Here is a 114565-nt window from a genome sequence, read left to right as displayed (position 1 = left end):
CAACAGTAGATCGCTCTTCGTCTTTGCCAGCTTCCGATATTTGACATTGCGTACACACATTGCACAGAACAAAAACGAAACTACTGCTCATCACAACCAATGGGGATGAAAACATAGTCACTATTGGTTTTGGTTGCCGCTATATATTGGCTCTATGGGTGAACGGTGGTGCCGGACGGGAAGTCCGAACAAATGCGCATGTCCGAAAAAACATGCGCCTGAAAAATTGGTCAGCGAAGGCGAGTGTACTTGGCATGTTTTGATGCCAGAACACCATCTGCAGACAAAAACTTGCTTCGCTAAACCGATACTCTGTTGGATCCTGCACTTTCCGTTTCGCGACAGCAGGGCAATACTCCACTAAAATAAAGCATGAACACCCAAACTTAGATTTACTTCATCACACCCGATTAGGCATTATATTCGTGCTCACCGTATTGAGGTTAGACTGTATTGCATGCTAGCTGTTCATCTTGTTACTATTTGTACACTATAGTCAGACAATCAGAAAGAACAGTGCACTGCCAGCACAGGCTCCAAGAAGCGTGGCACTTTCGAAAAGGAGGCCACGCAGGCTGTTATTTGAATAAGAAGCTGTTTTCACAGGGTACACCAAGGTAAACACCTTGCAAATGCAATTGGCATTGTGCGAACTGTATGCACGACTGACAATATTTGCTCCTTGGTAATGAAAGGGAGTAATAATAACCTTTGCACCCTGTAAATGCAATCGAATGTGCAAAACTTACACCCCAAATGGTGTAATTTAACTGTGTGATTGTTCCCACATTCTAAAAAAGTTTGCACCCTTTTGAGCCCATCTTGTCCCTTAAAAAGTAATCACCATCTGTTTTGCTTGTGTTTCATATCTTGAAAACTCAGTGCTCATTACTGTCAAGAATGATATGTCACACTGATAATGCGCATGTCGTTCGTGACTAGAATTACCGGGCGTACAGCGTAAAAGAAAAGAAAGGCACACAAGATAGATTATTATTATTGTTTGCGGACAATATAAGCTCCCAAAGGCTCAAACTTTTCTTAAGAGGTTAGATGCCAATAAAGATTACTTATGTGACAAAAGGGTGTAACCACACCCTCTACATCTCGTAATGCCTCCAAACAGTAACATTTAAAGCCTTGTGAACGAGCAGACACCATGGCAAAATTACGTCCAAAAGGCGCTCTGTGTTGTTGCTTTGCAGTCGTGCCCTTATTGGTGGCGATACAGTGGTGGTCCGTTTGTTGGGTGGGGAAAACTATGACTAACCTGGTTGTGGAACCGGTGGCCGCCACCCTGCTGGTTCCTAAAGTTCTGCGTCTGCTGGAAAGGGTTCGAGCCGTTGCGGTAGTGCGACCCCGAGTGCGGATTGAAACCGTTGCTCTTGCGCTTTTGCTGAAAGAGAAAAGTGATAGCGTGAGAAACAAGAAGCTATCCATGGTGCTCTCTGCCAATATGAAAGTGAACACCGCATTTGTGTTCAAAGCATGTAATTTTCCTTGTGTGCTTGCAATGAGGAAACGTTTCATGAGCAGGATTCAACAGAACATGATAGTTCTGACTTGCACGTTTGCAAGAATTGCTGTTTGAACCGAGATGAAGTGTTTGTTCCCTTTCATAATTGTGGAGTGTGTGTACAACACTGATCACAGCAGTACTCAGGGCCAAAGCATGGCAAAATAGCCATGAAGCTTGAAAGGAGTCAAGGATTGCACAATTAGTGATGGAAAGAAAATCAACAGGCTCAGCTTTAAAATACGGTAAGGCGAGATTAAAGAGAAGTTTGGCACGTCATGCAACGCATAGAGGGAGGTAGCCGATGGTCAGCAATAGTAATAGAATGGTTACCAATGAAAAAGAGATGTAGCCTGCAGTACAATGAAGATCCCCTGAATGACGCCATTTCTTTTCTGCAAGCGATGCTGCTAAAGTAAATGTGCAAGTCCTGCTGCATACAATAACGCACCAGCTATCAATAGCCTAGCAGCATTCACAGCGAAGCGACAAAGTCATAGCTAAGCTATGATGGACATTGCCAGATCGCTGTCATAGTAGTTCCATACTTTGAGGTGACCAACTACAACTTCCTTTTTCTGAATGGAATGGGGCGACTCAGAGCACTAAATCAGACCACAGCACTTATTTAACGAGAAAAATTTGAGCAAAGTTTTGAAAACTCAGACTCGCAAGCGCTTGCTAAAACAGCAGCACCTATGAAAGCAGCTCACTGCCGTAGCTCAGGAGCTACTGTGTTCTAAGGCTGACAGTGAGGTTCCAGGTTCAATTCTTTGAGCAAAGTTTTGAAAACTCAGACTCGCAAGCGCTAGCTAAAACGGCAGCACCTATGAAAGCAGCTCACTGCCGTAGCTCAGGAGCTACTGTGTTCTAAGGCTGACAGTGAGGTTCCAGGTTCAATTCTTTGAGCAAAGTTTTGAAAACTCAGACTCGCAAGCGCTTGCTAAAACGGCAGCACCTATGAAAGCAGCTCACTGCTGTAGCTCAGGAGCTACTGTGTTCTAAGGCTGACAGTGAGGTTCCAGGTTCAATTCTTAGCCACAGTGACCAAGCTACGATGGGGCGGGAGGGTACAATGCAAGAACGCCTGGGTACGAAGATATGGGTGCTTGTTAAAGAAGCATTGGTGGTCTAAATCAATCTGAAACCTCTCATTGCCCCATCTCACATCTCTGCTTTGTTTTGGTATATTAACACCAATCAGTTAATTAACCGATCCTACCGAAGCAACCTAAGGCTTGCACAACCAGCTACATGCTGCATACCCACCTTGTAGCATAATCAAAGTGTAAACCAGAATATACATGGTATTACACGGTGCCTAAATGCATCTGAAAGTTGGCTCATTCAACTTCTGGAACACACTAGTAAAGACACCTGTCGAAAGCCTGACAGATGCAACTGTAGGCAAAACACATCCTACATCGGACCTACCACGTGTCTCATACTTTTTTAAAAGGAACACGACACCAAGACTACCTTGCTTGATAAAAACACCACGCACCTTGCCCTTGTCGTACTCATCGTCGTAACTATCGTAGTCATCGTAGTATTTCCGCTTGTCCCGGTAGAAGTTGCCGCCACCGCGGTCGCTGCCGTAGCTGTTGTGGTAGCCGCCTCCCGAGCCGCGGCCCCAGCCGTTCACGGCGAAGCCGTACTGCCGGGAGCCGTTGTTCTGGAGGTAGCCAACGATGTCCGTCTGCTTCTTGGCACCATTGCTGCCGTTCCAGTAGGACGACGACGAACCATCCTTGGAGCCATTCATATTTGGCCGCGCATCCCACTGGTGAACTGTGGCTGCGCAAGATGAAACAGACTGTTAACGATGAATTCCATCACGGCGCGCAAGAACTCTCAAAGGCGCGGCCAAACCAGCACAGAGCTTGGCCACACCTCCACAGGGCATCACTCCTCAGCGATGAGGAGGAAGCAGCAGATTTCCGAGCATTCCAGGATTTCCCAGCTCGTTGAAACTTCAAGAGCAAACAAAACGTCAGGCAGTAACAAAGTAGGTGGACAACATAAATACTTCCAAAAACCATGAATGCATGTACATTAGGGGTGTGCGATTAGTAACTTATGAGAGTGAATCGAACACGAATCAGATAGTCCCAGAAGCAAATCCAATCCAATATTGGACACTTTCTGAACAGTTTTCGAAGAAAAGTTGTATGTTCCACTAACGATGTTCATGATTTCGTATATTTACAATGTTAGAAAGTTTCATTACACTGCACATTATGAAGCATTGTTAAAAGCAGATATGGAGGATTAGATACAAATTAGCAGTTTGCTCGAATACCCAGGGCTCTCTCTCGAGTGTTTGAAGAAAACTTCCGGCTCTTTGAGCAAAATAGCGTGCTTCGAAAGCCAAATCGAACAGGACATTATTAGATTTATTATTCAAAAGAATTAAATATTCGCACACCCCTGATGCATTTGCACACATAAATAAGCGGTTCAGTGTTATCCAAAGTACAGCAACCTGTAAAGTATTGTGCACATGCTCCTTAGGCACTGACTTTATGTACAGCCAGCATCAAAAGTCAATGAACTGCGCGATTCAAGAAAAAAAAAAGGGGGGGGGGAAAGCTGTTGCGTGGAATTCCAGCTTCATACTATATTCATGAACACGATGGTATTTCCTACCAGTTAATGATTTTGCAGATCCTGCAATCCCTAAACTTTTGAGGATGACTGTAGCTGTTCAGCAACTGTTGCTTTATGCTCAACCTCTTCAACTCATGCAGGACTCTATGCAGTGCCACGAAGAAATTTCTCGAAAATTCGCAAGGCGGATGAAAAGCTTTTGGAAAGATAAAAAATTGCTGTACACTCAATAGGAGCACAGAGTTTTAAAAAGAAAACAAAGGGTTGCCTTCACAGGTCCGTACTACACATACGAGTGAACAACAATTCCTCCTTTTCAGTCATGATGACTGAAGCCCCTGGTGATGAGTGCTCCAGTGATAGGTAGGAGAGGTCTTAGTGCCCCCCCCCCCCCCCCCCAATGTTCACGATCAGATAGCCCATCTCCATGACTTGTACTCTGGATGGATTCCTTTCCTCCAATTCCCTTCATTCTTTAACAGTCACTACACCAAGCGTTGATTCCGCCAGTAAAAAACTACATTAGCACACGATGCAGACGGGAAAGGAGGCAACGCAAAGGTCCTGCTTTCACAAATATGTGTAGTATTCAAATTGCAGAAGAATTGGATCATAAACACTATAAAACTATAAGCTCTCCGTATACTCACATATGCTTTAAAAAATAAACAACAACAACAAAAAACTTCACATACTGTTCATCCCAACTAATGAGTGTGTAATGTGTGTAGCTTGAATACAATAGATCCCTCACTTTATGCCACTAAGTGCATCTTGCAATTCACAATAGATGAACTCCATAAATAACCAAAAAACTCAGAGGTGACAAGACGGGTGCTCTACACCATGGAGCGAGTTTCCCATAAAAATCACTAGAGGCAACACTGGCACCAATGTTTACGAGAGACAAGCATAGTTGGGTTCGGCTGGCGTGGGAACATTGGCTGGTAGCACAAGGATTTGCCTAAGCTCCGTCCTTCTGGCTTTCAAACGGCCTTGTGACTTCGCAGGTTTGTCATCTTCAACGAGATACAGTGTCGCAACTGCGACAATTCACGATTACACATGCGCACAGAAACTTACCCGTTATCTTCGTGAGCTCAGAAAACTACAACTGCTAAGAAATTTTGAAAGATATTCGTAACAAATTATGCCGCAAGGACTTCTCAAGCCACAAGCACGAGGGTTAGGCAAATCCATCTAGTACTACACTCATCATTCCCAGGTTAGCTGAATGATCGCAGCACCAGCGTTCCCTATAGTAGTTCTTTTGCAGGGAACTTCACACCTCACCACACACTCGAGAGAGCTCCCCAGAGAGAAGGAAACCATGCCAATAGCAGTTTCAAACGAGTAAGCAGCTTGCGCAACAAAAAGTGTTCCTAGCTTGGGCACGCAACTCCTCACAATCCAGCCGCTGCCAATGGGGCATTTCGTCAGCCACTGGCTAAAACAGCAAGCAGGTTCTGCAATAACCCACGTTGCCAGGGTTCACTACGCAAGCGAAGCTGACCACAGCTTCAGCTGACCTCTCACCAAGACCGCAAAGCACGAGGAAAACCCTAGCCCGTGTTAGCGACTCCTCTTACACTAGGGGCATTTTCCTCCTTGGCCACTGTTTTGGCAGCTACCACTAGCGATTCACTAAGTGGCACGACGAGGCAATCGCCGCGGCAATGGCCAATCGCAGATGGCACCACAATAGCAAGACCAAAGCGGTGGCCAATGACCAATCGCAGGCGGTCGTTATGCAAAAGGGTTTTGCGAGCCGGGCTCTGGCGATTTCGGTGGTGTCGTGCTACGAAACTGCTCCACTTTTCACAAACTATGCACTATACAACCGCTCCACACTCACCCTACACGAGTCTCAGAGAAACATGCAGGATCTAAAGAAAAAAAAAAATGGGCATCAAAGAAAAGTTTGTTATTCCGCACATGCTTTTCAGGAAACCCGAATGAATGGGGGGCATCACCTATGCTGTGTGTGCACACTGTAAACATTGTGAATTACTGCAAATCGTTCCCAGCAGCAAAATACCTTAAGCCACCTGTTTCTTTACCTTTGCTGCTTGCAGAGTGGCGCCGTTCGGCAGCTAACGTTTCCTTTGTCCGTTCAACCCACTCATGCGAATCACTGCTGTCGTCTGTGTCGGCCGACACTGCCCTCACACATCCGTTGGCGACGGGAGCCGGCGGCGTCGAGTTCGGCGGAGGCACAACAGGCCGCACTGGGGGCTCGTCGACTGTCGCCGCCGCACCGTCGTCACCCGCGGCAAGTTCACTCGCTGGAGGCAGCGCGTCACCGCCTCGCGCACCGTCACCAGAAGGTTGAGTCTCGGGGGTATCGACGACGCCAACGCGTCCGTCGCCAAGAAAGGGCCGCAGCTGCTGTTCTTTGTCCTCCGCGGCGTCGACCCCCGCGACTGCGGCCGGCTTCTCCGCCTCTCCCTTTTCGACACGCTTTGGAGCCACGTCCCTAGAACTCCCCGGCAGCGATGACGTCTCCCCTGCCTCGGGTGCGGCGGCTGCCGACGACGACGGCTCCACGGTCCAGCCCGGAAACTCCTCGGCGACCGGCTTGCGCGCCTCATAGGGCCGCTCCTTGTCCGTCACGTTCCAGTCCGTCGTGGAGTTGACGCTCGTCGTGCTAGACTCCACCGAGACGGCTGGAGAGAGGAGGTTAACGTCCGACACTTGCCACGTTGATGAACCCTTGGCCCTGGGAGTCTCCGGAGCATGCGTCTGAGGGACCAGGCTTTTCCGCCGATCGATGGTCCCGTCAGTCCTGTCACTGTCCGAGGCATCCGACGAGTCTCCCGCGTAGGGAACCAGGCTCATGTCACCCAGTGCGAGCGGCGCGAGCGGCTTATCCACGGGCCTCTCAACCGGCTTTTCCGCAGGCTTCGGAAGTATCACTGGAGCAGGAGGTTTCGGCGGACCGGCACTTCGCTGCGACGTTGACGGGGAAGATAACACTGCAGTGGACGAAGACGATGTGCCAATTCCAAAGGCAATCTTCGGACGATTAGCAGGAAGCGGCGTTGAGGTTGAGGACGACGGAGCTGCCGTCCGGTGGGGTGATGGGTGGGCCGTGTTAGGCAATGATGACGACGACGACGACGACGTGGCTGCAGCAGTGGTTCCGGCCACGGATACGGCCGCAGGCGATGAGGGAGACCTGGGCGGGGGCTGCTTCGGCCTCTGCGGGGTGCTCCTCTCCGTGGCCACGGCTGCAATGAGCCAACGACCTCGGCATCAAGACCACTCGCCCGCACGGCACACGCAACCCCCGCCACCTCCTCACACAGCTGCCTCACCGAATGCAGCACAACACTTCACAACTCAAAATTTTTCACACCTTCTATCCCGCACACTTGCACGCAACCCCAAAACACTGCACATCTACAAAGTTTGCATCAATAAAGAACACTTCTGCATGGTGCAAAAGCTTGGCAAAACAGAGCTCCGCTGACACAGGCTACCAAACACAATATTTATTTTCTCAGAAAATGACAATTAACAAATCTTTATGAAAATGCTATCTGGGTGTCATCAGATGTCCCTGAGTGTTCGCAATAAGTGAACCATTAAGTCAAAACTCATCAACAACGTTTCACTTCCCCAAGTGGTGCTATTATAACGAAGTAAAACTTCAAAACACAGGACAAGCTTTTGCACTTGCATTTTTTTTTTTTTTGCTAATTACCAAATAGACCAGTGTATTAGTCACATCATCTTGCAAAATCTTGCACAAAAAATTTAGTTGTGGCCATTAAAAATGCAGTCTCTCTTTAGCTAGCAACTTCTTCACGCTAGTTTCGCATATTCCATCTCCACATAACAAAACTATCCTAGACCGCTAGCTCTAAGGGCCAGCTTATTCAGATGACACGGGTGAACACAAGATGCACCAACAGCAAACGGCTGTGGATTTAGCGTCAAATGGTGGCAAGCTGGATTCATTGCTCGGCCTACTAACGAAGCTTGCGTTGGTGCACACATGCACAATAAATACAATGGCCAAATCATTCTCCGTTAATTTCTACTCAATGGCGTGGCTATTACACAAGTCTATACCAGGGGTCTCAAACTCGCATCTCGCAATGGGCAGCACGAATACTGAATGTTGCATAGATCCCAGCTGCAGTTGTACGCAACCCTTCCGGTAGAACCACCGATTCATTTGTGCTCAGATTTTGCGCAGAGGTGAAAGTCTGCAGTGCGCAATCCAACATCACGTTTAGGTGCATTACTTGTTTGTTATGTCCAGAACCCATCGTCCACACCAACTCCAGACAAAAAAAAAATGTTTATTTTGCTGTAACGGAAAGTAAACATTTATCACTCACGGTAGAGGCAAAACACAGCAAACGTAGCACATGCTGCGTTTTACCATTACGATGGCAGAAAGCACTACTGTTCCATTACAACAAAATCAACACCATCTTTGCTTCCTTATTATTGTGGACGTAAGAGACAACTAATGCACCCAAACACTGCATTACATTGGATGTGCAGTGAAACGCCACGTTTGTTTTAAATTTGGCCACGATCGAGCTATCTATTTAGCCATTAGAGTCACACATGCCTGCCACTTTGATTTACACAGTTGTCAGTATTATGCACACCTTTACACAGGCCACACTAAAAAATGTTCAAGGTAAAAACAGCGAGACCTCAGCAAAACGAGGAATTTTCTATTGTAATCGAGCCAGGTCAGAATCAAATTTCTCGATGAGAATGGCTTCGTTTCGCAGGTTGCTCAAAGGAACCAAACTGGATTGCATAATTCAACCCTGATCGGGCTAAATTGTGATAAAATGTGACTGCCTGAGATCGGTTTGATTGGTTCAGGCTGTTGACAGGGCCTGGTAGACGGCAAAACCCGCGCTTCACAGGCAGCATGCAGGACATGGGTTTGAGACGCCTGGTCAATACACAATGCAACACAAAAGTATACTAAAAGATTTGTCCGGGAAAAGTCTGAGAATACTATAGCTTGGGCCGGAATTGCACGAGCCACTTTAATGTTTTATTACAGTCCGTCACTACAGGAGGCATAAAACGCAGCATCACATCTGCGAAACAATGCAGGTCGTAGAAAACGTCACCTCGGCTGCAAAACACTGTCCCCACCGAGTGTGTGTTTGCAAACACACACTCGACTAGTTCCATCATGCAAGCAGCAGAAAGTCCAACCATTTCGAACACTCACGGACTGATGCTACAGATACGGCTGGCAATCAAACCTAATAATGATAGCATGTGAGCTCTATGCTATGACTGTTTCACTGCTTCAATGCAACGTCCCCTACATGAGCGGTTCGTAGAGCCAGGAGTAATGTACAGAAAGACAGGAACATGTGAAAAGCAGCACGTCGACTTCGGGTCGATAAAGGACCGATGGCAGACTTACAGAGTTGCCCATTTCGGAGCGGCTCGGGAGTAGCATTCCGGCTGCACAAGGCGGCCGCGGAGTTTGACTTCTGTTGGAGCAGGGGAAAGAAAACAAAGACCAATCGGGATTAGTCTTGTATGCCTCCGTGCATCTTGTAGCAAATGCAACAGAATTTATTTTCAGCATAGAGGAAATGTTTTGTTGAAAATCACAAAAGCGCATCCAAGGCTTTTTTTTTTTTAATCCAGTCAACCGCATTTACCCAATTCTTGAAAGCACCCGAATGCGACATGCAAAAAAAATGTCATGTGAACCCAAATCTAATGTGAACCAATTTTTAATTGCAGAGTTTACCTTCTCAGAATGTATATTTATTCACACTTCAATATACATTGTTGTGCCCTCTATCGCTGCCTATGGACCACGCATCATCCTTCATGTGGTCCACTACGTTTGATATTTCGTACTTCTTGAATGACTTCCACAACAATCACAAGAGGAATGGTTGCCTACACCTTGACTTACCCATTTTGAGAGTTCATTATGCAATGCGTGCAAGCCCCGGAACGCCAAAAACCGACACGACTCTGCCACCACTAACATAGCCCATAAAGTATCTTATGTTTTGAACGAGCTTTCATAATGAAAGTGGCGCATCTTTGGCAACGCCAACCTACGCGAAAACAAGTTCTGTTACTACCATACATTTGATAACAATGGTGATGCCAGTACGCTGTTTCCAAATCTCTCGAATGCAACTTTGGTTTCGTATTCGACTTTAATGCAGATAGAACTTTCGAAACCCGTATCCTCAGCAAAAAAGGCGTGCAGTGGAATTGGGTAAATATGAAAATCCAAACCAAAATGGCCTGGGCTGCGATACAAAAGCTCATCACATACATGCATAACTGCATGCATAACGTACAATGTGCCTCAAAGTCTAGAAATTCTGGAAATTGCCACTACCAGGTGGCGCCGCTTACCTTGACAATGTGGTTCTCCTGCGACTCCGGCGGTGTCCGGACGTAGAAGAGGACGTATGCCTGCTGGTTCAGTACCTGCCCCAAGCTCACTTGGTGCACCTACAGACAAACCAAATATAAAAAGGCAGAAAATAAATTTTATACGGAGAGAGCTTGCACAGGCATTCCTTAAAACTTCTAGTAGGGTGAACGAAATGCCCATTGCAAAACAACAAATCCGTCATCAAAAGCCAGTTTATGTTGTCCACTGCAGGCCAAAGTCCTCTCCCAGCAATATCCGATTACCCCTCTCATCCACCAGTTGATACCAGGCTATGCCCGCAAATGTCTAGAGGGCCCCTTCAATGTCGACTAAAATATCGGCTACCCCAACTTACTCTCTAATCCACACCGTTTTCGTCACAAGAATTTTACGTTACAGCTATAAATTTGCATCCGACTGCTTGTTGCATTTAAAAAAAAAAAAAAAAAAAAAAAAAAAAAAAAAACTTCCGAAGCCCACCAGACACTTCAAAAAGACACAAACACCACCGCAAGCGAAATGACAACACAGTAGGCCCTTCCCGTAACTTTTTCTGTGTTGCATGAAGTAAGTTGACAGTCAAGTTAGCATACGCTTAAGAGGATGAAGTCGAAAGCCTGCGTGCTCACGAGACATTCATTAAACATTTATTCATTTCCAATCACTTGTTTTCTCCCTCCAAAGGTTGTAGGTACATGTCTTAATTTTATCTTAATTACCTGTGCCTTAATTAACACCAAAGCACGTGGATTTGACTCCCACCAAAGGTTGCGGGTTCAACCATCAATGGCGGCACCATCAACTTTGGTGCCATAACGCCGGATGGTAAAATTTTCGACCCATGAGCCATCTAAGGCTTTTGCCTCAATAAAGGTGGCCTCAAGACAAATACACCGATCACACGAGTCGACCCATTTTCATAGCCGACCTCCGTATTTGAGTAGGTGCAGTCTCTTTTTTTTTTTTAGTGCAATCGGAAAGCGCGGCACACTTACCCGGGAATCGTCCATGCAGTACCAGTTTCCGTTGGAGTTTCGCACGAAGCAGAAGTAGTGTCCCGAGTTGCAGCTGGCACCCAGGTGCACCAGCACGGCATTGAGCCGGTACGTAACCGGATCACCCTGCGGAGCATTAAAACGTGGTCACATAACCAGGACCAACATCTGGCTACCCTAGGAAGACGTCAGCCAAGGGACTCTGAAACTGCACTTGGCCATCAACATTATGTTTGAAACAATGATTTATACAATGCTCACGTGGGGCCAGATTGAGAGATTGAGTGTCCGCGTCGATGAGGAAATCATTAGTCACAACCCATTTATCGACCCTGGCGGGACTGACCAAATCGGCTGAATTATCCGGTGAGTCGAATTAAACAAGAGGCAGAAAAAACACCAATACACACCGATGATTCATCAGGCAGTACTATTTGCCCCGATTTTAACAGGCCCCCGAATTGAATGCACGCACACTTTTTATTAGTTTAAAGCAGAAAACTGAAGTAGAAAAATGCAGTTCCAATCAACGTGAAAGCTGGGGAAGTGCGGAGCAGTGATTCGCCGGTGTTTCCCTTGTGTTTATCTTGTTTTATCCTGTGTTTATCTTGTGTATAGCAATCCATCCGTTTTGACACTTGTGCTAAGACACAACTGGTGGGAAACCGCCACGCACATGGAGCCAAAGCCTTTGCTGATGATGGTTAGAAGCGATTTTAACTAATTTCTCTTAATTCAATTAATTCATGAGTACTCCTATATTTTACATTATTCTGAATCTAGTTAGTTTAATTTTACCCGGTTTTGAGCTGGTATTGGCATGTTTTGGCACTGTTTTGCACTTGTGTTTTCTGAGCGTGACGACGTGACACATTAGACGCCGACAGCCCAGGCCCCTAATGTGCCCCGCACTTAAAAGTGACGCTAGAGCTCCTAAACAAAGTAGAAATCGATCACGCACCCAATTTTTAGCAAGAAAACAACTAAAACCTGAATAGGAACAGTAACACTTATTCTTAATGTTACCCTCAAGGCCCAAAGCAGGCTTTACAAAGGGGGGGGGTGTGGTACAAACATGGCAGATTACAACACTTTCAGGAAACACGTCAGTTTTTTGACGAAATACAAAGAGAAAAAAAAGAAAAACACATCCTCGGCATGAAAGTTGACATGAAAGCATGTGACATCGCCGAAGTGAGCAGTCAGGCTCGATCTAAACCTGTTGTCGAGAATGGGGACACTCACATGCTTATCCGACATGTACGGCCGCAGCTCAAGGTGCTCGGGGTAGCTCACGTGCTTCGTGATTTTGCCTCCAAACATCCGGTTGGCGTCAAACCTGCAAGGCAAGGGCATGTTTACCTTTCAACACTGCATTCGCTGAGCACGCGCTTTTTACTGCGCAATACAGGCAGACAGCCACGTACTAGCAACATTAACGAATTGCAGGACGAACGGTTTAACAGATGGCTGACCACTTCTGCAGCCTAAAATTCAAGGGCCATACAGTCCAACCCCCTTACGACACTACCCGTTTTAACAATATATCGTACATAGCAATGAGCAGCCACTGCACTATTAACTTTTGCGTGTGTTCTACAGTAAAATGAACCATAAATAAACAGCAGGCTGACAGGGAATGGATACAAAAGAAGCCCACCCACCTTTTGAACTGGAAGGTGGCTACGTTGGGCGCCCTGTGGACCGTGAACCGCTTCTGCGCCATCACTTTGATGTTGCAGCGAGGACACTTGTAGGCGTTGTCGTTCTGCAGGAGCTCCGGCTCCACAAACTTCTCCAGGGCCGTTTCCAAGCTGGAGGCATTCTGGAGTTTGGGGAGTAACAAAATGTTTCGATCCAAAGGCTGAAATCAAGCGCTCAAGTTCTGGAACAGTTTACAGTTACTGCTACGACAGGCAGACAAATGGGCAGTCTCTCCCCTTCCCAAAGAATAGTGTAACAGTGCCGTGACCACGATTATGACGACGCTCCTCAATGCGATGAAGAAGGCGACGGCGGAATTTCTGGGCTAGACTATCGCACCACACGGACAACTCTGCGATATCTTGTAAATATTCTGTAAATACATGTTCATTTATTGTGCTACGTGTGATACTGGTATTGAATCCCATTCTCTCTCACCTATTTTTTTTTTTTTATTGGACATTTATAAAACAATTTCAGCTATGTAATTTGTTTTGGCCGAGGTCTATAAGTTGAGCGCACAACCTTTCGCATACCCATCTCGGAGGCCATAAATACTAAACATTAATGCAATCATGGGCTGAGAGCGTGACAGGCATCATTTTATGCAAGTACGGTAGCACAGCTTTTGAGCCCAGCAGTGAGCCCAGCAGTGAGCGGAGCTTTGAGCACAGCAGGCAGAAAAAAAAAAAAAAAGAGGATGCAAGGATGGGCATGTTTGCCAATCACACCACTTATACGAGAAGCATTTAAAACCTTAAGGTTGCAAAAAGGCTCACAAAGTGATGCTCTTTCAATAATGGACACATCCTACAATTTTCGAAAAAAAAAAACGGCATCAAGGGCATCAGCTCACCTTGATGTCTAGGATGAGATCCATGAAGTGGTCGTACGTGTTGCTCTTCTCCTTGCATTTCATGCAAATCACTGGCAAGATAAGACAGATAAAGAAAGCAATACATCAGTCATGCGACTGTCTTAGAAGCCACCTCAGCAAACTTCTAAAATGGTTCCCATAACAACGCGGCAGGGGCTATTCAGGCATCAAGGAACCCCCTGCATATCCATCTACTTCGATACAGACAGACCCCCCCCCCCCCCCGCCCCCCACTTTCTGAAAGGATCCTCCACTCCACTGAGCAGAGTACAGCATGGGCCCTCAACTTAAGAAGACGCTACGATTCTCAGGGATTGTTGCGTACTAGTGTGCGTAGCGCAGTCAAGCAAATTTTGATTACCGCAAAATGCAATCCATGCATACCAATCTGTTAACTCCGTAATTCACAAGAAACCCCGCGGACACGAACAACGTTGGTGGGGTAAGTAGGCACTCATTTTGCTTTACAGCTTGTCCCGAGTGCACGCCTTTTGTGGGACACACACACACTTTAGACACAACACAAGCGGCAGCAAACTTGGAACAGCACAAGGTCACAAGCAACACCCACTGTTTTTTAGACCATGGTGACTCTTTCAGAGACACTTTTCCATTGACAATTTCACTTGCTTCAGGAAATTGTCAGAATAAACTCGCTCAAAGTGGGTTCCCCTCTGGTCATCCTTTTACCATCATCACAAGACTTCCAAAGGTATGGTCCAAGACCGACGGGCAAAACTTTTTCCGAACCAAATTTTATTTAGGCAAACCAAATCTCGCGCCACCTTTTCAACACCTTAGAAAACCCTGGCTGGTGCACAAAGCAGTGAAATGAGGCGATTCATTCCAAGGGATATAGACATCTCACGTAGGGCAGGCAACGACAATTTATAAGGCTAGATCCGGATGTGAGAATCCAACAACCTACCGGCCACCACAGTCACCTAACGACACGCATGCAACACACACACAAAGTCCCCTTACCTTGACTCCTATGATACCCGCCAAAGATCTCATTCACAACTGTTGTTTCTTTGCTCGCAGGGTCCAGCCTGTAAAAGAATTAAGGACGACACATTTTTGCCCTCTGCGACAACAGACAAACAAACAAACATCTCGCATGAACGACCGGTGATTCGTACATCCTATGACAGCTACAGGCTAAAGACCAACTGCAAGGGAACTTCACTCTCGCTAAATTGGTTATAAACAAGTACTAATATGTACTATTGAAATAACCGTGGCAAAGTTGCAGGGCTGATAATTGTTTATTTTCTTATAAGCATCCTTAAAGAAACATCTAAATAGACGGCGTGTGCTTATGATGGTTGATAGTTATGGCGCGAATCCCAGACCATGGTCAGGTCTGGGATTTGCACAAACATTTTCAGAATATCGCCAATGCAACTACGAATCAAACCTGCGGCCTGATGTTCATAAGCAAAACGCCAATGCCACTGAGCTTGCATGACTACGTTGAAGCCTGGACTCACAGATCTTTAAGAATTCATCTGTGGCGCGCAAACTACACGAAGCCAACAGACAATGAAGCCAAGGAAAGCACAGGAGAAATACTTCAGAGTTGTGCTGGCTAGAACTCGCAGGTTTTGATCTAGCACACATAAATACCCAAGATAGCGGCCGGACTGATAGCTGTAGCCGCAGCACAATTGGTAGTGCAAACAACACATAATCCAGAGTATAGAAACCTAAAGCACTGGTAAATAATATAGACAAGGAACAGGCAAAAGACACAAATACCTGTTCCTCGTCTATATTTTTTTGCTGTGCTCCAAGTTTCGATACAGCAAAGCAATACCAACTAGCTCACCTATCCATCCTATCGTAAAGCGGAGGTTATGGGATCACATTCCGCCGACGGCAATATCTTTTCCTCCACTTTCATTTTCCCTTTCCCTCATTATTTTTCTACCTTTCAATTTAAACCACAGCTAATTTCCTTTATACTTTCCTTGGCTTTTACATGGCCGTGATTAACAAAAATCGAGCCCCTTGGTTTCCCATCTTGTCATTCATTTCATTGTATTTGTTGTTTTATGTTGTGCGACATCATGAAAGCCCATGCAGAAAATGTAGACAAGTGGAACTGCACGTGGCCAAGTGAAAAAAAAAAGAGAAATAAAGCACTGAGAGACTCACTTGAGGCCGCCCTCGTAATTGGCTAGTGCTGCCTTCCAGAGGTTGTCAACGACGTAGCGGAGGAACTCATGGGCGTCCTCCTGTTGTCCGAACTGAAAGTGCTTCGCTATGGCTGGTTGACAAGAACGAGAAGAAAACAAAATGTCGATCACGTTCCCCGACCAACAATCAATTGCACACATTGCTTCTGCACAAAGCACTTTCAAAACAGGTGACAAGCTTCCCTTGGCATCAGCACACAGCAACCCGAAAAGACACTACAGTGGAACCTCGTTGATACGATTCTGCGTAACACATTTTTCAGGATGATACGCATCTTTTTTTTCCGATAATACGATCTCGTTGAATAATAAGTTGAATGATAAGATTTTCGGATGATACTGACGCGTACTCTATGTAGACATTTAAACGACGATGACAATATGTGCTTTAACTGGCTCCAAGTGGTAGGACAGGGTAATTCGAAGACAAAGAAGACGTCTTTGTTCTGGCGATTCTAAAGCTGTTCCGCCATCTTGTTCAACGTGTTGTCTCTTGTTCGCGTTGACTCGTGACAATATGCTTTATTTTCCGGTTCCCGTTGTGGGGTCTCACACGTGCTCTTGGGACAAAGCAACAACAACACAATAGTGCAAACAATCAAAAAGGCATTTATTGCACCTTTCATACACTAATGCATGCTACCCGAATTACTACCCATAGAACATTCACATGGGCGCGCAACAAATCAAAGAAGTCCAACTCACCGCGACCGGTTAGCGAGCGAATATGTTCCCCCATGCTACGACACTATCGCCTAGGGCCGTATTCTGAAACGTTCCACTTCGGCGAGATTTCGCCTAGGCGAAAGTCGACATTATTAACAGGCCGTGCGTGCTGCTCGCCGACCCTCAAGCCAAGAGGAACAACCTTCTCCCTTTTGCGCCCGCGTAACCCCGCCGTCAGGTGGCGTTAGCAGCGCAACCCTCGCGCCCTCTCTCGTAACATCCACGCCGACTGCCTCCGGCGCTTAGCAATGCAGAGAAGCCGGATTACAGGAGACACAAGCTATGCGGGGAAAACCACATCAGGGGACGCGTGAGAGTCGTACATCCCCACACTGTGAAGATCGTGTCAACGAGATTCCACTGTATAAAGAAAATGCTAAATCAGTTTAATCTGATAAATTCTTTCTGAGAACTCATTTTTCGTAATTTCGCAGTAATAGATTGATTACCACAGAAGAGTAACTGAAGGCTGAAGTTCCGTTTTCTGAACTTTACACCAACACACCAACATCCGTTCGTCTGTGTGACATCTTGGATATCAAATATTTTCTCATATTTGGGTCTTGTATCCTGAAGTAAATGTTCTTGAAATTTGCCGAGTTCAGTCTAACCGAATCTGAGCCGATGCCATCGAAATCTACAATGCCATGACGAGCTCATGCATAAAGTTGAAAACGGCATTGTTAAACATGTTTCGTGTGTTAACCACAGTGAACTAATGCATTTACAACGAAACGTTTTGTAAAACATTATCAAGTTGCAGTCACGCAAGTCATCTGAAGGCAGGCAGAACTAATTTTAGGCAAATGCATGTGTGGTCCATAATTTTTGTGCCATACATGAAGCGTACCCTAGTGTCAGAGTTCCTTCCCTCTAGCAATTTTTTTTTTTTTTTTTTGCACCTAACTCTGTCCTGTCATCCAAGAGCAGCAAGATGTCCAGCAACATACCTTTGAGCCGCTGGTATATGTACAGAGGCTTGATGGTGTCTCCAGACTTTTCCAGGGCCCGCTTCATGTGCCTCTGAAGTTCACACATCATGCAGAAGTTCATTGTCTTGCCTGCAAAACCGAGACCACTGGTCATCAACACTAGAAAAGACTGTCACTGTTCAACACTTGAAAAGGTGAAAAAAGAAGAAAAGAGCCTGCTTTCACAGGCAGCAATATGTTCCTCCTGCACGAAGGACCTTGACTACTAGGCAGTAAAACCTCATTATTCCAGACTTCACAAGGCCAAAAATAAAAAACAATAGAATTACCCAAATGTTGAATTATCAAATGTATCGAGAAAACACCAAACACATGCTTACTACATCAGTCTGCCTTTGTTTATAAAAGAAGTCTGTAGCCTTCCTTTACATATTGCACAAAATCGGCGCGTAAGCTAGAATTCTCGTCTGGAGACTGATATTTCTCGTAAAACAGCATTCAACGTTCTTGAAATCGCAAAACGAGCCAAAACTCGTAAACTCAGCGAGAAATTTGGGTGAGTCGACAGGTATGTAATACGGCGACACCATAGCGTGGACGTTGGGTGATGGAACGTGCCACCGCCCTACACTGCGCAAAAGCTGCTGGCAGTCCAGCACGCCACCAACAGCCAACGGGTGTGTACGCTTACACTTGGTGCAGTGGTCGTCCTGGTGCAGGAGGTAGTTGGCCAAGGGTGGGCAGTAGGTCAGGCACTGGATGACCGTGTTCATGAAGCAAGTGTTGCCCATGTTGACGAGGCCCGCGCCTATGCGCCGCTGCTCCCGCCAGTCCAGCCAGATCGCGTCGGACGAGTGCAGCCGCACCCGCGGCTCCGGGATGCCGTCCTCGCCCCCGTCGTCCCGGCGCGCCACCTTGTTTACGCCGCCGTTCATGGCGTCTCCGCCGCCACCCACGCCGTTCGTCATGGAGGCGCCGTTCACCATCGACTTGCCTCCTGGTAGAATCGCCAGAGAAGCACATCAAAAAACACATTCAGAACTGGACCAGTACAAACAACGCAACAATACTTTTTGCTCATGTACATTCTTTCATTTTCGCCTACTGCTCATAACCATGGCAACGTCATCATCAGCCTGGGTTGGTGCTGATGGGAATAGGATGACGGTGAGAAACACTTCAGAGGAACACCAAATTAGTTTAGACTGATAAGGTATTCTTTCGAAACGCCTTTCTATAATTTTGTCAGAATGTTGATTAATGGAAATGTTGATGAAGGTCAAACTAATTTCCCTTTTTTTTTTCAAGCGGGAATTATACCACCTGTACATCACAGCGACGTCAAAAATTTCGAAGTATTTTCTCATATTTGGGCGGGTGTAGCTCGGCAAACGTTTTTCAATTTTGCCAAATTCAGCCTTTGGCTCCAACGGAAAAAAAAAAGTTACTGGGCCTGAGTAGACGCGGTCGAAATCCATGTCGTCACAGAGATCTGGTGAGGCAACTTCAAAGCAGCAGTTGCCACCCATCTTTTTGTTTTTAAGCCCTTTCTGGTTTCATCAGAAAAGAGCATCATCTTGCAGAGTGGCCTTCCGGTGTTGTAAAAGTGTAATTTGGTAGCACGGCTCAAAATATTCTTGCCCTCCAAGCATGCGGTGCTTCCTTGCTTCATGCTCCGATGATTGCCTTCCACCTTTGCACACAAGTCTCTTTTTCAAGGATTGCAGGTGACAAACGTCCCCCCCCCCCCCTCCTCTAGACACAAAATATCCCAGCCCGCTGAAAGAATGGTAACACAACAATTAGAGAGCTCCGACATGCTTACCGAGCTTGTGCAGGGAGTTGTTCTTGCTCAGCTGGCCATTGTGTACCGGCGACGGGGAGAGCGGCGCGTACTTTGCCCGCAGTGCCTCGGTCGAGAGCTTGCCTCCGCCGTCGCACGGCTCAAAGTCGATGCGAGACAGAAGCACCGACGACCGCGAACCGCCAGCGACCTGCATCAAAAAAAAATTGTGTTTGAGTGCGGCTGCTGTCAGGGTGCAGCCTCAACATAAAACAGTGTCATTTGTGGCTGCCACGTTTATCACCTGAACAAAGTCAGAAGACTTCATTACACATGGACATTACTAACACGTCTGCACAAAAGTGCAAGTTCTTGCGCTGTCGGAATAAATGTCCAGATCATTAGCAAACTACAGACGATGTGCCGGCCCAAGGCTAAAACAAATTCAAGCTTTAACAAATAAATAGAAAGTTTCTTGGAATGAATGTGCTTCTAAGTCACACTCAAATATTATGCTGGAAATTCCAAATCAGGCTAAACTGAAACAAGCCCAAGAGCTATTATTACACACTAAGGAGCAGGAACGTCTCATTACTTCTATCAGATACATTTCCCACTTCTTCAATTTACATGTTTTTTTTTTGTTCTTTTTTTTCACATTCTGCCTAAAACTGCCCTTTGGTGCTGTTATTACCACCCATGTAGGTTCACTTCAAGCACACACTTCTCACTTTTTAGCACTTGCTAAAATAATTTTTTAATGAAAGTTGTGTTTGATCCACATGCAGTAAACTTCACACACAGTTGCCTTGACACTGCCCCTCATGTATGCTAAATGTGAACTTGGTGGTATTTGCAGATATGTCGGGACAGTGGGCAAAACATTTTTCTCCTTAAGTGCCAGCTTTATTGCACTACTTCATTGCTGGATAACATGTTCTAATTTGCAGCGTCTGTGTTATCCTTGGCACAAATACCTCCACGGTGACACATCAAATTCACAATTTGTTGATTTGCACACACCTGTTGGTTGAGACCCAGTGGGCTACGGCCAAGCCCCAGGCTTATGGAGTTGCTGATCATCTTCAAACTTTCTTGCGGCATCTTTCCCGCAGAGCTTGTGGCGACAGGGGGCACGGGAAATTCTTAGAACCTACAAAAGGTGCTGACTAGACTTCTTCCCAATGTCTGGGCCGCTGAAACATGGAGAAGAACATGAAAAGAGAAAAAAATTGTCATCCACTTGAGAATAACATGAAACCACAAAGGAGTCCCCAAGACAGGTTTCTCAGAACGAAGGCTTCGCAGTTGAAAAATTCATCCCAGTCCGCGGATCGAACTAGGGACCAACGCCTTCCAATCTACCACCTGAGCTAACCAGGAGGCTAGCAGATTTCTAAGCAAGGCTGATTCGAATAACAACTCGAAGCACTGGTACACTCAAATATGGCAAATAAGAGTCCCTGTATCCTTCAGGATAACCATCATTAAAATCCCAGACAGGTTTCTGTCATGCACCCCAAAACAGTTGAAATGCCTTTAAATAAAAATGCATAAGCCTCTACAATAAGCCTGTATAATATGGCGCCATCAGGCAACAAAAACAAACAGAGCACTTTTAAGTTTACAGTTCATGCAGAAAATATCTGAACCAACTAAGGTCCTCTTGCGGGCTTCTGTTCTGTGGCGTCTCTTTATTTTCCACACTTTCCTCCAAAAATTACTAGTGTAAGCTCTAGCGCTGTGATAATTCAACTACCACGAGAACGATGGTATGTGGGTTTGTCTCATCGTCATTTCATGTGGCTTCATGTGTTCGGGTTTTATTCGCTATAGTTTATCTGCCTTTATTTGCCTAAATTTCAAAGCAATAATATTTTCCTAAATGCAGAAGGCAATAAGGATCTGCACGAATGTACAAGCATAGTGAATTGCAGCGCAAATATTGCTTTGAGAGTCGTCAAGGGGTGGTGTCCAAGTCTACACCCCAGCGATGGTTGCCTCCGAGTAACAGAAAAAGATCTCAAAGGCTATGCTTTGGCTAACTGCACGAGCAGAAAGTAATTGCAGCACTGGAAACACATCACAGAAGCTATGTTTTGGAACAACACCTATTTGCCAAGCCCCAAAGCCGTCTGAAGCCAGAAGGACAACGTTTAGGTGGATTCGTCATCAATCCCATGACGGCCAAGGAGGTTGTAAAGATTTCTGGAGTGGAGATGATGCCTTAAATGTGGTGCCGGGATGCCACCATCTTTTTAGAGGAATTGAATAACGTTAGCACATAGAGCAGAACTGGAAGAGTTTTTTTCTCACATCCAGCCGCATTAAGACGGCCAATTTAGTCGTACAGACACTGCTCAACGTGTCTCTGCGTAACTGGTTTTGGGATGAAACCTGACCGTCCTGGCAAATTGTGTGGGAGATCATGATATTTCTCAGCCACAGGCTGAGAAATATCACGGCTGAGAAATATCACGGCTGAAAGGCTGAAACAACGAGCACTTATTTTACAATTAGCCAATCAATTACACTAACAGTGCAAAAGCCGTGGAACTGTGACTGGTCTCCAGCAATCGCGGCACTCTTTTCAGGGGTGAAGTAGGCCAAGTGCTGGCTTCGCCTCTGCTGGCAAAAAACTACGGGGGCAGGCCACTACAGAAAACTTTATTTTAAGCCTCCTTGACCCTGGCTGAACCGCCACGATTTGCAGCTCCCATAACAACTTGCGTCAGACTTCCCTCCGGTTGTAAGAAACACTACTACGCCGTCAGAAGTGCAAGACACACAAACACACACACTCGTTTACCAAGCACTTCTACGCCAACACGAGATGGCGCTACTGAAAAGATATGCACCTTCAAATCGCGCAAGAGGGAGGTGCGGCCAAATTCGGAAAATGCTCTTTCATCTTTCACGGTACACACAAGTTGCGGCAAAGGCGATTCGCGTCTGCGGTCCGCCGCGATCCGTTGGAGTGGCGCCAAGGCAGAAAGCCTTCGGCCACAGCTGCGTGCTCCTCCGAGAACCCAAAAACAGCAACGTATCCGCTCACAATCGGTAGCGCCACGTTTCGTTTTCGCTTTTACTCCAACCCCTCGTTATCTGTAATAGTTTTAAAACGCAACAGAGGCTTATAATTGGGCACACACCAGTCGGCGATGTCTTGTTTTCCCGATGCGTCTGCTAAAAATCGTCTGCTACCGTCTCGCGTTTTCTTGGGCAAGGCGAAGAACAACACCAGCGAAGCAGCCACCAACGAATCGGGCGGATTTTTTCTCAACGCTCTCCGTTAATGCGAGCGCCACGCAAGAAGAAATTTTTTAACGAAAGTTGAAGTATGATGCATTCAACAAAGGTATTCTCAATACTGCATCGAATACTGACGTTAGGTGCGAGAACGAACCAGTTTCGACGAAAGCTAGCGCCGATGCTACGAAAAAAAAAAAAAGAACAGAAAAACAAACACGCATTCGAGTCACGTGGATTTAAAATAGGCGGGCTTGCAACGCGTCACCACCGATCGATTTTTTTTTTTTTTTTTTTTTTTTTTGCGCCGCGTGTGGATAGCATTTTTAATTTTTATTTTTGCCGGCCGGCCGATCAAGCCGCACGACTTTTTCGTCTCCTGACTATTACTGTTTCGCTTAATAACGAACCGCATGAAAAAAAAATATATATATATAAAAGATTCAACTGGATGCAGAAGTACTACCGGTACTACTTTGTATGACGTCGCCGCGATGTAAACTTATCCGCAGCTATCGGAATGCGCCGAGCGATAAGATTCAAAACGCGGGTTTGCGGTCACAAAGAAAGCGTCTCTAGGCTTACACAATCAAGGGAAACGAGCGTTATAAAATATAACTCAAATGTCCAACGAAGAGAACAATCGGAGCTATTTCGCAAAACGAACAACACGAGGTCGGCAATGGCGACAGAACTAATCAATTCGGTGAGACTACTCCGCGCTCTGTATCAAACTCGGGTCTTTGTAACTACTCAATTTACATACATGTAGCCTTTATATGTGTCTAAACAGATCCGCGATAGGATTCTCGCACACAAGCGACAGCGCACAACCGGGCGATATGCGAGGCGGGCTGCGACCAAACGGCGCGTTGGTGCGGTGATAACCACGTTTGTTTTTTATCGCCGCCTCCACACTTGTGTTAGTTAAATGTCGCAAGCCTGCGGCGGAAACGAAGCGCACGGCCTCGCGCACGTCAAAAACCGTCGGCGGGCAACGCAACTGGCTACCTCGCGTAGTTTTTTTTCGGTTCCCGCATCTACAACGCCGGCTCTGACGCAGATTACACGGCATGGTAGGTACAGCACTACCGTCAACAACAGCCGAAACTGCTCGAATACTGGACGGATCTCGTTTCGCGAGGTGGGCTTCGTGCAACGCGTAAAATATCGCTCAGCATGTGCTTGCACTTTGAAATAAGACCACACCGCTGCGTGTAAACGCGGGGCACACGTCAAAATAGGCCTAGCGTGCCGGCCAGCGGCAGGGGCACATGGGGCGACGTCGCCCGGCGGCGCACTTTGAAGCAGTTGCGCGCGAAGCGAACCTCGGTCACCTACAGCAGCGCTCCGCGCCCGCCAGACACACAGTCGCCAACGCGTTACCCCCACGACGCACGTGCAGGCTCGTTTACGAAGGGGGTTTTGACCCGAGGCGAACTTCGGTCGCTTCCAGCGTCACCGGCGCCAAGGGTCGCGAAAGAAAACCCCGGCGCACGGCACGAATCGCTGTGGCCGTGCCGCTCCGAGAGGCAGCGGGTTTTTAGGCCTAAGTTTCGCCTCTCGCGTCAGCTGCACTAGCATCACCGGCGGGCGGCAAACTGCGATCGGGTCCTTTCGGCAGACGATAGAAGAACGAGACTTACCTGTGACAGCCACGTCGTGTGTCATGGTCAACAAGTATCCGTCGCCGGCGTCACTACACGGTCGGTCACCACTACGATATTATTATTTTTTTTATTTAAACGGGGACAGTGCGTTCAGGAACGGGCCGAAACGCACACAAAGGACCGCCGCGCCACCTAGGACAAAGAGTGAGTCGTTCGCCGCTCCAGAGATGGCGCGGCGGTCGGCAAACCGAAAATTGGCGCGAAGATTTGATTTAGGTAAAAACACGTTACCAGCGAGCAGCCAAGCGAAAACACGAATGGGGCCATCTACGCAGCACTAGTTTGGGCACACCACAAACAAACCGTACTATACAAATCAGTCGTAGCAAAGAAGTTCGAAATAAAGGCGTTCTTACCAGCAACCACCGAGCGACGAACATCGACGATGGCAGAAACGTCATCAGAATGAGGTCATGTCGAAGTAAACATTTTGTGCTGTGAATATGCGACACTTACGCGCGATTCTTTCGGGCTACCGTTCCAATGCAAGCAACTCTCTCGAGCGCTAGAGAAAAAATAAGCACAATGTCAGCAAATCGAACTTTATTCCATGCGGTTCATTATATCCACATATCACTTGTTTTATTGCAGTTACAATGAACTTCCTTCTTGTTCTGTTTGCTCGGAAGGCCACCGCGACTTGTATATTGCCTTGTTAGTCGTTTAATTCGCGTAGTAAAGCGACATACGCTAGAGCTTTTGCATACGATCATCGTGTTTTATTGTGATTCTTCAAGAATGCCACAGATCCGAACAAGAGCATGCTTGGCACGCGAGCTCGCGGCTAGACTGTACCGACGATGTATATTAGAACTAGAAAACGTTAGTACCAAAGAAAAAAATAACTGAGACATATCGACAAATCCGCAACAGACACCGGGTCGCAAACAAAGAACTCTACATGCTTCCCACATACTTTCTAACGGTTAATGTGAAACCAAACAGTACCCGATCTCTTACAAGGCGCAAATAGTGCCGGCTAGGGCAAGTTCGCGGACGTTCTGCATTTGTTCCAGTTCAGCTTCAACCGTAGCCTTGTGAAATTCGTCGCTGTTCATCAGCGCGGCCAGTTGCTGGAACCTGACCAGCTTGTAACGAAACAGATCGTTGGCCTCAGAGACTTCCGCCGCCTTCTGCTGGAGTCGAATTTTCGTCTGCTCGGTTTCTACCAAAGCAGACCGCACTTTAGAAGTGAGCCAGCTAATGCGCTCCTTCCTCGACGATGATGAGTCGTCCGGCCAGGCCGACTCGTCTTTGGCGACAACGACTCTCCCGTCCAAGATTTTCTTTATCAACTCGTTGTTCGATCCGTAGCGAACGTACGCCTTCCGCTTTCCCTCTTCGATATCTTCTCGTCCAGGAATGGCTTTCACGGGCTCTATCTTGTTGTCGCTGCTGGTGTTTGGCTGAAGAGCGGTACTCGCTGCCTCGCCGCTGTAGATCTCGCCGCCGAAGTCTAGCCTCAGAGCGCCATTCCAGGATACGGGGCGTTCTTGAAAGCGAAACGATGGTTTGACAACGGTTGTAGCGCTGGCAGTAGCTGGAGCCATCTTGTCGTTCGTACTAGTAGCAGACGACGCGAGCGTCGTCTGCTTCTTCGGCACTGCTGGAGCTATGGCGGCTACCGGATCGCCATGACGTGGTTGCTGGCCCGCAGTCGCCGTGGACGATGCCGGCGGCTTCGCGGTTGTTTTTACCAACGGGAGGAATGTCGCGGAAGGCGGCAGGAACTGCAGAACCTTTTGGCCCGCCTGGTCGCGGAGCTCGAACTTGAGCGCCGTCGTCGGTATAAGCAAGATGGCCTCCTGTCCCTGGGCGGGCTGGAAAGCGTAGGCTATGCAGGTCGTAGGCTGGCCCTGTGGCATCGCGGCCGCCGGCTTCCTCGAGTCCGACGACGTCGTGGCTGCGCCTATAGCCATGGGAAGGGCGAGTTTCGACCTGGGGTTGCCTATAACGTACGGCAGGGAGCGACCGCGAACTGCTCCTATGCTTCTGGGGACCGCGGAAGGCATCTTGCTCTGAGCAACGCTGCTCTGAGGCATGGTGACGGTCGGTATGTCTGGGGATGCGTCTGTAGACAGCGCCTATACGCGATGGGAAATAGAACGATGATGCGGCTACGCGGTCTACCGGCGTATCGCTTGTCCTCAGTTACATACGAATGACTATTCGCCAGCCGATTCTTCGAGATAAGTAAACAAAAGAAAGAAAGAAACGTTCTAATCGATCGAATGTAGTAGATTTTCGGTTGCTAAGCTCAAAGACAGCGTGAAAGTTCAACTACACTGCAAGCCTGCCAGCGCTACATGGGCTTCCGCAAGCAAAGCGTTATACTTGTGAAAGACGGAACGGGTCGGCGTATGCATAGTTGTTCTCAGCCACTCAAGTGCTCGTTTAAATCGTCGAATAGCGCGACAGCATCCTCATCCGGCCTTTTCCCGCTCGGCTATGCTCTTACATTTGTTGCAGCATGACCTGCTGCGTCACGGAATCGAGGCACTACGCCTAACTGATAAACGCGAAGCTGCTTATCGGTGTAGCCCAGCTGGGAGCTGATTCTCGCACTTATCGCCAGTACGCCCTCTCAACACACCCATGACCCTCGCCATCTATACTATATCCCTCACGCTGAGCACCACCACCTTAAAACCCCTATATATATATATAAAAAGTAGCGCCAACCACTTCCCTCCTCCTCCGTTCCGCTGTCGCACTCGGCACGGCCAGTGTGATCGAGGCGCGATATCAACAGTGGCGCCGCCTACGTCGGGCCTGCCGTGGCAGACGACAGCTAACGCGCTACCAGAGGAAATCCGCAGGAAACTTCGATCGCGCCCTGCGGAGCAGTTTTTGAGGCGCCATTTTGCTTCGTCAGTCAGTAACCGGCCTTAATAATGCCGTTTTGGATGTAGCAACGCGACGATGCGAGACGGCGCAAATACGTTGGCAAATACCAAGTGTGCAGCAAGCGTTTGCGCTCGCCGGATGGTAAAAAAAAAAAAAAAAAAAAAAAAAAAAGCCTTTTGCCCTCGCCTTGTCGGCTGCGGCAACTTAAGGCGCAGCAGCATGCCATCACAACGAAGTTCTTGTCCCTAACACGTTTGATCCGTTTGTGCCTACAGCACTTTCGTCGCACAGGCCCGAGAATGGCGGTCGGAGCGCGCTGGAAAGAAAAAAATATATATACAAAAGCATCACGCGTGCTTCCACGTGACACGGATTGGCCAATGAGGGAGCGGAGGAGGCTGGGGCGACTGGAGGCGGCGAGGAGGAACCGCCGGGGTGAGCGCGGTGGCGGCAAGATCTAATGGCGAATTCCATTGGGAGAACAGGAGCAGGGCGCCGCGCAGTGCGGAGTCGGGCGACAGCGCAGTGAGAACAGGCGCACTCGACCCGCCACTGGAATACGGCGTGCATTCGGAGAGCAGGTGGGAGGGGGACATGTGAGGAGAAATGTACCATGTGACTAAAGCAAACGACGTCCCACCATTCTCTGCAGGAGAGCGGCAAAACACGCGTGATCGTCCTGTAATCTGTCGGGCGTAAGGCTGTCACCGTTTGCGGCCACGTACTACATGCGTTTGTGCAGCGCCGACGCATCCCACAAAGTGTCCGCCTGCGAAGATCATCTGAAACTGCAACTTGAATCTGAAGTTGAGCTCCAGCAGCTTTCGCTGCTGTCACCGTCGAGCGTCTCAAGCACTTCAGCAAGGCGACGACGCTTTGCTGCCGCTGTCCCCCGCGTATCCAACGAGAAGCAAGGCGGACTAGAAATGCCAGGATGTGTCGCTAAATCGCTGCGAAGCTCGCTCGTATCGCCGACGTCAAAAAACAGCGGTACCAAAACACCAACTACGCTTGGCTGCCGCCATTGCCGCCGCGCGCGCCGGCTGAAGCAAAATAAAAAGAAATGAGGAGGATATGACGGTTTAAGTCACGTGACTTCCTCCGTACTCCGCTTTTCAGGCGAGAGCAGTCCGGACTGCTCCCGGCTGCTCTCGGCGCAGCGAAACTGCTCTTGTTCTACCACTGGATGACGGCTCTCCCACTCCTGTTCGACCACTGAAACACGGCGCCTCTGGAACGAGCACTTTCAGCGTGCTTTTGAGTGCTCCTGTTCTCCCAATGGAATTCGCCATAAGAATGGCGCTACTTTTTTATATATAGGGGCTTTACACCACCTATACCTGCTGTGTATGGCAGACCACGTAAGGCGACGAAGCAAAACAATTAAGATATGCCCTCTTCGGACCCGAAGGCAGCAGATAGTTTTAAAACGAAGCTTTAGCTGGCTTTAGCTCTGGACACGGTGCGGAGGTCTCCTATATATAAATATATGCGAACGGAGAAATCACTGTCTTTCTCGGAATCCACTGCGCCGAATTTGATTAGGCTTGTTCATTTAAAAGGAAAGTATTTAAAATCTAGTGACTGTAGGAAGCAGATTCTTTAATTGAGGCCTTCTTTGATTTATAAATAAAAATTATTGAAAAAAAATACCAAATTCGAAACTATCAAGTTTATAACCCTGTAACTCAACAATGAAAAAAAAAATGATGTCACATTTCCGTAAACTGTACCTCATAATAAATCTTAACGCATAGAAAGCTGACGTATTACGCATCTTACGCAAGCTGACGTATTACCTGTCGGGATACCAAAGAAGGGGATAGTTGGCTAAAAATGGTATAACGTTAATACTATAATTTCAGATGCGGAAAGCCACATTTCCATGAACGCGAAGAAAGTATACAGTCTCCTATAGTGTCTTCTTGTCGAATATAGTAGTAATTGGTTGCTCAGTTTTTTTTTTACAAATAAAAAAAGAACGAACCGAAAGTAAGGAAATTCGTGATTACGGCTACCAGCACTGCAACTGTCTGTAGCTACATCTGCTGACGCCAGAAGGCGGCGATCAGCAGTTTTAGAGAGGGAAGGAAACGGAGATATGAGAGGGTGTACTAGGACGAAGGAAACTATATTTACGTACTGTACAATGTAGTAAAATAGATAGATAAATCATATCAAAGAGCCATCTTTCGCCTGTGCTGTCACTTCAGCGAAGTGTTCCTAAACCCTTCGACAACCGCTTTTCTTTACCGATAAATACAGATGCAGAGGTGTATAAAAATTAAATTATGGGGTTTTTACGTGCCAAAACCACCATCTGATTATGAGGCACGCCATCGCGGACTAATTTCGTCCACCTGGGGTTCTTTAACGTGCACCTAAATCGAAGTACACGGGTGTTTTCTGCATTCCGGACCCCTCGAAATGCGGCCGCCGTCGTGGCCGGTATTCGATCCCGCGACCTCGTGCTCAGCAGCCCAACACCACAACCACTGAACAACCACGGCGGGTTACGGAGGTGCATAACATCGTGTGCTATATTATACATATAAGTTGGCATGTTGATGCTTATACATCTTGGTTTTACCGTCTGGTCTCGCTCAGTGTTCGAAGCTCGCTTCACGGATGATCTTCATTCGGCACCGCATGGAGGAAGGAAAAAAAAAAACTGAGGAGGGGCCCTGACGTCACTCTTTGTGAAGCCAAGTGACGCCGGAAGTTGGCGTTTTACTCCGCCATCTTGTCGTGGCAGATTCTCCTCTCTTGTTTACATTTCTCGCGAAACCACGCCACGCTGCGCGCAACCGGGCTGCTCGGGCGCACGTGCTCCACAGCGATCCCAAACCGAAAGATGTTCTCGCGATGCGTCATCGCATTACAGTTGTCGACGTCATGCTGAAAGAAGTCAAACGAGCTCAAACGAGAGATGTCAAAAGTTGAAACGAAAGATGTCAAACGAGCTCGTGCTGTCGCGAGTACTGCGAGAAACAAGTGTACCAGTTGAGCAACATGTGTTTTTATATGTACAAAAGCAAGTTGTTACTGAAAGCAAAGTTCCAAAGCCAGGATTGTGCATTCTTGCATAACGTTCTACGTTATCATCGTTACTTATTATCACCCGCTGTCAAAAGCAGGAATATACTGCACGACTGTCACTGACCTGCAAGGCGTTCATTGTACACATTCTGAAACACAGTGGTTTAGGTCTACAATGGCAAGTTAGTATGATTCCGCCTAAGAGGGCCAAATTTGCCGCAGATGTGCCTTAGTCCGTGGCCATTGCCGTGACGCGGTACATTGCGTACAGCGTTGCATGCGCATTCATCTCACGCGTTTGAGTTCCTTCAGATCACACCTGGCCACAGCAACATCCGGGAGAGCACGGTCCAGATAAAACAGCGGAACAAAACACAGAGACCAACGCAAACCTGCCCACACGACGCCTTTGCTATACCGTACGAAACCTACGGCGCAACACGTGTGACCGCACACACCGTAACAAAGCCGCCATTGTTCCACGACAACATGGCCGCTACAGCGCAAAAATAGTGAAAAAAAAAAATAAAGAAAAATACCATGACTAACCCACTTCCTCCACACCTTTCTCCTAGCACGCGGATAGGGTAGGGCCTCTCCTCAGTTTTTTTTTTTTTTTTTTCTTCCTCCATGGGGTAGGGCCTCTCCTCAGTTTTTTTTTTTTTTCCTTCCTCCATGGCGCGTGGTGTCCGTGATTAGTCCGTGATTGCAGCAGGCGCCTCTGGCGGCGGTTCGGCAGGTTTCGACCTGCCACGCCCCGGCAAGTGAGGAGCAGCAGCTTCGCCATGACGTCACTGGGGAGACAAAGCTCGAATGCCGCCACGACGGTGGCAGAACTCTCGGTGACTCTGTGGCGAGTGCATGTACCCTTGACATGGGACGACCAAAGAAGATCCGGACACCCGAAGAAGCCGCTCATTTTGAAGCGCGTCGCGCGGCCAAGCGAGAATATGCGCCTCGGGGGCGAGCCAATTCGGAATAACGTACCTAGCAGCACTTAGCATTTCCTAGCAAAATTTAGCCAAGCCTAGTAAAACCTGTAAGAAAAGCTATAGGTCGATCACCAGCTCCGCTGTTTACTGCAGCCTTGCACCACTAGTGCAGGCTGCCCAAGTTTTTTTTTTTCTTTTTTTTTTGCAAAGACAATTATTATGTGGACAATCCCGCCATATTTGCGTCTTTTTAAAAAGATGTGCAGTGTTGTAGTACCGTCGACTTCCATTAATTTGACCCTGACGGGACCGACAAAGTTGATCGAATTATCCAGCGGGTCAAATTAAACAAGGTGCAGAAAAAGCGCCAGAACACACCGCCGATTCATTTGGCAGCATATGTCCGAGGCTAACACGCCTTAGAATCAAACGCGTGCAAACTTTCTATGTGTCCAAAGTAGAAAACTGACGTAGAAATCACAATAGAGCTCCTAACCAAAGTAGAAATATAACGGCGGCTGGTTTCCAAAAGTCAGCTTAGCCGCAATTCAACCATGTGATGCGGTAAAGCCATTGTGAAGTCGATTATGGTTTCGTGTCCGATCGCATTGCGCAGGCAATTTTCGACCCAATTTTCCTCAAAAAAAAAAAAGAAGAAGAAGAAAAGAAACGGTTCACGCTAGTATCAGGTAAATGCCATAATCAGACCTTGAGAGCTACAGTTATCGCTTGAAAACTTTCCTAGGGCAGGCAGAAAACAGGTGTTTTCGGTGAGATTGATGTTAGTTCAGAGCATTCACTGTTCCCTAAGCTCCACCTAGACATTGATTGATTGACTGATTGATTGATTAATAACTTTTATTTTTTTCAGTCCTGCAGAACACGTATTAGCACGTTCGCGGGCCGCTCCCACGTCGGGACCGACAGGCCTAGCCTGCCTAGACAGACTGCTGTCACTAAAGGGTTCGCTATTGTGGCCACCATAGGGGTCAGGCGTGTGCGTGCCGAGTGGTCAAGTTCGAATTACGGCCTCTCTCATTGGCTCAAAATGCCGCCATTACAGAAACACAATGCGGCCTGAATTTCACGATGTCCCTGCAGAATGGCACCCCAGATGCATTATCGGCATTGCGTTGTTGACTTTCCCACGCTTAACCTACGACAGTTACAGGAATTATCAAAATTGAGCGTATGTGAAATATATCAAAATGATACACAGAGATAATGTGTGGTTAAATAGCAAGCCCGCAACACTCTGAACGAAAGCGAAAAGAAGGACACGGTACAGCCGGTACTTTCGACAGTTAACGTGATAATACGCGCAGCTTTATTCATCAAACAAGAAAGCAGGCAAAAATATTGATAGAAAAAAGCTTCACTGTCTAGAAGCCACGAGCTAAGGGACGTATTTGAGGCGAAATGCCGTCTTGCAGTTGCCAGGCATGGTCGATTGGACCACCGGATTACCCTGGACCTTCAAAGTACGAGCCACCTGAAAAAAAAAAAAAAAAAAAAAAAAAACCGCAGCGATGAAAGATAGTCAAGAGCCTGTTCATCGTTGACGAACTCGTAGGGTAAACACTCTTAATTTTCACGCATAATCGAGGTCGCGAATCGTGCCGACGTGTACACGTTCAAAGGGAAACGACCGACGCAGCTTTGACACGGACTGAAAAATAAAAAAATAAAAGACCAACTGCAACGCAATTTCAACTATACTAAGTTGGCTGTGACTGGTAACGTTGCATGAATCTTGCACGAGCATGCAGGGTTGGTATAATTGTCTATATTTATTATTGACGGCCTTCGAAGAGCAGCCCAGCACACGATGTGGGTGGGAACTTGGTGGTTAGCACGGTTGGGCAAAGCCAAACACATGGACTCCGCGATTTTCGGCGCTCTGATGGCGCGCCCGGATCTCGGGGGTCTGCCCTACGAGCATCGTCGGTTGTGAACGTTCTGGGTCGTGCGTCACATCCGGCGGTCGGTATATGGAAGCGATTTTTTTCTTTTTTTGCAATTTCGTTATCAGAAATGTTTGTACTTTTGCGAGATTTTCATGACGATTCATTTTGCCCATCCAGGGCTCTGCGATATGCGCAGAAAGCGCGGCACCCGACCAGTTTTTTTTTTTTTTTTTTTTTTTTGGGGGGGGGGGTACACGTTTTGGGGGGGGGGGGGGTACACGTTCAACCCGGCATTTTGATTTTATCAAAATTACAAAATGCCGGGTTTTTGATATAGTACGCCTCCACGATCTCCACGATACAAAAAAAAAGGGAAAAAAAATGAAGAAAAGAACTTGAACAGCTCCCCCGTGTCAGTCTCTCTTAATACTCATCCTCTTATATTTCTTTACGCGTCGATCATTGTAATAAGGAAGGCGTGCTGAAAACATCACACGTCGCACACAGGCGCACAAATTTCGATGTACACTGCTAGTGCGGACCAAGTTGATAATCCGAAACTTGTGCACCAGTGCGCGACGTGCAAGGGTGGTTTTTCGCGCACCTTCCGCACGCGGACGTATATACAAGTTAGCCCTAAAAGCCACCCTGCTGCGCCACATTGACAAGGGCTCGCTGTCTCGCGAATCCCATATACGGTAATTGTCCCAGAAACCTCCGGAGCAGGCTGCATACCTCGAGTAGGTGTTCCTTCTGCCTGCACTTGAGCAGCTTCTCGCGGAACACGTCCGCCTCCCTCAGCCACTGCTGCCTCTGCGCTTCCTGCTGCACCTCGAGCTCGCGCGTCTCTTGCGTCAAGGCGTGCAGCTTCTTCTCGAGCAACAGCCGCTGCGCTCGTCTCTTCAAGTACGCCTCCTGCCAGTCCTGCGTTCGGGGCGGAGCACAGCCTGTCGTCATGGTATACGAGTTAATTAACTACGGGGTTTTACGTGCCAAAACCACGACCTGATTACGAGGCACGCCGTAGTGGGGGACTCCGGATTAATTTTGACCAACGGGGGTTATTTAACGTGCACCTAAATCTAAGTACACGGGTGCATTTGCATTTCGCCCCAATCAAAATGCGGCAGCCGTGGCCCGGATTTCATCCCGCGACCCCATGCTTAGCAGCGCCACGCGCCAAAGCCGCTAAGCTACCACGACTAGTACGGTGCACGATTTAAAGTGCGCTCCATATAACGAACCTCGAAGCTATAACAAAACCTTGTTCGTTTTATCCGATATTCGTTACAGTATACGTACGCGCCCACATCGACACGGTACGTACGATCGAGAGTGAGCGATCCGAGGTGGCGCTCGATGTATACCAAACATTGTTCATTATACCCGATATTCTTTATATAAGTACGTGCAAAACAATCGACGAGAACACACGCGATACGCGGCGTGCACGACATTACGAAAACATCGATATAACGAAGTCGTACGCGTGGTAGAACTTGGTTCGTTATAACCGGTATTTGCTTATGAAGGTATACAACAAAATAACCTCCACGAACACACTCGCCGCCGGATACGTGAGAAAGAAACGCGTACGTGAACGAGGAGTGTTCCGATATTACGAGCTTCGATGCAACGTAGTCGTATGGGGAGCAAGACTTCGTTATACCGGATATTCATTACGAAAGTATGAACAGAAACCGCCACGAATGCATCCGAAATCAGGCACGCGCGACATAAACACTAACGCGAACAAGACGTATATATAAATAAACGTGGAATAACGAAGTCGTGCGTGAGGCAGAAATTGGTTCTTTAGATCCGGTAATTGTTATGATTGAAGCACACAAAATAACTTCTACGAAGACACCTGCAGTCGAGCACGAACAAAAACGAAGCGTACTCCACATTACGAACCTCAATACAATGAATTAAGCCATACGAGAAGTAAATCATTGTTCGTTATATGCGACATTCGTTATGAAAGTATAGGCAAAAATCTGCGCAAACACATCCTCGGTCATGCACATACGAAAGAAGCGAACTCGATATAAAGCACATCGATATAACGAAGATACATTTAGTGCAGAACCACTTTCGTCATACTCGACGTTCCTTCGGGTTTGTTACATGAGATAGCTTAATGTGGGTGCGTTAATTATAGTCTTTGACAAAAAAAAAACGATAACACACACGTTCTAAAGCAACAGGTTCTCTGGAAATTGAGTATTTATCCTGCAAGTCCACACACGTCTACTATGTGCGTGCGTGTTTGTTGCTTGTGCTTGTGTATTGTTGTATGTATATATGTGTGTTTGTCTTGTTCGTATTTGTGTGTGATCTGTGTATGTATGTACGTACGTATGTACGTACGTACATACATGCAGATAAGATTCTGCTATGTATTTATGTATGTATGTACAGTCGAACGCCTTTATAACGAAGTGCTTCGGACCACCGAAATCATTCGTTATACAGGTCACTTTATTGCAAAAGTCGCGCACAGCATAGCTCACGATATAACCTGGACAGAAGCATTCCTTCGTTATACAGGTAATTTTGTTATAGAGGCTTTTGTTGTAGAGACACCTGACTGTATGTATGTATGTATGTACGCGTATGTACGCGTATGTATGTATGTATGTATGTATGTATGTATGTATTGTATGATGTATGTATGTATGTATGTATGTATGTCTGTATGTATGTATGTATGTATGTATGTATGTATGTATGTATGTATGTATGTATGTATGTATGTATGTATGTATGTATGTATGTATGTATGTATGTATGTATGTATGTATGTATGTATTGTGTGAATGTTCGTGTGTTTGCCAACTGAGGAAGAGCACCTGCGTCCCGTCCGATTCGACGACCCGCCCGTCGAGCATCAAGGCCATGAGCCGGGAGTTCTTCCGAAACCGGCTCGTGGCCACCGCACTTTCCGAGCCCATCCGCGGCTCGTCGGTCTGCGCGTCCACGTGCTCCGGGACCTCGATCACGCACGCCGGTCCAGGCCCCGTGCTGTGGTAGTCCATCTCGATGGCCCGGTCGGCCAGCTGCCGCGCCCTGGTTATGGTCGCCGTGAGAAGCTGGCCACCGCTGCTGCTGGAGTAGGTTGCATTCGCAGCGCTGTATACACGCGCACAAACACGCGCACAAACACGCACGCATTTTGTGCATTCACATTTTAGACCAAGAGAGAGCGCCAACTTGGGCAGGGAAAAAAAAAAATGATTTGCGTGACGTTCCACAAGGGCCCGCGCTCCGCTCTTGAGTATGTTCGGCCCAGCCAGCCGTTGTCTAGCAACTGAGGCGCTCCTCTTCAGGGGACGTATTCTGCGACGATCCACTTCGGCGACATAGTATCGCCTTGGCCGCGCCTTGGCCATCAGGCGCGCGCTGATTGGCTGGGTGAGCAAAATGAGATGAATTGATTGGCTGGTTGGGTCCTACCTCATCCGATTTCGCTCAACCAGCCAATCAGCGCACGCCTGGCCAGGGCGATAGTATCGCCAAAGTGGCTCGTCGCAAAGTACGCCCCATGTATATCCCTATTGTGCGTAAAGCATAAACCCCATGCAAGCGATCTTGGGCCCGACGGCGACAAGCGACGCGATGGAGCAACACCACCTAGGTGGTGTTGGATGGAGATGGCTGTCGCGTTCGTTCGTGGCCTATACAACCCAAGAGAGCGCGACGACTTTGAGCCACGTCACAGATCACCTATGCGATGTCTCCCCAGTGTTGCCGGTACGAGGGCAGCAAATACGCGCCGAAGCTGGCTTGACGCGTGCTTTAGTAATTTAAGTTGATGTGTTTTACTGCGAAGAGCAGCGTGACATATTTCTGAAGGTATTGCAGCATAAGTTCTTATCCTTGCACGTATCAAAATATACTCGTTGTCGCTCGTTCCGTGCGACAGTGGGTAGTATACTCGACTGATGTACATCCAGTTCCGGCTTCGCGCTATTGGCTATAGTCGCTCGTAGCACTTCCGGACGACGAGCGACGAATTCCATAGATTTCCAGAACCGAGCGATATAGAGCGACAAGAACGAGCGATCTTCTGCTCGCGTGACGGCCCGTTTCGTCGCTCAAAGCGGTCACTCGTCGCCTTATATAGCGCACAAAATCGCTTTCATGGGGTTTGGGGCTTAAAGCGCGAACAGCGAGACAGGAACACGAGGACGAGAGAGGGTAAAAGCGATCGATCGTCTTAGCCTTCTTGTCTCGCTGTTATCGCTCGCGCTTTACAGGCAAGATGTGTCGGCAACAACTAGCCCAATCAGTTGCGCTATACTGTTATATATGCAACATCCGTATACCGTTCTACCACTTTCGCTTCTGCAGCACACTTTTGTTTTTATCTACTTCACCACAAGGCCTCGCACGAAAGGTTGCACGCTGTGTTGCCATGAGCAACACAGCGCGCAGGGCGGTTAGGTAGCGGTCAGATGTAGTACCTATAGGGAAAGGTAGATCTCGAGAAGCGAAAGTCCCCGGATGTGTCTCCCTCGCATCTCACGCATGCGCACGACGACGCCCGCAGGTACGTATAGGAGAAAGGTGGTCTCGTCCGAACAGCACCCCTGTACAAGTGCGCATCAATTAAAAACTATACTCACCAGAGGTACCGAACATTCACGACCGATTCACCGAGTCTTAACACGTGTGACGCGGCTTCGATTCTGCAAATCACCGCAGAAATTGAAATGCATTTTTTAAGTATGCGGCACATACCCATCATGGGGGCACTGGCGTGCCCATGCAGTTGTCTATTCGGGCACAGTAAACAGTGGCGCAAACCCAGTATAGCACAAGTGGCGTGAAAGAGGTTAAGATTAAAAAAAAAAAAACTGCAAAGGCGCGGGTAAAGCTCTCAAAGAATGTCAGTCGTCATTAAAATCACTTATATAATGGATACGATTCATTCAAGAGTGTTATACCCTCACCGTAACGCCGCCGTCGAAGCCCCCGCCTGAGTTGCGGCAGCTGCCGCTAGTGGCGCTGGCGGTATGAATACGGGCCAATAGTAAGGCCGGCCCCGGTCGTCGCACAGGAGGTCGCTATTGATGCAGGCGCCAATGCCGGTGGAGAAGGCCGGCGCATTGAGACTGCGGTCGTCCCGCCTGGCAGTGGTGCTGACAGCTCCTTGTCCCTCCAAGAGGAACCTGATGGACCGGCGCCACAATCATCATCACCAATGTGGAGTGTAAAACAGCATAAATTACTGCAGTACCCTAGAAGGGCACTGTGGTAGGGCACTGTGATAGGGCACTGTACCCTAACCACAGTCACTGTGCCCTGTGGTTAGAGCACAGTACCCTACTGTGGTTATAACTGCCCTAACCACAGGGCACTATAACTGCCCTAACCACAGGGCACTGTGGTTAGGGCAGTGTAACCAAACTGTTACAGACCGATGGAAGAAGACCGTTACCTCCGTACTTACCAGCTTTTTCTCACAAACCAAAGGTTTTACCTAAGTTTACGACTTCAGCGACAGATCGACCCTTAACGCGTTTGAAGAAACAACCTTGTACTTATCGTATACAACCTTTCTACTCTCGTTTCTTATACTTAGCAGACGACACTGCGAAATCTACGCAATTATAGCGCGGTCATAGAAGTATCACTCGACGCGTTTCGCATGTGCAGTTGTTTTGGATATGCGACGCTTTCAGCAACTTCACATGCTACAAATATAGCTTGTGCACTTCCTAAGTACCATATAATGTTTACGTATATAGACACACGTCATTTGCACGTCTGGATTCTTTGGTCTAGCGCGGTCCCGCCAACTTCCGAGCGGTTTGGTTCGCAGACATTCTCCAGCCATCTCATGCTGTCATCTAGCTGAGTTTGCGGGGTCTCACACGTGCTCTTGAGACAAAGGAACGACAACACAGTAGGCGCATCCCCACAAGTTCGACTAGAATACGCTCTCAAACGACCGTGTTCTTCTATTTAGCTTCTGGTGCAAATGCGTTAGCAGCTACAACCAGTGGTATATTATGGGCATTTTTCTAGTGCAAAGTATTTATAAGCGTACTTCCCGGAGGTCTGTACGTCATCGTCCGTCCAAGTAGCCTATGCGTCCTTCAGCGCCCCGCATTTGTGGGTGTTTTCTAATTCTCTTTGCCACGGCCTCCGCAAATGGACGGAGAACTGTGTTGTGCGTTGTAGTCCAGGCGGCGTGAGCCGTTATGTAGATCAACGATTAGATAAGAAAGATGCAGCTGATGTATTTGGTGCGAAAACAAGCAGGAAGATGTTGGGGCCAGAGTCGTTGTAGGCACAGTTATAACTTTACAAGATAGAGATATAGGCAAAATGCTATAGACTGCCACAATGGTAAGAATTTGGAGGACGCTTAAGCTTCACCTTTAAGAGTGGAACGCGATAACATTCAAAGATCCCGGCTGCTTATCAGGGTTTTTTTCTCGTATATTCAACTCACAATCCGACGCTATCACGTCTGTAGGTTGCGGTCAAGTCGTTCTTTACGATTTTTCTGACGCATTTTACTTTGAGAAATTCAATTTTGTTCCCTAACGCCTTGCGCCACGCGAAGGGCCTGCCCGGTCGGGATGGTTCGGGATGATATGGTTCGGGATCAGTGTTGCCAACCCTAGAGAAATTTCTCTATATCTAGGGAATTTAAGTCGTCTTTAGGGAAAGGGGAAATTTGTCAAAATCTAGGGAATTTTTCGCTTACTCATAGACGACAGAAACCACTGTTGCGATGGGACCACAGAGGTGACGGCGTGTTTTGATTTTAGTCCCCGCAAATTAGTTCGCATTGGCATGCTAAGTATAACTTAATCATGATCGTACAGCAGCTCAGTGAACGCATATCGTCAAGGAAGCGACGAGGTGTGGATGGCCTGTGGCAGTTACCAGATCAACTCTTACTGAACTATTGCCGTTCGTGCTTAGCTGTGCTGTCAATTTCTGCATACCTTTGATGAAATATTTATCTGAAGTTGGCCAAAGGAACTGTCGGTATGATGAGCGCAGAACCGAAGTCATCCTTTAAGAAATGTTATTACAAAGTACAAGTTAGCCGATGCGAATCAGCGGAGCTCTTGAGGCCGGTAAATGACAGCAGCCTATATTGCTTTCTTGTACAGAACACACGTGCTTCTTGTGTTTCTTTGTCCGCAGCAGAGTAGCCCCATGGTCACGTGGTCGCGGAGCACGTGCAGCTCCTCTACTTTTGGCTAATGTTACTCCTGCATAGCAGTAGAACATGGCACTTTTTCTGCTTTCCTTCGTTTCTGAAAGCATGCTAGAAGACTAATACATTATTATTATTATTATTATTATTATTATTATTATTATTATTATTATTATTATTATTATTATTATTATTATTATTACCGCGTCTGATTGCAACCAAAATGCCTCTATAGGAACAATTTTGCTCCTACGTTTTACATTGTTGAGGCTGTGTGCGAATAAATTTTGCTGTTGCAAGCATTGCAACTTGCTCTGTGACGTCATTTTAGCTTAAGCACAGTGACTCCAATAAATCCTTTCAAACGAATACATAAACAAGTCCCAAAACTAAAATATGCAGTGTGTTTGCGCATAGCGCATGCCCAGTTTATCTTACAGAGAGCATACTAAATAACCGCATTCTGCCTAAATCCAGAGAAATCTAGGGAATTTTTCTATCCGAGTTAGGGGAAAATTAGCTTCGGAGGTTGGGAACTTATAGGGATGATAATTTCCCCCAGCGACGCCGGCGAGCCCACGCCGACGCCGGATTTTCTGCGACACGGGGCCCTTAACGCTGTCGCGTCAAAACCTGATTGAGTCACGAAGGACATATAGTTGACTATTTGACGCCATTCCGTTGATTCCGAATGTGGTCGCACCGCCGAACGGATCGAGCGTGAACGGCCGGGAGTTAAACATGAGGATGCGAGCGCGCTCTCGCTGATGCTATATAAAGCACCGCGGAACGACGTATGTCAGTTACACAAGCGAGGCAAGAACGTGACGCAGCAGCCACGAAACGTCGCTCCAAACGTGTCGCATCCCGGGTGTTAATTAATCACCCAAATTACGCCGTCGCGTGTCGAACTGCATCAGCGTTTGCCGTTATTCACCCATTTCAAGCATCGCCTAAAACGTGTACGTGTCTGCCGCTGTGTCGCGGTGTTTTCAACAGTCCCGAGGCGCCGGAAAAAAAAAAAAAAAGTCAGGAGGAACGACCGAAATGGGCGCAAGTGAAGAATACAGTCGTCCACACTTCTGTGTAGAACGCTCGCGGGCTGGGCTGCAGAGCAAAGATCAAAGAGTAAAAAGAGCGCATATATCCACCAAGTGAATGGTGATGAGTGGGCGAAGCACCGGGGGATCATTCGGGTAACCGTGAATCCCCCGTACATTGCCCACTCGAACATGCAAATGAGTGAAAACACATGTGTACAGTATATAGAATGTTGTTTTATTGGTCGTATATGGTATTGAGGTGCGGACTTCGTTTTCCCTTCATTAAGACTGCCTTGTGACCAGTGCAGCAGCACGGCGACGCCGGCAAGCGGACCCAGAGGCGGCAACAGCGCAGGATGCGGCGGCAAAACGCCGAAAGCGTTCTCCGGAAGCCGGAGCTTCGCGTATATATATATATATATATATATATATATATATATATATATATATATATATATATATGCATACATTCTATATGTATATATTCATATATGTACCCTTATATATATACAGTATACTGTACATGTGTGCGGTATATACAGCGCTTATATAGCCCTTGTGCACTGCAAGCGCAGGAAGTAAACACTTCCGTCACAATTGTCTCTGCAACTGGCCAGCAACGACGAGTGTCTCATTTCAGGAATCGCCAGCCATTTGTGCGCAGGCGCGAGTACGAGCGGGTACGAGAGAGAAAGCCTGGGGACATTTGCTCCTTGAATGTCTGACTTTGCCTAAGTATACTACGGAGGATAAGTTTCTTCGCTCGTTTTGTAAGCGTTTGTCATGGCGAAGTGAGCACATGTGTTTGTGTGTTTGTTGATGATCTCTGTGTCTAAACGTACGTTGGGCGTATTCGAATCGCAGAAGCCAAATGTACGTCGGACAGACTTTCTCACGCCTGCGGCGCTCGTGCTGAGTCAGTCATGCCGGATTATACCTTTCTCGCACCTTACGGCGCCCTACCCTAAAAATAACATCACTGATTCTCCCGGGGAGCAGTATGGGGGCCGTAATAAGACCGGGCCTGCTCTCCTGGAGCAGTATATATCTTCGCTCGTGCTAGGCTTTTCGTATGCTGCTCGCCGTGACGTTTTCAAAAAGCATTTTTAACAGCGGAGCTGTTTAAGCCGGCCGTAATGTGCCCGCCACTGCGTTGCTATAGCAACCACCTCGCGGAGCGGCGTGTGCCTCGCCTCCTCTCCGTGCCGTGCACATGTTGCCTTGACATGGGGCGTTAAGGAGAGGGAAGGAGAGTATGCGCGCGTCGCGCGCTATGCTCAGGTGAGAGTGAGGTGCGAAGAGAAAATGAGAGTGGGAGAGAGAGAGAAACAAATTGTAGCAGCACCAACGAGGCAACGCGCAGAAACAGAGGTGCTGCCGACGCCATCCGCGCTTCCCCATTTCCCCGCATTGCGCCGAACGCTCGCGGTGTCCGTGACTGCAGCAGGCGCCTCTGGCGGCGGCTCGGCCGAGCTCCGACCAGCTGCGCCCTACTGCTCATGCGGCGTGACGTCATCCCGGCGTTTCGTCTGCTGCGCGCCGCCCGTACACTATGCATAGCTTTCGCCCCACTTCCCCTACGTGTGCTCGGACTGCAAGTACTTCGCGAGGCGTTCCCCGATGCCACAGACCACGAGGAAAATGCTTATACACTTCGTATAACTTAGCATCACTTCGTACAGCCAGGACCAGCTAGGAACCGATCAGCTCCGCTGTGCCTTTAGCCTTGCGCCACTATAATGCAAGCTACCCCGAATTTTTAATGGTGCCCTTTGAGTTAAATGAGCGTCCTTCAGCATACGAAAAGCCTGGCACGAGCGAATTCGATATACTGCTCCAGGAGAGCAGGCCCGGTCTCTACTACGGCGCCTACTGCTCCCCATGGAAGATCAGTGATGTTATTTTGAAGGTATACGGTGCCGTAAGGCGCGAGAAAGGCATAATCCGGCATGACTGACTCAGCACGAGCGCCGCAGGCGTGAGACAGTCTGTCCGACGTAGCTGCTGGGATTCGCGTACATCCGACGTACCTTTAGACACAAGAGTTCACCAAATGGGGCGTCAGTGCCCACTGCTTCACCTGGTTCACCGCGGCGGCAGCCAGCGTCGGAGCGTGAACAAACTCACGAATGGGCATGGCCAGCGCGCGAAATCTCGCCAAAGTCCACGCCATTTCACTGCGCCAGCAGACCTCACTCAGCAATGCCGGAACGCCTAGGGACAAACGCATACAAAACGAGCAAAGAAACTTCTCCTCCGTAGTACCTAAGCAAAGTGAGACATTCAAGAAGCAAATGCCCCCAGATTTTCGCTCTCACGCACGGTCGTATACTCACGCCCGCGTACAAATTCTTTAGGTGGCGTTGGTACAAACGGCTGGCGGTCCCTGATACGACACACTTGTGCCAGCAACGCATGGAACCGATTTCACTGAACAAAACGTCACAAACTGCGATACGAGCAGTGGCGGCGTATGTATCCGCTGATACAGGATTGCCTAAACAGAAATAGAACCGACTCGAACGCTCTATTCTCCAAGAAAAACTAAATAATTTCTAGTACAAAGCGCGGCCTAATAAGGCAAGTGTGCGAACATACAGGCATGAAAATCAGCGCATAAGAAGTGTCTCACTCATACGTATACACTGTCTGTGTGTACTATATATAACATGCATTTCCGCAGTACGTAAAGTGTGCGTCCGCACACACACAGACACACACGCGCGCGCACACACGCATAAACGCACACACAAACGTATGCAAACCCGCACACGGACGCACAAACATCCCAATCACGCACGCTCACCGACGTACTACCTCCTCCCCTTCCACCTAACACACAATAGGCGAAACACGCGAGAGCATTCTCATCGCGTCAACATGTGATGTGCATCAACATCGAATGACCACTCTACAACGAGCCCCGAAAACTACCGAAACCGTCTCGACGTTGTAAAGCGCGCAGCGCGCTTCGGACGCCCCGTTTAGATATATAGGTACTCGGCGGCGCTCGTTGGGGACGATTCGTCGCTGTCGCTAAATGAGCGCGTCCGTTCGAAACGCCCGGCGCGTTTGTCGCGACGCGAAGACGCTGCAAATGCCATCGTGCCACCGAACGGCAGAAAGCCGGGATGCAAACTACGCGATGTCGGACACAGAGCCTCTCCTAATTAATCGAGCGAAAAGACCCGTTTGATTTAATCGAGGAAGTCGTCTGAGAAGGCTGTCCACAATGCAGCGTCGCCTTAAGGCAGCGCTGTATACGCCAGTAACCAAGAGCACCAGTGAAGTCGATGGCAGTTTACGTAATACCCGATGCCACAGGAACACGTTTCATCGGGACTGGAAGCATATTTCTCCATGCTGGAAGCGCTCGCGTGGCATCTAAGCTGTTGCGGACGAGCTCACCTGTAGTGCGAACCCATGAAGCAGAAGTAATATTCCACGTGCCGAGGAAGATGTTGCGACGAACCCAAACCTCGGAACGAAAAAGGTGTTTTTTTTTTTAACGGACTCCCGACTGGACGAAGCTGATCACCGGCGCATCAAAGACGCTGCAGAAGTTACACAAAGCGTTGTTCGAAGGAACAACCGTGGAACGGACGCTACAGAACAACGTCGAAAATAGGGAGCCTACATGCAACGCCGTTGTTGACAAACGCTCTGTACGCCGCCTGGCGGCCCGAGTAAAACTCGAACGCTCGAGCCATTGCCAGGAGAAAGATTGGTGTCTGGGGTCCGAGGGATTGAAGCGGAAATTGGGGGGGGGGGGGGGGGGGGGGGATGAAAGAGAAATGCAGGCTTTGAGAGAGCGAAAGAGAAGCTGTTGAAGTCACTCATAATTTGAAGCATTCAAACGGGACCAACAGCGATGTTATATTACGGAGGCGAACTGAGCTGTTCGCTTCTAAGAACAGCTCGCGGTTGGTTGTCGTGTCGTAAGGTTCCTATAGATAAAGCTCAGCGTCGTGGTTAATTACGATAGCTAACAGTGCAGCCAATGAAGACCCGCTTTTACGTCCGGCCTGCTTTGTGATCAGCTGACGCTGCAGCTTATAAGCTGCACTGAACGGTACTAATTGTGGGACTGCGGCCGCGGACTGGAATGGCCATGATGGCTGCGACGCAGAGTCCAAGGGCTGGAGAACAATGTCGCTCCTTGCTTGCTTGCTTGCTTGCTTGTTACCTATATTATGGCACGTACTCCCTGCATGTGAGTACGTGTCAATTAAGACCACCATGCATTAACCGCCAGTCAAGAAACCGGCGGTTAATAGGTCGTGGGAGGGAAAACATGAGAGAAAAAGTATATGTCAGGGTAAAGTTGAAGTTGTGCACTGAATTAAACTAGACAATCTAATGTTAGAGACATATTTGTTTTCTTAGAGGAAAACATGTGCTTTATGAAAGGATAGCAAATTTGAAGGTAATAAATTTTGATCAACTTCAAATCGGAATTTTGTGAATAATCAATTAAGAAATCAGGTAAGTTAACGAGGTATTCTCATATTGTCACAAAGGAACTCGCAGACGGATGAATACGTTCCCGTGGCTAAATCCCAATGTAGATGTTTTCAGGAGAGAATGTTTTCAGTGTTTACAGGAATGCTTAATTTCCGGAATGGAATTTCGAGGTACTTCTTGCTCTGGATTGTAAATCGACTGGCAGGTTAATAAAAAGAATATATCAACGTCAGGACAATCGGTGACAGCCTTTTCTATATCCTTTACCATTTATCCGGCGCTGGGCGGGATCGAACCCCCGTCATTTATATAAAGACAATTTTGTCTGAATATAGTATATTCAGACCCGCACCATGCGCGGACAGCGCTTGCATGTAGGCTTCCTAGTGGCAATACAGTGTGTCGCTGCGTTGCTTCAATGCTTATCGCATTAACGTCGACATCCATGGTGAGGTGTGTTCTGCTAATTATTCTTTTCAATTTTCAATAAATTTCGTGGTGTGAAAGCACTTAAACCACTTTTATGCAGTTACGAATGCATCTGACATTATGTCCAGGAGGAATATGTTGCGTAGTCGCATCCGAATTAAGTTTGAAGATGATAAAAGGTAAACAATGTTAAAAGGGTCTGAGGAATATACGAGTGAGTGAGTGAGTGAGTGAGTGAGTGAGTGAGTGAGTGAGTGAGTGAGTGAGTGAGTGAGTGAGTGAGTGAGTGAGTGAGTGAGTGAGTGAGTGAGTGAGTGAGTGAGTGAGTGAGTGAGCGAGTGAGCGAGCGAGTGAGCGAGTGAGCGAGTGAGCGAGCGAGCGAGCAAGCGAACGAGTCAGTCAGCTAGTGAATCAGTCTTTATCTTTACTATGACTATGATCTACAAGTAAGAATGATGCAAATGTTTTACAAAAGGGGCTCCTAATTGTGAAAACACGGAGTGGTAAGTGAGTGATTGAGCGAGTCAGTGAAAGAGTGAGTGAAACAATTTTATATTACCACAGTTCATGTCAGAAATACGAAACGTGAAACCTAATCGTACGGTTTATTAGCGCATGCAGTGAGAGTGAAGCTAAAAAAATGTTTGTTTTGATTGAGCCACTAGTCTGGAACTGTTGTTTTGCATGTTGCCGTTGCCTACCAACAGGTCTCGCGCTCCTATCCCGTTGCAGACATGCTGAACACGCTAACGGGCCTAGTCACTCACCGAGGTGTGGTGTATTTCCGGGTGGATTGTGCCGAGTGCAGTGGCATAGTATGGAGGTAATGGCGGTGGGCTACAGGCACGGTTAACCTCTCAAGACTCGGCCGGCAAGTTACTCCGCCCGAGTCCGCTTAACAAAGACGTGTCACTACGAGTCGACCACTCCAGTCCCGTAAAAACGTAAGCAGAACGGCGCAAAGCCCGCTTTCGAACTATACCCACGGTCCTTAGCTCAAGAAAGCGAAACACTTCTGTACACACTCGTAGATAAACCCTCTTATTCTCGTGCTGTCCAGAAGCCTATTAATGCGAATAGTTAATACTAATAGCGTTCTGGATATTGTCACGCTAGTTTTCTTTTCGGCTATCCACCTGTCCCACAAAAAGTGTGGGCCGACCTCGAATGAGTCGTGCAGTCTAAAAATGTGGACCGATCCCGAATGTATAGTGCAGCCCTAAAAGTGGGTTCACGTGGGTATGTGCCACTGCGTATATGCGCGGACTTTACGGCGCCGCCGCCAGAAGACGCGACGTGTTTACAGGGAATTGCGCGGATGAGGAACCCGGCTGCAGTAAGCACGTCTCGTACGTGACGCGCTTCGGCTATTCGCATACTTCGATAGCCATCACGGGTGAGTTCTGCCCGATGTTAATGCGAGCATTCTTTGTGAACTTACACCAGTTTGCGGTATGTCTCTATCTATCTATGCCCACGCCTACTCTCTTTCCCGCCAAATTGGGTCACTATAGGTAGTCCGTGGTCAAATGGGAGAGCACCGGACGGCTGTGCTGGGAGAACCGGGTTCATAACCAACAATCGGGCCAACTTGGGTCGCTGGGTGTGCAACTCCGGGTACGTGTTGCTCTTCAACGAATCTCTTCGATGACAACTTTGGTAACTGGTATGAGCCAGCTGGACATGTGCCGTCTTTCACAACACTCATTATGTAAAACATATATCACCAGCAGTCATCCACGGACCGTAAGGTAGATTGCTAATTGCATTTAAGTCGCCAATCGTCTCTAAAGGATGGATGCACCGCCAATTTATCCTTTCAGAACAGAAGCGCTTGCAGGACCAGGTGATCGTGCTTTGTCTAGCACTGGTACGGAACTCTTCGAGCTATGGGCCGTAAGTTAGTGTAAGAAGTTGATGAAGACGACTTACGATAAGGACGAATAATTGACGACGACACAGAGGAAGATGAAGAAGAGGGAAAAGGAGAGGACGACGACAATAAAGAGGGTGAGGAGGACGACACAGAAGGAGGAGAAATAAGAGGAAGACGATGATAAAGAAGGAAGGAAAATGACGGAGAAGGGAAGGAAAAGCAAGAAGGAAAAGGCAGATAGAAAGAAGACTACGATGAAGGGGACGAGGAAGGAGAGGGGACGAAGATGACGAATAAGACGATGAAGTGGAGGGACAGGAGAAAGGAAAACGACAGTCATGATGAAAACGGCTGACACCGGCGCTGAAGGGCGATGGCATAGAAGAAGTAGTGGAGAAGGGAGGAGGAAGTCGAAAAAGGATGAAAAGGAAGAGGGCGATGACTATGAAGTGGAGGAGGAGAAGAAAGCGGAGGAAGATGCAGATGATGATCATGATGAAGACGACGAAAAAGACTATGAAGGACGACGATACAGAAGAAGAAGACAATGAAGAGGAGGAGTAATTAATGACTGAAACAATCAATCGTTCAGTCAATCAGTTATTCGCCCAAGTAATTAATGAGCCAATCAAGCAATCAATAAGTTAGAGCAGTTAATAAATTATTCGGTTGGTCAGTCACTACGTTACTTGAGCAATAAATCAAGCAAGCAAGAAATCAGTCAATCAGCCGGGCACTCAGTCGCTCAGTTAATAAATAAACGAATCAGTCAGTCAGCGTCTGCAATTGTCTGAAGGCCACCGCCTGCGCCCTGTCCAGGCGGTGGCCTTCAGACAACTGCAGGCTCTACCTCGGTACATACCTACATACCCCACAAATATATGCAAGGTCTGCCACACTGGAATAGCTAGTTTAACTCACATGCTCTGGGACTGTAACGAAAACCCGCACGGTGCTAACTCCGGAACCCTTCCTCCGCGGTGGGCCGCTGCCTTGCGCACCCCCAGCCTCGGCGGTCAACTCTGGGCCGTCCAGCAGGCTCGCGAGGCGGCGGCGAGGCAACACCTCGACGTCCCCACGTGGGCGACCTAAGGCCCCGTCGGCAAAAAGCTCTGCAGGACCTCAATAAAGTTGCTACCAACCAACCAAGTCAGTCAGTCCAGTGAGTATATACTCGTAGGTCAATAAACGAATGAGTCAGTCAGTAAGCCATTCAGTCAATAAAGGACTGAATCAAGCAGTCAGTCTGTAAAGGGCAGCTGAATACGAACCCCCTGAATACGAAAATGATAGTTTAAGAGGCCAGAAGCACCTTTTCTTTTTTTTTTCTTTTTTTAATCCAGCGGCAGTGCCAGAAGTCACCGCAAGTTGCTTTAATTTAGCAAATACAAGCCGCAGCGTCTGCGAAAGACGCCGTGGGTCGTTTAACGGGCTCTGATGGCGAAGGCGATCGTGACGTCACCTTAGGTATGCGCGAGGAGCGTGATTCGAATAGAGCGCTCACGTGACCCCTGTACTGACGTCATCCTCGCGCCCGGTCTTTCACCGCTACGCTCGGCGCGCGAAGGGGCCGGAGCTTCAACGAAAATTTAAACCGTGATTGCGACGCTGCTACGCGCATGATCGAGAAAATAACTGCAGGAGTTGAATTGTACTGTGTCAGCCTTCCAAACCCCCGTAAACCTTCGATTTCTAAAACCTCTTCAGCTTCCCTGACGGCTGTCAGTAAATACATAAATGATTGAGCCAATCAGCCAGTCACTCTATCAATGAATGAACGATGAATTAATGAATGAGCGAATTATTTAAATAATTAATCAGTCAATTAATTAACTTATAAGTCAGCCTGAGTCAGCATTCCTCGGGAGGAGCTCGTGCCAGTGTCAATGGCATCATCGAGGCTGGCGCGAGCCATCGCGAGAGCACGCGACTTTCAGGCGCTCCTCTTCTTCCGTTGGAAAGCACCGAAAGCTTTTTTCCCTCATCAAGAAGCGAAAGTAGAAGACAAGGAAGAAGCTGCAAACACAGCGCAGTCCAATTATTATTCATTTTATCCAGTCTCTGCCACGTAAGTCTATCTCCCGATTATCAAAAACTTCTATTCCTCACCCTGAATCGCTTTTCCTTTTCAGTTTTCTCTCTCCGCCTTCCCTTTAACCTTCAACCGCAGCATCTTGGCCAATCTCCTGTAGTGGATAAACGCCACGAGATAAGGAACAAGCAAGTAAACAAGTAAGTTCAACAAAGGTTCTGGCTTCCGTTCAGCTCGGTTCGTCCTCCGCCGAATACTCTTCGCATCTCAGGCGCTCCTTCTGAGCCCTAAGCACGTCTTCTAACCGTCCTGTTGCGTCATCCGGGTCATTACGGTCGCGTACGGCCATTTCGGCGCCGAGAAAGAAGACGACTGAAGGTGGGCAATGCCGCTTGCTAAATTAGGCGCAAACTTAACATTAGAAATAGCACTAACTTTCGGTGCCTCAGTATATATCTACTGGGCTTTAGCCACAGGAACGTATTTGATGCCGTTTGTAGTTTAATTCAGTCAACAAAACGAATAGCACTTTAAATCCCTACTTTTACAATTCTTCTAGTGATATTTGAATGTTCAATCATAGCAATTACTTTTGTAAATTGTACTGTTTAGGAAAATTATTAATCTGTCTGTTTTGATTACTAAATAGCACAGTAATTGTAGTTTCTAGGAACAGTATGTAAAAGTTCAGGTGCCCAATTCTTGGCCAATCCCCCAGGGTGAGTACGGGCCACGCTTTAATGACATCATCATCATCATCAGTCTGCGTGCCTTCGCGTGTGTGCCATTGGCTTTCACCACCGCCAAGTCGCCATGGCGGCTCGCCGCCCCGTAGGCCTGACGCCGGACGCTCCATGGGCGGCGAGTAGATGATCGAGAAAATCAAACTCTGACGTTCGCGCGGCCAAGCCGATTACCCGGAGCATCAGCGAGTATCTATCTATCTGCAAAGAAACAAAATTGTGAGTCTCGCACTCAGCTTCGTCATATATACGTAAATAATCCGGTTACACTCCGTGTTTTCTTATTCTGACAATTTAAGTGGAGGACGCTTAAGCTTCGCCTTTAAGAGTGGAACGCGACAGCATTCAAAGATCCCTAGCTGCTTATCAGGCTATTTTTTTTCTCGTATATTCAAATTGCAATCCGACGCTATCACGTGGTTAAGTCGTACTTTACGATTTTCCTGACGGATTTTACTTTGAGAAATTCAATTTTCGTTCACTAACGCCTTGCGCCACGCGAACGGCCTGCCCGGTCGGGGTGGTTCGGGATGATGTAGTTCGGCATGATTATTTCCGCCAACGACGCCGGCGCTTACGCCGACGCCGGGCTTTCTGCGACACGGTGCCCTTTACGCTTTCGCGTTAAAAGGACATTGCACTTACCGGTCACTGCTTTGTTTTCACTCGAATTTCGCAACGACATTGCATTTCTTTTCTTGGTCCGCATTGTTATGAGTTTTATATGAGGCACAATTATCTCTGGGCCTACCATGTCTCTTGTGCATAAATGTCTCTCCAACGCGTCACATTAGCCACTCTTTCCTAACGCGATAGCGTTAAGGGCCCAGTGTCGCAGAAAATGTGGTGTCGGCGTCGATGTCCGTTAGAGGAAATTATATTTGGGTGTATGTATATGCCACGCCTTGCTATTTGACGTGCGGTACAAGCGGGTTTTATTGCCACACCATCCTACCACCAAAGTTGCTCACACCTTGTCTCATATTCTTGACAAAGTTATTCCTCAGAATTTTGAGATTGACAGCCCACAAACAAATGCCATGAAGCAAAACAGCGACAGCGCATGCCTTTTATGTTAAATCTTCTCAGACTGAAATAATAAAAGTGCGAAACAATAACAGAAACCTGAAAATTATGCAATTTTATTTGGCGCGGCTGTGCACTACCTCCGGGATCGGCCCACGCAAGAGGCCACGCTTCTACCAGAAAGCTCGCCTTCGTGCATATAGCGTTTGCCGCAAGCGTTTCCCGGCAGACATTGCGGTTACATAAGCTGCAGTTGCCGGGAAGCGTGAGAAGCAGTCGGGGATCTTTGAATGCAGTCGCGTTCCGCTCTTGAAGGTGAAGCCCTTAAGCGTCCCAAGTTCTTTATTTATTTCTGACTTCGAATTAATGTTCCAGCTGTATTCACTTTAAGAGTAATGATCGGCGTTTCTTTTGGAGCAGACCATACCGTACAACTGGCACATTAGCGTCAGAGTAAGCATGCGGCCCAAAACAAGCGTTACCGTCACAGCATGCATGGTGTCTAAGAAGGGACGGCCCTGACATCATCGGTCCTGTGCTTAAGAGGAAGCTTTAGCTCGGGCCCAACACCGATGCGGCCTATTCAAACACATGTAAAACGCACAAACGCGTTTCTGAGATAACCCTTGGACCGATTTTAATGAGATTTGTTGTATTTGAGAGAGAAAGTTAAATTGTAGTGACTGTTGGAAGCAGAATTTCTATTTAGGGCCTGAATTTTCTTCATAGGAATATTTAAAAATTCGAAAGTTCGAAAAAAATAGAAGCACTAAGTTTAAAAAATAACAGCTCTGCATCAAGAACAGCTATCGCGGTTCTGTAAACGGCATCCATTAGATCATTCAAAGCTGACAAATTCAATATATCAATTTATATCTGACGTGAATTTGTTACGTTGTGCACAAGGGTTATGCAAAAGCTGTATTTCCATATTACAAAATTTCTAGAGATTCATATGAATATGCCAATTTTGTACGATTTAGATGTACTATTAGATGCAATGCACGGAATTGTGATATCATTTTTCATTGCTGAGTTACGGAGTTGTAAACTTGATAGTTTCGTTCTCTTAATATTTGCGATTTTTTGCCAATTTTTAATAAAAAATTGACGACGTAAATCAAAAATTCGAAACCAAAAGTCACTAGATTTTACGTTTTTCTTTTAAATGCAACAAACCTCGTCAAATTTGGTGCAGTGGTTGCCGAGAAAACCGAATTCTCCTTTTACATGTATTTATAGATAGGAGCACTCGAGCTAAAGCTTCGACCGCCCACAATACGGCGAGAAACATGGCCTTAGAGATTGATTCCCGTACTCTGAGGGAGCTCCGGCTTCTGTCGTCTGCTCGCGACACTAGAGTCGAGAGCACGATGGTCGGGGCATATCCAGACGGCGCACATCGAGCGCCTCTCTCCCTGCTGCTTGCACTCTATACGCTTTCTCCTCCCTTTGCATTGAAGACGTCACTCTGTGCCTTCTCTCTCTTTTACTGATTGCGTCACACTCTCCTTTTTTTTATATATATTTCTACAATTCTCCTACTCCTCTCTTCTTTCTCTTCCTATCTCTCTCTCTCTTTCGCGGTTCGCGCTCGTCGGGCAAGATGGCGTCCGGCGCTGGCGGCCTCCTCCTACAAGTCGGCTTTGCGGCAGCGCTGCGGCGCCGGCGGCGGAAGTGAGCCTTCGCGCAATCAGCGCCAAGCGGCGACCCACAGCCAGCGCCGAGCGGCATCGCAAGCACGGACCGGGGGTGTGCGGGAGCACCGCGTCTCGGTCTTCGCGCTTCGGGCCGCAGTTTTCGTCGAGACGCGGGCGACACCACCGGCAGTGGATGTGAGCCGTACTCGTCGCTAGGCCTCCCGGCGCCCGGGACAACCTCCCGTCTCCGGGCAACGCACTAGTGCCGACAGCGTGCTCGCGCTGGCGGTTCACGGTTGTAACCGTGACAAGCCGTCGGCGGGCCTTGGCTTTGACGACGACATGAAGAGAGCGGCGCTGCCGAATGACTTGACTTCGTTGCGGAGCGACAGGTGAGAAAAGAGTGCGGTTACGACATCGCAGATGCGAAGCGGCCTTCGTTACGTAACGAACTCTAACCAATAACGCTAACAGAACGCGCACGGAGAAGGTACGGAGATGTGATCGATGAACTGCCTTCGCGCGCGGCCGTTAGCGCATTGTTATTTTTTAAAAATCGAATGGAGAGGGAATTGCAACCTGCGAAGCTTTTTATTGACAGACATCAGAATTTCAGCTGATGTTTTCGCAGCGTTTGCTATGACTAATGCAATTTGGATCGAGCAAAAGCTATATTTTCTTTTTTTCGGTGAATGCTTACCAGGTAATTAGTTAAATGAGTGAAATTGTCTCTTATCGAGATGACACCGTGAGCACACTTGCACGTTAGTATCAAGCTGTTTATTTCTTTACCTGTTTAAATGACATCTTTTTTGAAATAATGTTTCGCATCATGCAGTGCCTGTTCATATTTGTTTTTTTCATAATTCGGAATTTACATTTTCCTGTTTTTATACCTCGGTGTACAGTCGACTTTCGAATGACATATTTTCCAAAATGCTCTCTTGCGTCACCTAATGTGACATTCGTATTTTTTTATAGTTCGGCATTCGCTCTTCTTTTCGTCTGGGTGTGCAGTTGACGTCTGCACATATCGTTCGCCGCGCGAAGCACAAGACAAACTTGCAGCCACTATGTTTCCCGAAATAATAAAAGCACGCTTTACGGGGGATATAATCTGTGCGAAGGCACAAAACTGCGTTGCATACCACGTGACCTTAACCTGATTTTATATGACATCCTCGGCAAATCGCACCGGTGCGCATCGCGAGGTTCCCTGAAGCAACGACGATTGGATGATGGATGGGTGTTGTGAGCATCCCCTTTGAAACGGGTCGGTGGGTTATTGGGCCACCATGCTATTTTCCTTATTTTTTCCGAATGTCTTGCTTATAAAGTCGAACTCGGACGTATGGAACCCACATATAACAAATTATCGTGTATAACGAACAGCAGTAAAATCCCCTTGAACATTTTTGTATAAATTTTTTATTTTATATATCGAAATACCTATATATCGAATGTTTTGTGATCCCCTTCAGATTCGATATATCCGGGTGCGACTGTATATTACTTTTTCTTTTTTTTTTCTTTTTTTTACAGACGAAAAATTCCCAGCATCAAACTTTCTGACCCTTTATTGGGAACTGCGTTTTTGTAAGCCTCCGTTAATTGTTTGTGGCCTCCCTGCTTTTCTGCCACCAAACTTCCAACAGCGTCCCGATATGCCATTTGTCGAGGATGCCGTTAACCTAACACAACGCGTGACATCACGTATTTTGACCCCATTTTTCTTTTGTCGTTGCGTTCGTACTGCGCTACAAGCCCCGAAAATCTTGTACCGAGACTGCCGAAATTTCCGCCATTTCTAACGTTAACAGATTGCGAAATCAACCTTATTTAATATGGGTGCCTGTGGTAACTAAGTACTTATTCAAGGGATCGGACGTTAATTGCTATCACTGCTTATAACACCGCGAATAGAAATTTTAAAGATTACCGAAAAGTTTAAGTTCCTGCAATCAGCATACCCGCAACCTTGTCACATGCATGACTTGTGTGCGAACTCCTTTGTAATGCTTCAGCAGGTACTATTGGTAGAATGATGTCAACGAATGAATGAGCAGCAGCACCACCAGCAGCAGCAGCAACAACAACGACGACGACAACAAGCAGCAACAACAAGCAGCAGCAGCAACTACAACAACCACAACAACGACAACAACAACAACAAGCAGCAGCAGCAACAACAACAACGACAACAATAACAAGCAGCAGCAGCACCACCACCAACAACAACAAGCAGACCAACAAGCAGCAACCACACCAACACAACAACAACAACAAGCAGCAGCAGCAACAACAACGACAACAATAACAAGAAGCAGCAGCACCACCACCAACAACAACAAGCAGCAGCAGCAGCAACAACGACGACAACAACAAGCAGCAACAACAACGACAACAACAACAAGCAGCATCATTAACAACAACAAGCAGCAGCAACAGCAGCAGCAATAACAACAAGCAGCAAGCAGCAAGCAGCAAGCAGCAGCAGCAAGCAGCCTATTTTTATGTCCGCTACAAGACGAAGGCCTCTCCCAGCGATCTATAATTACCCCTGTCTTGCGCGAGCTGATTCTAACTTGCTTTGCAAATTTCTTACTTTCATCACTCCACCTAATTCTCTGCCGTCCTCGACCGCGCTTACCTTACCTTGGCACCCATTCTGTCACTGCAATGGTCCACGGGTTGTCTGCCCTACGCATTATATGGCCTACCGAGCTTAGTTAGAGCTAAAATTGTTGGCGAACATTTTACACTTTGAGAGCATCTATCTATCTATCTATCTATCTATCTATCTATCTATCTATCTATCTATCTATCTATCTATCTATCTATCTATCTATCTATCTATCTATCTATCTATCTATCTATCTATCTATCTATCTATCTATCTATCTATCTATCTATCTATCTATCTATCTATCTATCTATCTATCTATCTATCTATCTATCTATCTATCTAGCCGCCTACGTCTTGGTGCTCTAATGGTCACTTCGTTAACTTGATAGGTACCAAAATTGGCATTGTATGACAAGAGTGTATGACGAACATAAATGGTAGTTCATGACATGAATATCATGACATGTGTGTCATGTAGGTCATGAAACAGCCGCCTACGCCTTGGTGCTCTCTTGGTCGTTCCAAAATTGGCATTGTATGACAAGAGTGTATGACGAACATAAATGGTAGTTCATGACATGAATATCATGACATGTGTGTCATGTAGGTCATGAAACAGCCGCCTACGCCTTGGTGCTCTCTTGGTCGTTTCGTTGACTTGGTATGTACTACCAAAATTGGCATAGTATGACAAGAGTAAATGATAGGTCATGACATGAATATTATGAGGTGCGTGTCATGTAGGTCATGAAATACATGAAATACGCATGGCTGAACTTCAAGGGATGCGGCATAGCCTCATCATCATCCCGCACACTGCTTCGCATAACATCGATTCCTACAGGGCGTGGGATCTGCCGGCTTTTTTTCTCTTAATGTCAACTAGAATATCGGCTATTACCGGTTGCTCTGCGATGCACACCGCTCTCTTCCTGTCTCTTAACGTTTATTTATTTAACATTTTATTGCGATAGCAATTATATGGACACTTCAACGGGATTTCTGCCGTCGGCGTCGCCGTTGCCGTCGCCGTGAGGTTCCGTATAGATTCCAAGGGCGATAAAATCGTCGCCGCGCGCCGTATGCGCGAGTAAAAGCACGCGGGGACGCGCGCTATCACGGAGAGCCAACGCACGGTGGAAAGCAAACGCGATTGTCGCGCGAAAGGCCGGGGGTATGGGGGGGAGGGAGGCGGGGCGACGCTGTGCTACGGCACCAAATGCTTATCTTGCAACCCAGCGCAAGGAGAACTGGCAACGCAATCTCCCACGCGAAAGCAAAAAAAAAAAAAAAAAAGCGGGGAGGCAGCGCGGGAGGGAGGGGGGGGAGCAGCTTCTACTCTGCCAACAAATACGCTTGCACTGGCTGTGGTGGCCGTCGCCCGCACCGTCTCTTATCTCCACACGGCTCTGACCTTTGTATGCGCTGTGCATTCGCCGCTCAGTTTCCGTTGAAGCGATAGACCGCACGCTTCTTCGCCCGCTGGCTGCAGCGGCTGCGCTTGCTGCCAGCGTTTTGACAGTCGTTGTCTGCGGTCATTCAGTGTGATCTATTCATGTTTGCTTGTGCGCGATGACACCACGCTTGTCAATTCAGTTAGAAAGCGAATGTGTCCAAGTTTATGCGGCCGATAAAACTACTCTACTATCCCTACTCCGAATAGCTCTCTACCAATTTGCTATCGCAATTGATGCTTCGCCTTTCGGGCGAAACTGAGACATTTTCGTTCCATCGCTCTTTGTGTGGTCCTTAACTTGTTCTCGAGCTTCTTTGTTAACCTCCAAGTTTCTGCCCCATATGTTAGCACCGGTAGAATGCAATGATTGCATACTCTTCTTTTCAACGGCCGTATTACGCTCTCAGTCAGGATTTGGTAATGCTTGCCGTATGCACTCAACCTATTTTTATTCTTCTGAAGATTTCTTTTTCGTTAATTCCTGAATGGTTAATGTGTAGCTATTTGTATAGTTATGGTGCCTCCACCTGCTTAAGTTTCTGTATTATCATTTCCTTGTTTTATTAAATAAGTAAGTTTGCGTAAGCTAACCTTAATTGCTTTATTTAGTCAGACAATCAATCAATCAATCAATCAATCAATCAATCTAGAATGTAGAAGGCTGTACACAGTTCCCTGTTCACTTAATCGTGATCCTTCTCATCCGATCTTCGCACTATGGCTTACGTAATTTACATCCAGCTTACATAAGTTAGGGATTCATGTAGTGCGTGTGTTTCTGGTAAACTAGTGAGTCCTGAGCCGGAAACGCTTTGCTCATAGACTCGATTTGTCCAGCGCAAAAAAGTTTTCCCCAAGCAGACTGCAGCTTGACAACACAAAACAACATACGCGTATATAATCATCATTATCAGTTTGATATTTAAGAAGAAGAAAAAAATCACGAAAAACGAAACAAATAAAAAAAGAAAACAGTCAATTTCTCTTGTGTTTTTCTGTGGTTGTTACTCAGGATCAAGCCCCTCGGTTACCCTCCGATGCCTATATATACCTATATATATATATATATATATATATATATATATATATATATATATATATATATATATATATATATATATATATACCTCTCTCTGCAACATAGCGTGACGTAACGCGCTCGTTCAATCCAATTTGCAACACAGTCACGGTTGTACGTTTACCGGATAGCGAGAGTCTTGCGTTATCGATTTCCAGCCCGTATATATAGCTATATAATCCGCCGCACCGTGCGGGACCCGTTCTGCAGGCGCCGGTTGCGTGAGCCGGAAACGAGGAAGCCGTCGATGATGTTGCCCGAAGCCCTACACGCTATGTGACGTCACACGACCCCCCCCCCCCCCCCTCAAAAAAAAAAAAAAAAAAAGAAAAGCACCCCGGCAATCGAACGGCCTGTCTAAGGTCACCTTATACGAGCGTCCTGCAGTATATATGCCGGGTGTTTCAGCGAACACTTTGAAAATTTTTAAAGGTTGCCTGTGACCGATGGCACCAATTCTAGTTCATGAGCTGGTCTACTCGAAGTGACTGACATTACTTGCACAGAAAATTGAAATGCATAATCGACTAATTACCAAAAATTCACTAATTAAGTTTTTAAACTAACTTACCTCACGGCCCATATTGCAATTTACAAATTGTAGCCCTGGAGTTCGCAAGGCGAATCCACTTGGAACGAATTCTCAGGATGGCACCAGTTTCGAGATAATAATTCCCGAACTTTGCGGAGAAATGCATTGGCGCTCCAGTTACTTTCTTAACAAAACGTCGTTTTACGCAGTGAAGCACAAAAGTATACTTGGGTCTTGACCCGATGCGATATGGCATCGCATCGGGTCACTCAGCATTTCTTGGTTTCGTTGCGTGGTCGTTGACTTTGGACTTTCACTTTGATTCAGTTTGCATGGGCGAAAGCTTCGCGTTCAACCATCTTTCTTTAAGAAAGGGGCTTTGATTTTAATTACAAACAGGGCGCAAATAATAAACACAGTCGGCGCTGCGCGAGAAAGTATACGCGTGTTGCCGAGTCCGGATGCGCAGTGTTCGTCCGGGGTGCGTATCAAATGTCGCGAAGGTGTTTGCGTAAACTCTGCTGACACGTTTGCGTCAGAGGAAGGTCGAGGAGCGGCTTTCACTCGGAGGAGCCGGACGCTGATTTCATTTCCGGGACGCTGCATCGAAGGCTTTACTTCCTTGTTAGCGAAGGTTTTTCGAGAGCGAAACACAAGCTCGGCTCGGAATTGTAGCTTTCTCTATAGAAGCGGTGCTGTAGATCGCTTTATTCATTTCTTTAATCGTAGCGATTCATGGGACATCAAAGCGGGGACAGAACCTGCGAATCACGAAAAGAGACGGGGCTACTGGCACGTCGGAGGAGACGAACTTGTGTGTTATATACTGTGCGCTGATATACTTTCCCGACAAGCTATATATGGCGTCCTACTTTAGGCAGCGGCGTCGTACGAGCTGACAATGCAGTTTCAGTCGGACAAAAAAACCAAAGAAGAGAATGTGAGACAGCCTTTGACACCGTTGACACACTCATTATTATAAATGGCCCTGAGTCAGCGTCCTGGAAAACTTAGACATGGTCGTCGGAATTTGAAACCCTTAACGTAGTGCGACCGCGACACACTTTCCACCTGCTTAAGCCGGAAAGAATATGTAGCATATGTAGTATCTCTTCCCACGGGCTACGTTCTGTGGTTAGACGACGTGCTTTGTGAACTGTTGCAAGCATGGCGCAGAAAGCATGGATGTCTCAGCGTTTTCTAGTGTGTTTCACACATCGCTCGCACGCCAGATCACTGGAGTACAAAGCGGATTATATGGTGGCGCTTAGGGAGCTCTCGTGTGAAAGGTATGCAGCTTTCAATTCCTAGTAGCACGAGTTAGGCAGTGCGATACTTGGGGTATTGAAAAAAAAAGTAAAATAAGGCTTGCGCAGACAACAAAAAGGATGGCAGCAGACAGACGTTTCGACTACCTTCTACGTCATCATCATCATTCATGTCCACTGCAGGACGAAGGAATCTCCCATCGACCTCCTGTCTCCTCTTTCGCGTCAGCTGACTCCCCCATCCCATGCCTAGAAATTTTCTAGTCTTAGCTCACTACTTAACCTCTGTTTATACAGGCAGGGCAGGGCGGGCAGGTCAAGGCAGGCAGGCAGGCCAGCGCAGGGTAGGGCAGGCCAGGGTAGGGCAGGGCAGGGGCAGGGCAGGGCAGGGCAGGGCAGGGTAGGGTAGGGCAGGGCAGGCGCCCAAGCAGGCACTCGGGCATTGCCGCCTGCCATGAACATCAGTGTTGCAGCTTGAAATTTTCATTGCCTACGTGACTCTGCTATGACTCATGTATTCGCAGATGACGTGCACCAGAGATGGCGACCGCAGGAGTGAACGGCACCGTGGCACGGTACCGCTTCGGCATGAGGTACTTCTCAAGGTGAGCCCGGCAGGTGGCGATCCCGGCTCCATTTGGTTTGATTTATCCAATGAGGTTAAAAGAAAATTTTCTGGAGTGGAGGCTTCCTACACGTGCCAATGCTAAGGGGTGAAGCCTGGTTTGAGCAGGCGGCGGCCATCTTGCCATGGGCAGGAAACATCATAACGCCAAGGCGTAACGTACGTGAGGAGGCCTTCCTGTTCTCTGCGTATTTTTATCCTGTAATGATTAAACAGAGCATACAACTATCAGGAAGAAAACATATTTATTTGAGATACTGTCTTTCCTGAGATCAGAGTACATTGAGTAAACGGCATACATTTGCTTCTGCAGCTGTGCCACTAATACGACCATAGCCTTTGCTGATTCTTTACTGATAGGCCTTGAAAGCACAGCCCTTACTTTGTCAACCGTCACTTTTATTTTTCTTTTTTCTTTATTCGTCTAGTGGCTTCTTCGGCTGAGCCTTCGCTTGTTTCGTTGCAACACTTTCACTTTCTTCTGTATAGCTAAGTGACCTTTTCTTACGATGCATGGAGCAATTTCTTGCATTGCTCTTTAGTAGTTGAAGCCATGACAACCTATTCGGCTTGTTCGGCAACATTTGCAACTTCACAATACATGCATAGATCGGCGAATCCCGAGGTGTCGGTGGAGGTTGTTTCATTTTCGCCTTAAAAAATGTATACAATCGCATTAAGATACTCCTACACGAAAAATGCACTGATGCAGAGGGGAAAAATGTAGCTATTAAATTGTTTTAAAAAACAAGAGCGAAAGATAGGACACGAAAAAGGAGGACCACATCACAAGCCCAACGTCTAGCTACCTAATATCGGAACATTATGTGCGGCGGCTCTAACCTTGCTTGCGTTCTGGGAGCAAGTGGCTGCGGAAGCAGTGTCAATGCACTACACGGGTGTGTTAGTTATATCTGCTGCAAATCTACGTGATTGTACTCTTGCGAGAGAGGAGAATCAGGACACGCTTTGCAGTCAAGTGCTCCCTTTAACAGTGGACCGCTCTGTAGACATACAAATTGAGTTACAGATGAATGACGATTCCTGTTTTAATATTACACGACAGGTTGCCCGCTTTTGTTATCTTTTCTTTTGTCACTTGTTAGCTTGCTAAGCACAAGAGAGGTTCGCGTTGCGTCTGTATTCCGATGGAGGCAGAGAGTGAAAACCCTCGCGCATGAAGATTTGGATGCACATTAAAAGGGCTTCTGTAGTGCTTCTGTAGACCTCCATGGGAGGGAGCATGGCGTCAGGCACCTAGCCTAATCGGTGAGCCGACCTCTCCTGACGCCGCCACTTCCTCCCTTCGGGGCCCATCTATGCATTGGCTCTTAGGAAGTAAGGCCCTCCATTGTTGCCGGATCTCTCAAAGCATTGTTTGGTTCGTCGTAGTTTTAATGCGAAGCGGAAAATCCGGCGGCGTCCCCGGAGATGGTACAAAATGTCACGTGGTTACAGCCGATCAACGGGAGGCGCGCGCGCCGCGAGGGCACTGGGTTCCTTGAAGCACCACCAGATGGCACTCACCTCCGTACATTCGCGGAAGCGGCGGCGCCGGCCGTGCGGGGGCCCGAAAAAAAGAACCAGAAAGCTCGCCTTCGCGCATGGCGTTCGCCGCAAGCGTTTCATTTCACAGTCAGTAGCTGCGCCCGACTCCTTTGGACGTCCACGCAAGTACGCGAACGAGGCCCATGCGCCATCGGAAAGACGTCGCAATGCTTTCGCATTCATCCGCGTAGGGATACATAAGTACACTTGAACTTTTGCACTTGAAGTCGTGATTGGCTCTCGCCATCCGCTCTGCTCTTCCCCATATATACTGTCCAGGCGCTCAGCGGCTACATATTACCGCCTGTCTATGACGTGTTGAGGACCTATTTCCCATGAGTCGATCCTTATACTTTTTATGTGAATATGCTTCAAAATTGTCACGTGACGCTCGCTCCTGGTCTTTGTCCTTCCTTCCATGCTGCAGAAGCTCCAACTGAACATCGTCGCTCACGCCACCTGGTAGAGAGTAGTCATCCGCCCTTCTTTCATCCTGCATTCAGTCCTGCCGTCACGCGGGCGACTTCCGATGCGGTGGCGTATGGTTCGATGTGCGGATGTAGGAATGGCCAGAGAAATGAGAAAGAAAGAAAAGTAAAAGCACGCGTCCTTCTTCCTTTTCTGTTTCTCTTCGGCGGGAGGCAGTCATTGTACGCAAGCAACCACGACGTCTGAGAGGCGACACCGCTCCGCGCCACTGGCCTACAAATGTCGGTACGACGCGCTCGCGTACCGTTACGTAAGCGTATGACACCCGAAGCGATCGACGCTGATCGACAACCCGACACCAAATCCGCTAGGTGCCGCTGCCGGCGCGCGCCCCTGCGCGTGCCTGGGAAGGGAAGCGCGGACACTTACGGAATAGTCACGGATATACAGCGGCCGTGGTGCCACGATATATCACCTGATGCTGCATTTGCTTGCTTTGTTTAGCATCACTATTCCTATCGGACGTTTCTGCGGCGTGGATCGTATGACTACTGCAAAGGATATGGCTTGGCTCGGCCTTCGTGCCGGTACGCCTGCCGCCCGCACTTCTCTCACCGCCTTTCAGTTTAGCCGCTCCTTCTGTCCCGTGCGGAGCATTGCACGGCGGCGAGTGTGCACACTCCGCGACGCATGAGAACCGATGTGCGCGACGGGGCGAAAACCGCGAACAGATGCAAACCACAAGAGCGCTCGAGGATTCAGGTATAGCTTTTCTTCCGAAACAATCGACAAGTGTGATTTACCTTTGAATTGACCTTTTGGCCGCAGCGGTTTCACTTGTTTGTTGCCTCCGGTACCACTTGACATATACCTTGGCCATCTTCTTAACAGATACCGCGGCGATCTGCCCAGCGTGCTATTTCCTGCGGTTCACAGCGTTTCTACAAAAGAAAACTGCTAGAGACAACTTTGGCGCTGCGGCCATTGAACTACCACGTGAATGACGGTTAATAATACATGTTTCGTGCTGATATTTTGTGCTTATCGCTTCGAGCATTCCTGTGACGTTTCTTATTGGGCAAGAAACCTATTGGGCAAGAAACTTATTGGGCAAGAAACTTATTGGGCAAAAAGTTTCTTATCGTTCAAGATTCCAAGCAGCGATTGTTTTCCAGACACGTCGAGGCACTAATTATAAGTCTCTGCGCACACGCATGCATTGCAGATTGTGGCACCTTTGACGCAACGGTTCGTGGTAAGTGCATGATCACAGTTTGCAAAGTCACAAATCCGATTGAAATCATGACGATGAAGTCAAGGCAAGTCCACGTATGTTAACCATCATTCCCATGCCGGCGGACTATACAGCAGCTCCCGTAGACACCAGCGCCAGATTTCCCCCTGGTGATTTTGTAAGAAACTCTATATGCTGTATATGGCCTCCGAGATTTGCGCGGACCAGGCTGCGCGTGCGAATCTCGGAGACCATGTTCTGTCGTTGCAGCAGCGAGCAGCCCTTTTGCAGCGTTGCAGCCGAGTGCCTTAAATGCCGCTTCGCAGGCGGATAACGGGCCGGCCGTCACCGAAGCCGCGTTTTTCGTTTGCAGGTTGATGAACCCTCGGCCGGTTGGGAACGAGCCGTACGTGCCGACGGAGCTGGAGCACGTGGCCAACATCATCACGCATGCGGTCAGTGTGGCGATCGATGGCTTTGAGGCGATGAGGGGTGGCGCGTCTCTCACTTAGAAAGTTGTACAATGATACAAGTATTTAATGCACGCGTGTTTATAATGTATGCTACTTATGTGTAATTCATGCTATAGATATGTATGTATGCCATATGCTAATACTATGCCATATAATACTATGCCATATGCCATATACTATGCTAATTCACCGTTGAGCAACGTACGGCTGAGAAGGCGTTAGTCAGGCAGACACTGTTCTGCCTTTAGCCTTGCCATCCAAGACCTTCACTGTGTTTGAACCAATGCTAAATAAATACATTTAAAAAATGGACCGCGATCGGGGATCAATACAATCTTGAGAACAAAGGAACATGTAGACAATAACTTCTTCGAAGCGGGAGTAACTGCTTGTTGCATATTTGATCAGTATAATCAAGGGTTCTTGTTCTTCTTGCGCACGTTGTGTGTGTGTGGTGGGGGAGAGAGAGAGAAAGATAAGATAGAGTAAATATAAAGGAAAGTATTTACGCCGTATGTAGGCTATACTCCTCCGAAGCGATGGGTCTAAAGGTGAGGCCTGTCCGTTTATTATTATCGTTTACGGGATACCGCAACGCCAACACCAACACTGTTAGCAGTAGCTTATAATGCTTTTTTTTTTTCAGTAACAACGCGTAGACCTAGACGTGAGCAGCCGCGTTGGTGGCGCCACCTTGTGACGCAGCGATTAAGCAGAGACCTAATGGGCAGCCATAATGCTCAGCTGTTCGTGTAATCAGACGGCAGCGACGTGATCGTTAACGTGCAGTTCGTTTTTTTTTTCTACGATGGGAACACCAATGTAACAAGAAACGTATCTATAACGCGTTGCGATTTGACAAAGACCCACAAGGTATCGCCAGCAGCGTTGTTACTGCCCTCCAGGTCACCGGAAATCCGATATTCCGTGAAGGGTAGTACGTTTGCAAATAAAATAAATCTTCTCTATAGTTGTCCAATGTTGAGGCCGACGGGCCACCGAGGCCGCTACAGCAGCGCCTCTGGTGGCGTAGTCAGTTTCGGGAGAAACAACCTGTGCACCGTTAGTACAGTGTACTACCGTTGGCCACCATTCGCACCGGTGGCAACTGACAGAGGACCTCCATTGGCGATCGAAGCTGCTCACGGCGAGCCCGAGCTGCGCATCGCCACACCGAATAAGTCTCGCGACTGCTGCCGTTCACGTCTGCTCGCGCCAACCATGGCGACGCAAAATAACCACCGCCGTATTCCGACGTCCTGCTCCTGCGACGCTGATTGGTTCAGCAGCTTTGCGACTCCGCGGTACCGCGGTCGCGGAGATGAATAAGAATCGGTCAGCGAGCGACTTCACTAAATTGGTCGTTTTTTGTTTTTTTCTACCAAAGCGATCGCTTATTTGCGACCGTCGCTTTGCGTGCGACTTTTGGTCCCTCGACCTCTGTCAGTCGCCGGTGTGAATGCCGCCTCACGTACAATGCTACATATCTCACCGTCCCCGTGTGTACTTGGTCGGGTCCGCAGCTGAGCATCCTGCCCAGCTTCTTTGCTCTCAAGTTCCTGCTCCAGCGCGCCCACACCCCGGCACACCTGACGGCTGCCGTGGTGTACGGAATCGCCCTGGTCTTGCTGTTCGTCACCTCGTCGCTCTTTCACTCCATACACTTCCTCGGAAAGCTCAGGTGAGTCTGCGTACAGGTTTGCCGCCGAGCATCACTGCGCGGTAGATACCAGATAGACAGACATATATGTATGTATATACAGAAATAGATAGATATATAGATAGATGTATAGATAGATAGATAAAAGCAACATTACATTTAAAAGACGCTGTAGCGGGGGGCTCCGAATTAATAATTCAACTTGGGGTTCCTTAACGGGCGCCCACATGACCGATTTATTACACGAAGTAATTATTGCTAAGATGAACCCGTCTACTTATCTTGCCTGCAGCGAAAATCACGGCCAGTAACATTCGTGAAAATAATTTTTTTTTGTCCGCACTGAGTGTGACGGCAGCGCCACCACATCTTCGTTGTGTTTAGCTCTCCAACTTGTCTGTGGTAATTGAATACAATACAACACATCAGCAATCACGGCAGTCAGCTTTTTCTCTGAGCCCTCGCTTTCTGGCTCAGCCGAGCACGGCACACCGTTTCTGCCCTAATTTGGTACATGCACTTGCACCTTTCCCGCAGGACCCTCAAAATGATCTTACACCGGTGCGACCGTGCTGCCATCTACATCTTCATCGCGTCGGCCTACACGCCCTGGTGAGCACTGGCGCACCATCACTTTGGCTCCGAGATTACTGCGTTCACTTGGCACACCATCACTTTGCCTTCGAGATCCGCGCGTTCGTTTCACGCACCATCGAGACAGCGGAGTGAAAAGGCAAAGCATGACGCAAACTGAGGGCACTGACAGTTTGACTACCGACATTCGAACAAAATTTATTCGGAATGTCTATAAGCAGTTTACAGACTCTATGAATCCATTTATATGATATATCCCGTAGACAGCCGATTGATTATCTGTAGGAAGATAAATTTGTGAGATGTCTATAAGCAGTTTACAGATTATATGAACCCATTTGTATAATGATGTATCCCGTAAACAGCCGATTGATTATCTGTTGGCGGATACGTCTTGTGAGATGCCTATATAAGCAGTTTACAGACTGCATGAATTTAATTTTAGAATGGTATATACAGTAGACAGCCGACTGTTTATATGTAGGCGGATACGTCAGTGAGATGCTTAATCAGCATTTTTGCAGACTGCACGAATCCACTGCTTCTTAACGGGGCTATATCGCACTGTGTCGCAGGTTACTGCTACGCGAGTACAGCTCGTGGGGCCAGAAGCAGCTGTATGTGGTTTGGTTCCTCTGTGTTCTAGGCATCACCTACCAGAACATCTTTCACGAGAGGTAAGCTTCGTGCAAGTCCCGTTTTTTTTTTTTTTTTTGCTTTTTTGCTGTCGTTCTACTCGCACGAAACTTGTTGTAGTCTATGGGTACTCTATATCCTAAGGATCAATTAATCTGTAGCTTTGATCCAAAACTGGCCAGTAAGTTTTTTTTTTTTGTTCACGCTACTTCTGGTTCTCTCTCTCTCTCTGGTACAAATTTATTCGGGATGTATAGAGCTTTCCTTCAAGCTTTCTGCTAGACGTCTACTAGACGTCTATTAGATGTCCTATTGCAAGCTTTCTTTTGTAGACTTTGAAAAGATGCCACTATTAAATAATATGTCAGCCAGCGAACTAGGGAAGCCTCAACCAGGAGCTAACGTAAGTTTCGATAAAACGACTTGTCTTCGTCGAGACTTGAGACATTCCTTGTTCGCTGACTGTTGATAACTTCAAGATAAGCTCCATCTTCCCGTCGCCATTTTGTATTCCTTAAATAATGCAGTCGTTGACAGCGAGTTGCAGTTTAACGCAGTAATAAAGCGTTAGTCGACATTAGTACTACACGATTTCGTCCATTTTTCTGTCTTCTCCTGCTCGGGCAATGAAAAACAGGCTATTGTCTACACATTCCTAAGCTGTCCCTTTAGAGCGTCGGCTTTTCGTTAGAATAGGGGTCACGTTATCGACATGCTGAATCCAACTGCGTCTTTTTTTTTTTCTTTGCCTACAGCCAACTGTAAGTACTCTGCACGTAAAATGCGGCGAATTTTTTTTTTTGCTGGGTAACATTAGGGTAATATTATTTGCAAGCTGGCTCAGCTATCTGTTCATATTATTTTTCTTTATTTTTCTTCTATATCTTGATACAGTCGAACCCGGGTATATCAAATTTGAAGGGATCACAAAAAGTTTGATATATAGGTAATTCAACACATAAAGTAACAATTTTATGCACAAATTTTCAAGGGTATTTCACAGCTGTTCCTTATACACACTAATTCATTACATATGCGGTTTCGATATAACCGAGTTGAACGGCATAATTTTTTTCTGCTATTTTTGCCGCTCTGGGTTTTTCTCTACAGTCGAATTGTCGGTCCATGCGTCGTGCCAAAAAAGTGCGTCGTCATGGAAGTGTTAGAGTAGGAGAAAAATTTAAATGCACTAAAGAAAGTAAAATGAAGAACCGCATAGAATAAGGAAAACAGTAAAATGAAACAGTTTATATATATATATATATATATATATATATATATATATATATATATATATAGGAAACGGTTTAGTATATACTCGGGTTGTTGGCAGGTTTCAAACTCTATAAGGAAACGCCACGTCTTCTTATAGTTAAAAGCCCTTCCGTTTTCCGCTACTTCGAATCACACCTGAATTACTGAAAGCTGTCTTCACTGCAAGCACACAAATGATGCGGCGAAACTTGATTGGTGCACCATCGCAGATACGGTGAAAGAGGAAAAAAAATAATTAATTGCTTAAAATACTTATCGTAACTGGGCGTATTTTGCCTTCTAGCATATAAGTGCACAAATAAGGAGTTAGATATGCGCACAAGACGGAACGTCAATTATGGTCCCGAATGACTCTATTTCAGACTGTGTTTGAGAAGCTTTGTTTGTTGATAATAAATATGCGTGATATACATTGAGCACTTATATTATAAATGCACTACATATATACACTGGATATAACATGCGCGAGGTTTCGTTACAATGTGAGAGACTTCAGCAGACAAAATATGGCCGACAATGAGAGAAATCGAACTTGGGTCGAGGCAGAAATGATTGACCTTCGGAACGACCCTCTTTCTCTCTCTCTCTTCCCTATACAGGTACAAAACTCTCGAGGTGCTCATCTACATAGGCTCGGCCGTGTTTCCCGCTTCCGCCACATTTTCGATGGTAAGGGCTCGCTCGATATGAGGGCATGGTTCTCTTTCGACTCCAATGAGTGCATTTACCACACGTAGATATCTGTAAACGGGTGAGCGATTGACTGATTTTGATTGACAGACGGGTGGGGATAAATTGATGAATGGGCGTATTAATGAATGGGTAGGTGTATGGATGAATGAACGGACGGACGGACGGATATGGATGGATATGGACGGACGGACATGGATGGATATGGATGGATGGATATGGATGGGTGGGTGGATGGATGGCATTAGATGGATGGGTCGGTAGGGGGTGGATGGATGGATGGATGGATAGATCAAATGTTTGATCAATCTGTCGGTCGGGCTTTAAAGTCACGCAGATACTATGACGGACGCTGTGATGAGGGCTTGGCACTAATTTTGACCACGTGGTGTGGTCAAACTACAGTGGGATGCACTGACGCTTCTACGAACACTTATAGGAACTACATTTTCCCCAGTGCTGATAATTGTGAACTGGTACATGATAGCATAGGGCTGTACCAAGAGAAGGGAAGCGCAGTCGAGGACGGCAGAAAACTAGGTTGGGTGATGAAGTTAGGAAATTTGCAGGCGCAAGCTGGAATCAGCTAGCGCAAGACAGAGGTAATTAGAGATCACAGCGAGATCAGCCTGCATTTATGTCCACTGCCTTCGTCTTGCAGTGGACATAAATATAGGCTGATGATGATAATGATGACATGATAGCATTTCGCCACATAATTTGAGGAAAGTAGCGCCTATGCAGTATCTCTGCTAAATAATACTTAATTGCCGCTCGGCTTCAGTTAGCAGTTTAGACCTTTGCCCCGAAGTGAATAATTTCATAGGTTATTAATTAGTGAAACATTGTTACTTCGGTACCATTACACTGATATTTCTTGTGCAAGAAGGAAATTGTCAGATAATTGTTCAATTTGTCCCCGCGCCACACCACGACGCTCCCTCAGCCTGACCTGCTAGTGTTGCTCCAAAACGATCGACGACCGGATTTCGACGCGACAAGCCAACTGGACCCGGTATTATCACGTTCATGTAATTGAAGCTAACGGTTTTTCCCTTCAACTCCCGCGGATTTCTCAACGTTGCCTTAAAGGAGTACTGAAATGACAATTTCGACTTGTCATTTCTTTTAAACGAAGGTACATGCCCCCTAAACCCTAGAAACAATACTGGCATAAACTGAATCAAAATAAATCATTTACCGTAATACTGGCTTCTACGAACCAGTTTTGGTCTTTTCCCATCAGGTGTAGGCGTCATGATCGTCACGGTACACCGACTCAGTCAGTTCCAGAGATGGCTGCTGCATCTAACGCGAACGCAGCCAAAATCATACTTAACTTTTTTTTGCTACGCAGCGTCGGCGAATTTCGTACTTTACCATGACGTCGGGACAGTTTCGATGACGCAGGTCCGGAATTTTAAAGACCAATTTGAGTATGAAATTAAAATATGACTGCTTCTCAGCCTTCATAAGACTTCCATATTAAGCGCGATTATTTTATGCGCGAGAAGCTTGTGGTAGAGTTTTTACAACATGGAAAATGTGTGTCAGTGCTCATTTTTAACTCCGAGTACGTTGTCGCCCCCCCCCCCCCCCCACCCCTTCCTTCCTACACCACTACAACCCGTGTTTCGCTCGCAGCGACCTCTGACGGGCCTCAAGGAGCTGCTGTTCGGCGGCTTGCTTTACTTCGTGGGAGTGGTGTTCTTCAAGTCCGACGGCCGCGTGCCGTTCGCGCACGCCATCTGGCACCTGTTCGTGAACGCGGCCACGCTGGTGCACTACCACGCCGTGTACCGGTACCTCTTCCGGGCCGCCCAGGTCGCCCAGGCCGCGCAGGCCGCCCAGGCCACCGCGGCGCACGAGCACCACGACTAGGGGCGCCGACTGGTGGTGGCCATCGGAAATGCGGCGACGGTGAACACGGTGAACCGTCGTGGACAGGCCCGAGGCGCGACGTTCTTCAGGACCTTATTCCTTCGGAACTGGTCTCGTAACCCATGGCATGCTGCGGTTCCCTCAACAGGGCTGGTCTTGTTCAGGACCGATTCTGTCCACGCCTGGTCATGTCCCGGACCCACGCTTGCACAAGCAGCTGTCGTCTGCTCTATGTTTGGTGGACTGGCTTTGCCCAGGACTATAGCTTCTTGTGCAAGGGCTACATGCTGTCCAGGTCTGGACTAGGCCTGGATGGAGGCGGTCGTCTCCAGGACTCTTGCTGGCCCAGGACAAGCTTTCTCGTCTCGAAACCGGTCCTCCACAGGGCTGGTCTTGTCCAGGACAGAGCCTTTGTCCTTTCCAGGACTGATCACGACTCCAGCAACGAGTTGACTAGCCTGGGCAGGATTATCTATAGTCCCCTCCCGTCCGGGACCGGCGCTCTACGGGACTGACGTGGCTCACCAATCGCGGGTATTCTCTCCAAGACTGAAGGAGTTCTGCTGGACCAATCCACGCCGCAAGATTAACCGGTGATATCGCGACTGACTGTCTATTAGACGTAGCTGCCGGGTGTCTATATTAAGAGACCGCGTAGTGATTAACAGCGGCGCTTGCTGTTTTACAAGGGATACGCCGCACGGCGACAATGATCTCAGCTCGAGACTGCTTCTTTTTTGTGTTTTTTTAAACGGGACGAGCGTAATGACTGATTACAAAATCGGGGGGTTCAGCGGCGACGGCGACGATGACGTTTTGAATAGAAATTGTGCGCTCTTGGTTTGTTTTAAGTGCGTGTGGTGTGCAGATGTGCGGGTGCTGCGTAGAAGCCGAAGTTAGGAGATATTTGAATATTTGCCGCCCTCTGCAGTCACCACATAAATTGTCCCAGAAGGGTCATAATATGAACGCCTTGTGTGCGTCATTAACGTGTACCACTGGCGGCACTGCTTTGAACTAACGACGTTGGTCTCTAAAGCCACTGTCTCGAATTATGAGAGAGAGAGAGAGAGAGAGAGAGAGAAAGAGAAAGTACGCAGCTCAGGCGTGAAGGTGCTACAAGTTTTCTTTTTTAAAGGAATTCATCCGGGCCAGTGCAAAGTCGTGTTCTCGTATTAACAATGACGTGATGTACAACAGTGGACGCTGTGATTTGACGTATAGCGGAGGGAAGTACTTGAGGATTGACGGCACTGGTGTTTCTGCTGCTCGTCGCATCGATGCACTCGAGAATGATGCGATGCAGAAGAAGAGAGAAAATTGGCTTTGACAAAGTCTACAAAGTGATGTGAACACGCAGACAAAAAAAAAAAAGAAAAAAATATCCAGACGGTAAACAGACGGCTTTCGTCGGCGATTCTTCCTCTGACGTCTGTCTTAATGCAACAAAAAGAGAGACAGACGGCATATAAAGAAGCGTATCCGTCTGGTCTTCTTTGTCTTTGCGCTGTCCTTGAGATAGATTACAAATTAGCCTGTTCACAAGCTTAAAGCCCATTGGCTCGGCATTTATGCACATCACGTCCGTTTTCAATGGTTTTGTAGCTATAGTCGTCATACACCAAGAGCAACATCCTCGAAAGTTGCCGTTTGACCTTCATTGTTTTTAGCATAAAACGTCCTTACCGCGAAATTAACGAAAACATCGTTTCCAGAGGATATTTTGTCAGTATAAACTGGTGTTGCTATTTAGTGTCTATTTAGTGTTCCTTTAAAGTGCATTCATAACTGGGCGCGTTATTACAAGTTGCGGCAACCATGATATGGAGGCGAGATGCTCAGTGCATGTCTGGGCTCAAGGACTAAACAGGCGCCTTGTACATACTAGAAAGCTAGAACGACAGCGCCAAAGCGTGCTAAAAGAAAGAACGGCTAGCTAGAGCCGACTTGCCCAAAGCGAATACGATCTCAGGCGCACAGCTTCCGAGTTAAGCTGTGCAACGCATGCGTATAGTGAAAGTCATGAAAGAGAGTGAAGAAATCGTCAAGCACGCTATTTTTTCCGGTGCTCAGTCCAAAGGGGGCGCTCGTGCGTGGTGCGGTGCATGTGTTATTCATGGTGCCAAGAAGATGTTTAAAGTACAGCCTTTATGACAACGTTTTGATAATGAATGAGACTGCCTGGACAGAGCTAGGCGTTCTGGCCTCACTGAAAGATGTGAGTAATGATATTGAAATATGAATTCGTGCTAAGCCTCACGCACGTACAAGGACGTTGACTTGATGAGCGATACCTTAACGACGCGCATGCGCACTTGCGGCCTCGGCGATTTTCATGTGCGCCAAGGATGGAGGCTTTGTGAAGTATGACAGGGTTGATGCGGGCTTACAAAGCGCCAACCACATGGAGCGTATTTCGGGCGTATCTCACGCGCACTGTCGCCGCGCGCGTATCACGGCGCGCCATGAACACGGCGAAATAGCAGTTCAAATGCATTTCATGCAGTTGATAATTAAGCGGCAGCCACATCGCACGTATTTCGTGCCTGATGTGGGCGATAGCGCTGGCCACGAGACAGACGCGGCGAAAGAGCGCGTGAGAAGCGCGCGATGTATACGCCTGATGCAGTTGCCGCTTCGAGCTATGAATCGTTCTAAGAATACGGGTGAGAGATCATGTAGTGGACGGTTACTTAGAGTTATGCGGGCCGTACGAGAGAAGTTCTGTTATAGGAACAAAGAGTGATAGCTGCATACTGTTATGACGGTGCTATAAGACGACTTAAAAGCGATCTCGACGTTATCACTTCCTCGAACGATAGCCTCAGAGATTGGCAGGCGCGGAGCTCGTGCTCGGATGATGCATATACATGTATGTATACTATCCGAAAGATATGTGAGAGTTTTAGACGCAGTAACGATGAATTGTGCGTGTGGCTGTTGCGACTGCCCTGGCAGAGATAATGATGATAGGAAAAGAGTAACACCACCTCCAGCTGGCCTCAAGATGAGTGACAGCTATCATTATAGGGCAACATTGCAGACAGAGACAACGAGATATGCAGCATACAGGACCAGGTGTCGATTAAAATTTAAACTCTAAGAGCTTTTGACCAATTAGGTGATCGATTGGTCGCTCTAAAGAAACGCGCATATTATTCAACGGTTGCACTTTACGCGCATATATTGAACGGTTGCACTTTACGATCCCAGCTACTGTCTACACTGTAAAGAAAGTGCATACCCTCCCGTGCTCATTCGCGATCACTTGAGGATTGCGGTTTCGTATCGTTACTTCATGTAACGTTTCAGTACCGCGTTACCGTTGTACCGTTACAGTTGACGATACCGCCTGCCGCTGACTGCGCATGCGCAAATGGGAGAAAGCGGTATCTGTAAATCGGTAAATGTAAATCGATTCTGTGAAATCCAGTTAAGACGGAGGTTCACTCTATGATGTAGACGAATTTAACAACGGTCGAAGAAGGGATGACGCTGGGGCCAAAGTTTCAACAAGGGGACATTGTCTTCCACAGTCCTGACTAGCCCTGACGAAGCAAGTCCCCTTGACGAAACGTTGGCTTCAGCGAACATCTCTTGTTCTACCACTGTTAATCACTGTTCTCTATGAGTGCAGTAAACGAACAACGCAGTATGTGCGCAGTTTTCCTGCACGAGAATACGAAAGTTCGGCTACTTGGTTCCCGATCAACACGGCGAGCAGAGCAGACGAACAGAGCAGACGAGCAGAGCAGACGACGGATTACGAGATCGTAGATTTGCCGTTTGTAGACGCGAAGGAATGGTTTTTCACTCGCGCATGGCGGTAACACGATTCCAGTCGTAACTGCACAGTCGATGAGTAAGCGTTTTCCACGTCAAGAAAGGACGCTTTTCGGCTAACGATGTGCAGTGTGTGTACGGTGTTCAGTTGGTGCGTGAATGAGAACGTTATGTATAGACCTTGCGACGTCTAAGAAGGCTACCCCCCATGGAGGAAGGAAAAAGACTAGGAGGAAACTTCACGTGACAATTCTGAAGCCTAGAAATCAACTAGAAAAGAAACGTTTGTGGGAAATAGGCCTTCGCATCGTGATAGACGAGCGGTAATCTCTAGCCGTCGAGCGCGAGGAGAGTATATGGGTGAGAGTGGAGCGAAGACCGGGTGGTGAAGGCCGATTGTGACGAGAACGTCACTAAATAACATTGTCTCCGAGATCGACGGCTCGGAGGCCGTGTTAAATTACCACGAACCAATGTTTTGAAAGGTCCGGCAATCTTGGACGACCTATTTTCCAAGGAAGGAAGGGGCGACGTCAGAGGGGGTTGGCTCGCCGAAGCTAGCTAAATGATGTCATGCCCCCTACTAGTTTCTTTTCTTCCTCCATCGCTATCCGCGATGGTACACTCGCACTCTGGATCTCGAAACAGCCCTAGATGTATAGGATACCCTACTTAACTGCCTTACCGTGCCAAACGCACTCGTGTAAACGCTTTCTCGTAGCAACACTTCAGCCAAAGAACTTGTGCGCGCGAAGACAACTCTCTGAAAGCATGTTCGCCCCCTTTGCTCATTTCCTCGCGACGCCCCAGAAATCGACGCAAGCTGTCGCCTATACACGCCTATATAGCAGCTCCAGTGTTTCAATATTTTTTTTTTCTCCCATGCACACTCGTTTCTTTTACAAACGCTGCCAAGTACAAAATACAGCTGCACAACTGTCGGTCGATACTACTCGCGTTATGTATTTTTATGATTTTCTTTTCTCCTCGACGATGCCAAACAAACCGTTGAGCGAAGTTCATGACCGTAGGTGTATAGAAAGTCCCAAGTTGTTGTTTCCGAAAGTTACATTCCTCTTAGCATGCCGCTCAGGTGCTGTCGAACGTTTTAAGTGTGTGCTGTGGATTGTGAGCAGAAGGCACACGTATGTAGACGACAAGCGGCCTATATGTGTATATATATAAAGGCCTAATTCCGGTGCGGTGGCGTCGCAACGAGTGTTTGCCAGGAAGAGAGTAGAGATTTAGCTAAACGTATACGCGTATGAACGTGTAACTTCGGGCGAGTTCTTGAATTATAATAAACCAGCGCTTGGTACATATAAATAGGACAGAAGACACCGGGAGACGCAGACGACAGCTGAAAGTTTTCGTCTGCATCTATACAGATGTCGTCTGTCCAAGCAGCTACGCACTATTTTAGTGCAGCTTCCCGTCTATGGACTTATTGCGGTAATTCTGAGTCGCAAGGTAGCAGGGTTTTAACAACTGCTTCAAATGAAATCGCCGCAAAAATTAAACGCCCAGCGGGCAAATTCACGATTTTGACTAATTCCTGCACCCTCTGGTGACGCCACAAGGTGTCGTCGCCAGAGCAACCGTTCGTGTAACGTTTAGCTAAAACTCTATAACGTGCTGCGCTACAACTTTTTAACACTGTGGTGTTCCGATTCATCTTTCACGACGTCTGCATGCGTCGATCCCCGTTTCGTCGCTAACAGTTACGTGTTAAAAGCAAGATACGTGAACATAGCAACGCGAACGTCTTCGCTTAAAAGCGACGGCGTTCTAGCTCGTCTCTATAATCCTTGGTAGTATACATAGTGCACTAGAATACTATTCTGGCACGCCGTATTGGTAGCTATTATATGCAAGGTGCTTCGACTGATATATACTAGGTGAGCGGTGCAGAAAGCCGTCGAAATAGCGCGTCAATTTATTTTCCTGTATCAGAATTTCGGAGGCGCATTCCAATGAGGCTGCGTATAAGCTATAGCTGTCACATGAACGCGCATGTGCCATGCATGATTGAAACACATTAGCGGGACAATTTTCAAATGCAAGCGCACGTACACGTGAGAGACGTGCTAGTTTGGTTCACGAATGTCCAATAAAGGTGCCCGTGGTTCTTTACTCCCGTACGAAAGATAGGCGCATTTACTGGCCAATAGGAGCTCAAGTCAGCAGCACAAATGTCCGTGCTCAAACAGAATGTCCTACAGTTCACTTTTGAATTATACCTCGCTCGAGTTTCGTACGTCCGTGCGTGCACATATGCTGTAGCTACCATGAACGCACTATATAAGTGGCCTTCCATCTGGCCTTTACGCCCTGCCTTAAAGACACACTTTAGACAAAAATTGTTAGAGCTGTATGAGTAACGTACCCAACTGCAATATCAAAAAAGAAGCCACTCTTACCGTAAGAAGAGGCTTGGTAATGCAGAAAATAGGTGCAGAAGCGAGCGACAGGTGGCGACACCGCCTCGAAGTTCCCGCACCAGTTCGCCGCAGTGACGTCATAGATTTGACGGCTGTCTTGCTCGGGTCTATGGTTACGTTTTTGTTGGTATAGACATTGCGTTCTGAAACAGCCAAAGACTGAACTACGTTGGTTTCAAGACCTTTCCCTGAACCACAGTGACCCAACTGCGAAAAAAAAGAGCTTTTTAACTTCGTGACGTCATGCTGACGGGCCGGTACTAGAGCTATGACGCGAAATTAAAAAATAAAGAACTCTAACCTTCATTTACACTTCTTTCAGTAGGGGTGTGCGAATATTCGAGAAGTTCGAATATTATCGAGTATTATATATATATATATATATATATATATATATATATATATATATATTTTTAAATTTTCGTATTCTATTCGATTCGAAAAACGCATATTCGGAATTGTTCGAAAATTCGGTTGGGTACAAATATTCGAATCAAATCGAATATTTTGCTGACTGTGCGGGATCAAACACAGTTCTTAGCATTTGTTTATATTTAATCTAAGAATATCGGGGCGATTTTGGGCTCAAGTTTGTGACGATTTCGTGCTGCTCGCGACATTTCGCCTGTAAAGCACACTTATCCGCTGAACGTTTGAATCTTGCGGGAAAGCCATGCTATTGCACGGGGCACGGGTTTGCGAACAGCGAGGGTGCACTTTTTCTTTCTTTCTTTCTTTTCTTTTCAGCGTTACTCCCAAATCTGAGCTTATTGCTTGACAGCAAGTGCGATGAGTGACGACTGGCACCTGGTCAAATGTCTCCGAGCTTACGGGTATTTGATGCGCTATAGTATAAGGCACAGGCTGGCGAGGACAGCTAGTGGGAATCACTAAATTTTCCAAGTTAACGTGAGCCAAATACACAATGTTTTAGTATAACGACTTACTAGTCTAGTTTTCTTAACATTGGCAACGTAACTTGAAATGTTCCAACATAACAAGTTAACCCAACTTGCTAATAATTGCATGTGCATATCATTACTCGATATTCGAGTCGATATTCGAAGCGAAGTATTCGTATTCGATTATTATTCGACAATTTCGATATTCGCGTACCCCTACATTTTTTGTAATCACCACATAACGAAATTAACGGAGATAGAGTTTTGAAAGGATACTTTATCAGTCTATTGCGTTTCGCTTTATATTGTCCTTTTAATCGTCGGCACTTCACTGTGCTAACGCGGTGCCGTCAAGCTGGCAACTACTTGAAGGTGACGTCTGCTATATATCGGGCGTTCGATCGTACGATTTCTACTTAAACAGTAAGCACATGTAATATAACATACGGCACCACCTGGGCATACGTAGACGCGTTCACGAAGCGAAAGGCCAATTATAGGATATAGTGAACCATTTGGTAGCGAACACGCTCTAGAAAAGCACACACACAAACACGTACGAACTCGTGCGCCGTTTAGAAGGCTTAGCGAGCAAGCGCGCGTGCACCGACATCAGGTAAACCGAACAAATTAACGGGTTTATAACACAAGCACAGCGCCCGTTTGCGTTTAGTCTTCTGACGACACCATGCATTGGCTGTTCCTTTATATAGGACTGTATAAGCGAGAAAGCGTGTTGGACGACTGCGAATATACAGTGTTCACAGCACCGTCACTTCTGCAAGCAGTCTTTTAGGCCTAGCTCTTAGGCGGCATGCCTCAAAGTATAAGGGGCGAAGCATTTATCGCGTACTTCTTTCGTCGCACAGATTTTTAAGAGTGCGGAAGCACGATTTTGATGTTTTACCGTTATCCCTTGAGAAGTTGGGCTTAATGTTACACTGACGGATATTGTTGTAACTACTCCATAATTATCAGTGCATCATGCATTGTGGGACACAAACGACGCGAAACAGCGTCCACGCAGTTATAGATATATAGATAAGGGCCATCGGTGCTAGACTGTACGATATGCACCTTTACCGTTGCGGGCTAACTGCGATCACACTGTAAAATAACTTGCACCCTTAAAAGCGAAAAAAGGGTGTAAATGTGTCTCTAACTCGTACCCTAACACCCAGCGTTATGGTGCATGTTATATACACATTTACACCCTTTTTCACTTTTAAGGGTGTAAATTAATTTACAGTGTATAGGAGGTTGCTACGAACCGTTTCCGTGCTCGAAGAAACCGCGCATGCGCAAAAATTTCGCTGGCGGTGCTGCAGATGTACTCCGACTTCTATAACTATACCCCACAATGGGAATTTTATGCGGACGTTGCGGTAACTTCGCTTCGACATTCAGGGCATCATAAGCCTATATAGTATAGATATATAAGCACACATCTCGAAATGAGTGGCAATATGTGGTGCATACGCAATAGCGTCGCTTATCTGAGAACCCGGTTACATCACTTTCACCGACCGGTTGACACAGTAACCGCAGAAACATTTATAGTGACCACATGACGCGCATTTCCGGCGTGCATTCAGCGTACCGTCGCCCCGCACTAGCTCGCCCATTTTTTCGGTGAAGAATGACAGCGCTGTAATTCCCGAACGCAAAGCTGTTCCATATATCTATAGTGATCAAAGGTTGCAGACGGCTCGTGGTGCGCATTTCAGTGACGATAAACGGCGCGGATATCATATACTACGCGATGCGAACTCGCTGACGCCTAAAATACGCCGGAAATGCGCGCTCCATGTAGCTATACCGCTAACGCTGCAGGGATGAAAAGGCCGCCTTGCGATACAAAAATGCGCCCATTTCACGTCTGTCCGCCCTAAATAGGCACCTTGTCCAGCCTCACTCCTTAGGCCTTGAATCGAACTTCGTGTGCAAGTAGCAAGATGATGTCACCATTGAACAAAAACCGAAGCAGTGGCGTAGTCAGCAACTTTTTTTTCGGGGGAGGGGCATGAATTTGACCGGATACGGATAGGGTACGGGAAGAGGAGGGAGGCTGGGGTGACCTCATATATAAACTAAGAAATTCGGGGAGTGGGGGGGGGGGGGGGGGGGGGACGAGGCACGTGCCTAGTTTGCCCCCAACCCATAGCTACGCCACTGAATCGCAGTGAACTGAAGTTGACTCGGTCGCCTAGAATGCTAATTGTTCCACGCCCATGACGCGTCGATCGCACATGACGTCGTGTCGACTGCAGTGTTTTACGAAATAAACGTGCTCTCTCAATTTGGCAGCGACGACGTCATGACTCCGCAGTTCCGAAAATTTCGCATTAAACACCTTATCACGATTTGTGTCGGTTATAGTTGCTCCGAACGGAACATACGCAGCTGTACTCTAATAAAAGTTTATTGCAAAAATGAAGTGTAACGCCTGAATCTTTCTTCTTTCCACCACGCATCAACACGCCATCGACGGAATTGCGCACTGAATAGCGTACGTGGGTTTCCGATTTGCGTGGATTCGCAGAACAGACGAGCGAGCGCACGGACGAAATCTGTGACGTCCCAAAATAATGAATCTACCATTCGGCCAATCTGCATAACGGTCTGCCATTCACAGGATGAATGGTAAAGAGTAGACGAAGTCTACATGGCAGGTCCACAACAAATGCCCCAACGCTACATTTGAAAAATAGCGTTGGTGACCCAAACGCCCCAAGCCTGATTTGCGTCGTCTCAACGTCACCGTGAACATTTTAAACACGCGTCAACGCCTCCTCATTCAAATAATAAACTCTCGGGTATACTTTTCATCCTGTGAAATATTACGGATGGCATTATTTTTTTTTCTCTGTCATCATGTATTCATTTTCCTTCCACTTGCAGGAAGGGCGCTGCAGTCGCGTGACGTTAACGCAAGCCGGGCTCTGCGTCATTATGTGACGTCGCGTCGTCTACTTCCGGTTGTCTTGGAGACACCGCGCGAAGTCTCTTCAACCTCTCTTCTAGAGTGTACTAGAACTATATTCTAGTACACTCTATCTTTGCTATCTGCCTGGCCGTCGATCCAAACGTTGGTCGATCCCCCGCGAGAGCTATCCAAGCAGCGTGCATTGCGAGTGTTCTGTCGCAGCGCCGAGCATGTCCAGTCACGGCCGCTCGATGAAACGCACGAGGTCATCGAGCGGCCGTGGTCCAGTACTCCGGTAACCGCAGGCGAGCTGGGCGTTTTGACGGATGGGCGGAGGCATAATCTAAAGCCCCTAAATACTACTTACTACCTCTGTGATGAAGGGGCGGTAGCGTAACCACGCCATACACATTTTTGCCGACCAGCGGCGGTGGCGCGGGGATGGGGGCTTTAGCGTAAACGTGAGCGGCCTGCACGGTGCAGCGTCCTGGTGGCGCCGAGCTTAACCAGCCAAACACAGAGCTACTATTCCTGTAATCAAGTGTAATATATTTAAAATGACGTGGTCACGATTACATTCCTGCCGAAAATTTACACCATCAGCAAAGTGGAATGCACTTGCGTTAGCTGCCAATTAGCTCTTTGTTTGTGTGGATGGGCTTTGTGCCACCAGGTGGCGGCACCGTGCAGGCCGTCCTAAAGGCCGTTCGAAGGCCAGGCCGTTCGCGTTTGCGCCTCACCCATGCTGTAAAACACCCAGTCCGCTTGCGTTTGCGTTCACCTGAATACCGGACACGCTAAACTCTCTTGTGGTATATAGTAATCCTCCTGTGTGAAGTGACGGTCGCAAACGCGTAGATGCTGGCGCCGATCGGATACCGACAGCCCGATGTGCTGCACCCACTCCGCTCGCATGCTGAGGCTTGACATGTCGCCGATCGCTAGATTTGCAGCCCACGTAACAAGGGCGATCCATGGTGCTCCTGAAAAGAAAGCTAGAGACCAACACTGACCGCGCAGCTCGCATCAACAAGGAGAATGTTGTAGCAGAAACAGACGACACTTGCTGCGTGCCGGAAGCATTTCAGTGTAGTGATAAGTTGTCGTTGTGTATTCTCTTCCCGTTACATTCTTTATGAAAACAACTTAACCAACATTCCAACTATTGCGAACATTTCTTCACCATAAAGTTGGAAAAATTAACGATAACGCAAACTGACTTAAATTTGGCTAACTACCGTATATACTCGTGTAAGGGCCGCACGTTTTTTTTTTTTTTTTTTTTTTTTTTTAATTTCGACGAGGTGCAGCCCTTACACGGGATCGAACCTTTTGGTCAAAATGGTCAACTTGTGCAAATCCCGGATCTCGTGCACACTAGAGTTACTGTATAGGCTCCCCAAAGGAAACTCTAGTGCCCAACCAGGCTCTCGCCATCTAGTAGCGGCATGCGAAATACGCAGCGCGCGAAAATTCGCGTTTCTTCGTTTGAATTTTCTTTTTTTTTCCAAATTTCGGGCTGCCATTTATTGGGGGTGCGGCTCTTACAGTGGGCGACTGAAAATTCGGATAGCGGCGCCGCTGCGATCGGTAGCGATGTCCATTTTTAAAACATAATAAATTACACGATCAACGCGGAGCGCTTAAATGCGCGTCACTTAATGATCAGAAGGACCTATCGATACTTTAACGACTCAGTACGTTTGTACAAATTCGTCAAAATCGTTTCGTGGTACCTTTAAAGCACCTTCCCGGCGGGGCAGACCGCAAACGCAAAGCGGTCGCTTCTTGGGGTACCATAAGACCCCTATCGTAAACCTCCCTAACGTAGGAACAAAGCTAACGCGAAGGACACCCAAATATATCGAAAAAAAGGGTTTCGGCCAGAGGCTCATCACTCCCATCGAGGTTCACGTGTGTGTGGAAGTGAGAGAACAATAAGTCCGGTAGAAGCGTGCTTCAGAGATCAATGATTAATGCAAGCGGGAGATGGAACGCGCAAGTGTCGAGCCTCCGGGAGTTGCCGCTTATCAGTGACCAGCCCTTTCGTTCTTGGACAGAGGCCAACCGACGTACGAGATTCTGATAACCCAGAATGAGGTCGCGAGCACTCGCTTTACGCAGGCTGCCCTCCCTCTGGGTCCGAGGCCACGACTTGCAAACGCTGAACGGCTCGGTTACTGTGAACAAATCTCTCTCCTGGAAGCCTTCGCTCACAAAGAAAGGAGAAACATGGCGCCACAGATGCGCTTACAGGATTACTGGCATATTTTCGACTCATTTCTTGCGTTAAATGAAGGTCCTGGACCTCAAAACCATGCAAAAAAAGACTAGCAGTCCTCATAGTGCAATAAATATTTAATACCATAGCTTCTTTACGGCCAGTTCCGGTTTCATTTCTCAGGTTACTCTGTCGTGGCGCCATGACGAAGGTGTTGACATGGGAGCAGGATATCGCGACGTTTTGGCACTTGCTTGGTCACCTCCTCAGCTGCTATTCGATGCCAGGCCTGGTGTGGCAGCATAGACGGCCGAGCCGGCCGGAGCGAGTGTCGAAACATCGCAATGAAGTTCACTGCTCCCACGTGACTACATTCTGCGTTGTGACGTCACGACCTCCTTAAAAAGTAAACCGAAACTGAAAAATTAAAAAAAAAATGGGTCGCAAATATTATGTCGGCAATCCTCTACTAAGCAATGCTAAGGAAAAAAAAAACATTTTTTTTAACGCATTGCTGAGCTAAACTGCTCAGAAAGCTGGGACTGCGTCACCCTAGGCTGCTAGCCTCGGATAAATGCCTCATGAATACTCCTTTGCCCCGCATAGCATACCAATTGTCTACAAAACTCGCATATTCCCAGAATATAAATTGCAATGAAACCGCGTGTATGTCGCAAACATGCGCGAGGGAGATAATATGCAACAGCTAAACAGGATACCTCAGCGGCAGACTTGGCATGCTTCTGCAAACGCCAAATGCACTAGCACACGGAACTCAAAAACGTAGGCAAGTGCAAGAACCTTGAAATGAACAAAGAGGTAAGTGGAGCTATTTCAGAGAAGCTATGTTACTGCAAACATTGTCAAATCCTGCCATGTCGTCAAATTCGCCATCTTGTCTGCTCCGATAGGTCCAGAGGGTTACTACAGCCTCCCATTGGCTCAAAATGATGCCATTACAGAATTTGGGAATGTCAAGAATATAATTGCAGCCAACTTTCTGCGGCAATGAAGGCAAAGTTATAAGGGCGGGGCCTCTGTAGATGTACTGCTGTGTCAAGAAGTCCGGCAGCATTTGACAGCGCTCCTGGCTTTTCAATATAGATGCTGTATCAGGTAGCTTCCACATGAGATGGTTCTGAATTTGCTTAAAGTCAGAGAGAGAAGCAGACAAATAAGCCAAATTTAACACTCACTGGTGTATTTCATATTATTTTACGTTATATAAAAGCTGTGTTCTCTCATCCCCAGCTTAAACTGATGCAGATGAGAATGTGGACCTTTCTTCATGAGCTGCGACTCTGCACCCTCTGCACCGTGTTACGTAGGATAGAAAGCTGACACTATGCAACACGACAATGCCTTCGCAGACTGCGTGACAGTGCCCGCAGAAACAGTTTTGTGTTTGTGTGCGATTTTCTTTTCTTTCCTTCCTTTTTTTTATTTTTACTTATTCTTTCTCTCTCTCGCCTTTCGCATCCCTTTACCCCTCCCTCAGTACAGGGTAGCCAACCGGAGATAACCTCTGGTTAACCGCCCTGTCTTTCCTTTACCTTTTCTCTCTCTTTATTAGCGCTCTTGCTTGTGCACATTTCGTCTCCTTAGCTTTCTCTTCGTAGCCACACAAAGTTGTCTGCGAGCACTTTGTTCACTACTTCAAGTGAACAAAAGAGAGTTGAGTCGGGTTGCGTCAGCACCCTACGTAACTACTGGTGTTGTGGGTTAACGATGAAGCAATGGTCCCAGAGCAACAAAGTAGTGGGCTTGTAATGTACAAAAGGTTTATTCATGTCAGGGCAGGGGCTATACCATGATTAAATTTGCAGCAGCCTTCAGAGAGCACTATGAATTGCAATGTCTGTGTTGAAACATGTCAAAGTTTGATGATGAAATGTAGTAAGATTTGAAAAACACTGGGCATTGATCTGTACTACTCCATTTCTTTCTTAGCAGGCAATGCTGAGGATAATGTGTGGCTAATCCAATCATAAAAATGCACCTCTTTGCAAGCTTCCTTGTGAAGTCGTCAAGGTCCGCAATGTCATCTACGTGATAACTTAGCCTATTACAGTTATGTACAGAGTCAACATTTCATTAAATCACATTATGTAATAATGCGTGTAGAGTGGTCATAAAAGGATGCTTGTTCTGCATGTCTAATTAAGAAGTGTCTTGGATCAATGTGACAACTTTTCAGCTATTACAACTGCAACATATGGGGTCAATGTTACGTGGAACAACACATTCTTTTCCACATCTCTTGCTTCTAATATCGGATGTGTTATCTTTTGGCCACCAGGTGAAGACAGTGTGAAAAGTTGCTCTGACTTGCACAGCACTGCCTGCTAATAAGTACTAAACAAAGTACACACTTTACATTTCAAAAAACTGCACAAGGTCGACCTTGGCAAGTGGAGGCCAGCAAGTGAGCAAGTATAAAGACAAAAAAACATGTACTGCTTTTGAAACCTCGAAAAGCAGCTTATGACTGATGGATGTGCATTCCTGTTGCAATGTTTTAGTCATTCAGGTATGACATGACGATGACAACACAGCCCCAAGGGCTGTACTCAAAGATCGCCTAAGCCATCCCAAACGTCTGCACTGAAGTGGTTTAAGTGAATGACATAGCTACCATTGTTAGCAAAACGTTCACACCTAAGCTGTACCACGTGGGCTAAAGGCAAAATGCATAAATACTATTTATAACTATGGCTAATCAAACCATTAAAGCAGCAACAAAACAGAAAGCCAGTGCCTGAATGCAAAACAGGAAAATAGCATTAAAATATGTTTATGTTTGATTACACAAAAAAGATAGTGTTGAATGTTTAAAAAAAGATGAAAAATTCAGGTAAGTTACACAATCCAACAAACAATCCAACAAGCAATTCGTTTTAACAATTCGGGACTTCTCAGTTGAGGTGGTTCATAACACCAGCCCAATGCTTGCACATGCTAGCACACATTGACCATAACGTGCTCCAGCCAGTGTTAACATCATGTGCAATTAAAACACTGCAATTGAAACAACAAACAAGGGCCAGTATAGTGTAAGGATTCCTTTCGTTCGGTTCTATTCATTACCTATCATTCACTTTTCAGGGCCATCTGTTACCTGTGATAACACAGGTAGAACGCCACTCGGACCACTGACAAAGTGCAAAAGAAATAGCCATTAGAATAAAATCTTTACATTATCCCGGCCAAGGTCGTGCTTACAAGAGGCTGTGTGGCAGCCTGTTTGCAAACCCTACAACAAATGCAAATGGTGAAACACCTGCTGCAACGTGGTGACTAGAACTTTGCAAAGGCAATTTCAGCGTGCCCCTGCGTTAAGAGCTCCAAAAGTCGTTTTTGAGAGTTGCAACCAGATTGCGAGCTTATCCACGTTTTTAGGTTCTCGTGAAAGTGTCCAGATGATACTTTGAGTAAGTTACACTAAACTAGCGTACATGTTTGGGCAAGTTGATTGCACTTGACTGGAAGTGCATACAACACCAACAAGAGATGAGAGTTTTCTAGAAAGGATGACACCGCAGCATTGGCGTCAATCACAGCGTTCGATAAACTGATCTCAAGGAGAATCTGATCCATGTCGTAAAGGATGTAGGTAGCGGCAGTTCCTGGTAGACTTGCTGATAATAAATGAAAATGTGTTTTACTTCCTTCCATTTTTTTTTCAAAGCAAATAGCTTTCTTTCGGTACAAAGGCGCCGACGCAAAGGGGGCATGCTTCTACACGACCGAGTTGCGGCACGCATTTGTCGCTGAACGCAAACTATTAAAGCTCTTTCAGATGCACATGCCATTCTTTCAGATGCACATGGCATCCATCTATACTACCACCACAGATGTGCTGGTTACTGGCTTTGCTCTCTATGCAATTGCGCAATGAAACAAGAACCGCAACATAATTATCTTCACTACAACAAATATGTGCCATCAAGCACATCAGTTTTGCTACCCATACATGAGCATTTTCCCTCAGGAATGCGACAAGTGGAACATAGAAGCTGTGCTTGAGATACATAAAAATGCTGTGCATAAAAATGTTGATCAGTACATTTCATAGTGAAGCTGGTTTCTTTGCATCGAGCAGCTCGAACCTCAGACTAAAGGGTCATGGGAAGATAAGGTGATTAGAAGACAATAAGAAAGTTGTAGTATATAGAGGCAGGGAGGGAGTAGAAGCAGGCATAGCGAGATCAGTCTCCACACTAAAGCTGGAAAGACGGCACTGCAGCTTTGGTCTTTCTGGTTGTCCATCTTGCCCTGCCCAGCCTTTCAACCACGAGTCCTGCTCAAGTAACACTGTTGCTGAAATTAAAAAGTGGTAATTGGGCAAGTGCTGGAGTGAATATGAGCACAACACATGCACCGATTTCTATGCAGTCAGAAAAGACAAAAAAAAAAAAGTGCTCTCAAATTGAACTTTACATAAGGTGTGCCTACTTTAAGTTTCATACAAAAGTGAGTGTGGGGGAAGACAGGGACATTCGTGGCTGAAAATTAAGAAAAAAATAAGTCTTGAAGACTACGTTCTTAGACTCTTTAGAAAGTATATAATGCATCTGTTATTATTTTCGTGAAATACAGCTCGCATTCGCATCAGATCTGCCAATATTTAAAACGAGTGCCAACCTTGCCTACTCAACAGGGCAAATCACTTTCCACCATGCACTTGAATTTAGCGTAAGATTTCAAAAACACAGTACAAAATTCTTTCAAATCGGTCACAGAAAAGCAAGTTGTAGGACTGGCATTCCCCCCTTAAAGAAGAAAAGCAGGGGGGAGGGGGGGGGGGCAAGAAAGGTCACAAAATGTCATTATTGCTGGAATTCTTACAAACAAGCACCTACAAAGAATACTACTACACTTTTCACCATCCAAATTTAAGAAAAAAGACAAACTTCAATACAAATCACACATTATGTGGTTCCATAGTGTTCAGCAGTTCTCAATATGTGTGCATCTGCCTGCAGAAGTCCTTTAAATACAAAAGCCAAGAGAAAAAGATAGACAAAGAAAGAAAGAAAAAAAAATGCAGCAGATCCAACGATTTGGAATCTACATACAGCGAAGTTTTGTGTGAGTGCATAAAGAGTCGGAAACGCGAGTTTGTCTCTACTGAATGTCCGCACAAAGTAACACGCAAGGCTTTATTCAGGCATTGTAGAGAGGCTAATGCAATGACGCGGATGCACGAAGGCGGGCTTTCTGGTTATTTTTCTTGCTTGCCCCTGCACGGCTGGTGCTGCTAAAGCCCCTCTATATAAAAAGTAGCGCCAACCACTTCCCTCCTCCTCCGTTCCACTGTCGCACTCGGCGCGGCCGGAGCAATCGATGCGCGATCTCGACAGTGGCGCCGCTCATGTCGACCCTGCCGTAGCAGACGATGGCTAACGCGCTACCAGATTAAATCCGCGGAAAACTTCGATCGCGCCCTGCTGAGCAGTTTTTGTGGCGCAATTTTGCTTCGTCAGTCAGTAATTGGCCTTAATAAAGCCGTTTTGGAAGTAGCAACGCGACGATGCGAGATGGCGCAAATACCAAGTGTGCAGCAAGCGTTTGTGCTCGCTGGATGATAAACAAAAAAAAAAGGCTTTTGCCCTCGCATTGTCAGTTGCGGCAACTGAAGGCGCAGCAGCATGCCATCACAACAAAGTTCTTGTCCCTAACATGTTTGATCCGTTTGTGCGTACAGCACTTTCATCGCACAGGCCCGAGAATGGCGGTCGGAGCGTGCTGGAAAGAAAAATATATACAAAAGTGCGATGCCTGCTTCCACGTGACACGGATTGACCAATGGGGGAGCGGAGGAGGCTGGGAGGAAATGCCGGGGTGAGCAGTTTTATATAGAGGGGCTTTACGGTGCTACAGCTGCGAGCGTCATCTGGTAGTGGTGCAAAAAACCCGGCGGCGCGCTTACCTCACTGCGATTGATTGGCCTATTCGGCAAGAGAACACAGCCAGGCCGCAGCAAACACGGTCAAGAAACCCGGCACGGTTCGCAAAGAAAAGCTTCGCTTTTGATAAAAACTCTCAGTGCCAGAATGGTGCAGCTCGACATTTACAGGTGCACTCTGCATATGAAAGTGGACTAATCCTGAATTCATGGGGCCACATTTTGGCACAACTATATTCCCATGTATCTATCTCTTTCTTAAAATGTCTGCTATTATCAACTACCTTTATCATTTTTATCTATTGTCATTATCACGTGGTTGGCTGACACCACAGGCATGTTTTATGGAAGGAAGCACAACATGAATGAATGAAGAAGCTAACCACTGCAATATCTGGGTGTTGAATACATGTTTGTGTCTGCTATTCAGGGCCCGGATTACATACTGCTAGAATATCCTCACAGCTGCGAGGATACTTGAGGAACAGTAATCCGACATAATAGGCAAGCTTTTCCACGGCCTCTGTACACCGACAACTTCGTGGGCACCTGCACATCTTGATATGTTGTGTAGAAATAACAAGAAAGGATGAGAACAAGGAACGACGCATTTTGTGCCCCATTTCCTGCAAGTAGACAGCCTGAAAACAGAATATGCTACAAGTACCTTTTGATCAACGTCTTCTGTACAAACCTAAGCACATGTCAAATTCAAAACAATATTTCACAGATCTCTCTCCACTCGGGTCTGATACAGGCAGCAAAGCACATCATGCTTGTCTTACATGACGTTACCTGTGTTTCCTGTACTGGACAGTTAAAGGCACACAGTACTCAACGGGCAAGTTAACATCGGCACATGAATGACAATCCATCTCAAATCATCTGTACTGTAGGCGTCGGAAGTTTACGGGGTGTAGAATCTGAGAAAAAGTTTAATACTTTCTAGATCCTGGACATGCAGCCTGGAATTTGACTTGCACTAGCGTACACAACGAACAGAGTGTTGTACTAAATTTACAGGCAGCAACCAAAAACTGGGCTGCTGAAGTGCGGCTTTCTTGTGAAAGCCACATTGTAGAAACTTTTGACGCCAACTGTACATAAACAAATGCAGTTCCAGCATCAGTTTGTTTGCCTTGAACAAGCTACTATATGCGCATTACACTGAGAAGCAAGGCCAATTAGAGAAATGAACACCACTTGGCCTAATAAAGCAGCAAGAATATTTGTATTACTTTCTACGCAAAAGACCCCATCTATTCAAGAGTTTGTCACAAGTGGGTAAATATGAAGTACTGAACCTTAGTTGGCAAAGAAAACCTTGAAACTACTTAGCTGTTTTATGCGTAAAACTGTTACTGTGATTGTAAGGCTTTTAGTGACAGAATGTCCCATAACAGATCTGAAGACTTTCCGACAAGCGGGTAAACTACAGGTTATAAAGTACCAAACCTCGGTCCCTAAAGGTAACCCTGACGCTACTCAGTTGTTTTATGCATAAAACCGGTAGCGTAAAACCGGTACCTGTGACAGGGCGTCGCATAACAGATCTCAAGAACACTACTGACAAGCTGCGCCCTTGTTAGTACTAGCATAGCTGCCATTAGAACAAAGCCAGAAATTTCCAAAGCATTTCACTGATTTCAATCCTCTTCTTGCGTCAAACTGGAGAAGCTGCAGCCAAGTTCAAATAAAAGGTCAAGGCTCTGTGCTTAATGCTATGCAACGGGAAAAGCACGCAGGAAGCTAGGAAACAATGACTAGAAAAAGTTTCACCGACCCGAATGGACAAAGGCAAAAAAAAAATATTTGTACCCTTCCCACTCAAAAAGCGAAGGTAGGTTTCCCTTTCACTTTAAACATACATCGGTGGCCGTTTCCTCGCACTTTGAACTTCACGAAGCAAGACCCATCCCTTGAAGCAAAGCTACCATGGCGTGACAAACAATGGTAATAAACTGCCACAGCAGCATGTTTTCTCTCTAAACGATTATTAATTAAACATGTAGCCAGAGAACTTCGTGAATTGCTTCCTTGAAGCAGCCATAAGCATCACACGCTTTCGGCATCATTTAAATTATATGTCAGCAAGCTAAACTGCCTCGGTGTGTTGGAAGCAAGGATTCCACAAACGCTTCTCTGGACACAGCTACGTGAAGCTGATAAAGGCAGGGCTCTGCACAAATGCTATTAAAGAACATGCTTTGGTATATGGAGCATTTGCTACTGACAAACGAGCAAGTAAATGTCCTTTTTCATGTAGTGAGTCACAGGCTAGTGATCACATAAAATCCATCTACATAATCAATAATCCGAGTCCCACATGTCAAATACCACTTACAATTCATTCAGATTTTTTTTGGTATAATTGGTACTATGGTCGAAAGCAATTGTGCGGCGGTAAGTAAATTTTCTGCTGCAATATCAAGCAAAAAGAAAGCAAGAAGCAAGGTTGATGGAGCACGAAATCCATTTAAAATATTTAACAGCATACGAATTTTACCTTTATCGGCTTCACGAAGCAACAGCACTACACAAACTAACACTTGAACAACAATAAGCCGTCTGTCACGTCAGACGAACTCAACCCCCTCAAACTTGTAGTCGCCAATCTTGGTCTCGGGGTAGAGCACCTTGCCGTCCTCAACGCGAATCACAGTGATGTACGATGCAGTCTTTCCTTTGTACTCCTCTGACTTGAGAGCGAGGAGGAGGCTGTCCTGGTCCGAGCGCGTCAGGCTCGGCACAAACTTGACCGACGAGAAGCCGTGGGTCGGCAAAAGCGGTCCGACCTTCGTCACCTGGACACGAGCGAACTGGGGGTCCGTGCGCAGCATGAGGTTGGTGCCCTTCTCCTCGTCCTCCACTTCATTGTAGGCCGTGGTGCTCGCACGACGCGGAAGGAAGAACCACTCGCCGAAGCGATGGCTCCATGCGACGGCTTCGTGAATCATGTAGCCTGGAAAGTCATGGCCGAACGTTAGTCCTGGCTGAATGACAGTCCAGCGATTGCATTTTGTCTGTGGTACAATGGGACCAGCTAGGCAACAGCATCGATGACTTCCACTTAATGAGACAGTGCACCATTTGACCAGCCTCTTATAACTCACCCAAGGTCGCCAGTTCAGGAAAGCATTCATGCTCTGTAACTAGCTTATTGAAACCAAGATTAAGTTGAACCAATTCCCACACCCCATTAGGGTAGAATTAATGGAAATCAACTGTGTTGTCAGCAAGGCCTTGCCTTGAGAGGTGTCATCAGGCCACACTATAATCTTTTCCTAGTTCTTTCAAAACTCCATGTGACTTGCAAGATAAGAAGAGCCATGGGAATAGAGAGAAATGGGGGAGGGGGGGGGTTACGATCCTGAAAATAATAGGCATCACCATTGTCCCCATGTCATGCAAGATCGCAATCACGCGTGCATTACTGTCTGCCACAGGTGCGTTGGAGTAACCGAGGTGAGTCAAATCATGCAACATAGATCCAGCACGCTTCAACAGTCTCGGCTGTGCTGGAGCAACGCACTTCAGGAATGCAGCTTTAGCCAGCTTTAGCTGGATCTTGCTTTCAGGCACACATTGCTTCAAGATGAGCACACTTGGATTTTAGACACGTGGCGTGCGGTTTCATTCGAGACTATTGCCAAGAAGTCCAAGGTGATGAGAGTATTAAACAGTAATGGATAGCACGGAACCCAACCAGCTTTGGGAGAACACCGATGAGGTGAGCTCGTCAAAAGACCAGAGCAGCGGAAGCAACGAGGACGACTGATTCGCAGTCGGCTGCTAGCGGTTGCATTCTTCTGCATAGCAGTCCGAGCCGAGTTTGTGGCTTCAATAAGTAGCCATAAGCATGCCTCATGTAAGGCCTGCACCCCGAAAAAAAAAAGAAAATGTGCGGGCTTTACATGAGCAAATATGGAATAAGGCCTTGTTTTATGCAAGGTCTTTCATGTTCTTGTTAAAAATAGAGTGCCATTTACACTGCTACATTGCTTTTATGTTGGAGAAAATCCATATGCATGTGTTTGCTTTGGTAAATACACTCAATTTAGCAACGCTTTTCGCTCTCCTCTCAGACCATGACCGAATGTGAAAGCCTTTCCCAGCTGCTGACTTCGAATTGAAACGTGTCACTGACACCTACGTTGCACATATGGGGCTGAAGTGAAGCACGAGAATGGCAGTACTCTGCAATTTAATACGAGGACTGATAATGTCATGAGCAGATGTTGGGACAAAGGTAACCATGGAGCCAGTAAATAGCGGGCCAGCAAAGCCAGCAAGGCAACAGGCAGCAATGTTCAGGTAACAAACTATATTTCCAACCAGCAATAACCTGTAATGCCGTGGTGCATCTGATGTTTCAAAGAGTGGCTACTGCATTGAAAGTTACTCTTTATAGCAGATGGCACAAGGAAAAAAAAATTTTTGTTTGAAAAATATTTCATGTCTGTATGCATCAGGAAACCAGGAAACTCTATTAGCCGAACAGCCCGCATGCATGTCCAAGCTATTAGATGGCAAAAGCAGTACATCTAGAAAGGAGGGGGATACATCATTCCCTATCGAGGATACAATCACTTTTGCAAGTTTTTGTGTCGCTCAGCCCCGGACACTTTTGACACGTATGGGCGGCTTACTCAGCACTGTGCTAAGCCAGCATGCTTGGCACTAGCTGAGTTGGGAGGATGCTGTTGCCCGTTGATGCCACTGCGTCAGTTGCTACACTCCATTTCATACATGGCAAGCAATGCTACAATGGCTACAGAGACATATCTCCCAGCTCGCATTCGTGGCGAGAAAATAGTTGTCATATATGAAAGAAAGGTATTGGTATCCAAACTTACGTCTCTCGCTTTTGTGTCACAAAAGATGACACAAATATTACATGGAAGGCACCGCAGATCTGAACATATTTACCACTAAATGAACGACATGATCTGTTTCTGCAACTAGCGGCCGTAGCGTACTGCTTGCGCTCACAACCAATACACAGTATGTCGCACACGAAGGCGCACAAATAATTAGTGACTCGATGTGAACTCACATCTACAAGTTGTAGCTGTAATATGAGGTTGTCCACAAAAAGTTTCGCAGATCAAAAACAACTGCATCACCAAACATGCGGAGTACGGCCTCTACGAAGGCACCACTTGCACAACTTTCACAGCATCGCCTGCTAAGTATGAAACGTAGCAAAGTTACGCAAAATCACCGAGAAGTAATCCTACCTCCAAAGCGAACAGCCAAGCATATTACCCCGGAAGAGAAGACAAGGTGGCTGCCTACCTGGGGCTCCGTACTTTGCCCACTCGCAGAGCCGCCGGTAGTTGTCCCGCCAGTCGCGGTGCTCCACGCGGCCCCCCGGGGTCACCACCTTGATCCACTGGGGGTCGTGGTTGATCACCTGACCCTTGCTGTTCGTCCACTCCTTGCCCAGGCCACCTATGTACAGGACGCCTTCTCGCACCGTCGCCCACTCGCTCTTGAAGCCTGCGTGGCCACATGAGAGTGATTCAGTATACCGATTTTGTGGTCCGCCGCCTTGGCTGGATGCAGCATTGCCTAACACTCCCGGGGCTGATCTTGGACACTTTCACAAATACCCAAGGAAGTGTCCGGTGGGAATGTAGTTGTGGTAGCTTCATTGGTAACGCACTGCATGCCTAATACAGAAGATGTGGGCTCGGTCCCCACCTGCGGCAAGTTATCCTTTCGCCCACTTTCATTTCCTTTGGCCTTATTATTTCTACATTTCAATTAAACATAACTAACTTCCCCAATGCTTGTTCTAGCTTCATTGTAGCTTACTTTGTATGATAGCAATCTTATGGCAAGTTTCAATTCACCACCGCTGCCACAAAAGATGCTGGGTAAATAAAATTATTAAATGTCCAACTTATCGGTTAATTAGCCTCCCTTGGCACAGTGAAGAACAAATTTTATAATGCAGATCGAATGATTATTCTCACCACAACATGAACTCTCTGATGTTTTTCAATATGGCAGAAATTCTGCATTGGCCCCGCTGAAAGGATTCAGAAATGCTGTGTGGTGTTCTTTAACAGATACGGATTGTTAAAAAATAGTGTTTAATCAATTAGTGGATGCTTTATTATTTATCCCTTTCACGCAATGGGCATTGGCTGGTTGGGTTACTGCTGTAGTCAATTAGCTAATTAACTGAAATTGATAACTTTTTAAGTGCTGGTTTTTACGCCCATGTAGCGATGACAGTAATGTAGGAGGCGGCTGCGAGAAGTAAAAACAGTTTCTACTATTTAAAAAGTGCTATCCAATGTTAAAATATTCACCAACAAAAATTTGCCTTTTCTAACCTCGATTCTGAATTGGGTGTACAAAGTGTGCCGGAAGCACTGACCACATGATGCTTACCATCTAGGTTTTTTTTTTTTTTGCGTGTCAATAGGTTTAACACCTGTGCTTGCCTCTTATCTCGTAGAGTTAATCTGCTGGCGACTGACAGTTGCCTGCGGTTTAAACGTGCGACGATGGATTGAATGCCTTAGCAGGTTATCACAGAGAGTCACTCTGCGTCACGACAGCATCAAGAATAACGTAGGCAGCGCTTCCGGAACCATTTGTGTGTCCTGTTTCTGAATCGTAAAAAAAAAAAAAATAGAGAGAAAAAAAAGTGACTTTTTGTGAACGAATACGTCATCAAATGAGGGCAATCTCAAAATCACATTAACTGTTCTGGCCTTCTGTGGCACCTGGCTGCATTAGTGTCATTGCAACATGGGCCTTAAAGCCTTTAACTAGAAAGTTACTTATTAAATTTCAGTAAACAAACTGATGGCTACTTGGCCCATCTAGTGTTTGCTGTGCTGAAGATACGAGCAGTGAAGACAGTAACCTTTGTAGCAGCTAAACCTCACTTTTAAAAAATCAGTTTCCGTTCAAACAGGTCACCTGGTATATTAGCAATATGTACCAGATCTTTGAAGACTAAGTAATTCTAAAGAAGACCAAGTAATTGTAAATATAAAAAAGTGCCACAGTGGAGAAAAAAAAGATATGTTATTGGCGACACATAAATCTTGCCAATGGACATCAGAAATTGTGTGACAAATCACCAGTTATTTGACTTAATACTTAATATTAGCTCATCAGCTTTGTTAAGAACTTGGGCAGATGTTGCAAGTGTACAAGACAAGACTGAAAGGAAAAAAAAAAATACTGAATGTTTTACCGGAAAAGAAAGCTTATTAAAAAATTCGTTCATCCATCTTTCAAAGGAAAACGGTCATAGCATGAAAGTGAAATGTGTATTCTAACAACCAGTGGCAGCTTCGTTGCACATTCACAAAGTTCCTAAATGTGCAATCCTTTATTAATTACAGTTTTGCTCATAGGACAAAGCAATGACAGTGACAGCAATAACAGGAGGCCTGTGGTGCTGCCAAGCATAAACAGCCCTGCGGAGGCTACCAGGCATCATAGGTACATCTGATATAGTCAGTCTGTGTGCTGTGAGAGTGCGTCATTAGAGCTCTGGCGGCATCATGCACTCACCCATACACATGTTCAAAGTAGAACCGCCGTGCCATACAGGTGATGGTTGTCACCTATCAAAAACTGGTCGTTAGACACTAAGTTTGACTGCAATACTTCAAAGCACTACCATCTTTACTACCCTCCTAGGTGTCTAGGCTGCTGGGCATATCGTCTACGAACTTACTCAGCGATAAAATAAACGATAGCTAAATATCCACCTTGAAACAAATACACATCAAGAAGAGCACAATGCCTTTAATAAACCAAACCTTTCTAACCTTTTTATGCCTTCTATTCAACCCATTAGCCAGGCAAACTATCGCCATCTCGTAGATTTGCATGATGACGACAACATGACCTACGTACATTGCGCAGATTTTTGGCGAAGCCTGGCATAATACACTTTCATGTTTAGTGGGGTAGTCTGGGTGACTGAACATTCAGAGTTCGTTAACTTGCACCTAAATCTAAGTACATTAGCCTTTCAATTTTGCTCCCATCAAAATTGCAGCCGGGATCAAACCCATGACCTTGACCTCAGCAGTGCAATGGCATAGCGACTAAGCTACCGTGGCAGATAACACGTGAAATAGGCTGCAGATAAAACGAAGACACATTAAGCGCAGAACTAGATTCAACACACCTCATCAAGCACAGACAAAGCGCGCAGACGATATTTGTTGCAGCGCAAGAACATGCAGACGCAGACAAGAAGCACAGGATGAGCGCTCGTCCTGTGTTTCTCGCCTTCATTCATCTGCATCTTTTCGCGCCCTGCAACAAATACGTTTCCATACCAACACGCCCAACTACTGATATGGCTGAAAAGGCAGTATTTAGACTAATTTAATATGTGTAAGTAAAGCAGTGTATTACTTTCCTTCACATTTGAAGCTGCAATGCACTTACATACTGTATTAAGGTGACACGCAGTGGTCATCACAACGAATGAATAATGACATTTTTACATCTAAAAGCGACATGGATTAATATTTAACATCTGGGGTTACTTAACATGTGTGCAACATACAGTAGTCCCATACTTTTGAGTTCTGCCTCCATCGAAATGTGGCTGCGACAGTTGGGAGTCAAACCGACAACCTCGAACTGAGAAGCATCAACATGACAACCGCAAACATAAAGCTCAATTAAATTGCATTTGCAACAAGTTTTCTTGGACTTTGTTATATGTAGCATTTGAAGCTACATTAGCATACAGTAAAGGTACAGCTGGTAAGTTGCATAAGTTAATAATGCCTCAAGTCTGGAATAAGCACAAACTAGTAGTATAGTATGGTAGCATAGTATGGTAGCTTAGCTTTGCTAAGCTACCATATAGCTTCAATTATTTCAGTCCCAGAGCACCACCTCTAAGTTGCCTAATTAGCTTAACATATAATGTGACTATGCAGTAAAGTTAGGAGGAGACCCTGAGTTTGAGCTTCAGGCTCTGACAAATTTTTCCTCATTGTAAACATTTGAAAAGGTGTATAGCTATGTTTTAAAGTCATAGCAGCACTGTTTCAATTAAGTGGGTGTTAAGTATAACTATCTTTCCATACTTAGTGGTTTGACTAAGATGCTGGTCATTTCATAAAAAATGTTAACCAAGAAGGCAACAGAACAGTGCTAAGAAAACAGGAATCAAGGACGGGAGAGGGAAACAATGTGGCAAACAGAAAAACCGAGGTGAGTCATGTTTCAAAGCTGCGACGTGTTAAAATATGACACAACAATGGAACACACGTAGATAACCTGCACTTGTGCACATCTTTGCACCATTGTCCGCACTTTATTCTTCAGAGGCACTAAAGGAATTTTCCCTTTACACAAACAGATTTTCCAGACCCTTTCAAGTACACCTATACTTCCACCAACTGACCTGTTGCCATGTAAATGCTGCTTTCGCGACACACCGAGTGTGACGCGAGTTTAAAATTGGGCTAGCTTGTACACATCAAGTGGAACAAAAGAACACAGAGCTTCTAGACTTCATGCCAAGCCGAATGTCGAGCACTGAGCACCAAGCCATTAGAGAGCTTTAGATTAGGGACTCAAACGGCTTGCGTTATGCTTGCGTACACAAGACGTTTGGGTCTCGGCAAGACCAAAGGAGAGCTTAGGCTCTCGCGTATGGAAGTGACTTGCATACTCTAATCTGAAACTCTTTATTAATAGTCACCCCCCAGAGCTGTGCAAACACTGCCAGTGCAACAAAATACTAAACTAGGCAAGTTGGCATTTATTGATGTTTGAAGGGTAGCTTGAAAACCTGCACAGGACGAAGGAAAGACACCAACACCGGACAAAGAACTTTGTCTAGTTACTCAGTGCCTTTCGTCCCATGTAGGTTTTCATGCTACCCTTGAAATATTGCTTGAGAGACAAACAAAATAATAGCTAGAGACTGGTAACTTCTGTTCTCAGTACATTTTTATTCTGTCTGCATTCTCATTCATTCTTCAACATCATCAGTTTACGTCTACCACAGGACATAGGCAACTCCTAGCGACCTTCAATTATCCCCGTCTTGTGCCAGTTGACCCCATATATTGCCTGCAACTTTCCTAACTTCATCGCACCACCTACCTAGTTGTCTGCCTGTCCCCGACCACGCTGCCTTTCCTTTGGCACCTACTTTAAGTCTGATAGACCACCCACGCATTACGTGGCCAGCCCAACTCAATTTTTTCCTCTTAATGCACAACCCCCCCCCCCCCTTTTTTTTTTTTTCTCTCTTTTGCGGCACATGTAGTACAGGGTCTTATCTATAAGCTGCGCAAGATATCACCACGAGCCGACTCACCTTTCGGTGCCTCTCCATTGCCGTCGGTGAGCATCACCCACGGTATCACCTTGTTGTCCCTAATCTCGTACACCACTCCTGTCCTGTCGTCCATGGTGTAGAGCTTGCCGTTAAACACCACGAGCTCGGAGAGCTCCATGCCGCGGCCGCCCATGGCAAACTGTCCCTTGAGCATGGTCATGCCTTCTTCCCACTCGATGCTCACCTCGCTCATGGTCTTGTCGACCACGAGGTAGCCGACCTTCAGGTAGCTCACCCACGTGTTCTCGGTCCCCTTCAGCTTGGACTCGGTGTCCAGGTCGGTGATGCAGGCGATCTTGTATCGCACCTTGCGACCGTACACGATGGGCTTGGTCAGCGGGTAGGTGGAGTTGTACGGCAGGTACTCCTTCAGGATGTGCTGGTGGCCGTGCTCGTGGCCCGGACCGTCGATGTGGTCCTCGACGATGTGGTACTTGCCCCACGGAAGCAGCGCGTACATGAGCAGCAGGCATGTTATGCCCATGAGCGCCACGGCCACGACGAAGTTGACCTGGCAGCGGAGCGTCGAGTTGCCGATGCGGTAGGCCGTCGGCAAACGGCCGGAGCTCATCACCCAATCTTGCATCTTCATTATCGAGGACGGGTTGGCCCCGGATTCGCGATTATCGAGGAGAGGCACTCGAAGCTCCATTGTCCGCGCCCATTTGGCGGACGGCGCGCACGTCAAGAGCTCCGGGGCCCCTGTATCGACGACGAAAGTAGTTCACGAGAGCCCATAGTCGTCGGGCTGCCTCCGGAGATTGAATGAGGCAGCCGCCGGCGATTGAATGGGGGGGCCTAGTCAACGTCACTGACCAGCTGCTACCCCGGAACTCGATTCGCGACTTACGTGGCCACGGCGGGCGACGTCCAAACCTACGGTGAACTTCGTCTTGGAGGTTCAACGCACGGTCACAGACGTAGTGGCCGCCTGTGAAGTGTCTTCTCCGACGGGAATCCGTCGTTCTCTCCCAGCTACCGACATAAAACGACGGCCCATCGACACACCTGGGCTTGCTGTTCACCTAGGGAACGGCCGTTCGCAGCCAAGCCGCGATCACATGACGTGTTTTGTGAGTTTGCATTACCGGGATGCCAGCGGAAGTCTGACGGCCTGAAAACCAATATTATGAAGATTGCAGTGGCTCCGAGGCTGTGAGGAAGAGAAATAAATATGAGCCAGAGTCTGAGCACGCGAAAATTGTTTGAGCGCATGACCAAAGGATGGCGCAGCGGCGGCGTGAGCTTCTTTTAAACGTTCCTAGATGGCAGCGCGTTACTTTTCCGGTGTGGGAAATACTGGGCACTCTAGAGGTGGAAGATGGAGTAAGAAATCTTTTAAAAGATATCTATAAAAGTAACAAGGTGCTTATAAAATGGGAAAACAAGGTATCTGGGCCTATAGAGATACAGCAGGGGCTTAGGCAGGGGTGCCCTCTGTCACCTCTGTTGTTCATGCTGTATTTACAAGGATTAGAGAAAAAATTAGAGAGGAGCGGACTTGGCTTCAACCTTTCCTATTCCAAGCAGGGAGAATGGATTAAACAGTCATTACCAGGACTGATGTATGCAGATGACATTGTACTTATGGCTGACAGCAAGGAAGACTTGCAGAGATTAATGGACATCTGTGGTAAAGAGGGAGATAGCTTAGGTTTGAAGTTTAGTAAAGAAAAATCGGCAGTCATGACTTTTAATGATAATCAGGGCAGCGAGCATAGGATACAGGAGGTTACGCTGGAGGTGGTGGATAAGTACAAATATCTTGGAGTGTGGATAAACAATGGGGCTGAGTACCTAACGGAACATGAAAAATATGTGACGGCTAAAGGTAGCAGAAATGCAGCTGTGATGAAAAATAGGGCACTGTGGAATTACAATAGGTACGAAGTGGTGAGAGGGATTTGGAAAGGGGTGATGGTCCCTAGTTTGACTTTCGGCAATGCGGTCCTGTGCATGAGATCAGAGGTTCGAGCAAGGTTGGAAGCTAAGCAGCGAGGGGTAGGTAGACTGGCTCTGGGAGCACACGGAAATACACCAAATCAGGGGGTACAGGGTGACATGGGATGGACGTCATTCGAGGGCAGGGAAGCCAGCAGCAAGATAGAATTTGAGGAGCGATTGAGAGAGATGGCAGAAAAGCGGTGGGCAAGGAGAGTTTTCAGTTATTTGTACATGAGGAATGTTGATACAAAATGGAGGAAGCTGACCAGAAAACTGTCAATCAAATATTTGGACTGCAGGAGGGGTGCAAACCAGGAAACAGCGGTTAAGAAAAAGGTTAAGGAAACAGAGAGGGGTCTGTGGAAAACAGGGATGCAGACGAAATCAGCACTGGGCACATACCGAACTTTCAAGCAAGAAATTGCCAAAGAAAATATCTACGATAATTCTAGGGGAAGCTCTTTGTTGTTTGAAGCCAGGACGGGAGTATTGCGGACTAAGATGTACCGAGTCAAGTACCAAGGTATAGACACGTTGTGCTGTGCGTGTGGAGAAGAAGAGGAAACGGCTGAACACCTCGTACTTTTCTGTAAGGGGCTTAACCCTACAGTGCAAGGCAACGGGGCTGATTTTTCAAAGCATTGGGGTTTAGGGACAGTGAAGGCAAAATAGACTTTAAGCGGGTAGAAATAACCAAACAGAGGTTATCTGATTGGTGGATAAAATTAAGGCAGGGGTGAAATTTCACCCACCACAAAGTACAAATTATGTTAATAGCCATGGCTAGGTGGCGTATGCCACCGCCCGATTTAAAGGGTTCAGCCTCATCCATCCATCCATCCAGGTGTTTGAGAACCTCAAGCGAAACCGCTGACGTGCTAGGCGCGGTTTTCAATGTTCATTCGGACGAATGTGTTATCCAAAAAATTGAAACGTTCGCGGCAAATTCGTAGCAATTCTTCCGTTGTATCGATGACTTCCTGCAGTGATTCCCTCTTGCTGTCCTGCCGATTCCCTTGTTGTTGGTCATGGATCCTGTGGTTTTGGAAATGTGGCGGCTGTCTCAAGGTGAAATGTGCCATTAAATCTGATGGAGGACAAACTCTGATACACATGCATCAGGCAGATCTTCCAGATTCAGAAATGGCTAAAAGACCGGAGGAAAACTTGCAAAACTACAAAATGGCAACTTTATTTGATAAATCAAAGGTTGCTTCCAGTAGAGAAGCACCTCCACCGACAGAAGCTGTAAGCTGCAGTAAACGTTTGACTTAAGAAAGTGAGTGCACTGACGTACGTTACACAAATAATAACCACGATTTCACTACACAGATGAAGACAGTCCTGCCTCATCTCAAAACCTTTTACTCTCCTGTTCGTGACATAAGCGCTGCGTATTAAGACAGTCTCAATGTTTAGTGCAATGCCTCTGTCACTGGCCAAGCAGAAGTTAAGCCCTAACAACGAGGTGTAATATCAGGAGTGTTCCCTTCAGCTCCTACTTTACGACTGATGAGCCGGCTGTGTTTCCATAAGGCCGGATCTAGCTCCAAAGGGTCACCACAGAATTGCAGTTTCAGCAAGGATACCTGCATACATAGAGTTTTCTATTTTTTACACACTGCAAGTGCCCAGAGATTTAAAAACTCACGGATAGAGGCTTACGTTATCCTTTTCATTCAATAAAGAGGTGTAAAGATCGTCGAAAAAATCTTGAACGTGTATGTGTTCTCTATCTGCAGTCACTGAGAAAATGGCTCGAGCGCTGCGCAATACCGGTTCCCTACTGTCAGCTTTGCCGCAATGCATCAATGTTACGCGGTGAAGCATACGTAATGTATTGCGGTAAAGCATATTAAGAGTATAAAGGGGCCACTGTCCCGGGATATAGTGCATGTGATACTCGCGGCGCCCGCCGTCACGTCTCCTGTCACACAGGTATGCCCAATAAATGTGCTGGCAGGCCTTCAGAGATATTTCGGACGTGGCTGTGGTGATTTGAGCGCTTGTTTCACCCACCTAGCACGCGTAGAGAGTTTTAGCGGTATGCGGTACGGTATTACCGTTCCTGTACCACGTAGTCGATCAGTGTTGCTGTGCAGCTTTCACAGGGGTCTATATACGACTATGAAATATTGCATGACGACGTTCATTTTTCAACATACCGCCGCAGGGGACGAAATGTGTTGCAATTCATCGAAGCATTTTCGTAAACATCAGCGCGGCGCCACGATTTATTTATTTATTTATTTATTTATTTATTTATTTATTTATTTATTTATTTATTTATTTATTTATTTATTTATTTATTTATTTATTTATTTATTTAATTACTTATTTCACATACTTTCAAGGCCCGAAGGCTGTTACGTACAGAAAGGAGTGGAGTCAAAAAGAAAGTTGTCGCAGTTTCACCTGAAAGGTGAAGCATCAATTGCGATAGCAAATTTGTAGAGAGATATACGGAGTAATGATATTAGCTTTATCAGCTGTATAAACTTGGACATGCAGCAGCACCGGCAACGCGCCGAACTGTTGTCGACGCCGTCGGCATTTTGCCCGCGTTCGCTCAAAATGCGTGCGGCGTTGGTGACTGTTGCCGGAGCCTCTGATATAAATAGGCACTTGGTGCCGCAGCTAAACGTCGCCTCCCTTCCCTCCCCCTTCCCCCCCTCCCCCACGGCCTCTCGCGCATCGGAAGAAGGCGCGTTTGCTCTACATATATGGTGATTGTAAAGGAGGAAAGAGACGCCTACTTCTGCAGCCCTTAAGGAAGCACGGCGCAGAACGCGCGTTTGTTCTCCGCCGTGCGTTCACTCCCCGTGAAAGAGCGCGTCCCTCGCGCCCTTTCACTCGCACATACAGCGTTCGGCGGCGCGCGGCCACGATTTCATCTCCATTGACGTCATACGGAACCTCACGGCGACGGCGACGCCGACGGCAGAAATCTGCTTTTGAGTGTCCATATAATTGCTATCGCAATAAAACAAAAAATAACGCAGTAAAAAGATATATTAACAAAAAGCATTCTGAACAGCGGTCTTGAAGTTGGTTGAGTCGGTGATGAGTGCGGCTGATGCGGAAAGGCGATTCCAGTCCGTGCTTGTCCTAGGTATATATAATGAGTGACCCAAACGGTTTGTGCGGCACAATGACGCTCCGACTTTAAGGCCAGTGCGGGACGAAATATAAGGCAGAGGGGCAAAAAGGGTTTCTTTTAAAAGGGGGTTCAAATGAAAAAAAGAATTGTGAAAAAGGCAGAGACGGGAACTTTTGCGGCTTGACGAAAGATCAGGTAAGTTAAGAGTTCGTTTCAGTGATGATATACTTGCATAATCGAGAATAATTAAATTAACAAGATAAAGCGTGCACCGTGATTTTGAATACTTTCAAGAGTAGAAACTAATAAAGACTGAGTCGGATCCCAAATGGCTGAAGCAAAATCCAATTTGAAGTTTTGTAAAGAGTTAGCTTCAGGGAGTAAGGGGCAGAGCTAAAGTTACAGCGTAAGTACCCAAGTATGCGGTTAGCGCTATTATAGTAACATAAGCAATATGTGAATGCCAAGAAAGGTTATTTGATACACTTGTAAGAGGTGATTGACGTCACAGGCGCACCATTAGTAAAGTACGTGTGTATGGCAGTGTTACGAGATTTTCGCATGGCCTTACATTTATTGGATTTAGTTGCATGCACCAATTACTACTCAGAACACTACTCAGTTACGTGGTTAAGGTCGTCCTGCAGTTCTTGGAAATCGGAAGGATTAGTAATTCTACGGTAGAGAACACAGTCATCCGCGAGTAGCTTTATGGAAGAAGAAAGAACGCAGTTCGGAAGATCGTTAGTGTACTTCACCGACTCAGCCAACTTCAAGACCGCTGTTCAGAATGCTTTTTGTTAATATATCTTTTTACTGCGTTATTTTTTGTTTTTGAGTCCACTCCTTTCTGTACGTAACAGCCTTCGGGATTTGAAAGTGGATCCAGGACTGAGCCTTGAGAAACACCTGCTGGTCTTTGGAAAACCGAGAATTACAGTTATATTGGCGTTCACAAACTGCGTCCGGTTCTAAAGAAAAATTTTGTCCACTCGAGCACCTTTACGTCCAGGTTAAGTTCAGCCAACGTAAGAAGAAGTAAATCATGGGTCACAGAGTCAAAGGCTTTGGTAAGGTCAAGAAATACGCAGTCGATGTCGGTACCTAGATCAGAAATTGCAAAAAAAATAGTTAGTAAATGAGAAGAGCTGTGTTTCACACGCAAAAAGCTTACGGAAACCATGTTGACAGGGGTTAAAAAAGAAGTTGGATTCTAAAAACTCAGCCAAATACGAATATATTATATATGCTCGATAATTTTTGCATGGAATGCTTGTTAGTGAGATAGGCCTGTAATTGCTGGATAAGCGTGTGTTACTTGATTTGTGAACTGGAATCACCTTTCCCACGCACCAGTCATATGGAAGAACAGACTGCTACAATGACTGTGTGAAAATGCGCGACAAAATAACAGGAGAAAATACATTAGTATATTTCAAAATTTTTCAATTAAGGCCGCCTGGGCCGGCAGAGGAAGATGTTTTCTGATTGTTAATTACGCGGCTAACACCAACCCAGTCAATAGAAATGCAATAGAAATGACAGTGTTAATTGCTGTACAGCTGTCCCATTGATCTACGGCTATTAAAGTGCATAGCGGCGTTCATTTTTCTTCCTTTAACATACAGGATACGAAATGTGTTTCAATTTATCGAAGCGTTTTCGTAAACATCGGCGCGGCGTATAATGCGCTTTGCAGTGTTTCTGTACAGCTGTCACAATGATCTACGGCCATGTGACAATGATCTACGAATTCCACAGACCACGGAAGAATGCGATACGATTACGAATTAAAAATTTTCGTCTGTGTACCACTATATCTGTCAGACCCTGTGTCAAAGAGCACGAGGGAAAATATGAAAACGCGAGAAATAATTGTTTCACATTGTGGGAAAAGGTATCTGCGAATAAATTGCACATCTCATTGTTCATGTTGACGCTATGGCAATTGAGCCCTCATGTATACCTTTCGAGCGCGTCGCGCAAAGGTGACATGTCCATCCAAAGGGCATTTCGGGGAAGCAATTCTCCGAAGTACGTCAATTTAATGCGGTATACTCACTTTTTTTTTTTATCGGTGAAACGCCGGCACTGACGAAGCTGGATCCGCAGTCCGAGACAAGAAAGCTACGCCGCGTCATCCAAGGGTCAACAGGGGTTGTTGTTAACGCGCATAAACCAAATCATGAAGAGCACGCTCTGTGAATGTTCTTAGTTTAAAAAAAAAGGGGAAAAGGCGCCAACCTTGTTAACTGGCCTGATCGTGCAAACCCAGTGATGTTCTGCAACTAGCAGACGAATTCCCATTCCTATTCACGAAAATTCCCTATTTGCGACAATTTTTCCTGCATCGTTCTATTACCATCTCCGCAAATTTCCCTGCCCATGCACACACATAGGGGCAAGGTTCTGGCTAGCATTGTAGAAGTCGCGGGACGCTACAGCCCGGAGCTTAGCGTCACAAGTTGGCGGCTGGGCCTGATTATATTCCTTTTTTTTTTTAAGGCGAAAGCCTTATATGTCTCATCGTTCAGTCGACCTTGAGCGTCCTTGAGCGAAAACCTTGTCGTCGAAGCGAAATCGTACACGATGACGACTCGGTGTAGTCATTCACTTACTACACCGACCTGGCATCCGTGGTGAGGGCTTTTGCCCCTTGAACATCTGGCTTTGCCTAGGTACTATACGGCGGAGAACTTCCTTCGCTCGTTTGTACGCGTTTGTCCCTACGCTAGCCGGCATGTGCGTTCGCGCTGATGGCGCCGTGCACAAATTTTGCTCTTTTGTGCTCCTACTATGTTTCTGGTGAGTTTGTCGCGTTTTTTTGTTCCAGCGGTAACATAGGAAATCGTGCGATAGTCGCGAGGGGATCATTGAACCCGTGAGATTGACGACGAATCGGATAACTTTAATTCCAAAGCACTCAGTGCATATTGCACCGTTCAGGAGAGCTCGGCCCTCGACGGCCAGCTCAAGCTGATCCAGAGAGCAGAGAAGATGGCAATAGCTGGACTAAGGGCCCCGACCATTAGCGATGCCCCTTCGGGGCAAGACAAAGCTCTATCTTTGTAATAAAGTTATTTACTACTGCTATTCGCGTGAACGAAAGAACTTCTACGTGTTGAAACATATTTAGCACCCTGTAGGTGGTTCTGTCTGCGCAAGCGGATACTGCGCTCCTTTGTGCCCCGGTGCCGCGGCGGAAGCCGCGGTGCCGGGCGCCGACGCGAAGCGGCGGTCGTTGGGGTGTTGCTGAGCACAGCGTAGCAACACCCCAAATAAAAAAATACTGCTCCAGTCAGGTAGAGTGCTCCCTCCCTGATAGTAAGATTATATTTGGATCATCAAAACAGTGATGCGTTTATTTAGGAATAGCATAGATCCCTGAACAGCAGCCACAGTTGTACAAAAGGACCAGACGAAGTTCTCCGCCGCAGTACCTATAGGCAAAGTCAGATATTCCAGGAGAAAAAGCCCCCAGATTTTCTCTCTCGCACCTGCTTGTACTCGCGCCTGCGCACAAACTACTGGCGGTCCCTCCAAAGACCGTCTCGTGCGACAGAAACGGCGGGGGTTGCGTTCTGCTCTTGCGGCTGCTGCTCACGGAGCTTCCGCGCAGGCGCCTATTGGGGGCGAGGAGTCACGGAGTCGCCATCTGTCGGAAGCGCCTCGCTTGCGTAGTATGAGGGATAACGCGACGCGCTCCTCGTAGGTTTGGCTGTCGGCGCTCAATAAAAACACCACCTGGTCAGCCCTTCTGGAGCCCTTCTGGTCATTTCTGCAAGTACTCTCCAAGCGAGGGAAGTTTCTCACTGTCAAAATAATAACCTTGGGCAAACAGAAAGCGCAAAATAGTTTACAGGCGCTATCTCTTTACCGAATACGTACAGTGAAGGCCCATTGCGCGCGGCCGACGTGATGGAGTCCCCCGAACCAGCTTTTTGCGTTAATGCTAGGCAATCGCTGTGAGCAGACTATGTGAAATGTGTTCTTATAGTGGGCTGTCTATATACTCAAATGGAGCATAACAGAATGAAGCCTCAATGCAGCGATCGCACGGGTTCGCAGCGACCGACTGCGCGTCTGCATGCATGTCTGCGCCCAATGTTTCGCTTTCGCACCGAGCCGTGATCGTTAGGCCGCAGCATATGAACATTTGACAGTACACAAGCAAGCATTGTTGCGTGGACGCTATCAAAGCTGTTTAAAAATAATTTCGTTATAACTATAGGGACTTCAACGCTATACGGCGACTCGTGATGTGCCATCGCGACGATTCAATCATTTTTTTTCTTCTAAATTCTTGGACGCGTTATTTCTCAAGTTGCGTCGTACTGTATGTTTATCGGTCTTCTCAGCAAATACTTTCCCGGTGCTTCTTTTTGTTAATCGAGTACATTCATTGTTTGGTGCTAACACAAATATGAGCATATGCCATGCCTTTTTTGAATGTGCTTCTCACGGTTCCCTTTTCATTCTGGTGAACTTGCCAGTATCTAGCATCAACAAGTTCATAGACCAACTCTTCATGACGTAAACGGTCAGCGCGCGCGGGCGAGCTTCTCAGTGCGCACTTTCTGCTACTCACCGAACATCGCAGCCCAAACGCCGTAGCAACCCGCCGGGGTGGCTCAGTCAGCTAAGGCGCGTTACGCTGCTGAGCACGAGATCGCGGGATCGAATCCTGGCCGCGGCGGCCGCATTTCGATGGAGGCGATATGCAAAAACGCCCGTGTGCTTGCATTGTAGTGCATGTTAAAAAAAAACAACAACAACCAGGTGGTCAAAGTTTATCCGGAGCCCTCCACTACGGCGTGCCTCATAATAATAACTGGTTTGGGCACGTAAAATCCTAGAAAGAAGAAGAAGAAAACGCCGTAGCAGAAATCTCCCTCGCGGAAGCGCTTGCTACACTCCTGAGTTGTAGCCGATGGCTGCTTGCCGGTTCTAAGTTTCGCAGTCTAAGGTACACGCAGCTTCTTGGCCTGCGGGTACGCGTGAAGGCTGACACCGGGCTCCGTTGCGTACGTCCGGCGCTGCGCCACCGAGCAGTAGCCTACCATTTTGGACGCCTTCAAAGGCAGCCACTACCTATTATATAAGTGCTTTCAAGTGTTGTCAAGGAGACACCTGAGTCGAGAAAAAATCCACACTTAATCAGAACGCGAGTGCAGGTGGAACTTTAAAACTTTCGTTTTCAGCTATAGCTTCGGCGCTTCCGAAGCGGACGAGGCGGCCGCTGTGTCCACGTGATCCCTCATACCACGTCAAGCCGACGGTGGCGCCAGCTTTTCCAGTGGTGGAGCTCGCCGCCAGCGATCTGCGATGGGTACAAAGTGCGTGTGCCGAGTGCCGGTAGCTTCGTATGCGCTGTGCTTTCGCGTTCACGCGAGAGCCAGCGCGAAGGTCAATTTGCTCGCTGCCGCTGGCGCACGTTCTCACCCCAGCGTTTTGACGAGCTTCCGCTGTCATCGAGCGAGATGTGTTCATGTTTACCTGCGCGCGTGACACCGTGTTTGTTTATTAAATGCGAAGCATTTATTGGCGAACATTTGCTACTTTGACAGTATCTATCTATCTATCTATCTATCTATCTATCTATCTATCTATCTATCTATCTATCTATCTATCTATCTATCTATCTATCTATCTATCTATCTATCTATCTATCTATCTATCTATCTATCTATCTATCTATCTATAGATAGATAGATAGATACTTTTTTGCGGAGTCTCTGGGTAGAAGTCATAGTCATGACTTCTACCCCAGAGACTCCGCAAAAAAAGATGAACACAAAAACCAATGGAATGGGTTCGGATGTGGTACTAAGTGGAGGAGAAGGTTAAAGGTTGATGGTCGAAGTCATAGTAATGAGCATGTAGTAATGAGTAATGAGCAGAGACAAGGTCTCTTAGGTGTAGCTAAAGGGACTCCTGAGGAGTCATGACATGCGTGTCATGTAGGTCCTATAAGAGCCGCCTACGTCTTGGTGCTCTCATGGTCGTTTCGTTAACTTGGTAGGCTCCCCCCTACACACTGCTTCGCATAACATCGATTCCCACAGGGCGTGCGATCAACGCCTCAAATATTTTAATTAGATGAAAAGTGTGAATGAGAAAATTGCAGAGCAACATGAAAAACTCACGAAACAGGGTTTTGTTGCTCAACAGGTGCTACATAAAAATGTTTTTTTCCGAGGGCGAAAGAAGCCCGGGAATACACGCAAAATTGCCGCGCGCGACTGGCCGCGAGAGGCACTTTGCATCGCACGAAATGCACTAGTGTTCCAGTTACTTCTATGCTTCAATGCGTAAAACAGCGTTTTCTAAAAGAAGTAACTGGAACGGCCAATGCATTTCGTCGAACCCTTCGACAATTGAAGTCTCGGAACTAGTGAGAATTTGTTCCAAGCCTTGCGAACTAACGCGCTATAAGTCGTAGATTGAAATATGTGCCATAAAGTGATTAATTAAACCATGTATTAGCGTAATTAGGGTAATTATTTAATAAAGCATTTTAATTTTTCGTTGAACTAATGGTCGCTCATCGCGTAATTTAGATGAAAGTTTGGAATCGTGCTATCTGCCACAGGAAATTTTAAAGAATTGCGGCCCTTCTAAATGAAGAGCACGGTGTATATATATAACTCGTTAGATCGAGTTAAAACTCGGTCTAACGAATCCCAATTTTACGAAGTTCCCGATTTCACGAAGACATTTCCATTCCCCGACTGTCACAGAGCGGCATATTTTCGAGAGTTTTAGAGTGGTTTTGACGCTGATTAGCGACACGCGGAATTACGGGCGTCAAAAACGTGGGGTTCCTCACTGTGCAGCGTATAATTTCGAGACCGACAGGCCGAATTACGGGCGTCAAAAGCGTCGTGGCCTCACGAGGTGGCATCTCGATTCGAGACGCGACACGCCGATTACGGCGTGTCGTAAGAAGGGTGCGTGTACGTCCGCGTGGTAGTGCCCGGCTCGACCTTGGCCCTTGACCTTGGCAGAGGGGGGAATCTACCGGCCCTCGTCCATGGTGAAAGGGGCGCGGCCAAGACCTTTGGGAGGAGTCGTGAATTAATTAGGTAAACTCTGCATACCGACAGTTCCCTTACATAGGGAACTAGGGAAAGGAGAGGCTATTTAAGCGCAGGTTTTGGGCCCTGCTTCTGAACCTATGCGCTGCTGAGAAGCCGTTGGGGTGCTAGTGCCGTCCAGTATCGCCTGGGCCGTCTGGCCACGTCGGAACTCCGAGGAACTAGTTGACGTACGAGACGACAAACCAACGTCTGCAACGAAGCTCACGGTAGTTCGCCTCAAGTTAGCTCAACCTGCTTGAGGGAAGTCGTCAGATCTAGACTCCCGGGAAACCCAGCCCAGCAATCGCATCCACCTCGACAAGACCGACCCGCCAGCATTCTTCGGGAAAGCTCTGCGCGTCGACTTCACGGTTTATGGACTTGCTGCTGCTGCCCGGACATGCGTATGACACCATTTGTTTTCTTTTGAACTTTGTTTTAGTGAAATAATGTTAAGTGTATTCTTGTGTATTTGATCCTCGCACTGTTTCATTTTTATATCTAATGTTAATTGCTCGTATTTATTTGTCTTCGTCATTGTGTTACGCTAAGTTCAGGTGTGTTAGTCTGTCTTGTGTTTTTTATTATTTTAGTTTATTAATTTGTGTATATTTATCAGCCCATAAATATCTAGTTTTTTTTGTTTACTCCCGACTCTGACTCGCTCACTGTGTTCGCTCGAGTACAGAACGACCAACCGGCTTGTCTACCCCGTCGATCGACTTCGCGCGCCGACGACAAATCGGTGACAGCTGTGACACCGACAGGTACACATATGGTTAAATGATGTCGTCAACCCGAATTAACGAAACTGATGGCCACTAAACCCGATTTGACGAAGTTTTTCCTGAAATAAATGAGTAAAAAAAAGCGGTGATTACTTTCCAATTATGGACGCAGAGGGATTTTTCTTCGAGCGTGCGCTTTATAACGATATCGCGTTAAAACATTTATCCCTGGCGGCAACGTTCGGTGGCAGCAGCGCCAAGGCTACGGAGCCGAAGCACGTAGCCTAGGCCGTGCTGCCGCAGAAAGTTGTCGCCGGGTATAAGCGTCCTAGTGCACGGTCTCTGCGTCCACGTCTGTGCATATCGGCAGCCTGTCATAGCTTCACGCGTCCGCCTACCTGGCCTGCATCGCACATCGCATGAGCAATTCGGGCCACCCTCGCGGACTTTTCACACGCGCAAGCGTGGGTTAACGGCAACTATTAATGCCGCGGTGGCTTTTGGGGGTGTCGTTATACGTTACAATGTTAGATTTCGAAGGACCGAAAAAATCCCGTTCTCGATTTTACGAACTTCCCGATTTAACGAAATAATTCGAGCGTGGGAATGAGTTCATTAAACCGATTTTCAACTGTATATTAAGTCAACTTGTCGAAACAATGGCTCCTGCTCTTACCCTGTTCTCATGCTGCTCATCGTCTGGCATTAATCAGGCTGTACATGCCTTTCACTCTAGTATTTTTGGATACGTCTCCTTCAGCTTTTTAACAGCGAAGCTGTTTGCGCCAGCCGTAATTTGTGGTGCGTGCCGAGAAACTGCCGCGCCGTAGCCATAGCAACCCGGAGGAGGAGGATGCGTGGTCTCCTACTCACCAGCTCCCTGCCTTGCCGACCCCTGCCTCTCTTCTCTCTTGAGCCAGGAGAGAAAAAAGGCGAAAGCTTGCACTAGGCCTCGCAAAGCTCAAGACACAGCGAAGCTGGCCGATTGATATCGTGCGGCTAGCCTCCAACCCATTCGACGTCGGCAAGCAGCAGCGTTTTGCCACTGTGCCAACCTTGGTTAGCCTGCCTGCGTTTGTGGCATGCCAGGAACGCTGTCGCTCGTAGGCGCCGACGCGTGCAGCGCTAGTCACGCGAAATGTCGCCAACGCGTTCGGCGTCGGCAAAGCGACAGCGTTCTTGGCATGCCACAAACGCAGGCAGGCTAACCAAGGTTGGCACAGTGCCAAGAACGCTGCTGCTTGCCGATGCCGAACGCGTTGGAGGCTAGCCGCTCGATATCAATCGGCCAGCTTCTCTGTGTTTTGAGCTTTGCGCGACCTAGTGCAAGTTTTGGACTTTTTG

At 47.0% G+C, this 114565-nt stretch overlaps 4 protein-coding genes across 29 annotated transcripts in view; 1 reads left to right on the top strand and 3 right to left on the bottom strand.

The window, feature by feature from the left end:
* Positions 1–24801, bottom strand: part of LOC119453297 (ubiquitin carboxyl-terminal hydrolase 36) — a 67156-nt gene extending 42355 nt beyond the window's left edge. For 2 of the 24 annotated variants that reach the window (XM_037715327.2, XM_049667738.1), the window contains exons 1-16: positions 24643–24801; positions 20771–20943; positions 19790–19958; positions 18656–18961; positions 17983–18093; positions 16266–16377; positions 15090–15157; positions 14085–14155; positions 13189–13349; positions 12770–12863; positions 11525–11650; positions 10508–10606; positions 9543–9612; positions 6187–7356; positions 3021–3313; positions 1271–1396 (exon numbers count right to left, since the gene is read on the bottom strand). In XM_037715327.2, coding sequence (XP_037571255.2) covers positions 1271–1396; positions 3021–3313; positions 6187–7356; positions 9543–9612; positions 10508–10606; positions 11525–11650; positions 12770–12863; positions 13189–13349; positions 14085–14155; positions 15090–15157; positions 16266–16377; positions 17983–18093; positions 18656–18961; positions 19790–19958; positions 20771–20851 — 3057 coding nt within the window. In that variant the 5' untranslated portion in view covers positions 20852–20943; positions 24643–24801. Of the gene's footprint in view, positions 1–1270; positions 1397–3020; positions 3314–6186; positions 7357–9542; positions 9613–10507; positions 10607–11524; positions 11651–12769; positions 12864–13188; positions 13350–14084; positions 14156–15089; positions 15158–16265; positions 16378–17982; positions 18094–18655; positions 18962–19789; positions 19959–20770; positions 20944–22605; positions 22756–22899; positions 22922–24642 lie in introns of those variants that run through there. The other 22 variants (XM_049667720.1, XM_049667736.1, XM_049667729.1 and 19 more) reach the window with 18 other exon arrangements.
* A 7983-nt stretch (positions 24802–32784) lies between these two features.
* Positions 32785–45242, bottom strand: LOC125945344 (uncharacterized). 2 transcript variants are annotated; one of them, XM_049667106.1, is made up of 5 exons: positions 45029–45242; positions 38350–38568; positions 36247–36502; positions 34127–34315; positions 32785–32976 (listed from the first exon to the last, which is right to left on the bottom strand). In XM_049667106.1, the coding sequence occupies exons 1-5, from the start codon at positions 45043–45045 to the stop codon at positions 32881–32883; spliced, it is 777 nt and encodes a 258-aa protein (XP_049523063.1). In that variant the 5' UTR covers positions 45046–45242; the 3' UTR covers positions 32785–32880. The 2 variants fall into 2 exon arrangements, with proteins under 2 accessions (XP_049523063.1, XP_049523064.1); XM_049667107.1 differs by having other exon boundaries at positions 36247–36499.
* Positions 45243–51214: 5972 nt separating this feature from the next.
* On the top strand, positions 51215–78428 carry LOC119453295 (monocyte to macrophage differentiation factor). Of its 2 annotated transcripts, none has more exons than XM_049667719.1 (9): positions 51215–51383; positions 53797–54222; positions 61315–61383; positions 65000–65081; positions 66623–66780; positions 67297–67371; positions 67929–68030; positions 69864–69933; positions 71599–78428. In XM_049667719.1, exons 3-9 carry the CDS (start codon positions 61331–61333, stop codon positions 71833–71835), a joined length of 777 nt encoding a protein of 258 aa, XP_049523676.1. In that variant the 5' UTR covers positions 51215–51383; positions 53797–54222; positions 61315–61330; the 3' UTR covers positions 71836–78428. The 2 variants fall into 2 exon arrangements, with proteins under 2 accessions (XP_049523676.1, XP_037571253.1); XM_037715325.2 differs by having other exon boundaries at positions 61315–61395.
* Positions 78429–85872: 7444 nt separating this feature from the next.
* LOC119453293 (soluble calcium-activated nucleotidase 1) lies at positions 85873–101517 on the bottom strand. Its single transcript, XM_037715324.2, has 3 exons — positions 100350–101517; positions 95315–95518; positions 85873–92978 (listed from the first exon to the last, which is right to left on the bottom strand). The coding sequence occupies exons 1-3, from the start codon at positions 101020–101022 to the stop codon at positions 92593–92595; spliced, it is 1263 nt and encodes a 420-aa protein (XP_037571252.1). The 5' UTR covers positions 101023–101517; the 3' UTR covers positions 85873–92592.
* Between the last annotated feature and the right edge of the window lie 13048 nt (positions 101518–114565).

Source organism: Dermacentor silvarum, chromosome 5, assembly GCF_013339745.2.
Source record: "Dermacentor silvarum isolate Dsil-2018 chromosome 5, BIME_Dsil_1.4, whole genome shotgun sequence".
In the NCBI taxonomy this organism is placed as follows: domain Eukaryota; kingdom Metazoa; phylum Arthropoda; class Arachnida; order Ixodida; family Ixodidae; genus Dermacentor; species Dermacentor silvarum.
Note: the sequence above shows the minus strand (reverse complement) of the source record. Positions and strands in the feature narration are given on the sequence as shown.

Excerpts from the sequence above, each read along its gene's own strand:
- LOC119453295 (XM_037715325.2), top strand. The coding sequence starts at position 61,331 with ATGGCGACCGCAGGAGTGAACGGCACCGTGGCACGGTACCGCTTCGGC. Across the intron at positions 65,082-66,622 it reads CCAACATCATCACGCATGCG|CTGAGCATCCTGCCCAGCTT; the intron begins GTCAGTGTGGCG and ends TCGGGTCCGCAG. Across the intron at positions 68,031-69,863 it reads CAGAACATCTTTCACGAGAG|GTACAAAACTCTCGAGGTGC; the intron begins GTAAGCTTCGTG and ends TTCCCTATACAG.
- LOC119453293 (XM_037715324.2), bottom strand. The coding sequence starts at position 101,022 with ATGGAGCTTCGAGTGCCTCTCCTCGATAATCGCGAATCCGGGGCCAAC. Across the intron at positions 95,519-100,349 it reads CAATGGAGAGGCACCGAAAG|GCTTCAAGAGCGAGTGGGCG; the intron begins GTGAGTCGGCTC and ends GTGGCCACGCAG. Across the intron at positions 92,979-95,314 it reads GGCAAAGTACGGAGCCCCAG|GCTACATGATTCACGAAGCC; the intron begins GTAGGCAGCCAC and ends ATGACTTTCCAG.
- LOC125945344 (XM_049667106.1), bottom strand. Across the intron at positions 34,316-36,246 it reads TCGAATCGGACGGGACGCAG|GACTGGCAGGAGGCGTACTT; the intron begins GTGCTCTTCCTC and ends CCCCGAACGCAG. Across the intron at positions 32,977-34,126 it reads AGAAGGAACACCTACTCGAG|GTGGCTCGTACTTTGAAGGT; the intron begins GTATGCAGCCTG and ends TTTTTTTTTCAG.